Source organism: Perca flavescens, chromosome 6, assembly GCF_004354835.1.
Source record: "Perca flavescens isolate YP-PL-M2 chromosome 6, PFLA_1.0, whole genome shotgun sequence".
In the NCBI taxonomy this organism is placed as follows: domain Eukaryota; kingdom Metazoa; phylum Chordata; class Actinopteri; order Perciformes; family Percidae; genus Perca; species Perca flavescens.
In genome coordinates, this window is record NC_041336.1 from 8,149,951 (window position 1) to 8,265,039 (window position 115,089).

The following is a 115,089-nucleotide window of genomic DNA, read 5'->3' on the forward strand; positions in this document are numbered from 1 at the left end:
TTTTGCATATTCTGCTAAAATAGAGATCAGAATGTGGTGCCATACCAACAATCTCATTCAACCATTTCACAAAATGAGGAGTTTCATTCATTCATTCATTCATTTCATTTATTTGTATAGCACAAGTAAACACGACAGAAGTTGACCACTGTGCTTCACATAAGAGTCAGGAAAGATAATAGAATAAAACATCCTTCAGACAGCAGAAAACATAAATAAAAATAAGAATTTAGAGAAATGCACGCTCCAAGAGATAAAACTTTAGTTTGAGCTTAAACTCATATAAAGAGGACAGCGATCTCAAGGAGACGGGGAGGCTGTTCCACAGCCTAGGACCAACAACAGCGAAGGCATGGTCTCCTCTTGACTTTAGACGCGAGCGTGGCTGGGACAGATTATAGTTGCTCGTGGAGTAGCTCGTGACATGGGTCAGAGGGTATCAGAGGTCATAAATGATGAACCAATCAATCGGCTCTGCTCCTATAGGCAGCTTGGTGTGTATATACAACACCTTTGGCTGGAAGGCCCATGTTGAAATTGTGTCTTATCATTTAGAGCAGACACTCACAGTGAATCAGAGGGTTTATGTTATACAAGGCTGCATTACAGAGCATTTTAATATGTCAGCAATATCTAAAAACATTTCATTTAAAGCTTACTATTCAGGTAGCACAGATATTATGCTCTGATCAATCTTTATTCTCCATGCCAAGCTCTTATCCTCTGGCAGAGGAAATGGGTATCCTAATGTAAACTAAATAATTCTAAACTATAGCCCTAATTTGGACCTACCTCAATTAAAACTTTAAATAATGTTGCTTGAGGCCGCAGGGAATAGCTTCATGATATGATGCATATAGGGTTGTGTGTTGCTCACTGTTTGTGAAAGATGAGCAATAGATTGTGGCTGTGTGATGTGCTTCAATCTGACTACATATCACTTTGTTTATTTGTTTTATCGTAAGCATGTCATCTGTATGATAAAACAATATGTCAAGTATTATTTGTGAAGCATTTGAACTCAAGGCAAATATCCCTCTGGGGACAATAAAGTATAGCTTGCAAAATGGTCCCTATGATATGTGAAAAGTAAAACCTTGTCATAGGACTATAGCAAACACATCGTTGGAAAGGTCTCCTGGAGAGTAACATATGTCAGTCTGGAGAGCATACATTACTCCTGCTTTGAAATATTGACCTCTGAACCTTGAACCCAGTACATGTATGAAGGCTTGTCATTTAGCAACAGAAGGTGCTATACACATAAAACCAGCTGTTATAGAAAGCTCTGGACCTCAGCTATCATGTAGATATGGTCACCAAAGTTTATCCACTGTAAGCACTGTCAAATATGGTAATAAGCTATTTTCACCTATTTAACGATTCTATTTTTAAAATCCGATGACACCAGTGTGTTCCCCATCCCAGAAAAACCCCAGGGTGTATCCAAAATTCTACACTTCCAACTTCTACTTATAAATATATATACCAATATATTTAAAAAAAAACAACTCCCACAAATCCCAGAATCTGTTACAAAGCTTGAGCACTTGTAGTTCTTCCGGGGTGGGTGGGAGGACGTGTTCGGCTCCTCTTTCTGCTGTCTGCCGTGACTGGGCTTCATTCCGTTTCAGATTGATGCCGCCGGCCGGCCGGCCGAGCACACAATACATGAGACAAATACATGAAGCTGTATTTTATTATTGATGCTATCTTTATTGTTTAACTCCTCAAATACAACGTTAGAAAAAAAAAATCAATATTACGAATATTATGTATTTGTATCTTTTCTATCCGCCGAGCGGTAATTACAACGTCACTTCCGGAGTCTTCAGCTTATTTCTTTTAAACGTTATTACGATGCATAACTTACTGGAACAAAACTGAGCAACGTTTTGTTGCTGGTGACAAAACTACTGATTATATATATTTATTACATGGCTTGCTTATATTCTAATGTAGAATGCGGTCTGTTATTTTCTTGATAACAGACCGTTGCTAGGTATAAGACACCGTTGCCATGCATAGCAGAGCGTTGCCATGGACGCAGTTCTGTTCCCTCCGGAGGAGAGCTATCAATAAATCCGCTAGAAGTAGATTTGCGTCGGGGTCCTAATCACCCCGTCGTTGTTGTATTCGCTATAACAACGCTCTACATTATCCCTTACGTACATTGAAGCGATATAGACCCGCTGATCGCCGTCTGATTATCTGAGAATGAATGCCCGCATTGCATCGTGGGACATCGGCTTTGAATGCGCCCAGCTCGGCTCATATCGTAGCTTACTGTTCTGTCTTATTTACTGTAATATTTCACCGGTAATAAGACCGAAATAATATTATTAAAATAAAGAAATGCATACCATGATAACAGCTAAATACATGTTGAAAGCGTTATAGTTTTAAAAATATCAATAAACAACAAAGCAATCCAGCTTCCCTGGCCGAAATAGACCGAAATAATAACATTAAAAGAAATACATATAAACCGTGATAAGATCTGGTGAATAAATGTTGATTAAAACAGCGATTATTGGGCTAAAAATACCAATAATATCAAAGCTGTATCCAGCTTCTCTGTTGCAGCCGAGTGGCAGAAAGTTTTGTGCTGTGATTACGTAAGATGCTTCTCATTGAAATACATTAGTATAAAAAACGTGACCCCAACACGTAAATCTTCACAATTACGTAATGGTATCACGTTCTAATAGATTTAATTTTGTAATGCCATCACGAACTGACGTGAGACTGGGTTGATTGCACAAAATCATAAATAAATAAAATAAAATAAAAACTACTGCACATTGTCCTACTTTGACTATGACTACCTCATGAAGCTCATTGAGAGAACACCAATGGTTTGCAGAGTTATCAAAAAAAGCAAAGGGTGGCTACTTTGAGGAATCTAAAACATAACATGACATGTTTTCAGTTATTTCACACTTTTTTGTTAAGTACATAATACCATGTGTTCATTCATAGTTTTGATACCTGCAGTAAGAATCTACAATGTAAATAGTCATGAAAATAAAGAAACACATTGAATGAGAAGGTGTGTCCAAACTTTTGGCCTGTACTATATATATATATGGGATAACTCATCCTGTTGTTTTTTACAAGGGATTTGGTTGGCTATATGACCACTTTTACTGAATAACTTAAGTATTGCCAACCATGAGCTGTATAAGAACATGTAATCAAATATTTTGCAGTTTTTTATTTTTTATTTTCAATTCATAAATGATAAAACTGCACTTTTTAGACTCTGCTGCACTTCTCTGGCAACTAAACTACTTTGCAAAGTAGCCTATGAGGGTTTGCATACATAATACAATATGGCTTTAGGACTGGTTCATGAGATTGAAAAGTCACCTAACTGACAGAACAGGCAGCAGTTTGACTGTAAACCTGAAAACTTGACAGCTTTGGAGACCCTTTGGATGTTAATGAAGACACAACAACCCAGAAGAAAATGTGACATTCCTGGAGTCCACCTATTTCCCCTCCCCCCCCTTTTTCTGGCAAATAACAGTACATAATTGTTCCAGTTTAGTTTACCGGTTTCCAAGATTGTAGAGCATCTGTAGCCTAGCTCTAGCCTAAAATCCTTTACTGTAAAGTAACAAACACTAAGGCTTTCTGCGTGGATATTTATAGCTATAGTGTGAAGTGATATAAATTATATGTCAGGTGTGTCATCATTATGTAATGTGTTATGCATTGTGTGTCAGGTGTGGACCCCAGGGCCATCAGCTAATGGGAGCCTTTAAATAAACAAATTAACAGTCGTAAAATACTGTGGAGACACAAATCCCTCAAAGGAACTGCAGGAGAAACATTTCTTCGTAACAATATGGATCAATGAAGTATTCCTAAAATCTCCCCGTAATCAGTCAAAGAATGCAACAAGTCCTCCAAACCCAACACAGTCTCACGGCAGTTCGTGAAATGGTCACGTTATTTAAATATTATTTTTTGGGGCTTTTCCCTTTATTAGTAGTAGTGACAGTGGATAGACATTAAAGTGGGAGAGAGAGATGGGGGATGACATGCAGCAAAGGGCAGCAGGTGCGAACACTCTTACTGGGTGAGCTAGAGGCCTCCCCAATGGTCACGTTTTTTAATCTATTGATTCGTGTACACGGACACATTTATGTCGTTTTTTTTCGTGGTGGTCAGCACGTTATTTTAACCAGTGTATTTCAAATGGGAAGCATCTTTCGTGATCACAGCACGACTACGGTAGCTAGTAGTATGAAATGCCGGTAATCCGCACAGGGAGGTTGGTTGGGGTGGTGGATGGGTCAAACAACACAGGACTTTCACCCCAGAGACCGGGGATCGTGTCCAGCGTGGCATTTCGTTACCCCGTCGTTCTTTTACTAAACCCAACTGCCCCGTTGTTGTCGCGCAACCCCCAGAGACTGTGGATCGTGTCCCGGCGTGTGACGTGTCCTTTCCCTGTTCTTCTTTTCCTAAACCCAACCTCCGTATAGATGCTTCCCATTATAAAAAAAACTACTTAAACGTGTCTGTGTACACAAATAAATAGATTAAAAATAATGTGACCATTTCACAAACTGCCGTGAGACCGTGTTGCTAAACTATACAATGATATCAGTCGTTTATTCCTACCCTCTAATACGACCCACAGGAGCGTTTCATAAATTAGCTCCCCGAGCGGTGGCAGGATATATGACCTTATATCTAAACCAGTGAAGGTAACGGTCATGGTTTAAAACACATAGTTAACGTTGTGAAACGGTCACAGTTTGGTTACATTTAGGCACCAACACTAAGGAAAAAAAGATCACGATTTGGGTTTAAATCAAATGCTACTTCACTCTGGTTATGCCTGCTTTGATTCCTTCATAACTAGTATGGCCACTAGAGGGCAACACCACTATAAACGTAAAAAATAGGTTATAATTCGTATTTGAACAACTGACTTATGTGGCCGTTTTGGGGGGAGGACAGTCTCAAAAAATGGCTGGGAACACAAAACAACACAAATTAAGAATGGTTGTGTTTACAGTTGATACTTAGTATGTTTCATTGCTAATACTTTGATATCTTTACTCAAGCGTACAATTGGGGATTATATCCCCAAATTACTTTGAGCTGGGAAATCATTTTAGGGAATAGGTGGAACTATTTGCCACTTAAGAGAATATATCTTATTTCTTTCCATTAATGGAAAATTCTGTTTTTATCTGAACAACTTTGGTCTTATTTTTGTCGTTTTTGGCCACTTTTCTTTATATCATTCACCAAGTTAATTTCTAAGATCTAGGGGTCTCATTTATAAAACTGTGCATAGGATCCTAAAAAAAAATAAAAAATAAAATGGCTTACGGCAAAAAAAATTCAGATTTATAAAACCGTGCTTACGCACATCCCGCCCTGTACACACCCATTTTTAACCATAAATAGTCAATGCAAAGCACCTCATGAATGCTAATAAGTATGTTAATGACCCTGGCAGTTGTTCTTTACGCCGAATCATGACGACTGGCGGAGAAAAAGTAAAAAACTTCTCAGATGTTCAGGAATTGCTGCAAATTGAATTATAATTTCGGCCTATTCTCGCAGTGTAGGGAAACCTGATGTGTAGACTACCTATATTAATAATATTGTCTAAAAGGACAGACATTACGGCACTCAGGGACAGCTTCAATATACCAGACCTAGATTTAACAGAACTATATATTATATCCAAACAAGCCTTGGTGATAAAGTTGATTGATAAAAAAAAAACACTTAGCTGTCTGCCATTTCCCTCTGGAAAAACCCAAACAGCCAGTTGGTCAAGGCCACACCCCCACCCTCCACCTTGCCCCCCATCTCTCCTCCTCAATAGCATTTAAAGCTACAGACACAGAAATGGCACATCCTAAGGAAAGCTCTTCGTGGGACTGGCTCTAGTGGCTGTAATTCTGCACCAAGGCTGAATTTCAGGAAAGAGACTTTAGATACAGTATTAGGGGACCACTAAGGCCTATATAAATCATCCAAAAAGCAGCATGTCATAGGACCTTTAAAACACATCCAGAGTTCTGGAGACGTGCAAATAATAATAACATGGGTGGCAAAATCCCCAAGCTGTCAGCGCTAAGGGGATTTTATTTTCATTTTTTTATGCTCCACACTGAGTGAGTGCTGGCATGGTTCCAGGACAGTACATTACTATCACAGCTTGAAGGGAGAGATAGGTAGATATGTGTGGGTCAGCCAAATCTCTGGATTTAACAACAGCTGAGTACAATAAAGATGAGTAGTCCCCGACTCTGCATTAGAGGTGAGGAGTACCCTCTTCTTCCTTTCACACAGATTCACAAATAAACACTTATGTATAAACACGAGACTGTCCTCTCACGGACTTAAACATAACCAAACGATCCATATCATGGTATGGTTGGAAGACTTGTTAATAAACAGGCATATGCACACTGCCTGCGCTTATTAATGATGCTTCCAAATAAAAAGAAAATCACTTAAATTCTTGGTTTTAAAACCAGAATGGCCCTGGAGAAAATCCGTCATGCTTCTCAGTTCAGTTCAACGCAGTTCAGTCATCCTGGACATTAATTATCATTTCAAACCAGGATCATCATGGTAATACAGACAGATATCACTTGTTTTGAATGTAAAGTGAATGAGCTGACAGTGTGGTCCATCAGTGCAGTTCTGATTGACGATGCCGGAAAATGAAATGGAAAAAATCGATCAGAACAAAGTGACTACTTCTCATCATCGTTCCCCCGCTGGACTGACCTTATCTCTCCCGTCAGAACAACAGAGACGCGTAACATGGACCTCACATTGTACACACACACACACACACACACACACACACACACACACACACACACACACACACACACACACACACACACACACACACACACACACACACACACACACACACATTTTTACTATTTTTACTATTAGTACTTATGAGGACTATCTGGTAGAGAGTGAGGACTATCTGGTACACAGTGTTCTCAGACCAGTTCTAATGGGAAAAGTATCTCTTCTAAAAGCCTACGCTGGAAGCCTGCCATTACAGAGACAGATTAGACCCACAGGTTATATAAATTGTAAATTTCTATTTTTATTAGGGCTGTCAATCGATTAAAAAAAAATTAACTAATTAATTGCACAATTTGCTGTAATTAATCGCGATTAATTGCTTTTTTAAATTGAGACTGAAGCTTGTAATAATGGATATTTAAATGCTAAATCACTTAACTTTGCAAATATGAAGAAAAAAACAAACAAGGAAAGGTTCTGCTAAGTTCAGAATGTTTAATATCTTTCAGAACAACAGCAGCAACAATTTGGCTTATTTAGTCCTGCTGAAGGCTGCTGGAAACGGCTAGAAACTGTCCAACTTGAGAGCAGATTTTTGTCACCGTCCCCGGCTGCTGTCGCCTGCTCTCGTCTACTTTACAGGCGAGGCGCAGTTCATCTCCAACGAGCCAAGAGTTCAGTTCATCTCCAACGAGCCGAGAGTTTAGTCGGCAGCAGGGCAGTCAGGACTCACCCGGAAATGGCGAGCGGAATGAGGTGACTAGTCTCAAAATCTGACAAAAATCTTCTAAACTGACCTTTGTTGAGCTGAAATGAAGACAGATTCAGCAACTGCACGGCCTATTTCTCGCTTAAAATGTTTTCAGAAACATGTTTCAGTGAACTATTTTAGTACAATATGAGATCGTATTCTGAACGGCCGCCATGACAGTCTGGCTCTCAATATCCGGAGAAAACAAACCCATGTGACGCGTTCGTCCAATCAGCTGCCGGTTTTCATTACTTGGGCAACAATACAGAGTAGCGCCGCCTGCTGTTATGTAGACGTATTACGTTTCTCAGCCGCCACATGAAGTAAACAAACACAGCTGCGTTAATTTTGTTAATTTTTTTTAACGAGTTAAATATAAAAAAATGAACGCGTTAATTTTGACAGCCCTAATTTTTATATGTATGATTCTTTTGAAGTACTTGTTTTTTTTATTTTCTATTACTGCAGTTGTTGTGCACCAAGGCACTTTCTATCCTTAAAGGTATTCATTTTCTTGCACTTGATTGTACAAACGAGAAGAGACAGAAGTATTTGTGTGAAGTAGGGCTGGCTCTTAAATGGTGATAATTTGAGTGAAGAAGCCAAGGAGTTGACTCCCATTTTGTCAGTCGAATCACTGCCCTTTGTTTTCATTTTACACAGAGTAAGGCAGGATAAAAGCATACAGTAGCTGGCTGTAAACTTTTACAAACCAAGTATTGGCTCAAAGCTACCTAATTATAAAACTAACTGTGATGGAAAGAGAGGGCAACGCAGGGCAGTGCGTCGCAGAGCACCACAATGTCTCCATTCACAGCTCTGATGCTCTTCACTCCAGTGCTGATGATCCACTGCTAAATGTTAGTGAATTTTCGGCTGACACCAGCCAATCAGGAGGGACACCCTGTAGTGTGGTAGGATTTAAAACTAAACAATGACCCAGAAGCACACCTTCTTTGACTTTGTGGATAACTGATGTTTCCATATCACATATGATGAACATAGGCATTGATTACTGATGTGTTGACTTGAGTCGTCTCTGAATATCCTGATCCGGGAACAGTTGTCAGAAACAGTCCTCCGTCCCATCAGACAAGTTTAGGGGAAGATGATTTCAGACACTGCGTGATGATCCAACAAGCACAATCCCAATTCTAACCATAACTTGCAGTTCATGCAAATGGTATTGTAAAATTTCAAGCCAATAGGAATACTTGGAATTGATGGTGGTGGTAAATATTCATGAAAAAGGACAAGTTTGTACATAGATTTAGATAATGAACAACTAAACACGTTACACACTGGACCGTTAAAGAACCAGACAAAATTCATCCACTTTACAAAAAATGTCCTCATTGTTCAAAAATGTCAAGCAGCAAAAGCAAAACACTAAATGACTTTACTTGCCCTTCATACATACAGTACAATCTTAGTTGCACTTATTGTATCTCACTGGACTCCAAACTAGATAAATAAGGTTTTTTGGACAAACTTTTGGAACTTGCTGTTGCAAAGCGTTGCTGCTGTTCTCCCATATATAGTTGAATGGACACACTGATCTCTAAATGAAATAAAATTTCAGGAAACGTGAATATTTTTTTAAAAACATTTAAAATGTTATTTGCAGTAAAAGCCTTTTGGTACATTGTGGTGTTCTTAAACATCACTGCTCTGGTGGGTTTTTGTCACAGCTGCGTTGGTTTTCAGCACCAACACACCCCCCAAATGGGAGCAAACATACCTCAAAGGCTGTGGTCGAACTATTCAAGCATTCAACTGTTGCAAACGGGTGCAGTAACATTTTTACAGTGAATGCATCCCAGCCTAAAATGCAAAGTCACCCATCCAAAGATACCTCCCCCTTGGATTAAAGCATGTGTGCCTGTCAGAGCTCCATTCCTGAGTACCAGGAACAGACGAGGACACCTAAAAAAGGCAAACAGAGCGAGGTGAGAGCAGACATCCAAAACCGAGGCTATCTGTACTTCACTTTGACAACTTCAAAACTCTTGATGTTCCTAAAAGTTGTTTTCATCAGGACAGACTGTTCCAAACAATAGAAGGATTTTTGGAGAGACTATACTCACCAGAAAAATGTCAGTCATTTGTTCAAATACTTGAAATTACCTATAGCGTATATATGGCCATACAGACAGATATCACTTGTTCAAACTGTGAAGTTGAAGAGCTGACAGTGTTGTCCATCAGTGCAGCTCTGATCGCAAGCTGGAAACTGGTAGGTAGGAAGGTAGAAGTTTGTACTAGCAAATTAACTAGAAGTTAAGCAATATATGGTATAGCCTATTTTTCTTTTACAATGCAAAAAATGTTTTTTAATTACTATTTTATTTTTGTTTTAATGATATTGTTTTAAACTGTTTAACTGAGTATTAATCAGTACAAATATGTCATAGTTATCAGTGTCACCTGAAGAGTTGAGGTGACAAAATTGGTCAGTTGGTTCATCCATTTCTCCAACATATTTCCAGATTTATTACAAGAAATATCCAAATCCAATGGTTAGTCTCACAAGAAATTAATTTCTTGCTAAATCTCTTGCTTCATGCAAAGGATGAACCTTATCCATTTCTGACACTCTATGACCTGTCCAGAAGCACCACCCTCTGGACAACCTTTACAGTTTTAGACCAATTACTGGTATGGCACTAAGGATGCTTTCACACCTATAGTTTGGAAGACTCGATGGGTGATATGGGGGTGAGGTTGTAACAAGTTGCATTTTTTTGTCAAACGCACCAAACATTGTGAACAAACATAGACGACCGGCCATGTGTACTCAAAATAAGTTATGGATTTGAAAGTATCATCCCTTATTTAAGTTTGTAAATTGTGTGCAAGGTTGAAATTGCAGGCTGGTAAAGGCACTGTTTTTGGTTCACTTCCTGTACATATTTGGGTCGGATCGCGTTATCACCTAAAGTGAACTGAACTCTAGTGCACTTGGAAGCCAACCGAGACCCCCGTTTTCAAGCAGACCAGAGATGGGTTGTTTGGTCTGCACCAGAGTTTGAATGAGCTTTCGCGCCACCTCAAACGAACCAAATTATCTGAAGAAATGCTACAAGGTTCGGTTGAAATGGACCAAACAGCCCAGGTGTGAAAGCAACCTAAGATTAGCAAAAACTGGAAAATATTGTTCTTCCATTTATAACTTTCATAGTATGGAGTTTAATAAATAATGCAGTCTTTTGGGGAACCAGCATGAACATTTGGGATTGAGCAAAACACCTGCCAGAAAAAGATCTGGGAAGTTTACTTCATTTTTGCAACATATTCTTACCTTGAACACAGCTGTAGAGAAGACATTCAGTAGCTTTATGAAAAGTTTATGCAATCATGGATTTTCCTCGCACACTGAAATTGTTTTCTCGGACCGTGAACAGATTTTCAGGATGGTTTGAGTTCTGCATTTTGGCTCCCAGTAGGCGACGCATGATCGGGGCTCAACCTCACTTTCCAATTTAATTAATCCTCATTCGCCTGTGGTTCTCTGATTAGAGCGGGGCAGCCTTGCGCCTCCTCTTTTCCCTGAAGCAGAACATTGAGCATCTGCCAGGCAGGAAGCTGCTTTTGACGGACAACAGGACAGAGGCTGCGGTTGCTGCACAGGAAGGTGCAAAGGGTTATTTACTTTTACAACAGTCAGCACATAGCAATGGTAAATTAGGTGTTGTTGAGGTAGCCTTCACAAACTAGCAACTGTCTAGAAAAGATCTAAACAATAAAAAACAGTAAAAGCAAGATTCCACAATTTAATAAATCAGACTTATTTTTAGATATACGCCCTGAATTCTTTAACTTTTTAGAAGCAGGAAGACCTGGAGAAAACAGGTTCCTCATCAATAGTTGTACATAGAAAGGACAGTGTAGCCCCGAAGCTAAACTGACAATCTGCATATGAAACTGCATTAGTCAGGGTTTTGGGAGGACAGTAGTACATTCTGTAAATTTTGGAGTGGATTAATTAGATTTGGTCCCTTAGGAGATGTCAGCACTTGCCTGAATTAAACAATTGGAAACTGGAGCCAATTAGAAACAAGGAATGATGAAGCCTGACCTCTGGCCCCCAGGAGGAGTGTTGAAATCCTAAAGCTTATCAGCAGCACAGGCAAAGACAAGACAAGTGATTGGTCGATAGAGAGCTGTTTACTTTAAACCTTCTCACCTGCCTAGGGAAACCATATTTCTAAAATCAGCTGTTAAATTGTATCAGTCCCTTGGCCTTACAATATACCTAGGAACCTAATTTGTTTCCATCCCCAACCCTTTAAATGAGTGTAATTTGTAGAAAGCAGTTTCTGCATGATTAGGCAGAGACGTGACCAGATTCTCCACAGCATGTGGCCACTTTGCAAGAAGAAAATCAACAGCTGACATCCATCTTGTCCATATCCGTGTGAGGAGAATAATTTGCGGGTTGGTTACCTCTGAGTGCCCTCTTCTGTTTTACTTTCTGTTTGTGAGATTTCTGTGTGTGAAAAACAGAAAACTTTCAATTTAATTTCTGCCCAATTTGATGATACAAACTAGGGAATGGTAATTACATTTGGATTTATCATATTTGGTGTTCGTATTTAAAGTTGCATTAATCAAGAGTTTTTTTAGCATTCTTTAGCTAATTGTTTTGAGGGTTGGAGCTTAAGATCAACAATACAAAATTGTTTGGAGTGGGGGAGGGAGCAGTGGTATGAGTGCAATCAGAGTGATGTGACAGTGTCAGGTTATGATGTCCACACTGTACACCTGCATCAATATGATCGGACGTTACAAGCCAAACAGCTTGTGTATAAGCCAATGATTGTTAAGCATACTGAAAACTGCCACTGCCAATCAGCCAATACGTCTCTTCAAAAATTACGTTCCCATACAACCAAACAGCATTCTCTATTATATTTCTAGTGAAAACGTATATTTTCACGATTACACATTCTCCTACCAACGACAGGAGTTGTGAAACGATAGTAGTTTTAAACTCGTGGCTAACATTGTGATTTAAAACAAAACTGCTTGGTTAGGTTACGTGTTTGGTACATGACAAAAGTACGTACGTTAATTAAGTTAACATTGCGTACGTAAGTTAAAATAAGTCAATGTTGACCTCTCTAAGACTTTCAACGTGGACTTTGATTAGAAACTCGTGATATGTCAAAAACAAATATAATCTGGGACAAAATATGTTTCCCTCAAAGTATTTGAGAATGCAGTTTAGTTGTGTGGGAATGTAATTTTTAGGAGACGGGGCCGCTTCAGGTCAATGCCTGAACTAACTAACTAACTTAATTTTTCAGCTTGTTCTGCTGCCATTAGTGGTTCAAAAAACAAGTTCCTTCCCGAGGCGATTTGGCAGCACGTAGACAATTGTGATTGGTTTAAAGAAATGCCAATAAACCAGAGCACATTTTTCTCCTATCCAGGAATGTCCTCCGCAGCGCTGTGGAGATAGGTCTGGCAATGCAAGACTAGATTGATATAGACTGTTTAAATCTTAAATATATTCAAGTCAAATGGCAGGTTCTAATGATGTCTGACTGGTATGGTTTTAATTTAATAAATAAATCTAAATCAGCAAAGCATCACTGGATTCTGCCCAGCATGCACCTCATCACAGTGAGCCAATAGGATGTGCTTCAGGGTGGGGGAGGAGGAGAGAAAAGAGGGCTTCTCAAGTACCCATCCTTTTGTAATGGCTGCCAGTGACATCTGGTCATCCTGCTGCCATCCACAAGCCGGGCCTGTTCTTAGAGCCTTGAATATTATGCAGGGATTAGTTCTTTTTTTAGCAGTGTCTCCTGTTATATCTTTGCAATGAGAGAGAGAGAAAACAAACAACAGTCAGCACCTTTCCTTGAACCAAGATGGGGATAAGGAAGAAATGTAAGGGCTATTTTTGGAAATTAAACTGAGAAAAAACAAGCAACAAATTGTGAGCAGGAAGGCATAATTTTTTCAGAGGTTGAGTCGTTAAGGTTGGCGGTTATTTTTTTAATCCGATTTTTATTGTTTTTCTATTAAACATTTTCCAACATGGCTCTTCTTCTAAGCCTTGAAGCTCCTGACACATAAACCTCGGTAAGCCCACTGATGTAAATCTCTGTCTTTATGAATGGACTATCAACAGGATTCAACGCTCGCACTAATACTATTTCACAGACCAAAGCATACAAGTACAAATAGACCTTTTAGCCTTTAAATCCATGTTGAGGTCTCAGCTGTTGCCTCCTCTAATGAGAGCCTAGCTAATGCTGAGTGCTCAAGTATTCTTAAGGGTTAAAATATTGGCACCACTATAAAGAGAGTGTCATTTAAGCTACAAGCCTTGAGCTCATTTAATTTTCAAGTGTCAGCAGTTTCTGCATAACCCTCATCTAAAAATATGAATTAAAGGAGAGAATCATGAGGCGTTTTTAAAATCTCACGGCGACGACTAATCCCCGAAGACCGAACTTGAAGACGCATCAGCACGTGACATTTAAGTTAACAATTAAGTAAACATTGCATACGTAAGTTAAAATAAGTCAATGTTGACCTCCCTAAGACTTTCAACATGGACTTTGATTAGAAACTTATTTGTGATATGTCAAAAACAAACGTAATCAACCAGATCAACCAACGGAGAAATTATGAATGTGTGCCGGCAGCTTGCGTTTGTGAATTGAGCTTTAATTTCAGTGTGCGTGATATGGGGGGTTTTCTCTCTCTGCTTACAATAAATACTAATCCCATAAACATTGCAGCACAACACATCAACTGAAGGCACAGATGCACAGCGATCAGGCCATATAAATAGATTAGTTGTCGGGAATTATGATTGTCTTTGTTTTGCTGCTAGTTTCTGATTCCTTGATAATTTTCACACACACACACACACACACGATTATGTCATGTAGGTTATGTCATTGCAAAAAACTCTTCCCTACATTGGTTCCCTACATGTGTATCACACCTAATTGACAGGTGACAAAAATGTGGATGCTATTATCACATTTATTTATTCACATACTTATAAAAAGATGATCTCTGCTTATTTAGAGTCAATTACATAAAAATGAAGCATATCTAAAATATAATGAATTTTACAGCTGAAAGTGAAGCATTCTGCCAACTCTGAAAATATGATTGCCATGTTAAAAGTAAATGTCATTAGTGCATATAATTATTAGATGAAAAGAGGTCTAGACATTCACAGACCTCAGATACAACAAGTGTTTATTCCTGCCCTCTAATAAGACCCAGCAATGGTTTCATAAATTAACGCCCCTAGATGTGACTGGAAATACGACACAGGAGTGTTTTCATATCTAACGGTCAAGGTTTTACTTTACCTTAGGTTTTATTTTATTTTGTAAAAACAGTTGCAGTTTGGTTAAGTTTAGGAACCAAAACTAAATAAAAAAAGATTGCAGTATGGGTTGAAAACATGATTACTTTACTTTTGGTTACACACGTTTCATAGAACGTGATGTAGTTCCGTATAGTACAAAAAAAATGGGACTCAAACCCTCGAATTTCTGACAAGGCTATCGGCATGAAAATTTTCACCAGATGTTAGTAACAACCCAAGTAATCCACACATACAAAGATATCAAAACAAATAAGTCCATAAAATAAGTTGTGTGTAATAAAGTGAAATGACACAGGGAAAAAGTATTGATCACACTGACACCTCCTGTATGAAGTCGCTAGTTGTAACTAGTCGCACACATTGCTCAGATGTGATTTTTGACCATTCTTTCACACAAACTATCTTCAAATCTTGAAAGTTCCGGGGGCATATTCTATGAACATCTTCTTTCCAGAGGTTTTCAATTGGATTCAAGTCTGGTGATTCACTGTGCCATTCTAACAGCTTGATTTTCTTTCTCTGAAACCAATTGAGAGATTCCTTGGCTGTGTGTTTGGGATCATTGTCTTGCTGAAATGTCCACCCTCGTTTCATCTTCAGCATCCTGGTGGATGGCAGCAGATTCTTATCAAGAATGTCACGGTACATTTCTCCATTCAGCCTTCCTTCAATTATATAAAGTCCGCCAGTGCCAGATGCTGAAAAACAGCCCCACACCATGATGCTCCTACCTCCAAACTTCACTGTTGGTGTGGTGTTTTTAGGGTGATGTGCAGTGCCATTTCTCCTCCAAACATGGTGTATGCTGTGACAGCCAAAGAGTTTGATTTTGGTCTCATCTGAGCAGATTATATTCTCCCAGTATGTCATTGGCTTGTCCAGATGTTGTGTAGCAAACTTTAAGCAAGCTTCCACATGCCTTTTCTTGAGCAGTGGTATCTTGTGTGGTGTGCGTGCATAGAGGCCATGGCGGTTGAGTGCATTACTAATTGTTGTCTTTGAAACAACTGTACCTGCTTCTTCCAGGTCTTTCTGAAGATCTCTATGAGTGGTCCTTGGTTCTTCGACAACTCTAAGTATTCTATGGATTCCTCTGTCAGAAATCTTGCGAGGAGCACCTGGTCGTGGCCGGTTAATGGTGAAATAATATTCTTTTCACTTCCGGATAATGGCCCCAACAGCACTCACTGGAACTTTCAGAAGTTTAGCTATTCATCTGTAACCAATGCCATCCGTATGTTTTTCTACAATAAGCTTGCGAAGGTCTTGGAACAGCTCTTTGCTTTTACCCATCATGAAATGCTTCTTGAGTGACACCTTGGTAATAAGAAACCTGTTTATAGGCCATCAATTAGGACTAATCCAGCTGATATTAATTTCCACTAATAGGGGGCAGGATTGCTTCCTAAATACTGACAGATTTTAGCTGGTTTATTGGCTTCCCATGCCTTTTTACACCCATTTTCTTCATGTGTTCAATATTTATTCCCACTATCATTCCACTTTAATACACATAACTTTTGTCATGGACATACATGTTTTGATTTCTTTCAAAAAAGTTTTGTTACTGACATCTGGTGAAAATTTCCTTCCAATAGCCCTATCGGAAATATATTTACTGGGGAAAATGTTGATGCGTTCAATACTTATTTTCCCTGCTCTATGTTAAACTGGTTATAAACCCAGGGACTCAAGTTTCATTAAAACCAAAGATTATTTGTTCTGGGAGATGGGTCAATCCTAAATGGTATGGATAAGCTCATAAGAAGCTGGGGAGCATGCATTTCAATACCAAATGTTATGCAATATCTTGCTCTGGAACTAAATAACAGATAATAGGCGGTCCAAATAAATATGTGGTGCTCATTGAGTTTGCATACAACAATGCTAGCTCTGCATCCCTGCTGCACCAGTGCTGCATGTTTTTTCCATGCTATTATATGTGACTATTTGCAGTCTCCTACAAAATTACATTCCCATACAACTAAACTGCATTCTCAAATACATTTCGAGAGAAACGCATTTTGTTCCGAATTATGTTTGTTTTTGACATATCACAGATATGTTTTAACGTACGTATGTAAGTTAACTTATGTAGGGTACTTAATGTTAATCTTATACGTAACATACTTAACTTACTGTACGTCACACACTTAACTTACGTAAGTAACAAACATAACTTTAACCACAAACTGCGACCGCCATTTGCCGCTGTTGCTTGTACAAGGTAGCCTGGAAATCCAGACTCAAATCCGAAAGATTAAGGGTCTGGCATTGAGAAATGAAAAAGGCCCAACTCGAGGGGCGGCACCAAGCATGCATTTGAAAATCTCACTGCACGCAATTGGATAACGACCAATCACAACAATACACGGGGTGACATATCCCAGAGCCCCATACGCTTAGCTACCAGCGGAGCTAACTGGTAGATTAAACTGTTGTCATCTGTTTAGCTCGCCTCTGGCCCGCCTATATCAGATATACCGATGTGATTGGTGCAGCTCAGCTACAAGGGCATAGTTAATGAGCATCATTACTCGATGCCAGAGTGACTCACTGAGCAAATTCAAATTGTGCTCTCGCAAGAACTCTGGATTTCCGGAGTAGGTACAAGGACCTGTTAAAAGAAACATAATCTGGGAGAATATAAATTTCCCTCTAAATGCAGTTTAGTTGTATGAGAACGCAATTTTTTAGGAGACAGGGCTGATATAAGAAGGCACTACATCGAGCATAAATATACACGGACAATCAAATAAAATAATAATAGGGAGTGATTTCCATCACAGCCTTGATTTAACAATTTCCTCATTATGTTTCAGTTGGCAAACAATTTCAAATTCAGCAGATGTGAAGCAAGAATAGATCTCATTTGAATTTAAGTATAGTATTCAATGTCCTTTGACTTCTGGTTTGGTCTCCACCAATTCCTGCAAAAAAAAAACATCAGGCTCCTGCGAAAAAACACCAGACTCCATCTAGATGTTCCACTTGTGCACTAGTGCACAGTGGGTTAATCTGAGCTTTTTGCTGAAAGCAACTGCCTTCTGCTGCTGATAATGGTGCTTGATGAGAGCAGTACAAATGAACCATAAAGTACATGTATCAAACAATGAGCTTAAAGAGGCTAAAAAGCTCTGTAGAGCTGCAGCGTTGGGCGGTTATTCTCCATGATCCAGGCACTGTGAGTGACCCCTTTTAAAATATACAAAAAAATATGATTCAGTGTTCCTGATGCCAGCCAAAGTTACTTTCCCGGCGGTTAATTTAAATAATTTAAGATGACCCCGTAACCTTAATCCAAATAAGCGCCAATAACAAACCCCCATGGATGCACCTGTGATTCAGAGATGTGTGTTGTGCATATTAGTATGTTGTCTGTTGTATGTCCTTGTTGTTGTTCCTGTCTGTATTATGTTTGTTCCAGTTTTTTGTGCCAGGAGGACCTTACTAAACACAGTTTGGTTAGTCCAAATTCATTATACATCCTGATTAAGTTATCTTAACCCTCTTAACCTCGATTTCTCTTTCTGCTCTCAGCAAAGGCGGTCGCTTTCTCTCCCTCTCCCTACCAGGCCTACCCTGCTTGCTAGTCCCACGCCTTCGCAGCTAAATGTGCAACTGTACATTTATGTAATGTTATGTTGTATTATGTTATGTTATGTTATGTTATGTTATGTGCAGCAGTGCAAATGTACTGTTTGTGTGCTTATGTGCTGAGGGTTTTTTTCCTGTTCCCACACTGTTCTTATCTTTATGAGGATAGTCAGAGAGCCGTGTGTGTAAACATACTTGGCAATAAAGCTTTTCTGATTCTGATTCTGATTATACAAATACATATTTATATTGTCCTTAACAGGGATGCCTCTTCTATCTTTGTGGTTGCACCTAGATTTACCTGGTGGCACTGCTGACCTCAGTCTGTCTGAATATTATTGCACAGCTACAAAATCAGGTCACAATTTTCCAAACCTAGCCTTTTAGAACTAGACTCTCAATGCATTGTATTCACCAACAGGAACAAAGTGCTACATAATTAAAACAACATTACACAAATAAAAAGTACCTGCCCGGTCTCACGGCAGTTCGTGAAATCGTCATTTAATGTAATTTAATGTATTGATTCGGTGACACGTTTATCTCATTTTTTTCATGATGGTCAGCACGTTTTTTAAACGAATGTATTTCAATGGGAAGCATCTTTCGTGCGCACAGCACAATTCTTTAGTAGCGAGTAGTATGAAAGCCCGAAAATTCGCATAGTGAGATTGGTTGGGGTCGTGGATGGGTCAAACACCACAGGATTTTCACCCAGGAGACCGGGGTTTGTGTCCGGCGTGTCACGTTTCCTAAACCCAACTGTCGCCTTCTTCTTTTTTCTAAACCCATCCGTCACGTTCTTCTTTTACTAAACCCAACCATCCCATTGTTGTCCCGCGTCCCGTAATTGTTTTCCTAAACCCAACCGTTGCGTTCTTCTTTTCCTAAACCCAAATGTCCCGTTGTTGTCGAATCGTGCTGTGATCACGAAAGATGCTTCCCATGGAAATACATTAGTTTAAAAAACCTGCTGACCATCACGAAAAAAAAATGAGATTAACATATCCATGTACACAAATCAATAGATGAAATTTACGTGACCATTTCACGAACTGCGGTCAGACTGGGTTGAAAGTATCTTGTTTTCTACCAGAATAGATATTAAATATTTTTAATCGGTACACAGTCTCAGTTTGGAATTAAAAGGTTCAAATATGATCTAATCTGTTTGGATGAATAAAAGAATAGAAAAGGCTTTTTGATGCCGGGAACTCTCGTATGAACTGCTCACAGGACAGAACAAACAGTTCTCTTCAGAATTAATCAGATTTATGTATTGAAGGCAAAGTTCAAGTTGTTTGATGGTGCTGTTGAAGGATGTCTGAGGTCAAAAAGATTTTTGATTTTTTTTTTGTTAATCCTAACTGCTATGATCTGATTTACCTCCACCTCCCCTGGAGCTGCTGAGTCTCCTGGCTGAGAGACCAGACTCCTCCATCTGCTGCCTCTTCGCAAACCATCCACCGCTGGAGCATAATCCCAGCGGAGCCAAGGAGTAAGCGCTGTTTTAAAAGCTCAGATCCAGCTCCTCTGGTAGCGTCAAGTACAGTATGTTTTTTGTTTGGCTATTTATATTATGTGCCTAAATGTAGCCAAAATCAGATAACCAAACTAAACATTTTATATGTTGTGCGTTCAATATGTACAAAAGTCGGAAAAACAATAGTTTGTGGTTTTACATGGGTTGCTGTGTCCTGAAAACCTTGAACCTTCTCTTTTAAGACAGACTTTATATTTCAATCTTCAGTAAAACATTTTCTTTTCTCCTAATATTTGCAGAAAATATACACATACACATTAGCCTGGTTTTATTCAGAGCTATTTTGATAGCATAGAGCATACCTGTCTCCTAAAAATTACCTTCCCATACAACTAAACGTCATTTACGTTTCAAAGGGGAAACTTGTTTTTGACTTATTACAAATACATTTGTTATCAAATTACACATAGGGAGGAAGGATGGGTCAAACTAACACGGTACTTTTACCCAGGAGACAGCTGTTCATGTCCAGTGGGAAACCGTTAGTCAATGTTGACTCATTTTAACTTACGCAAGTATTTTAACTTACAGTACGTAGCATGGACCTAACCCTAATTTACGTACGTAAGTTAAAATAGGTAATGTACTTGACCAACCTAGTAACTTACATACATAACTTAAGTACATAACAAATTTACTTATTTTAACTCAAACTATGATCTTTTCCAAAACGTAACTGAGTAGTTTTGTTCAACTGACAATGTTAACCGTGTGTTTAAAACTGCAACCGTTTCACAACGTGCACCTGTCGCTGGTACGAGGACTTGTAATCTGGGAGAAAATATGTTTCCCTCGAATCAAAATTGAGAATGCAGTTAAGTTGTATGGACACAATTTTTTCGGGGAAAGGGTTTCACAGAGATGACCTTGATAATGATAACTAATCAATACATTTAAAGCCTCCTTTTAGGTTCAGATACAGGTCACTTTATTTGTAGTCGTAGGTAGATTTGGTTTGAAGGAAGCATCTATCTTGACATGTATTTTTCAAACAACACGGATATTAGACATACATAATAAAAGTACTCAGGGCTCCTACAACACGGATATTAGACATACATAATAAAAGTACTCAGGGCTCCTACAACACGGATATTAGACATATATAATAAAAGTACTCAAGGCTATTATAATCACAAAACCACTCAAATAAAGGATGCTTCTAGAGCATGCATCTGCGCAATATTGCTATGACTTGTTCATCTGAGTGATGGCTGCTGGAACAATGGTGTTTTTATACCGCTTTGTTTGACAATTCGGGACTATAAATCTCTTTTCAAAAGGAAGAAGCTAAAATTCACTAAGGGTGGGAGTCGTCATTTAAAATGGCAGTTGGTGGCCAGTTATCCGCTGTAACTGTCTACTGTACAGGGACACTAGGTGACACACAAATCAGCCTTCTAGACAATTTAACATTTTGATTTAGAGTTCCTGTTCCTTAAAAATAGTGTTATGATATCAGTTTAGTGTCTTTTGTGTAGGGAGTTGATATGTAAAATAAGGGGTGCGTGTTTGTGTGATGCTGATAAGCCACATTCGCAGGTGTGTGGAGGAGATGATGGTGGATATCCCACAACCACAAACTTTTGTAGCTACACCTTTTAAAAACTGGACTACAACAATGAGAAAGAGTGGGGCTGGCCCGGTGAAGATGCCAATGGAGCGGACCCGAAGCCACATCGTGGTCACTGGAGCAAGCTGCCATCTTCAGACACGAAATCATGCAGATTCAGGGTGAGTCAGTTTAACACAGCACAAACCCCTCTGGAAGTAGGAAAGACATGAACTCATCCAGGCAAGTTTAGTCTCATTTTCACGTTAAACACAACCAGCAGGGACAATACGATACCGGCTTGGTTAACCTTTAGCAGCTGGGATTTGTTGTTTAACGAGTCCAGGTTAGTTCAGCCCATTTGTAACAATTGGTTTCCAAACCATGGCAGCAAAGAAAAAGATAGGTCTATGTTTAGGTTCCTTTTCCTCCAGGAGTGGGCAGTATTGATTCATTAAATGTATGAACACTAAACACAACAATTACAAATTGCAAAAATATTCCATATTCCATTTTTTTTTTTATTAAACTTATTGCTTGTCTTTAAAATAAATTGATTTTCTTTTTCACCTGCCTGTTATTTTTAATGTATCTGTCTTTACCTGTAGAATTAAACAGTTCATGATGACAGGGAAAGTTTCAGTTCACTTTGTAATGTACACTAAAACATTCACTCACACTCAGAAAGAGGAGCAATCAGGCTCAAACGACAACAACTTTTGAACGACAGAGAATGCACTTGCTATTTTGTTCCCTCAACAAACAATCCGAGCATGGAATGAAAAAAGACAAGGCCGTCTAATCTGTTGGAATCAAAACAAGCCTTTAAAACCTCTTTGGTGTCTGCTGTTCTAATCTCTGAACTGGTCAGTGAAAAGTGCACACAGTTCAGATCAGGATTTAAAGCCTCTCAGTAGATTGGCAGAGGAAAAGAATCGCAACTATGTTTACTAGTGCTTAGACACAATTACTTTAGGGAACAACTAACAGGGAACAGCATTAGGGTTACGTAATCTGTTCCTGAGGGACTCATATGGATCGGGATGCATATAGAAAATGGGATGTCATTCGATCTTCTGCTGTGATGTAAGATTACTTCTTGCTATTACAGAGCCAACTCGGTTCTGTAATAGCAAGAAGCGAACATCCCGTGATGGTCTGAGTCAGCAGGTTGATCATATGACGGGAGCAGAGGATGCTGGGAGCTGAACGGTTTCCAGTTTTGCGTTGGGTTTTGACTGTGTGCACCAAAATGGGAAACAGATGGCCTCATAGAGAGAAGAATAGGACAGAAAACAGGAATTTACCGTCAAACTGGGCCTCAGGTTACTTTCCAGTGTGCACAATGAAGAGTCAGAGTAGAAAATCCATCACAACATTAAGATAGTGGCTGGCGCTGCGCACATCAGAGCATTGGGATTATAGAAAAGCATTCTCAACGTCAGTCTATAGAGATATTAATAGATTTTCTAATACTGCAGATAAAAATAGAGCCATCGACCGCTTGGAATCCAATATTCCTCAGTAAGGAATATTGGTTAATAAATATGTCACCGCCCGTAGCCATTCCCACTTTCATCAACCCCCCCCACACACACACACACACAACACACACACACACACACACACACACACACACACACACACACATACATTTACACACCTGCTGCCTGTTCGTTGGTGCTGAGAGAGGGGTCAGGTCCTGGATGATAGATCAATCGAGACACTCTCGTCCCTGAGTCTCATTATCTTAAGTGGCCATAGAGGAACCTGGAGGAAGAGTCTTAAAGGATCTGAAAATTCACTCTGCTGCTGGCTGAGATCCAGCAAGCAGACTCTACAGAATTAAAAAAATAAAAACATCCTTCGATCAGATAGATAGTGAGCTGTAAGTCATGATGAGAGCCTGGGCCCGTGCTGCACTTAACACACCAGATACCTTAACAGAATGGAGATCTTACACAGCAGCGGAGATTGCTTGTGACCTACAGGCATGCTGAAGCTGCTAACTTAAGCGATGGACAGAGGCATTTATTTATAAAATTCTGATCAATTCATGTTGTTGGGGGCATTGACTTCCTTTTACAGTCAGTAAAGTTTTTTTGGAGCTGTATCATCACACCTACACTTACAACAAACTATTATATTACACATTTTTGGAGGAACTAGAGGAACTAGATTTTGACTTAAAGGTTAAAACGATGCCCGCAAGAGGCAACAATGAAATCATGAAATACTTTTTTTTATATTGTTATTAACACACACACAGAGGCACATGCATCACTGTGGAGGGATTGCCGCAGCACAGTGACCTGAACAATTAGGGGTTTGTGTCTTGCTCAAGAGCACCTCGGCAGTGCCCAGGGCGTGCCCCTTTCCAGCTGCCAGTCCACAGTCCATACCTGGTCTGTCCAGGACTTGAACCGGCTACACTTCTTTTCCTTCCCAAGCCAAGTCCCATACCTAATCTCCACAAACAGATGTCTGCATATAAATGCTAAATCTGTAGGTAACAAGACAAGATTTTGGTGTCAAAAGCGTTCTGGTTTCTGTTTGTAGTCCGAATAGTATTGACTAATCCGCTTTGAGCGGGCTGTGGTTGCATGCAGGTAAACAGTCCGTGTGGACCGCAAAACAGGCCAAACGCATTGGCTGAAATGCAATCTCGGAACCCATCAGCTATTGTCTGCTGACGATTTAGCTCTTTATTAGCTTTATCTTAATGTATCTGTATCTTGAACTGTAAAAAATGACCAGCGCAAGAAAGAGAACATCTTAGCCTGGATTTCCCCTGAAATCCCTTCAATATTGGCCATTGTCCACAGAGGCTAAATCGTCGACAGACCGAGAGCCAATGGGTTCCAGGTTGGCTGCGGACTCAACTACTGCAGCCCCATATATTGGAGGATTACGGACAGATGTCTTTGTGAAAACCAAACCTGTGTAAAATCAGACTATATCACAATCTGGTTTTCCACAGGTTTAGATTCTGCCACAGAACCAACACAGTGAAGTCAGGCCCACTAAAAACTCATTGTATTATAAATCATCACTTCACATAAAAGCATCTACTTAAGGGCTCATTGGTATTGAATAATCAGCGGTGTTGGTGAACTTATCTGTAATACCACAAAAGCCTCCCCATTCATTTATAGCTCATTCAGATCTCATTACATTTGTGAGTAACCTGCTGCAACACAGCCATGTATCATTGGACATATGAGGTACACGGGACGTTCTTATATTTAGATAGATGACTACATGCTGGTATGACTGCTGTATGACTATAGGAGTCACACAACGTGTTCATATATACACACAGACCGGACACACATAGGACTGTTGACTCACTGCACGAGGAAGTACATCCACCAAAATCCAATCACACACATCAAAGAAAATACATTTTGCAAAGATCTATATTGGCTCTGTCATGGGACATTTATTTGAAAAAGTTAACGCTTGTGATCGAGGTCTGATATGTCTTGTTCAATCTGTCTATGCTCTTCTTCTAAAATATGCAACATGTTTGAATGCCAGCCTTTAATTACTAATATTGTTTTTCAATAATGTTCGGGGCAAAATTCACAACTGGTATAAATGAGCAGATGTCAGCCAAGAATACTTAACTAAAGGCTTTGTAATCTTATCTATTCATGTACGGTGTTTTTTACCAACAGAGTCTGTAATGGAAAGACACAGATGTCTATCTGTTTTGTTTGTACATCAGCCTTTCCACAATGTAATAAAATGTCGCTGCTCATGATGGAACATCATAATACACAAAAACCGTCACATTTACTTATTCTCTGTATCCTATACCATCACATTTCCAATGCTTTTTCTGTACTTGGTTCTCAATTAATGCAGATAAAGTGTTTAACATAAGCCTAAAAACGTTGTATTCTGCAAAATATAGAACAGAGAAGGTTTCAACTTCTCATAGCAAGTTTTGTATTGGTAAAGTAAAAGATAAAATAAATGCTGAATGACATATTGCATTGAATTACAGTGGAACAGAGGTCCGGACATGACGCTTTGACTTTCTCAATTTACTTATTCCTTAAAAAACAACCAAACAATCAAAACATCCATTAGAAATTTGCTGTGGGAACCTGAGTGGAACAAGTTTTTGGCTTAGCCTGAAACAAAAGATGGCAGACATTTTGACTTCTCCTACTGGTTTGACTCCATGTAGATGCAGTAAGCCATGCCAATGTGTGCTCTTAAACTGGTAAGCCTGGTAAGAACCAGTGCATCATAGTGCAACAAGTCCTCCAAACCATACAACCATCATATTGATTATTGTACGTTAAAGCCAAGAACTAAGCACCTGTTCATATTTTACCATGTTCTGATACATAATACAAGTGATGTTTGAGGTTAGGATAAGAATATAGTTCAAGATGCAATCTTTAAAAATACAACAGCATTCACTGTTCAAGCAGTGCCCCAGAATGCAGCAGGGTGCTAAGTTCAGTGCTAGGCTCTGTGTGAGTTTCAGACGGTGTGTAATTCGACACCTGACATCATCTGTTTTAGGGATCTTTGCTATTAAAGTGAAACCAGATGTAATTCCCCTGACTGGAAAAACAAGGAAACTCCTCCCCAGACTGCTGGAGCTCCCAGCGTATGCTACTTCCTCAAACTCCAACCCATAAAAACTCACACCCTGTCTTACTTTGACAGTAGAAGACGACGCTGCACTCGGGGAACTTCACCAAACTGTTTGACTTTTGGACTTGAGGTAAAGTTTGTTGTTTACTACGTTAAATTTTACTTTCAGTTTTGTGAATTGCTTCTCTCGAACAAGGTTAGTTTTAGAGTTTGTAAGAATCAGTCTAAAAGGATTTCAATTGAGTTGTAGTAATGTCTGCACTGTTGCACTAAATTGAAAACAACTTGCATGAAACTGAGCTGAACTGAACTAAAGCTAAACAGAAATGTTTTCATTACAGGCACTGATTTACTAGTATAGACTTTGAGATTGACTCTTTGACTCCCTTTGAATTAAGGTTCAGATACAAGAAGTACTTTTTATAGCTAAGAAAGTCTTAATAGGATTAGGATTAGAGAATGATTTTGACCCAGTTGCACCTTAATAGAAAGAGTTTTGGTAGTCAGAGCTGCAGCCTTAACTGGGAGCTATTTTGACCTCTTCAGATGTAATGTGGCGTACAACAAGAGACATATGAAAACATATATATTTAAATATTGATTAATGGTGTAATTTCTAAAGCAAAAAGAAACAACCACAATGAGAATACAGTCATACTGCGACAACACAAGTTGCTGTAAATTATTTGCATAGATCATGACATGGTGTTATTTAAATCATGTCATTTCCATCAAATCATCTAAGGGTGAAACCAGACTAATTATAATAAATGTGTGTAGGAAGCAGACATTGTAAAGCAGCTCAGTTCACACATCCTCAAAGTGAAAGGAAGTTTTCTGTGTTCAGTTTAGTTAAATGTTACAGGTTGTTGGCCTTTACTGGAAACAACGGCAGGATGTAATAAAACGAGAGAAACAGGGAGAAACTGACAAATGACAGATGGCGGAAAAAACGGACTGCACTTGAAAAATTTACCGAGAATCCTTGATGAGAGCGCACGTGAACTTTTCCAACAAAACAACAAAAAGTTAACCTACATGTATTTAGCTCACTGGAGTTTGATTCTCCGTGTGGTTTTCTGCTACTCATATGTTTAGCGTGAATCTGCTGACGAACGACAGGATGCAGGTTTTATCTGCAATGTCAGCTGTTGGAACATTTCTTTGGAAATCTAAAGTCCACACAAGTCCACAGAAACCCATACAAAGTGATGTTTATTTTACTTATCTTTTTGTTAATTGTAGCGGGTTGGACTCTCACACTTCACTGAAAACAAATTCCAGTCAATATTCAACACAGGTTTTACTGTATGTGCTGTTTTTTCAGGATGTTGCAGTGTGTGTGCGTGTTGCTGCTGGCGGCCTCAGCTCTAAGCCACCTGGATCAAGCCTCTCTGGACAACCAGTGGGAACAGTGGAAGACCACACATAGGAGAGAATACAATGGCCTGGTAAGTCTCTCCCAGTCTGTACTGTTTGAAAGTTTAGCCAAACACCCTTATCCTAGAAAAATCAATTTGTTGCACATCATAACCATACCAATATCTAAAACCACAGTGATTCCACTTCTTAAAACCTACCTGAAGACAGTCTCTTATGACTTGCTTTGGGATCTTTGCCTCAACTGGAGAAAGCGTGGTTGCACAACTTTATGCTTGACTGTGAAAACATGTACAATAAGCTGCATACTTCAATGAATCTGTTCTTTTGTGGCGAAGCCTGGTATTTTATTAACTGCAACTCACATCTGAACTCAAGATGGGATTTCGACAGACTACATTTTCCTTAAAAGAAATGTACCAATAACGTGTACACATCCTGACATACAAATCTGACTTTGTGTGCAAAATACTCAGAACTGCAGCGTTGCAAATTCCTCAAGGATTGCACCATGCCCTTTTTATCTTTTGTAGAAGTTCTCTCAAAAATAAGTACAGGGAACAGGGGAGCAGTTGAGTGACAGAGGGAAAGATCACACTGACATTAATGGGAAAAGATGTCATATTTGTCATACAACATTTTCATTATTGCTGGAGTCTCAGTTGTTCTAGAGATAAAGCGCACCGCAGTTGTTTACTGTACAGTTTTCCTTCTCATAGTCTTTTATTAGAACATTTATTTTGAAAGTTTTACTGACTTTACCCTCTTAGCTGTGTCTGTATACAAATGTACAGATGTGTGCATTCATCAAGCTCTTCTTTCTGTCTTTAGGCTTTTTGTGTTCCCTCTTGGACGTCTTTGTGTTTGACTCACCGTCTGTCTACAGCTGACTCAATTTAACGGCCAGTCAGTTCAGTGTTAGTCTCCTCTCTCTCAGCTGGTCTGTTTCTGCTGTCGCCAGTCTGGTGGATATTTATTTGGGAGTATGCAGCTCTGTTGAGAGAACATTAAACAGAGTAGATCTACCTCATATGAGGTTTAAGTAACTTATACCAAATCTCCATTTGGCTGGCTTTATTGTTCTGTTGTTTTGCCAACATTCTGTGTTGTATGTTAGTTGCATGTGTGGGGTCTTATTTTGTCATTACATTATTTAAATAGCTCATTCTTCCTTTTTAATTTCAAAGATGAAAATAGAGATGGAGGGTATATGGATTGAATGTAAAATCATCAAGATAAATACAGCAAGGTAAAAGGTTAGTCCAGATAGGAAAGTGGATGAGTTACAGTAGACTTTGACCAGACCTAAATGATTTGTAGATGTTGTTACAAGTTTGCTGCCTTTTGTTTATAGAATATTAAAATTACTGATGTGTAGGAGGGGATTCATGGATTGCTGTTACTTCAGAACATCTTTGTTTGTATCAAAGAACTACTGTAATTGGGTTTTATCCATTTCATTATGTAGTGAAGTTGTACTGTCAGAATGTATTCTAAATTATTTGGGGCTGCCAGTCTGCCAAAATGTTGAGATTGTTCAAGTGTAGATGCTTTTATTTGTGGTGTTTACGTGGATAGTATTATATCATCAGCATATAGTTATAGATTTTATGTGATTATTAGCACCAACTGGGACATCTGAGATGTCTTTTAGTGTATTTTAGAGGCAATAGGTTAAATATATGTGCTGTGGGCATCCTTGTCCCAATGTATTGCTCAAATGGTAAAGGAATAACTAGTGGTGATTGGTAAAGGGACCATTTTTTGAAGTGCCCCAACAAATAGAGTTAATGAATCCTGTCCCCTCAATAAATTCCATTTATATGCTGGAGGCGTATTACTAATTTGTTTTCCCAAATACTTTTTCCAAAGAAACAATTGCTGCCAGGATGATGTAGTGTAGAAATTGGGAGGTGATTGGATATCCCATCCCATATAATGCGCAAGACATCAGCACCAAGGAACCAGGGTTTGCATGGTTCCAAACCGAGACCATTATCTTCCTCTAACATCAATCAAGTACTGTGTTTATTTGTTCCTTTAACTCAATGTAGGGCATATTAGCTGGTCAAAAAGTGGTCTGTGTGCCAAGGTTTTATAAATGCTATCATAAGCGAATCCATTACGGAAGAGATAATCAATTCACCAGATGTTACTTAAACCTGGTTTCACATATTGTCATGTTTTGCTCTAGTTGAGATCTACAGCGTTTAAATCCCCACCAACATAATTAAAATAAGAAAATGAATGATGAGTCACTGTCAATTGGCAGATGTCCTGCACCTCTCAAACCATTTTACAAAGCAGGACTCAATTTTTAAAAGAGCATTATTTCTGGTTTAATTCTGATGAGAAAGAAGAGATGCCTGCCACATCACTAATGTCTACCAATACAAGAGAAACCAAAACCAGACTGATTGAGATGTGTGTATTATGTGTCCACAACACACTGCAGCTACTTCCTCTCTAAAAGGTAGAGTGTTATCTAACATCATTAATTGTAAATCCTTAACACATATGTTAAAATGTGTCATCATGTCGGTCTTTCACTAGAAACACAATAGGCTCTTAACAATGAGCCTCAATAATGCAGACTGCAAAAATAAGAAATGTAAGGGTGGCACTGGTTGCTCTACTTCCTTGTTTTGGCCCCGAGTAACAAGACAGATGGAGAACAGAGAACCAAAAGTAAAGCAGGACATGCACAATGAGAAGTCACTTTATCTTTCTCATCCTTAGCCAGTAATTCAGAAATGTTAATTTCCAAAAGGCTGTAGACCCACTTTTGACAAACTGACTTTTTCTAGTGTGATTCAGGGGGTACTATTTTGGCTTTAACCAGGCAAATACAGGCATTATAAACGTGCTTATTGAGGTTTTAATTGAGGTTAACTTAAGCCAGTAGTTTTGATATCGTACTGTTTTGCATATAGCAGTCAGCTGCTGTCACAGATGTCCAACAGTGGAAAATCCTTTCACCTCCGACTCTATATTTTACCCTCCTTTCACAGTTTCTCTGAACGCTAAAATTCCCAGTATTCTTTTTTTTTATTAATATTTTTGTTCTAGCTCCTGGCTGCATAGAAGAAAGAAAATGTAGTTTAGTTGGTGTTAAGTCAGAGCCAACGATAGATTTAGTTCTTGAGCGCTCACTGAGCATCTGTTATCCCTCTGCTTTCCACCTCTGGCTAGAGGTCACCACTCCACAACTCTGCGTGCGTGCGTGCGTGCGTGCGTGCGTGCGTGCGTGCGTGCGTGCGTGCGTGCGTGCAGTTTATCTACAGTGGCCTGGGTTTAAGTACAGTATGTGAAGGTTTGTGTTTGATGTTGTTTCTATCTGTATCTGTGTGAACATGCATGTATTATTTATTCAAATGTGTGTGTTCATGTGGTCATTATGTGGTGTATTATTACTGTGTAGTCAGCAGAAAAGACACTCTCTCTCTCTCTCTTCTCTCTCTCTCTCTCTCTCTCTCTCTCTCTCTCTGATTTCAATCAGTATTCCTCCAACAGTCCCTCTAATTCAACCCTCCTTGAACTGACATCACTGTAATAGAATCAAAGTCTCCCTGCATCATTTGCATTTTTCATTACTGGAATGGATATCAAGATAGAAATAATGATTGTAGTTATGCTAATGGTGTTAAGACTCCGAATATTAAGCAGAGCATGGATGTTTTTTAGGTAATCAACCAAGCTCTTGCCTCTATCTTATTCCCATATTGTGACGACGAAATGTAAATCAGTCTCTTTCTTAGCACATAATAGACACGTGTAGTGCTGATGAAATGCAGATACTCTCAAAATAAAGGACAAAGCAATATTTACCTCAAATTACAATTGCATTGGACAGTTATGTTGCTGTATAAGCTGCACTAGGGAAGATTGTTAGGTGATCGTGCACTGGTTTAATTGGCCTAATTAATGAAATGGGGCTGTAACACAGACAACCTTCCTTTCTATGCTAATTAAAACGTAAATTTGGCCTACTTGCCCAGATTAATTTCTTTGAGCTGTCAGGAGTTAACACAGGAAGGCAGGAAGGAAGGAAGGAAGGAAGGAACGCAAAACTTAACATTGAGAAATAGTTATGATCTCTTCATGAAGCCCATGAGGTAAAAAAAAGAAATGGCTACCAATGACTCCATTACTGGGACCATGTTAAGGGACTGGATGCTCCAAAGTTCATTTTTCTAGACGTAATGTACCATAAAACATTTAAAGCCTTGTCTGAACTTGTCTCAATTTGGAGGACACAACCGGTCCGCAGTATCCCATAATCCTTTGACTTTGTTTCAGGATGAAGAGGGGATTCGCAGGGCCATCTGGGAAAAGAACATGCTTATGATTGAAGCCCACAACCAGGAGGCAGCACTGGGCATGCACTCCTACGAGATGGGGATGAACCACCTGGGCGACATGGTGAGTCTGAGGCGGTCCTGCATGGTTTAGGCCACATTTCACATCGTTTTTTTAGGGATTGTTTGCCTTCTTTTGTGTACTTTCACATCATTTTGAAACCTGCTCTGTGGTGCTACAGATACCATAGGTTTTGACATTTCTGCTCCCAGAAGACTATTTCAGGCCTCTCCTACCTGATCACTTCTGCATGTCATGCAATTAAAGAAAAACACAAGCAATGATTGGTTGATGTTTGAAGGATAGTCTGACATGTGTCCATGTGACCAAATCATGGCACAGTAATCAGCTAAACTGACCTAGTGATCATCTTGAAAGATCATGTAGTATATAGCACACCAAGTATCAACTGACACGGAAATGAAAAGCATACAATGACAGAAATCCATTTTTAAAATAGTCCAGCTTGGTTCCTTCACAATCCAGTAACAGCATGTTGTAGCACAGTTTTAGCTTAATCACCAAATGCGATCAAGTCAGTAATTTATCATTTTTTTAATCCATGATATCACTGGCTCAGCCCAGCTGTTGTGGTGCCAACACCAGACAGTTGTTTCAGGTTAATGAAGTAAAAAAACTACCAACTGTCATGGCATGGAACTACACTACCACATGTTTGCCATTCACAGGCATCAGGATCTGATCATATATCACACATTTACGTTTTCCCAGATATAGCAAACAAACAAAGAACGGAGTTGCAACTAGCAATTCTTTTCATCGATTAATATGCTGATTATTTTATAGTGAAATTACACAACTTAAAATATCTTGTTTTATCTGTCGGATACCCCAGCATCCAAAGACATTCCCGGAACTTTCATGTTCGACAAAGAAAAGCATCAAATCCTCACTTTCCAGAAGCTGGAACCAGCATATGTTTTGCATTTTTGCTTAAAGAAAGCCTGAAACAATTATTTGATTATAAAAAATAGTTGCCAATACATTGTCTGTCCATTAGCTAATGGTTGCAACTCTAAAAGATCAACCAGCACTTACGCATGTTCAGCTACAGTCTGAGATACAGTTACCATTAACAACTGTAGCATGGAACAATTGATCTGTCTGCTAAGTATTCATAAGCGAAAATTCGCATTTGCAGTAAAAAAAAAAATTCACTGAAAACCAGCCGCTAAGTGTCAAAGATTCATATTCTCCTCAGCAGTTGTGCGTTTTAGCTGCTGTCCTCTTTGTTGTTTGTTTCACTCAAGCATGTTGCAGCCCATTGAGGTGAAAAATGGGTTTGGTGTCCTTAAATTTAGCTGTAGTCAGTGACGTGTGTGTGTGTGTGTATCAGAGCAGGTCATGACTGATGGTTGTTTTTGCATCAAGATGCCGGCTTTAACAAGCTGTACATCAATAATGGGCGGAAGGCAAGATGTGTAAAAAAACATGCCAGTGCTTGAACCCATTTATTAGTGATAGGAGCATGTATACACCTCCGTGAATTCTGGATAAATGGCCAATTTCATTGTTAACGTAGAAACAGGTGACTGTGAAATTAAGGATGTGTTTCCATTTTCATTATGGCTGAAAGCACTTAAGTGAAATGAAAGAAATAACCAGATGGTCTCGTTAATGAACCCTCTGCTTGCAGACTAAGCTGTAATGAAAGCACCGGGGCATTTCTGATAATAAAAAATGGCAGGATTTAAAAAATAATTGCCTAATAGCGTATAACCTGCAGTTTCATTGTGACAGCCAGCAAACAACACTCACTTATTTTATTCCTCTTCTGCTCTTCATATCCTTCTCGTCTGCTTCTTCTTTTTATGTCGTTGTTTTGTACATCTTGTAGCATTTTTTATGTGAACATTTGTGCCCCTCTGGTGTCACTTTTTGACACTTGTACTGTACAGAAAAATGACATTTCACTTTGGAGTAAACTATTAAACCCATCTCTTCATGAAATACTTTTCATCCTCCGTCACCCTGCTGAATCAAATCCTCCCGTTGCCATATCTTCTTTTACTTGTTCTTGTCTTAAGACTAAAAATAAATCCTCTTTCCCTGACTTCTCTTGTTCGTGTCGCAAAACATTTCTATTCTATCGGTTATGTCAGTAACTAAGGAAAGTGTTATACCGTCTACTGTCAGAGTGGTGCAACATGTAACCCTAAACCTGCACGCTTTGTTTCTTGTAATGTGTGTGATCACTCTTGTTTTCAAAATCCGAACAAGAGCGTTCAGAAACATCCCTGAAACCTAAAACTCGATGTCAACTGTTAACTGTGTCTCTGTGCATGCAGACGTCAGAGGAAGTGTCCGAGAAGATGACGGGCCTGCTCGTCCCAATGAACAGCGAGCGCAGCTTCACCATGGCTCTGGACGACCAGGTGTCCAAGCTTCCCAAATCTGTTGACTACCGCAAGAAGGGCATGGTGACTGCAGTGAAGAACCAGGTCAGAGATCAACTAGTACAAGCTATACGAGTCTCAACCCCCAAATATGTAGTAAAAACTGACAATTATTCATTTTTACTGTGTACAGTTCATGAGTTTGATTGTTTTTTTGGCGGCTTTCTGGGAGAAAACCCTGCCGCAGATCAAATGATGTAGTTCTTAGACTCCAGTTGGTCACCTTTGAAACAGCCTCTTCTAAAAACTAAATATATATTATTTGAAATCACTTCCAATAAAGCATATGTTTCGGATTTACGAGAGAAAAGCCCTGAAGGATGGGGCGACCTCTAGCTCACCCAGTAAGAGCATGCCCCCCCCCCATGTAGGCTGAGTCCTTTGCAGCAGCCCGTATTCGAATCCGACGTGCAGCCCTTTGCTGCGTGTCATCCCCCATCTCTCTCTCCCACCTTTCATGTTTATCCACTGTCACTATCAAATAAAGGGGAAAAAAGGCCCAAAAAATTATTTCAAAAAATAAGAAAAGACCTCAAAGATGAAGACAAACTACTTAGTTTGGGGAATGCAAACCTGCTTAAGTCCCTCAGCTAAAGATTGATTCATAGCAGCTCCTATAAGCTTTTCAATGGTAAGGTCATAATAAATAGGAACAATGGGTAAGCATGAGCAGTAATAGTCCAAGAGTAATGTATTGGTGAGTCCAGGGTACCGCTGGAAAGTCCTGCAGGTCGACTCTTATCCTACATCGGTAGCTAAAATTAAAGCAAAGTTAATTCATGTGCAAACACCTGTTTGTGTGCCAACTTCAATCCCGCCACCAGCAACTTAGTGGAGAAACTGGACTTTCAGGAAGTATGACAATGAACCAAACAATTCATGAGAACACAAGGACAGAGCTTGTGTAATAAAAAGTTTGAACATGTGATATCAATTACCAATATCAATCACGTGATGAAAGAATTTCACCTCTGTAAGCACAAACAAACCAAACACCTGGGAAATGAGAGGACATTAGACTCATACGAAAAAATAATGAGTCATTGTTCACTGTTATCAAAACAGGAACAGTGAGTATCTCACAATGGAGGAAGTTATTGTATTTTTGTAGCTGTTAGTCCCATCAGTAGTTAACGGAAATAGAAGATAGAAATGGTCAGATAGGAGTTCAGTTGGGTTTAGGCATGTGATGGTGTTTGTTTGAGGTCTTGGGGAGAAAGAAATTCCCGAGGCTGTTTCCAGGCAAAATGCTAAGAAGGAAACACAGGACTTCATTGCTTTCTGTGGGGAAATGTGGCTGTTGCAGGCAGATGCAAAAATAATGACATCAGTTGGGAACATATGAAAAAAAGACTAAACTGTAACTGAAATATTATATAAGAAATACAGCATGTATCTTAAGCAAGTATTCATTACCTGAACATTATACAAATCACATATTAAAATGGTTATGCACAATTGGGAAAACGCTATAAACATGTTGATATTTTACAACAGACACCTTGTACCTCCATATTATTCAGCCTTTATCTTCATGTTTCTTTAATCTATTCTAATGAAATCATTACAAACTAATTGAATGAGTTTGGGAGCTCGTCCTGGAGATACACCCAACAGTGAAAAGCCTTTGTATTTATCGCTAATTAGATTTTTAGAATTTGAAAAATATCCTCAACCTGTGCGAGTGGTGCGGTAGCACTCTCCAGAGAGCAGCAGTACCTTACAAAGGGCTGAATGACATTATGAGTATGTGGTGAATACTTTCTCAAAAGGATCTTAAAATAAATTACCTGGAAACCTCCTTCATCATATCCTCCAACTTCCCTCATGCTCCAGAAAAGTAAAGGAAGCAAACAATCCCAGTTAGTGTAACCTGCCGGAGGAAACAGCGTGTTCTCACTGCTAATGGACTTTGAAAACAAAAGCATGATTAGTCATTAAAGTAATTAGTCATTATGAGTGGATCGGACAGCCGGCCTTATTTATGTAAACAAGAGTTGAGCAGAACGGGAAGTAGATGGATTGAAACATGGTGAGCATCTGTTCTTTCTGCTAGCAGGCAGATTAGCAGCAGAATGTTGTGCTACTGTATCGAATGAAGATCACCGCTGAAAGTGAAGCAATAGACCTTTTTCACGGCAGACATGTTGACATGTCATAGTAGGAAAAGCACAGGTGTATTCAAAACCAATACTGATGGCTGCATTCTACTTAGGAGAGGCCCTGTTATTGTTCATGCTGACTCACTGAAATACTTCCTACTATGACAAGTCAAAATGTCTGCTGTGAAAAAGGTCCATGAAGGCTTGGCAGGGTTAGTATTTCATTTTCAATGTGATTTTTTTATTTGCTGAGTTTTACATTTTTTATTTTAGTTTTATTGACTTTGAGGTCTACAGTAGTTTTCTAGTGATGCAAATGCATACATTCTTTTGTACATTTATTAGTCTCGCATTGCCGGACCTATCTCCACAGCGCTGCAGAGTAAGGTCTGGCTCCTCCACACATACATTCCATGATAGGAGAAGAAAAATGTTCTGTGTTCTGCATTTCTTTAAACAAGGGTTAGCGTTAGGGGGCGCTAAGCTCCGCTCGCAGAGACGGTGGCTCTGCAAATAGCCTCGGGAAGGAACTTGTGTTGGTGGAACATATCCTTTGTAAATCTTCACAATCATTGCTCGAAAGAACCAAGCAGGCCTGTCTTGTGGCATGATCCAAAACTTTTTCAAAACTTGCAATTTACTAGCTTGCTAGCTCGAAGTTTGTTGTTGTTCCCCGAAGAGAACGGAGTAAGACAACGGCAACACACAACAACGCCGGAACATTATCCTGGAAACGTACATCCAGACTATACATTTATTTACTCCCAGTTAGGCGTATAATTAGTCAGGATTTCTTTTTTTTTACCCTGCACCACAACAAAAATTATGAGCATTCCAAACATTTTAGAAAAATAGATTGTAGCTGGTTTCATCAGGGAAAAATATAAGCATGCTTTTAGTTTGTGTTTCAATTAGAAAGACGAAGCTTTAAGATGCTTTTGTTATAGTATTTCAGTCTAAATAGATTTACAATATATAACAATGCCAACCGAAAGGATGAAAACTCCAAACATGTTAAAGAAATATTAATTTCAGATTGTTTTAAATTTAGACAACAATTTAGATTTTTATTTTCACTTCCAACAATGGGATAATAACAATAACTGCAAAGTCAGTTTGTGTGCAAGGCGTCGTTACCCTCTGGTGGATGCCAACCAAACTGCAGCTGTAAAGAGGATATATTGATCTGCTCCTCTGTTCCTGTTGTTAATGAATTATGCAGCAGACTGACTGCACTCTGTGCATACTAACAACTCTGCTGCTTCCTCCCCAGCTCCTTTTATGAGGACTGAATTGTACATTTTGATGTTTTGTTTGTTTTGAGGCAAATTCCAGAGCTCAAAGCCTCAATCAGAACATCCTCCGGTGAAATGACGTGATTACACATTTACAAACTTTTTAATTGGAGCAACTCCGAAGCAGCAGGGTGTTCCCATGAGGAGGAGGAAGAGGAGCAGCAGAGGTGTTTTAACTCAAAGCCAGGCAAGAATTTATAGTCAGACAACGACTCCGAAGGTGTTTTATTACTTCATGACTGAGAGAGAGTGAACACTAGCAGCTCGGTTCTCCATGCAGCACAGGACGGACATCCTGTTCTTAAAAGGAACACAGGATTAACAATTGGAATGTCCTAATTATATTTGCGAGATGTGAAATGAGAGGATGTTTATTGTGAAACTCAAATAGCTGCGCTAGGCCTGGACTAGACTGAAATATTGGTTTGGGCCACGTTGTATTGGCCTTTTCAGTGGGATGTAAAAGTACCTATAGTTAAATACACTACACCAGAGATCTTCAACAGGGGGGTCCGGGACCCCTAGGGGGGACGCCAAATTATTGTTTATGGGTTTAAAGAAAAAACAGCTGAAAATATACATCAACATTAATTCATCATATCCACATCATTGATGATACGGCTTACTGGCCTATAGCTACGGTAGCCATAAGGTAGCCATCCACAAATACAGTTGAGCTTAACAAAACATGATGTATAAATACATGAATATGCCAACAATTTTCATTTTAAGAGCTTAGTATTGTATGTGCCATAAAAAGGTATGTGTAAAGGCTTGTCCTACACGTTATAGTAGGCCCTGTTTAATTTGCAACTCAATTTTTTACAATATATTTAGTAAGGGGTCCCTGCTCCATTTCTTTTTCAGCTAAGGGGTCCTTGGCCTAAAAAAACGTTGAAGACCCCTTTACTACCCTCTTACTGGGAAATGTGAAAGTCGGTCACTAGTGACTATTGTTGGTTTTCTAGCCCACCGGTATTTAGGACACCTCCCACTGCTTGTGACCCCTTGTATATGTGTCTAACAATGTCAGAATTTGCCTCTAAAACTTTATTCCTAATCCACTGAAAATAATTGAACATGCATATGGATATTTTATACTATAGGGTTTTATCATGTACAGATGACCTTAGAATGCGGTTTTAATCGCTGAGTTAGCTTAAAACATGATGTCCGTGTCATGCACCTCTCCAACTGCCTGTTCAAAAAAGTGACAGTTTTATCCAACAAACACAAATGTCTTTAGAAGCAAAGCTGTCAAAGTCTGCCTGCCAGTGGACACAGAGGAGAAGACAGAATTATTTTTCATGTCTCATTTATCAGTTTGATTTCCCTCAGGCTGATGAGATATTAATGTGGTGTTAAGGTGCTGTTTTCATTATTGAATAGTCTAGAGAATATTTAGAAAAATGTCTGTCACAATTTCCTAAAGCCCAAGGTGCCGTCTTTAGATTGCTTGTTTTCACTTAGTAACAATTCAGAACCCAGAGATATTCTTTTTACTTTCATACATGACAAAGAAAAGCAGCATATCTTCACGACTGAGAAGCTACAACAATGTATGGCATTTTGGCTAGAAAAAAAAAAGTGACTCAAACGATGACTCAATTATCAAAATAGAATTGAATTAATAGTTTCAGCTCTAATCTAAAAACAGCTGTGGACTTTGCTAATCTGATTTTCTGTTTGGTCATACTTCTTTTCTGTGATTTACATAAATGCCTGCCTGCCTGGATAGTAATGTACTTACAATTTAGTAATACTATCATCATCCAACCCCTCTAGTCAAAACTCTAGTTTTTCATGCATTTCTGTTTATTAATTCCTTCCCAATGTCTGCTAAGTTATCATCAGTGAGACTTTAACTTTCACCCTCTCATGACAGGGTGCCTGTGGCTCCTGTTGGGCCTTCAGTTCGGCCGGGGCCCTCGAGGGCCAGTTGGCCAAAGCGACAGGGAAACTGGTGGACCTCAGTCCCCAGAACCTGGTGGACTGCGTCAAAGAGAACGACGGCTGCGGAGGAGGATACATGACCAACGCCTTCCGCTACGTGCAGGAAAACGGAGGCATCGACTCTGAGGCGGCCTACCCGTACATCGGAGAGGTAAACGAGCCTCGATGCCGGACATACTGTGTGAAATTATCCAAGAAACATGCTTATCTCAATCTTTCACTTCATGTGGTCAATGTGTTGCCCAAACAAACTTCCAGTCATCTTAATAAAGTATCACATGTCCGGAGACTGAGGTAAAGCGTGCACAGGAACTGCGGTCCGCCACATTCTTGAATGTTCGTTTCTCTTTCCTGTAACGTGTTAACGCTCGTTCTCTTACACGTTGGTTTGACAACATCTTGTTCTGTGGCCACAAACCAAAACAAGAAGTATCGATGCCCAGCCAGCGGATTGCAAAGTCTGACACTGAGGATTAGCTATCAGCAGGTCGTGTTTGCAATGTACCCCTGGATGTACAGACAGCTATCACTGAATTACTTCAATAGCCAACTGAAGAAGAGTTAAAAACATAATGATTCGAGGTAAGTCGTGGAAATATGTCTTTTTTCTATGACATCCAAACTGATTTATAAACGTTTATTAGCGATGGACATACACGCAGTCCCTGAGTCCCCTTAAAATATGTTTCATACTTATAAATTAAAGATGGAGTGCGAATTTTGGCGCCAATTGTCACGTTCTTTTTGTGGCAACCCTTTAACCCTCCCGCAGCTTTAAAGCAGCAGAAGCTCAGCCCTTCCCTGTCGAAACGCAACAAAAGCACCTACAAGCACCTTAAAAGCTCACTTATTGACACAATGTACCTGTTTAATCCCATAAGAAAAACAAGGTGCCATTCTTTATGCTAAGCTAAGCGGCTGTTGCTTCCAACTTCAAAATGATCAGGTATTCTTTAACAACCTGGTTTTAAATGATACTAAATACCCAGCAGTCTTACAAAAAACAAGATGACAACAACTTCCAGAACTCGGCTGTTTACCACAAAACAGCAGCAGACACAGACTGAAACCAAAGTGGTCAGTGGTTCCTCACTTGGCGGTCAGGATGTCATACTTCATCTTATCACGTTTTAGAACACAATGAAAGAACAAATTCATATTCCGTTTACACCTTCAAGCAGCGGCAATATTTTTAGCAGTAATTTAGCAGAAATGACAAGAAAGAAACTCCCATTGACATGCAAAGTAAACATAGTTTCCTCTTTAGTCATCTATTGGTGCAAGAAGGAAGTACAACTGTGTGAGTCTGCAAGTTTAGATACTGGGAATGTACCATGGCTGTGATCAGACCCTCGTGTGAAATGTGCATGTGACACAGGCTGGCAAATGGGGTTAAGGCTTAGGGTTAGGGTTAGAGTTAGCATGATCATGGTCACAGACATTCAGAGCTGTGACCATGACCATGCTGTGTACTGATGTAACCTAAGAGGATTTCTGAGTGTTGAAGTTGTTGTATTCAAATTGCTGCTATTTGGTGTTGTAAACATGCAAATAGCTTCTTCGAGCTTTAATTTGCTTTTCCAAACAAATACAGAAATGTGAAACAAATATTTCAATATATTTTTTTCCTCCTTTGTTTGTGTTCAGGACGAGCCGTGCCGCTACAATTCATCAGGCATGGCAGCCCAGTGCAAAGGCTACAAGGAGATCCCCTTGGGCGACGAGCGAGCGCTGGCTGTCGCGCTGTTTAAAGTGGGTCCAGTCTCTGTGGGCATCGACGCCACGCTGAGCAGCTTCCAGTTCTACCAGAGAGGTCAGTGATCATGTTCAGTTCTTTCATCACTCGGTGACGGATTTCAAACTGATCCACTGACAAAAAAAATCACCAAGATGGCTGTTTTTCTTGTTTTGTAGATGCAGTTTTGATGACCGATCGTGTATAGCTACTGTGTAGCTCTCAATAAATACAAAACCAGAGTGGAAATGGCAGGCTCTGCCAATACCAATAAAAACTATTATATAGGGAGATAATATGTGAATTAAAATACATTAAATAGCCATCACAGAACATAAACTACATCAAAAATGTACTTGATTTTATGAAAATCTAAAGGAGATACTTTGCCGATGGCAATCCAGCTCTGTGTCATGGCAGTGCTGGCAGTGTGTGGCGATGAACAGTGTGCTTTCCCGCGAGTGGTGCCAGTGCGCAGAGCTTGTAACTCGTCATCCGGGGAATTTCAGCACACCCAATGTTGCTTCAAGCTCCGTGCACTGGCGCCACGGAGGACAGACACACACGGCCCATCTAAACACACAGCCCACACAAATATGACACAGAGCTGGATTGTAACTTTGAAAATGAACAAGAATTGTCTTCCTGGCAGCATGGAGAGGGCTTTAAAACTGAATTACTTTCATGTTGGAAAATAAATCTTATGGAAAATGTCATTGAACAGTTAAATAAATAAAACTATGAAAAACACACTAATACAAAGAATTTTAGCCGGACAGGTGCTTGCCGTAAGAATCCCAATTTTCACAAGTCGATTTTTCAAAAGAGAAATGACCATAAAATCTGTATGTGTGTTGGTTTCACGGATGCACGTCCAGCTCAGAATCTCTCCTCACTTATTCTTCCTCTCCGTCATGTGACCAGGTGTCTACTACGACCCCAACTGTAACAAAGACGATATCAATCACGCCGTGTTGGCAGTGGGCTACGGAGTGAACACCAAGGGGAAGAAATTCTGGATCGTCAAGAACAGGTGGGACACATCACCTGTCTGAACAGCATCAGGTGGCTCATAAGGCCGCCGAAATGACACAACGGGCTGTTTGTTAGCGTTGATTTGATGCTTTCTGTCGAGTGACAAACTGATGAGCTGTTGTTTGACTTCTGGCGATGCTCAATAACTCTCATGAATCTTTCTTTCCATCTCTGTCGTCATCTTTTGTCTTTTTCCCCTGACAGCTGGGGCGAGACCTGGGGCAAGAAGGGCTACATCATGATGGCACGTAACCGAGGCAACGCCTGCGGCATCGCCAACCTCGCCAGCTACCCCGTCATGTGAAGAGGACGAGGGGGGCTTTGCTTAGACTACTACACACAAAAATACACTTGACCATGTGCACAGAGTTCATTCCAACACGTCAGCAACCACTACAAACAATAACAGAAGATTGAAATTTGTTTACAAAGGTTTTCCAAATTCAAACTGGGCTCTTTTGGAATATATTTATCACGGTGATAAAAAGGGATTCTGGGATTCCAATGTCCTTAAAAATGTTTCATGAGGACGTTTGGTTATCTTGAGTTATTTTAAGCACTTTGAACCCCCTAAGACTTTTTATTTTTATCTTTAAACCAGCAGACCTCCACTGTGGTCTGCTCCATAAACACATTTAGTACCTCCAGGGCTTGGTGTTAGTAACCCTGAGCCAGAATACACGTTGGTTTGTGCCAAAGTGCCAAGTAAATCTACAAACCAACCAAAGACACAACCAACCTTTCACACAAGGCTGGTAGTCGGTGACAGTTTAAGTCCCTTTAGTTTTTATTACAGTTTGTGTGAGAACTAACAGAGTTTTAATTCATTGTGACTGGAAACATTGCTGGGCAATGGGAGCTGCTCCTTTACTGTCGATGCAGAGTCAGTTCCTTTAGAAATAGTTTTTCTCTTGATCATGTCAACTTTTATTTTTGTTGTTGTTCTGTTCAGCACTTTTCTGATGATCAAACTGTAAACTGATGTTTTCTATGAATAAAGGTTTCATTTTGAAATGGAATGCATCGTTGATTATTCATACTAATCCAAAGAAACGCTGCTGCTCTACAGTTTTGAAAATAAACTAAAATAGCACAATGTTTAAGTATAACATTGTATCCTGTGAATTTCTAAATTAGCTGCATATAGTTCATTAAATACGTGGCACCTGGCATATATTCTAACAGTATTCCTCCAAAACCTGCTGTATAATTATGACATACTGTATATCCTCAGACACAATACTAAAAGTATACTACAACACTATTCTTAAATTAATAAAAGAATTAATAAACGTGCCTGTAAACTACAAGCCCTGCAGTGAACAATGCTGAAAAAAAAAAACCCTGCTGTGCCCTGCTATAGTAGCCGATTGTTATGCCAGACCCTTTAGTAAGTACTTTCAGTTTGAAAAACGTCTGCACCATTAAACATTATGCAAAATGTATCCCGAAACTTCTCATTAATTTAACAGAAAATGTCATGAGTCCAAATTACAGTGAAGAGATTTATTTCTTTCCCTGTCCAGAAAGAAAGTTGTTTGCATAGTGAAATGTCATCTTAAAGGTCCTATGACATGCTGCTTTTTGGATGCTTTTATTAAGGTGGAGGGTGGGGGTGTAGTCTTGACCAACTGCCGTGCTTTGCTTGTTTTCAAGCCATGATGTCTCTTTTTCTCATTGGTGGGCCAAATTCTCCGGGCGGGCACAGCAGAGAAAGGGGAGGTAACCTTTCCCCCTTATGACCTCATAAAAGGAAGATTCCAGATCAGCCCATCTGAGCTTTCATTTTCTCAAAGGCAGAGCAGGATACCTAGGGCTATGTTTACATCCATCACCATTAGTCACTGGGGGACCATAGGCAGGCTGGGGGAACGCATATTAATGTTAAAAAAAACGTAAAGTGAAATTTTAATGCCATGGTACCGTAAAAAAAAATCTTCTGTATTTTGTCTCAAATGTTTACAGACAATGGATTGATATACAAGCTTAGGTTTTCTACAGTTTATATTTTGCTACCATGTTGCCACAGTCATATCAAACAATGTTTAGTGTAACTGTGGTACAAAGCATAATACAATATATTAATTTAATCTTGCACACAATGTGTATGTAAGGGGTCCATTACCATAATATACAGAGTAATCTGAATAAATGGATGTTTATATTCAGCAATTTATTTATATTTTATATGATTCCTATTGATTTCGTAGTAGATGTTTTTTTTTTTTTTTTCATCTGTGCATCCACTTTGGTCCAGAGACCTCGACAACATCTGGCTGACTGCCACGCAGTGCGCTGGCCTTTCACCCAGCATCCTCACGGGTCACAACCACCTCTTGACCTACAGTCTGCTCCAGAACTACACATCCCTGCAACGACTCACTGCATTTCCATCCATGCAACAACTTACTGCATTTCCAAGACGTTTGTAGCGCACAGTCATGCTCCCCTGACAGTGAATCCTCACAATTTAATTGACCTCCCCGACCTTTCCTTTTTGCTCCACCATCACACCAAAATTTCCACTTCCACACTAGAAATATCATGTTCATATTATATATTATATATATATATATATATATATATATATATATATATATATATATATATATATATATATATATATCAACATGCTCATTTTTGTCATTGGAGAAATGTTTTTCATTTCCATCTTTTCCACCCTCAGGACAAATTTCAACTTTGCACATCTCAGGACATCTCATGACCTCACTCTGCTGACATGTACTGAGCATTTTAAGCACACCTAAAATGACTTTTACCGAGACATTTTATCATGTTAAAATGTCCCTAGAGGCATATACTGTAGAAGGAATCTCACTTCAATAGGTTTTATAAGCAAATAAAATGAAATCATGTGGGCTAAAAGGTAAAAACATACAGGCAAACATAAAATCAAGAAGCAAAAACAAAGTAAGCAACATGAATCAAGCAAAATCATAAAATAAATAAAATATTAATGTAGTGAGAAAGTGTGTCTGTGTGTGTGTGCGTGTGTGTGTGTGTGTGTGTGTGTGTGTTGTGTGTGTGTGTGTGTGTGTGTGTGTGTGTGTGTTTATTGTTTGTTTCATCCTTCATCCAACACGTTTGTATGTTGTGAGGTGTAATTCACATTACAGCCTCTAGGAGCCGCTTGTGGGACTAAAATAAAAAGTTAAATGATTAATATACATTTACATGTTATTATTTCACTGTGTTTAGACACTAAGTTAGGTAACGTCTAAGGTAAAAATCTCGCCTATTCTCAGAAATATGAGTTATGATTCTCTGGTTTAGTTTTGAGCAGTGGTGTAGTCTAATGTATTGTAGTGAGTATATGCTGTACTGTTTGGGCCTATAGGCAGTAAAGGGACATTTTGAGCGTCAAAGATTTCATTTCCTGCATTCTGAAACACTTTTATGCACCAATTTACGATGGAAATACCTTTATTTAGCCTATGCGAAGAAAAACAACAGATGACAATTCAAAATATATCAAAAATTATAATGGAAAGTATGTTGTTAAGTGCCATTGCGCATTTTTAAGTGGGTATATGGAAATTCAAGAGCATTAGTGGGTATACTGCGTATACCTGCGTATCACGTAGACTAGCTACACCGGTTTTGAGGCTTTCAGGCGTTAAAACTCTATAAATACATAACTTTTGCTTCCTTTTTGTTTTCTCTCAAGCATTGCGTGCGCCCAGTCGCCTCAGATGTTTAACCAAACAGATCAGCGCGTTGCAGCTTTCTGTTTCTGAAGAGGAAGAAACTGCAACAGCATCATGTGACACTTTGATCATAAATAGGCCCATCAACCAGGAAAACACCATCAGAGGGTTCGACACACAGCGGCGATGACAAGTCACACGGACCAACGTAAGTTTAACACTTTCTCATCAGCTTTCATTCAGATAGTCTGCAATTTATGTTTATATACATATCTAATAAAAAGGGGAATCGGCAATAAGACGCTTTAACGCCGATTTGCTTTTACTTTCGTTTTTATGTTTTTATAAAGGAGTTCCCTTGGTGTGTTCAGGGTGCAGGTGTGGTTATCAAAGTGACGGGAAATAACATTGTAGCCTAATGTTGCTGTAACATTGTTACACTGAGGTCGAGGGTGGCTGTAGTGGTTTATGATGACTGTAAGACGACAAAAACAATCTAAATATATTTCACCGTTATGCCTGGACATCCTCAAGGGTATTTAAAACGACGGGCTGAACATTTGTGTTACATTAAACTCTTAAAAGCACTTCTTATGAGCCTGATTGAGGCGTATGTCTTTTTTTCTTGTACATTTTTTTCTTGTAAATTGTAAAGTTCTGAAATTAGTAATAAGATCAACTAAAGTGATCAACCAAGGCCACTTTCTTCGGATAAAGTCCACTGTATGTACTCAACTTAGCTCTCTGTCAGTGACCGAGAAGTCCACAGAGTTTCAGATTCTGGAGTGTGATCATTACATTCATATTGATAACGGTATATATACATACTGTATTTGGGTTCATCTTGCTGCTATGTAACTTTGAACTGTCATAGTGACTCAGTCAGGTATTAGGTGACATTTGTAGTCTATGTAGTAGTCTTTTTGTAGTAGAGTACCCGGCTCTTCCGATTTTTGTCCACATAAGTACCCTTAGTTATAATTTTTTATTAACAGTGTTATTAACAGGCAGATATGTATACTAAAATAAGCTTTAAATCATGATTTATTGAGAAAAGCAAGGAATTCTATGTCAAATCAGACAGTCAGCACCCCCATAAAGCTAGAATGGAACAATCCTTTGTTTCATAAAGACACGCCTACAAGATATACATATACATATACATATAAACAGTGGTGGAAGAAGTATTCACATCCTTTACTCAATACTTAGTACCACTCTGTAAAAATACTCCGTTACAAGTAAAAGTCCTGCATTGAACATGTTACTTAAGTAAAAGTATGTAAGTATCATCTGGAAAATGTACTTAAAGTATTAAAAGTAAAAGTACTCGATGCAGGAAAAAAAACTCCCATTTTAGAAACTGGAAACGATCCCAACAGTTCTGTCAATCAACTAAATGTTTCATCTTCTATCATTTCAGCTGGGCTTGTAGGCCATTATATTAATTACAATATAATTTACAATAAACCGTATTTTATAAACTACATGCAGAAATCTTCATTTGTAAAGTAACTAAAGCTGTCAGATGAATTTAATGGAGTAAAAAGTACAATATTTCGCTCTGTAGAACTAGAAAGTGGCATGGAAAAAAAGACTCAAGTAAAGTACAAGTACCTCAAATTTGTACTCAAGTACCGTACTTGAGCAAATGTACTTAGTTACATTCCACCACTGAATATAAATATATCCAATACATACGATGATCACGTCACCATGGCAACTGCTGAATTAGGGTACTGGCACCTTTTTTGGTCCAACTTAGGCACTGTTTGTGTCACCACTTTATTCTCTGCTTAGCTGTTCATCATCTAGTCCAGTGGTGTAGTCTAATGTATTGTAGTGGGTATACTGTCCTGTATATATATATATATATAGGCCAGAATCTGCCTTTCGGGGGGGGGGGCATATCATAGTGGGGGATCTGGGCATCCTCCCCTAGAAAAGTTTTGAACATCAATGACTTAATTTCCTATATTCGGAGACACTTTAATGCACCAATTTCCGGTGGAAATATCTTTATTTAGCCCACAGATGACAATTCAAAACATATCAAAATTATAATGGAAAGTATGTTGTTGCGTGTCATTGGGCATTTTAAAATGGGTATATATAAATACTGGAGCATTCTTAGTGGGTATACTGCATATACCTGTGTATCACGTAGACTACAATCAGGTGAAACTGGCAGATCTACATACTGATCTTGTGACTGTAAACCAAACAAACCTGAATTTGGTAACATTATCTGCTCTTAGCTATACTTCCTTATTATGAAATGCTGATGGTGTCTTTGTGGCAGTAAAGACTTCCAGTCTTCCGGAGCTGTTGTAACGACGGCCTCTACACCCGTTTGATTAAACAATAACTGATGTTGACCGTGTTGTGACGGCGCTGATGCATTTTGGACAACATTTTTTGCTTCTTCATTAAGTTTCAGTTCTGGTCTTGTGATAGTTGCCTCACTTTTCGATTCATGTCCAGTTCAATAGCTTTTCATTTGTGGACTGCTGACCATCAGATGGAGATCTTGAACACACACACATGCACGGCACACACACACACACACACACACACACAGGCTGGGTTCCAAATCACTTAAATTAAATTAAAAACTTTATCAAATCCCTGTTTAACCTAATACAAATGACTGGCTAATATACTGTTATATTATATGTATTATATGTGCTTACATAATAAAGATTGTAATAGCTTGATGCTATTTATATGTGTTGCATTGTAAAAAGTTTCTCCATTACGCACCATACCTGGCTGCGCTATAGCGCATCACTCCTGACCAAAGGCCTATCGATGGTAAAAGGGGTCAGGAATCTAATATTTCCCCAAAACATTGTTTAGTTCTGCTCGTATAACATGAGGTCGAATATTTCACAATTCTTTTCAATTGTTTTAAGTTTTCAACAATATACAGATCAACAACACTGCCCGACAGTTTCAATCAATACTCGACCACAGAACATGTTCATTGACAACGTCATCTGTCATGTAAAACAAGACTCAAGTTATTTTACTTACTTTAGTGTGATGATTCATGTTATAAACATGTTTAAAAAATATAAATAAATCGCATTAACAAGCCCTAAAGCATTATTGGCCATAACAAGAGAAAACGATGAGGGAACAACAACTTGACAACAGTAACAAGCTGTTATAGACATAGAACTGCGCCTGCAGCTCTGTAGCGGGTTATGAATTGATTATTTTAATCCATATATCTCATACAACGACATAATAAAATACAGGCAGAGTAGCCACACCTTACTAGCCATACCTTACTGTTATCCTCTGGCGGTCCTACACAATTAAACTACCTAAAGCAGAAGAAGTGACCAGATACTTTAGCACTGGTTGAGTTGCGGGCTCATCCACGGAAGACCGATCCACAGGGCTATATCCATAGGGGCTATATCATCCACTCGCGAGTCAGAGGCAAAGGCACTAGCACCGGCGCTGGTCGCGCTAGCCGCGCTAACCGCGCTAGCATCCTGCGGTGGCCGAGACAAAGATGTGCTCGGCGTTGTGGATCTCAGCTCTCCTTCATCTCCTGGTTGCAGCGATGACTCTGAGACCTTTCGTGCACGTTTAAGGTACCTAAACAACGACTCTTGCAACCTTGTCCTTTACTGGAAATGATTTTCACACTCTCAGATCACTGGGAGCTAGCCTAGCATACCTACAAGCTACATTCGATCCGAACCTCACTGTCTGCTGAACTTGCGCAGAAACATAAAATTATGACATGACATGACCAGTTTTTTTAAATTGTTTTTGAAAACTAAACATTTAGACAATTTTAGCACAAATTATGAGATTATTTGCCGATTTTTAATAATTCTTCACCAAATTATAATATATTAATTAATTAATGTTTTTTGAGGAAATGTTTTGGATGGGCCGGTTGAAAAGTGGGTGGGCCTAGGCCCGTCAGGCCCACCCATAACGCCGTGCCTGGTACTAACCACTCACCTAGCAATTCTAACAGGATGTTGAACAACTGTTTACCACTTGTTTTCTTCAAGCCTCGGTTGCTAGGTAACCGTACTGTATACAAAAAATAGATACTAACTAACAAACCAACGGTTGTATGCTTTCACTGAAGACAGAAAGCGCAACTGTAGTATCCATTTTCCGCTAGAAATTCAATTGTTATAAACTTTAGAGACTAAACTTTCCTAATATGCCAGTTTCTGCGGTCATGGAAGATGAACGTCTGTCATGATTTCGGTGCACGCGAGCAACGTGTTTTTGTCGTTACGTCACACGGTGTGAATAGTTCAGCTGTGTGGCCGAGGCTATTCGTACCGGGGGTACAAATAGACACTCCGTTTGTATAATCCGCTGTATAACAACATAATATAATAACAGAATATAACAGAAAACACTTTAAAAAAAATGAGATACTGTAACTATGAAGGACTGTTATTGTCAGATGTGATGTCATTCTATTTGACACTAAGTTACAAAACATTTTTCAAAACATTTTTATGTAGAAGTTGTGATTGTTTTATGTAGACCTCAGGAAAAGTAACTGCTACATTGTTTGCAGCTACTACTAGTTGTTTTCTTAGTCCTATTTTGACTTAAATCTGACACAAGCAACTTAAATGTAACAATCAATAAAGTGTTTTGTGATTCTGAAGAGGTCTTAAACAAACAAACAATAAGTTATGATTTGTATCTGGATCAGACTTTAACAAAAGTCCCTTCTTTGCTTTTGACTTCTGCACTCATCGCAACCTCTGAGAACATTGTGCCATCACTGATGTGAGCCCTGGATCCTCTTTGTGGTTTTTCTGAAGCGAACACCACTCGTGTGTTTCTGACTCAAAGGCCTTATTCCCCAAGGCGGTTTGTTTTCTTGGCGAGCTGCAAAAGGTCAGACTACATCCTGCACGATATGAGGAAAATAGCTAATGGCGATTATTTTGACTGGTATTGCAATTGCGATTTGATTCACGATATTGGAGGGAATGATCATTTTTGTATCATTATTCTCATTTTCATTTGACTATATAATCAAAAATATATGATTATATTTAGATGATTCCATACAATGGGCTTTGCAAGTACAACAAAAGATCGGATCTCTACTTATTTTAATTGAATTTTGGGTGTTTTATTTAATGTTTCGAAACAGTATCCTCACTGAACGTTGACATATACAAGTCTGTGATTAGCCTTCCTTTATATATTATAATATTAATATAAATAATTTATAATTTCTGCTTTTTTTAAAATCTAGAATTAGGTAATTTCCTATAAATAAGGTTTATTGAGCATGAATTTCAAAAATAAGTGTAAAACTAGAGGAAATAATTTTGTTAGTGGTGTTTATACATGGTAGTGAAAAGAAGTGTTGAAGGTGCAGTAGGTAAGACTTATAAAACTAACTTTCTGTCATATTTGCTGAAACTGATCATATATTCCAGTAGAACTATATGAGGCGGGTAATAAAAAAAAAAATGGGCTCCTCTGGCACCACCTACAGCCTGTAGTGCGATTTGCAAAAGTCCACAGCTCCCTGTTCAGATGCACCAATCAGGGCTAGGGGGGGTGTCTAACTGTGTGTCAATCACTGCTCATGCACACACATGAATTCTCCCTTGTGGGGGTAGGGGCTGTTAAAATTTTTTAAGTCCTGGATCTTCGCAATCCTACCTACAGCACCTTTAAACTTCAAAAAGAGTGCCAAGACATTGAAAAAAGCTCCAAAAGTGTCGGAAAAAAGAGACAAAAACGTCAGAAAAAGTGTTGATTTTCATTTTTGACCGGGGAGGACCCGCGTACATGGTTGAATGGAAGACAACACAAGGATTAAGAAATATTGCGCCCCCCCCTTTGAATTTTTTTTTTGGGAATTTGAATATTGCACTAGTCCATAAAGCGATTCCGATAACATTGCGATTAATTGTGCAGCCCTAATGCTGATTTTTCATGTGGTCCATGTGTGTGTTTTTACAGGCGCGATGTTTGCGAGCCTGCTGCTCGTCTCCCTGTGTGTCGGAGCAGCGGCCATGATTGACATCCGGCTGGATGACCACTGGGAGCTGTGGAAGAAGACGCACGAGAAGAAGTACCAAAATGAAGTATGTTATAATAAAAAAAAAAAGGATGTACATATATTTGTAGGCGCTAAAATCTATAAGATTTGATGTAAGATTCATCATGTACTTATACAGTATTTGACCCTATGCACTCTTACTGTACGCCTTGAGGTGGAGGATGTGCGCCGCAGGGAATTGTGGGAGAAGAACCTGATGCTCATCACCATGCACAACCTGGAGGCCTCGATGGGACTTCACACCTACGACCTCGGCATGAACCACATGGGAGACTTGGTGAGGCGCTCGCTCACTCTGCTGATACTGAAGGGGGAAACTGTTATGATTTTTATTGATTCATGATTGGCACATTTATTCAAATGGTAGAGTATTATTAATGACGGTGGAAGGTCAGATGGATACAGATCAGATACAGTTTGACTAGTTTGGACTTTTAAGTTCCACAGTTAATCATTATAATAAAGTATAATTAGGTATTTACGAAGTATTTATACAAATGTAGTTGTTGTCCTTTTATGCTTCGTAATTTTTTTTTTTTTTTTAAAGTATTATGTAACTTACTTATTCTTAAATTATTTAACAATCCTATTTGCTAGAATACTAACAAGGTAGCAGGTAACTGGCACAATTGTATATAACCTAAAAACATTTGTTCAAATAACCAACATTCATCATAAAACAAGTGCAGGTGGGTTGTGATAATACATATATATAATGCTCAGACCGTAATCATAATTAAATGTTGTGCAGATCAGTAAAATGAATGTACTTTGTAAGAAGTTTTATGGAAAAACTCCGGAGCAGCACAACTCATTTCACATACGTGAAGACAGTTCGGGAGACTTTGATGACTTCAACAGAAGAAATTTAATGAATTGTCATTTGAGGAGAAACTTTAGGCCACAGGTGTCAAACTCAAGGCCCGTGGGCCAAATCCGGCCTCTCGCAAATTTTGATCCGGCCCCGCATATCAATTTAGGTTCACAATAAATTTTGGCATGCGTAGTTGTGCACCAATCCAAAAAGACAAACTGCAATTACGCCACACTCAAAGCACAATTTGAGACAGAAATTCCCACACAGCCTGTGGAACAGGTTGGTGTTAGTCTGGTGGCCTACTTTAAAAAAAACATTTAATCAGAATGCATTGTTTTGCTTGAATTACTAAGGAACTTTTTGGCTGAATCTTTTAGGGCTTTATGTGAGACTATACAATCAAAAATCTTTTTTATTAAATCAAAGCATGTCAACAAACTATACATTGTTGGCCCTTGGTGTGATTCTCATTTTCCAGTGTGGCCCTCAGTGAAGCTGACTTTGACACCCCCTAAAGTTTAGGCCATGTATGCTCATGTTGCTATCATGCTATGTAAGGTTGAGACAGTCTCAACCTTATATAGAATGAGTTCTTAAGCTGTAAATCCCACCACAAGAACAATAATACCATGCAAAATGTGAAATATGGGGTGCAGAAAAATTAGTTTGAGATAAATACTAATAGAGCACCAAGAGTGTTTAAAAATGCATCTTGAAATAGTCCATACAAATGCACTATTTCCTCCTGTTTAAGTGATGTTAAATCTATAGTACGTACCATTTTAAGGTTTGACATTTGACTAAAGTTCTTTCACATTGTCATGTGATATATTGTTATTGTAAAAAAATATTGATTACAGCTAGGTCTGTCACAATAACAAATATTGTTGGACGATAAATTGTCCCTGAAATCATTGCGATAAATGATAATATTGTCGTTCTGTGACCATTTTCATCTAATATAATGATAATGGCATAATAATGCAGGTACACCTTTTCAAAGATCAATAAACTTTTATTTCTAAAGAATATTTAACACTGGAACTGGAAGACATTTTAAATATCCACAATAAATGAACAAAACAACCAAAAACAATAAATAAAATGGACTCTCAGTCTCTTTTAACAAAAAATGCACTGGAATAAAAACCAAACCCAATCAAAAACAATAAATGAAATGGAAATTTTTCCGGCCGCGATAATTTCCATTTAAGAATTATCAAGCTAATTTTTAATAATCATGCGATTAATTGATTTATTGCATATTGCGACAGGCCTAATTATAGCCGCTTATGCTTTAATTGTTACAGCTGCAGTTACATAAAAAGCTTCAGATAATCGAGGAAATAAATGACAGTACATTTACTTTACCCTCATGCAGAATGTAAAGGAGTACATTTTATTGTTTCACTCTTTGGCCCTTCCGCTGGTCTAACTTTTCTTTTTCTGACCAACTGTACTTTCTTGATGCAGGCCTTTGATTCTTTACTGAAGATTTGAAGGGGGGCTCAGTTTTAGTTAATCTTTGACCCAGATCGAGGCGAGGTTAAAGGACGCAAAGCAAACACCGCTTTAATCCTTCAGTCCTTTAGACACTCATTAATTTAGACCCGGAACATACTGTAGGCTATTCACAACATACTGTATGTGGTGAACACATCCATGAGGAGCTGTGGATCAGTGGTCGAGCTAAGAGCAGAAATCCTCTCATTACTTCAGCAAAGAATCAAAGGCCTGCGTCAAGAAAGTACAGTTGGTCAGACTAAGAAAAGTTAGACCAGCGGAAGGGCCAAAGAGTGAAACGATAAAATGTACTCATTTACATTCTGCATGAGGTTAAAGCAAACATACTGCCATTTATTTCCCAGATTATCTGAAGCTTTTTTATGTGACTACAGCTGAAACAATTGAGGCACCAGTTTATAATTGGGGAGAAGAAGTCCAGTTTTTCCAATGTGAGAATTTGAATTGTTTTATAAAGACAATTGAAGGGAAGGTGTCACTTTGGGCTCTGCTAAAAAATGATGGGCGTATTTTACCATTTTTCTGACGCTTTATAGACAAATTGATTAATTGGGAAAGTAATAATAACAGATTTCAGTCCAGTCGGAATAAAAAAACAGATTGTTTACCCAATTACTCAAGTCCTGTCCTTTCAAATCTATATTCACACCCCTGCTAAATGAATACAGGCTTTTTTGAAAGGGAGCTCATTGCTGCTCATTTCATGCGTTGTTATCTGCTTCCTCACAGACACAAGAGGAGATCCTGCAGTCGTACGCCACACTCACCGTTCCCACTGACATCCAGAGGGCACCATCTGCCTTTGTGGGGACATCCGGCGCTGATGTACCCGACACCATGGACTGGAGACAGAAGGGCTGTGTCACCAGTGTTAAGATGCAGGTAAAGATAACCCTTGTGTTGTCCTCCCATGTCATAATTAACACTTTTTTTAACATGTTTTTGTAGCATTGTTTGACGTTTTCTGTGCTTTTTTCCCCCCCACTACCACCAGTATACACTTACACCAACTTTTTTGGATTTTATAGTCAATAAACCTCATGTATCATTTATTAAATTGTATCTATGACTTTGATTAAGTTAAAATCAGGGGATGTTTATGTATAATCACAGAATGTCAAAAATCAAAAAAATTATTAAAACACCCAAAAGTCAATGATAGTATTGAACTGATCCTTACTTTTACTTGTGAAGAGCGTTTCATGGAACCATCTGTGTTACTTTTGTGCAATTTGGTCGAAAGAAACCCACATTTCTGATGTAGAAACTTTGAAAACGGGTTAAATTTGACAAGAGGACAGGTCTTCCATCGGTGACACATATATCTGAGTTTAGGAACACAGTCGGCCGGATTAATCAGAGCTGTTGGTGGAAGCAGAGACGTCTCGTGTCACACAGTGACGCAATCGACGCAGCCATCACGCCACACAATCCATGTTTGTTCCTTTTTCGCACAGGAAGTCGTCGCCACGACCGCCACTTTTGCAAGTTTTTTTTTGTTGCCACATCCACTTTGCTTTTGGGGCTGAAGAGGTGCGAGATCACCGCCTGACACGCATTGACGCCACATGGTCTAGTTCACCTTCCGACCGCTGTCGGTTTTCTCGGTTAAATATCTCAGCTTTGGAAATAACATGGCTTTTTCTACGTACACTTATGCTTTTTGTATAAATGATTTGAAAAAAAAAGTTAGAAATGTGTATAAAGCCGTTATTTGGCCTCTTAGACCCCAAATATCCCAGTGTTAAAATTCTAATTCTTTTTTACTTCATAGTTATTGTTTATTACACCTTGCATGGCTGGAATTATACATTTTTTCTGTGTTAAGAATAATACAAAATACCTTTTTTAGGACGCATAGCCACCTAGCACTCGACAGACACACACACACACACACACACACACACACACATAAACACCTTATACACTTGTGTTTACGTACAGTATATCAAAATGTACATTTCATGTCTTTTAGGTTTTTATTCTGCTATATGCACTTTATTCAAACATACGTATATGGACACGTTGTGATGGACCCTTTCACTTTTAGAGGTTTTATGTTTTTGTCTCGTACTTTATTTTCAGTCTTTAGCCTGGTTCCGAAGAAATGATATGATAACTATTTTTTGTAGTCAAAAGTGAGATTTTTAAACTACAGGTCATAAATACATTATTTTTCCCCACAAAGTTTTATCTCTTGAAGTTCCTAATCATAACCCTAACTGTCAGTGGTAAAACAAGTTGTGTAAAAAAATATGAATCTGTTTTCTTGGCCAAGTATACTTACATACACAAGGAATTTGACTTTGGTAGGTGTTAACTATCTATACATTCACCAAATAGACATGAAGTAGTAAACATTCAGTAGACAAATAGTAATATAGACACATACTGTACAATAGAGACAACAATATACATATAGGCACATATCAACATAATTACAAAAATACAAATATACAAATAAGACATAATATCAAGACAAGTACACATGGAGTGGGACACGATGATCACGATGATCAACAAAAGACATCAAACCGAACAAAAGTCAGAATCGCTTTAATAAGTCATTATTAATCGATTACCTATTTTCTTGCGAACCGAGTCTTAAGATCTTGTTGTGTAAGGTCAGTAATAAGAAAGTGTAGTATTTTAAAAGAGATCTTGTTTCCAAATCTGCAAAGAAGTTGATTTACAATGTGAAGAAGAATAACTGGTGTTGTGCAGATGAGTATCATTCGACGAGAGACTCTCAAGTATTGATTTTGGAATTCCTTCTGTTCTGTGCAACGTGTTAGATATAATAGACAAAGAAGCAAATTTCCCAGAGAATCAGCAGAGTTCTTTTAACCTCTCAAACTCTGCTGGATCCTGCGTTGGCTCCGTCTTTATAAACTCATGTTGTGTTGCCAAACATGGATATGTGAAGTCTTCCATTTAACTCTGAAGCTAGTCTATATCCACTTGTGGGATTGTTCATGTGCCGGCAGAAATTCCGCCGGGTGTCTTTTATTTCGGCCGGATGTCCGTTACCTTCCGCATTCTTTGTGTTGCCATTTCTGGTCTGTTAAAGCCAGACAGCTAGCTCGACTATCTGTCCAATCAGAGTTTTCTGTTGCACGACTAAAACAACCTTTGAACGTGCACATGTTCCTCCAAAACAAGTTCCTTCCCGAGTATATTTTGCAGCGGCACCGTTGCTCCGTCCGGCGCTTAGCACCGCCCAAGACGATTGTGATTGGTTTAAAGAAATGCCATTAAACCAGAACACATATTTCTTTCATCCCGGAATGCTGTGTGAACTAGCCAGACCTTCCTCCGCAGCGCTGTGGAAGAAGGTCTGGCAATGCGAGACTACTCTGAAGCTAATAAAGAAGAAAAGAAATGCACTGTGTATGGCAGTAACACCACTTGTTTGTATCCAGGGTTCATGTGGCTCCTGCTGGGCCTTCAGTGCCGCTGGGGCCCTGGAGGGCCAGTTAGCCAAGACAACAGGGAAGCTGGTGGACCTCAGCCCCCAAAACCTGGTGGACTGTTCAGGCAAATATGGCAACTTCGGCTGCAACGGTGGCTTCATGCACAAAGCCTTCCAGTACGTCATCGACAACCAGGGCATCGACTCGGACGCCTCATACCCCTACACTGGACAGGTGAGTAACTGCTTAAATCCTGATGCTCTAACATGCAGCAAGGGGATTTGGAAAATTCATTAAACTTATAAAGAAAACATGTAACGGCAAGGTGTAATTATTGTAAATTATAACTGGGTTGTCTGGGTCGTCCCTGAGGAAGTTTTGAGTATCAAACACTTCAATTTCCTGCATTCTGGTGAACTTTTCTGCAACAATTTGTGTTTTTCTTGCATGCAAATGTCTTTTTTCATGTAAATATTATTATTATTATTATTATTATTATTATTAATAATTCATAATGTGCAAAAAACATGTGCAGACAAACATTACATGTGTTTGGGGAGGGTTTTTTTTAGGAATTATTCACATCTTATCAACAAATATTTGCTTGCCAATGCATTTAAACTCTGACTTCTACCCCAGCCAGTTTTATTTTTTATTTTGGGGAGGGGGGGTTGTAATGCCTATGTGTTAAGAAATCAAAAACAGAAACAAAAGTCAAATATACACACCAGTATATTGACTTATCGTCATTGCAATATTAACTGGCGCAATACACACATTGCAAAAGACTGCGACAGCACATTTTTCTCCCATCCTGGAATGCTGTGTAGACTAGACAGACCCTCCTCCACAGCGTTGTGGAAGAAGGTCTGACAAAGCGCGACTAAGTTAAGTCAGACGTTTCAACCGGGAAAATCTGACTCTCCGACTCTGACTGGAACGCAGCATCTAGACCGATTCTGTAATCTGTAAAGTGTCCTGAGATAACTTCTGTTGGGAGTTGACACTATAAATAAAATTGAATTGAATTATGAAGACAGCCCAAAAACAAAACAGGAAGTTGAGGACAATGTTGTTATCCCACTTTACATGACATTTAAACATGGTGTGGTGTTTTAAACATATAAGGAATCCAGTGCAAACTTCAGGTTTACAATTTTAAAAAAATCCTGTATTAGACAACAATGTGGGTGTACGAGAAGTTAAGTCCGACCCTCAAGGCTGTAGACTGCAACACACTTCTCACTTGTCTGTGCTCTGCTGTTAATGTCTCTTTGGAGCAACAACAAATTAATTCGGAGCGGACAACGTGTTTGTCCTCCGGGCTTCATCTGGTTCGCTGTTGTTCGTGTTTGTGTGGAGGAGGAGGAGGAGGAAGAGGAGGAGGAGGGCAGTTCGGAGCCAATCTGACAGACTGTTTCAGCCTCGCGGAGGTGTTGTGGCTCCAATTCACCCGAAAAAAAAAAAAAGTTACAAATTCTATCAGTGATAGAACATAAACATAAATATTCTCTTAATAAGCACAGTGACTAGTGTCTGTGTCTGAGATTTACTCACCTGCTAAAGTTGAAAAAATTTAACAAAACAAAGCTGCTGAGAAAAATAAATAAATAATAACTTATCACCGAAGGCTTGTATCATGTGGATGCTCCGACAGTTTTGTTGTCATTGCTTAGAATTACTCATGGAGGCAGCAGAAAATAAGCACTGTATCTTTAATACCATCAGGGATATTTCACACAGTGTTAATCGTAGGTTTTAACCCATGTTCGTCTTCTTACTCCAGTCCCAACCGTGCCGCTACAACCCGAAGAACCGCGCCGCCAACTGCTCCAGTTACAGCTTCCTGCCTTATGGGGACGAGGGTGCTCTGAAGCAGGCGCTCGCCACCATTGGACCCATTTCAGTGGCGATCGACGCCATGAAGCCCAGATTCCCCTTCTACAGGAGTGGTACGTTACACATCATCAGCTGCACAGGCTCTCATCTTTACTTATACTAGTACAGTGCCCGATCAAAATGGGGAGATCTTAATATATAGGGCTGCTCGATTATGGAACAAAATCATAATCTAGTGTTTCCTCTATGTTGATTTTGTAGTGGCGGCCCACCATGGCAAAATTTAAAAACTGTGAAACAGTTAAACAAATCAACAGTGAAAACACCTTGAACTGTGAAATGTCCCTTTTCCCTCCCCCATTCAGAACACACAATGAAATAAGAGTATATTTGCAAAACGTAATGTGCAAAATAATCACTTTTTCTAGATGATTCTGTTTTTGTGATTGTCAGGAGCCAAAATCGTAACCGCAATTGAAATTTGATTAATTGCACAGCCCTATTACCATTTAACGTTTTCTCAAAACACGTGAATCAAAAATCAGATTATAGTCAAACAAATTCGAATAAAATTGACAAAAAACATACAATACATTCCTGGCTTAAATGTTTCAAAAAAATAAAATAATGAATGTGAATATAATGAGATGGATTTGTTATTATTTTTCACCCGTGCCATTTCAGGAGTGTACGATGACCCGAGCTGCACCCAGAAAGTGAACCATGGGGTGCTAGCTGTGGGCTACGGCACACTGAGCGGGCAAGACTACTGGCTGGTAAAAAACAGGTGAGACATTTTCACTGATCTCCCCTAAATCCCTGTCTAGTACATACATTAGTACAAACATACATTCATACTGAGCTCATGTGTAGCTCCTGTATGTTCCTGTATGTTCATCTGGTGAGGGGGAAGTGAAACAGGGAAGACAGACAACTGCAGGGAAGTACGATCTGTGTCATGCTGACATGAGTTTAGTGGTAGAACAGACTAGAGCCTGACCGATGTATCGGTGGGCCGATATTATCGGCCAATATTCTTTTCAAAACTATCGGTATCTTCACATCCTCTCTTGTGTTGTGACAATAAAACAAACAAGTTTATTTTTAAACTGCATTATCATATTATTTTAGTGAATATTTATTGTGGATGATCTGGCAAAGTGAGACTAATTTGAACACAACTTAAGCAGGTGATGTGCATGTTGATCAGGTTGCGTCAGTTGATTGATGGACTCATGTAGATATAGGCATTAATACAATAATATATAATAAAATGTATAATAAAACTATAGGTAGGAGAACTGATCCCTATGCAATAATTAGGATCAGTGTATAGGCCTTTTCACACGGGGGCCGAGGGCCATTGTCTCATATTAATTTTCAATTAATCCCGGGAAACTGTGCCGTTCGTGCTCGCCACACGCACACGCCCACCCGCTGCAAGAGTTGAATGGTGTTGAACTTTTCCCTACGCGAGTGACGCCAAAAAGTTCTCCTATGTCTTGTCTTTTTGCATATTAATGACCTTAGTACCACATATTTGGTTCATTGGCATGCTCCACCTCCATGTGGCCAGTTAAAATGTTAGCAGGTCTTCCATTGGGCAAGATGCGGCAGAATGGAACAGTTATGAAAATGTCTGTATCCATCAATCATAAATGAAATGTAGGCAAATTAGAATCTGCGATTTGGAGAGACAAATGGGAGAGGATCTTTTTAACAAAAATCCTCCACCTGAACAATCTGTCTCCCCTCACTTTGGAAAGTACAGCTACCAGCTACAGCTATCAAGCAACCAGACTGCAACGTTGGTCTAAATCAGGCAGCGTCACGGAATCATTTGAGTGTAATAGAGAAGAAGACGTTTCATTTCTCAACACTTATTGCGTTAAAAACATGGCAACTTCGCTGTTTTCTACAGCTGACCTCATCAGGCATGTTTTAGCTTGTTCTAATCCTCTTTTTCCGTGTCTCACCATACAATGTATTCCCTCATCAGTTTACCGATGTATAAACTGGGAGGTTGGCCTTTTGAATTTAGAGATTAAGTGATGACAACAAAAAACACCTGAAACATCAACAAGTGTTCCCAAGAGTTTTATATTTTACGCTTCTATCTTCTATCTTGCCAGGGGCAACATTTCAGCGGTATATTACCTTTTTTCCAATCATTTTAAAATTACTTTGATGGAATCTTAACCTGGATTTTGAAATGATTTTCACCTGTTGTTTCTATCCGCCTAATGACTGAGGACATGCAGCTGTGAAATGGTGGGTGGGGTCAACCACATAATGTTGAGCTAGGACTTCACACACACACACACACACACACACTGGAGAAGACTTCAAGCCTAAACATCTGTGCCTTTTCAGTCCCACTCAGCTAATAAAAATGTCAGAAACATTTAGAGATTTTGGATTATTTATGAGGGTGCCATTTTCTTCTACTTTTGAGACCAATTTTCTAATGAAAACGATAAAAACATCAAGAAAATTTCTCAAAATGTTCACCCCTTCACCTCCAATGTAACACCTCAACACAGAAAGTGATTAGCATTATCTAAAGTAAGAAATAAGCCAAGTGTTGCCAGTAATAATTAAAAAATGACTATGTGATGTAGCCATTTTCTTTTTGTTTTTTAGAACTTTATCAGATGAGCAAACACATATTGAAGCACTGCATGGTGTATTTAGCTGCACGCCATCATCCATCGCAAGACTCCTTTTATTGTCATTCAGCAACACACAAAAATATGGAAAGCCTGAACAAAATTATGAGCATGGGTCCTTTTTAAAAACAAACAAAGGCTAATGAGCATGCGCAAACGCTAAGTCTATAAGGCCTATATAAAAGAGACTTCAGATACAGTATTAGGGGACCACTAAGGTCTATATAAAAGAGACTTCAGATACAGTATTAAGGGACCACTAAGGCCTATATAAAAGAGACTTCAGATACAGTATTAGGGGACCACTAAGGCCTATATAAAAGAGACTTCAGATACAGTATTAGGGGACCACTAAGGTCTATATAAAAGAGACTTCAGATACAGTATTAGGGGACCACTAAGGTCTATATAAAAGAGACTTCAGATACAGTATTAGGGGACCACTAAGGTCTATATAAAAGAGACTTCAGATACAGTATTAGGGGACCACTAAGGTCTATATAAAAGAGACTTCAGATACAGTATTAGGGGACCACTAAGGCCTATATAAAAGAGACTTCAGATACAGTATTAGGGGACCACTAAGGTCTATATAAAAGAGACTTCAGATACAGTATTAGGGGACCACTAAGGCCTATATAAAAGAGACTTCAGATACAGTATAAGGGGACCACTAAGGTCTATATAAAAGAGACTTCAGATACAGTATTAGGGGACCACTAAGGTCTATATAAAAGAGACTTCAGATACAGTATTAGGGGACCACTAAGGCCTATATAAAAGAGACTTCAGATACAGTATTAGGGGACCACTAAGGTCTATATAAAAGAGACTTCAGATACAGTATTAGGGGACCACTAAGGTCTATATAAAAGAGACTTCAGATACAGTATTAGAGGACCACTAAGCCCTATATAAAAGAGACTTCAGATACAGTATTAGGGACCACTAAGGCCTATATAAAAGAGACTTCAGATACAGCATTAGGGGACCACTAAGGTCTATATAAAAGAGACTTCAGATACAGTATTAGGGGACCACTAAGGTCTATATGAAAGAGACTTCAGATACAGTATTAGGGGACCACTAAGGTCTATATAAAAGAGACTTCAGATACAGTATTAGGGGACCACTAAGGTCTATATAAAAGAGACTTCAGATACAGTATTAGGGGACCACTAAGGTCTATATAAAAGAGACTTCAGATACAGTATTAGGGGACCACTAAGGTCTATATAAACGAGACTTCAGATACAGTATTAGGGGACCACTAAGGCCTATATAAAAGAGACTTCAGATACAGTATTAGGGGACCACTAAGGCCTATATAAAAGAGACTTCAGATACAGTATTAGGGGACCAATAAGGCCTATATAAAAGCATCCAAAGAGCACAATGTCATGGGACCTTTAAACAATTAGAATGAGGCGCCAGTGATGGATCGAATCAAGGCGCGTGGATGACTCTTCTGCTTATATTTTTATCACTAGTTTATTTATATGCATATTTTTCTCTGCTCTTTTCCTCAGCTGGGGAATAACCTTTGGAGACCAGGGCTACATCCGGATGGCACGCAACAAGAACAACCAGTGCGGTATCGCTCTGTTCGGCTGCTACCCTATCATGTAGCTGCAGAGGGAACCAGTTTAATCTGTTGCAGAATTGAAGTTCCCTTCCATTTTATGTATACAGCATTTTTACAGTTTAATGTCACATTGATTCTAAAGATTTTTCGACATGTTTTTAAATTCCTTTTTAATGCACCTTTTGTACCAAAAAGCAAAAAATGGCAAGACTTTAAATACTACAGTTAAACATCATTGAACTTCTTGACCGTGCGTTTGTGTGTGTGTGTGTGTGTGTGTGTGTGTGTTTGAATCTGTAATAAAGACACATATCTACTCTGTAATGTCAGCCTTTCAGTAAATATCTGACACGATGAAAGCGAATATCTGATTTTACACCACCAGTTACAGGTTTTTCAGTCTGTTAAATCTGCCATGAAAACTGCCTGAAAGGATTCCATTGACTCTTTGGGAAATTGGCTTGTTGGTCAATTTAGCTTTTACATGTCACGACAGAAGGAAGGCCAAAATCAATAGCCCTGTCTCTGGTAAACATCTCAGTCCTGTGCACGCGCTGATGTGATAGCATATCATATAGAGGACTAGCTGCCTACAGGCAAGGAACATTGTCTTGAGGAAGAAGAAAAGCTTTTTGTTTTTATTTTCTTCTGACCCTCTCATCAAACATTGACCCACATTTCTAAAAAAGTTAAAGAAATAGTTCAACATTTTGAGCTTATTTGCTTCTTTTGAAAAGAGTTAGATGAGAAGATGGGTACTACTCACTTTTTTTTAAATCTATTCTTTTCCCCAGAATCAGTTCTTTTCTTTTTACCAATGATTTACCTGAATATTTTCTGTTTATACAGTACTGCTGACGGTGACTACATCATATCAGTTTCCAGCAAAACAGACTGAAAGCAGAAAATGCATTTTATGGGCTTCTTTACAGAATAAATAAATGTCATACTGACTGACGTGATGTGCATTCTTCTTAGAAAACTATTTGTTTTTAGAAATGACTCATGATATTTTGTCTCTAGAAGTGTATTATTCAACTTTTGTTTTTGGTAATGATGGAAAAGAAAATTGCAATACTCAATACTATCGAATTGCTATACTTCTGGAATCGTAATTTATGAAAACCGAAATACGAATCGAATCAGCAACCTTGTGTCGTCAAAGAATGGAATCGGGGCAAAAGCACATGGTCCCAGCCCTGCTAAGCTAACTAGCTGCTGGCTGTAACGTCATAGTTAGCGTGCAGACTTCTCGGCAATGAAAGTGAATTAGAATACCTCCCTAAAATGTAGAACTATTTTTTTTTTTTAAAGCTGCTCACCAAAGAATGTCAGTAATATGGGCAGAGACGGTTTAGAACCAAGAGGGTAAGCTTCACTTCAGAACTCAAACCTCCTATGGCGCCATTTTGATGCTACAAAGCCATCACCTCCCGTTAGCATTCCATTGACTGCCATTCATTTTGACGTCACTTTGACAGCGAATAACTTTACATCTGAAGCGTTTAAAGACTCTATTTGTCCATTGTTTATTTCTAAATAAACATGACAATGTATAAAAGGCTCCATTACCTTGTACCTCACGTTATGGCTCCGTAGCAGACGCTTTTATAAAAATAGGCTAACGATTGTGTCATAGCCACGCAACTTACTGTCACATAGTAGAGGAATTACCGTATAGTACAGGAGAAGCTCGCAGGCAGTTTTACCTTACATGAGCTGTTTAGGTTTAATTACTAATGTTAACTAGCATGTTAGTGATCAATAATTAGCCTGTGCCCATGTTATCTCCTGTACCTTCGCTCTCCGTCTCTGTAACATTGGGAATGATTGAGATTTCTCTTGGCACAGCTACCAGAAGACTTCCAACTTTCAGACAGGTTGCTCACGTCACATTTACGTTGTCTCTGTCAGTTGGAAGCTGCGCAGTAACGCTCAGCAATCTCCGGAAAAGTGCTTCTAATATCCTTCACTGGTCTCCGTCCAGACCAAGGGATCTGTTGGTCCAGTTTATATACTGTCTATGTTTAGAACAGAGACGCCAAAACTCAGAGTAGCTTCCTGTATCTGTGTCATGTGGGCTCTGCCACTGCCACGCCTCTTTAGGAACCTAGCATCAGGTCGTGAGTGTATTGATTCCAACGGGAGAAGTGAACGTGAACACAGATTATGAGCGATTCTTTCGCCCCATAGTCACCAAAGTAGACATTGGATATTTTTCGCAAGCCACATATCTCTGGAAGATTCTGACACTAAAATTAAATTTTTTTAGACGGACAATTTTCAGGAGAAAATTTACTTTGTTTGAGACCTGTTTCTGTCTCGGGACCAAACTCTCGCGAGATCTGGCAACAAAGATAAGCTGACGTTAGCTAACGTTCGTGAACGCCCTAACAAAACTAATCTCCGTGATGCTAAATATGTCTTTCAGCTGCGTAAATATCTAACGTTAGTAAAAGAACATATTCATACATTATTTAAATATAACTTTTCATACATCACGTTCAAACAAGGCAACGCCCCTTTAGGAGACAGGAAGTGTGTACCATTTCATACCATTGGCGCCGCTTGAAATGCGCTATCTTTAGTAGCCTATAATGTATCTTTGATATGGGTATATCAATATATCGACTGAAAAGTTTACTGTCTGAAAATTTGAAAGGCTTCTTTATCCCGGAAAACACTAAATCATTTTAATCTCTTAAACGCTGCAGAATCCACTAGTGGTCCATCGTCAGAAACCCCTGCTGTAGGAATGAGCATTGTTTAAACCCATAAAACATCTGAAACCTTCTAAAATTACCAAATATGTGAGGCTGAATTTGGGCGACATTTACGTAAAATTTGAACACAGGATCCAGAATATTTGCATTTTGATGTAGAGAAAATGAAAACATGCCTTAGGTTTGGACATTTTCATAAAGCACCATTATAGAGCTCATATCAGATTTAACATTTTGTATATTTGTCATGCAATAAAGCTACGCAGGGTCAACTTCAAAGGCTTAAATGCCAGTTTATGAGGGTGATTTCTAGCAATTTTGTCGGATGAATAGGCATATAATCTAATATAAGAGTAAAAACTGCATTTCAGCATTTTCAAGTTATTGTTGTCAGCATAGGTGTAGATTTGAGGGGGGGATATGTCCCCCTAAATGTTTAGAAGAGGTAGATTTGTCCCCCTCAAAAAATATGAAAGACTTCTTTAAACAAGAACTGTCTACTCTGCAACAGGAGCGTGAAAAATGTATGTAGATTTAAACTTGGGAACTTATGGCTTTAATTTATTAAATCAATTGATTTGTTATTGAGATATACATGATTCCTAAAAAATAAAAATATCAAAACATGTGTGATGATTGGAATTTGCAAAAAGGTTTTGAACAATACAAGGCATACTAATTTCCTTTACATAAATAAAGACCTTTGCACCATAAATTGTTGCATACAAATTCAACATAATGCAAGGAATGTGTTGACACAAGATTTTTATGGGGGGGGTGGGGCACTCAGACGTGTGTGTGTGTGTGTGTGTGTGTGTGTGTGTGTGTGTGTGTGTGTGTGTGTGTGTGTGTGTGTGTGTGTGTGTGTTTGTGTGTGTGTGTGTGTGTGTTCCTGTTTTACTATATTTGTGGGGTCCAAAAACCGGAGAATACAGTTTACTTGTGGGGTCTGCACAGCCTTGTGGGGACCAAAATGCTGGACCCCACAAGGTTAAAGGGCTGTTTGAGAGTTAAGACTTGGTTTTAGGATTAGGGTTAGAATCAGGTTATAGTTAGGGTTAGGGTAAGGGTTAAGGTTAGGCATTTAGTTGTGATGGTTAAATTTTAGGGTAAGGGGCTAGGGAATGCATTATGTTAATTTTGGGTCCTCACAAAGATAGTAAAACAAACATGAGTGTGTGTGCGTGTGTTTGTGTCTGTGTGTGTGTCCAATCAAAAAGCTATGCCCTTGGTTGTCAGTGTTGGCCTTTTTAAAAAACCCAGAGAGCTTCGCCGCTAACACCCCAGCAAGGTGAGAAAAGAAGTCAAGCGAGGACAGTGTTGGGTTACAAATGAGTCATTTTTATTTTTTTTTTAGTGCAACATCACAACAAACAATTTTCACATGAGGTATTCAAAGGGATTTTTCTTTAGTTGTTGATACAAAATGTCCCACCATGATTGACGTTTAAAGTGTTGTGTATCTTCATCTTTTTTTTTCTGTTTAGATTTTTTTTTTTAAAGCCTTTGGTTGGTTAGCCACATTCATTAGTAAGTCTAACACATGGACGAGAATGGCACGATAAAGCATGGTGGGTCGAGTCCAAGCCGAGGAAACTCCGACTCAGTCAAATATAATATTTCCCTTGGCTCTTCCCCGTTTAAAGCTTTTTGTATGGATTTCATTATTTCCTACTTACAACAGTGGGATCGAACAGTATTTCAACTACACTAAACATTTTGAAAAAAAAACAAAAAAAACTGGGGGGTGGCAGGGGTGGCTTACAAATGTGGAAAAATAGCTTCTGTCTCCTCCAACCTTGTTATTTTTGTTTTTGGATGAGCGCTTGATTTTTGGGCTTTTCTGTTACAGCAAGAGCACGTGATTCTAGTTTTTCGGTAAAACAAGGAATAGGCAACGTTGATTACAGCAAGATCCTCCTTGCTTGGATTGTCACCTCCTTCTTTTTTCTTTTTTTTTTGGTCTTGAGAATGATTTTGGTATTTATATACAGGACATGGATCGATGGGACACTCTGGCATACTGGACTTAAGCTTTGGCTGGACAGGGGGGCCCTCGTTCGGCTCCTGTTACGGATTGATTCCAGCACATTTGGTTTTGGAGTAAAAAGGCATGAAGAAGAGACGGATGGACAGACAAGATAGATAAGATAGATAGATAGATAGATAGACAGATAGACAGACACCCTGACAGGATGGATTCTTTGGTTAAGGAATATCTTTGCCACACGACATCTCACACAGTTGAGGTAGATGGGTAAAGTCTTCATGTACACACAGGGGAGAGGGGCGAGGACAGACTGGGTTGGGGTTGGGGGGGACACCGGGGATTACAGAGTCAAAAGACTTCCATCTGAAGACACTGCCTCATGTCAGTTTCTCAGTTCCAGCTCAACTTAATACTGTTTTATGCAACATAAATAATCAGCACGCGGAACCCAACAGGTGCTTCTTTTTTTTTTCAATCCTCTGAGTGCTACGGTAGCTCTGATAGGGAACTGCTAAAACTACCCATGATACATATTCAGCAGTTACCCATCAATCTTTGGTTGTTGTTTTTTTTTTTGGTTTAAACATAAAAGTTTGGCTTTTTTTTTTTTTTTTTTTTTTTTTTTTTTATTCTGAAAGTACATATTGGCTTCCAGTTCTGCTATTTCGTTATTACGGCTCCCCTCAGAATTGCTCTGTTAACGGCCTCGGCTGCCAGACTTGTTTCAGTGTCAAGTTTCTAGAGGAGCCACTAGGGGGTGCCGCAGGCTAAAATGGCAATGCTGGTCACCTGCAGCAGCCAACTGAATTCACTCCTCCCTCCCACCCTCCCTCTCGCCTCCCATCTGTACAGAAAGGGAAGAGCTTCCCTGTTTGACACGGAGCAGAAGGTGGCTTAATACAAAAAGCTCAGTCTCCATTTTAGGCTCCCAGTCAAAGAGACAAAGAGAAACCTGAAAGGTGTCACCTCAGCTTTGATACAATGACAGTAGTGAGCAGGGGTCGGCACAGGAGCCTCAGAGCTCTTTTATTTTTAATTCCCCCCCCCCCCCACCCCCACTGTACAGACTGCACCGCACACCCCTACCACCCCCCCCCCCCCCCACCCCCCCTTCGCTCTCAGCATGCTTACAATTGTTGCTCATTAAAGTTTAATTCAGCTCCATGCCCGACTACTCCTACACCTCCTATTCCTCAAACAACCCCCACCCCCCCCCCCCCACCTCTCCTACACACACACACACACACCACTATAACCATCCTCATTCTGGATGATTCAGCCTCCTCTCTGATCTACCCCCGCCCCCTTTGAATGCCCCCCTAAAGCCCACAGGTCTGGCCGAGAGCGGACCCCAGACCAGATACCCAGAGAGGAGACGGGATGAAAAAAGCCTCGCCTTTTGAAGTCCGCGAAAAAGTCGATGGCCTCTTTCATGACCGCCCGTCTTTCAAGTGCACGCTGTGATGGGGGCCCCGGCAATCCACCCCCTTCCAACGTTAAAGACAGAGGAGAGAGAGCGAGAGAGAGAGAGAGAGAGAGAGAGAGAGAGAGAGAGAGAGAGAGAGAGAGAGGGTGGAAAACTGCCAAGCCAGCCTCGCTCACTCTTTGGCATTTCCACAGGGGTCAGAGAATCAGATCTTGGGTGATTTTCTCCTGATTTAGGCATCCACAACACGAAACACCGCACAATCGAATGGCTTGTGCCTGTGCAAGTGCCGGGGGAAACCCAAACAACCCTAGAGGAGCTGGAACAAACTCCAGGAAGCCCAGATGATCGGGAATTGAACCCCCAACGATCTTGGAGGGCCCCAGAAGCCTTGCAACCAAATTAAAGATTTCAAGAGTCCAGGGACAAAGGCCACAAGCCTCACAACCAAATCAGAGTCCTGAGAAGATGACGACCAAACCAGAAGAAGCTTCAGAAGTTGAGGAACACACTTTAAGAGAACCCCAAAGGTCCAGGAACGAACCCTGAGACCTTTTTTTTAGAACCCAGGGGAACAAAAACCCAAGATCCCCAAAAGATGAGGAACAGACTTTAAAGGCGCTCTAAGCGATGTTGGGCGACGTTAACTTCTTGTTGACGAAGACTAGCTCGCCCCTCCCTCCTCCTCATCCCGTTCCCCTCCCTTCTGTGCTTCCCCCCCCAAATCCTTCTTGTCCGTTATTGGCTGAACGCTGGAACACCGTTTGTGTATGTTTGCATGGTCCAAATTGGAGAACTTTGTTTTTGTTGGCGTGTGCGGACCCTAGGCTGTCTACAGAGACAGTGTGTTTAGGGGACCGGCAGCTCGTGGATAGCGAGGAGAGGTTTGCTGCATGTGACAAAAAAAAACGCATGACATCGCTTAGAGTACCTTTAAGAACCCCAAAGGTCCAGGAACGGACCCTAAGAACCCTCTTGGAACTGAGACAACTGGCAGAAAGACTTGGCATGTGGAGTGGAGGACGGTGAGATCACACAGAGTTGGACATAGACAGGAGTGTCTGCACTGCACTGCACTGGGGGGGGGGCAGGTGAGGGATATAGGCGTGGGGGGGGGGGATGGTCACAACCATGCATTTTCCCCAGGCAGACATACAGTTTGCATGTGACCCCCTGAAGGACTCGCACTCAATGGGGCCTTCAGACGGCACTTTAAGTGGATCCCCCGGACACTTTACACACTCGGCCACATGGCGTCGGTCTGAACACAACTTTACAAGCAACCTGCGAACCTATGAGATGCCACATCATTATCGTTATTATTGTTACTAGTCATAGTATTAATTATAAATATCATCACAACATTCAAACAAGCTTTGGCCTGGGCGTTAAGAGCTGACCGCAGAGACATTTGCAAGAGTAAAGAAATCCCCATTATTCTACAAACAAAAAATAAACAAAGGCCAGGCCTTAAAGATAGATAGATAGATATAGAGAGAGAGAGAGAGAGAGAGAGAGAGAGAGAGATACGCAACATCACTGGGTGGGTCGGGCTGAATCGGGGGTCGGGATCAGGTCAGGATCGGGTACTGGGTTTAGGGATTCAGGCCGTACATTCAGGGAGGCAATGTTAATCTTTGGTATTACGATGGGATTCTACAGCTAAAAGTGCCCATCAGAAAAAAAGTCTTCAGTTTCACACAGACATACAGAGAGCATCGTTAAATAAATACTTACAGTATATAGATAGCATAAATAAATAACCAAATAAATAGAGAGAGGAAAGAAAAAAAGGGAAAACAATAAATACACAAATGCAGTAATAAATACATTGATCAGATCAGCAATTGCATTTGAAACGTTCTAGGTTTGATTTAACTATTGGCTATAAGGAGGCATGTTAAAGCCGTTCCTTTGTGGACCAAAAAAAGGACCTTGTACGTCAGCAGGGCTGAAACAAACTGCCCCGCGCTTCCATCGTGTTTCTATAAATAGAGCGATGTGCTTGAAATCTGTACAAAAAGGGCTGAAAGAATCACATTCCTCCATTTTTCTAGACATCTGTAAAAAAAAAAAGAAAAATGATTTCGTAATGGAGCAGAGGTGTGTACAGTTGTTTGGAAATGAATACTACAATGTCACTATACATTGTGTAAGGTGTAGCTCTTCCCCCGTGAAGCCTTTGCGTTCAAAGGTTGTTTTTCTTTTCTTTTTTTTCGGGTTTTTTTCGGGCTTGATTTTGAGAAAAAAAAAAAAAAAAAAAAAATGGCTGTGGAGCATCCATCTGGATGCTCGGCGAGTCTTAAAGCTAGACAGTTGCACCAACAAGTCTGTTTCTGTTTCCTACTTGTGTTTATTGATTCTGTCCTGGCGTACGGCGAGATGCTATGCGGCTCCCCCCCCCCCCACCCCCGCCACCACCGTTGAAAACTCTGATTCATTCAAGGCGGGACCATCTTTCAGAAAAAAATAAACAGGATAGGCTCCTGTGGATGGCAAATGATTGACAGCCGCGAGTCACGGACGCTACAATACCCTCCTGATAACTCCAGGCTTTGGAACTTGGAACAACGCCATACAGTCCTGGGGAACCGCCACCATGGAAACACATGCTTAAGAAAGGAGAATTAGGTTCTTCAGAAATCGAATGGGAAGTTAAAAAAAAAAGGAAAAAGAAGCCTTTTCTTCCTCTTTCATCTTGATTCTTGAGGAAAAACAGAACCATAGGAACATTGGGTGGGAGGATTAACGAACGTCTTTGAATGATGGCGAACACTTCTGATTAAGAAGTTACACAATGGAGCTCTCCGCGTGTGAGCAAACGGCAACCTCTTGATTCTTCACGTTTGGAGAGATGACTGTGGATTAGAGGGTACACCGAAATATGCTTCCTCCGTGATTTGTAATACCCTCGTCATCTCTAATCTAGATCATCAAAATAATGCAATGAGATGGTATCTATGGAAGGGCGTGACTCTTCTTTGAGTCGAAAAAAAATCATCTTTGCACCCTCTGTACTGTACAAGCAGGACCTCGCATCCTGCGATCATATCACTCTGGGTATCGCACCCCTCCCCTCCCCCACCCCCTTCCATTTCAAGGGAGCAATCGACTTTGGTTTGGGAAAATGCTTTCGTCTTCATAAAATCATCTATATTAAGCTGGCTCCGTCGCTCCTTCTGATAACGAGGAGGACATTTATTAACGGCTGATCTCTGCCTAGACCAGTCAATGTACCCCCCCCCCCCCCTTTGCTCCCTCGGCGCTCCCTCCCCACCACACCTGCACGGCGGTTCGTCATCATGCCGTGCTGCAGGACACTGCGGAGGAGGAGACGCTGGAGCCCGAGGAGCCCGTGGAGGAGGGCCGGCCCTCGTCGGCCCACTTGTTGACGTTGCGTCGGCGGGCGTTCATGAAGAAGTTGCTGACCGTGGACAGCTCCAGGCCCAGCTGCTGGGAGATGGTGACCTGCAGGTCTTTGGTCGGGCGGTGGTTCTCCCTGAAGATGGCCAAGAGCGTACGCCGCTGCAGGTCCGTGAACACCAGCCTGGTGCGCTTCGGGCCCTGGTTGCGCTCCAGCTTGCTCTGCTCCTGCTCCTTCCGCTTGCAGGCTGCAGGCAGATGGATAAAAGAGGAAGAGAAGGGGGGGGGGGGTGAACAGGTTAGCTAACAGAGTGGCTGGCTAACTAGGACAAATGGATTAAGCTGAGGGAAAGTGGATTTGTTGAAAGAAAACAGATTAGCTAAGCAACTTTGATTAGTGAAAAGAGACGAATCAGCAATTTGTTTCATTGTTCAGTAAAGGAGTCAAGATGTTCAACCTATCACGTCTTCTTGCCAGCGCGAGCTGCTGTACACTGCTGGAATAAAACCGATCGTTACATCCAGGCCAAAGCTCTCTGTGGTTTTAATTATGCTCTTCCTTTAGCGTTTGGAAAACGCCGTCTGTTTGAACATGTATCATGGCCTGAAGACAAAATGTAAAATCTGGTGTCGTCACCCATAGTCTTCCAAAAAAAATATAATCCCATTCAAGCACATAAACAGACGCACAGTAAAGCTCTTATTTTGCAAAAGAACAGATGAACACAATGGTAATCATTTTCAGCCAAAATCTTATACATTGCTCTTTTGCTACGATTTCATTTCGGGAGCTAATTTGTCGTTAAATCTATTACAGTCTTTATGGATTCTGGCTTTTACTCGTCCATGTTTGTTTTACATTTTAAACCGACATCTACATATCTACAGGTTAGTAAGACAGCACTTAACTGTTTGTCGGTGTCTTTTGCCCCCAATGGTTAGGAGCTACTGGTTAGGGTTAGGTTAGGGTTAGGGTTAGGTGCCTTGAAGGCAGCCGTCGCAGCGCTGCCTGGAAGGAACAGTTGGGGGCAAAAAACACCATCAAGCCACTTAACTACTCAAAACTATGAATTTTTAACATCTTGTGACTGCATTTAAAATAATTTGAATGTTAAAGTTGACACATTTTTGTCCGACTCTGCCTTACTTAATATTCTGTATTTCTGTTATCTTGTTTTGTACCACAGAGGGAAAATTAGCTCAGTGTCAGAGTTGGCCATATTCAAACTTTGTAAGCAGCGATAGAGGTGAAGAAGTCTTCTAGTAATTTTATTCTATTTTATTTTTTTAATGCCAGACATACTTACACCAACAACAATATAAAAACTCAGGGTCTGGGTTAAACATCACTGCAGCTGCGGCAGCGCGTCCAATTACATAATCAATATTTCCTCACGAAAAAAGTCTGATTTATTTTTTTCTAAAAGAAAGAGAAATGTGAAGAAGAAGAAGAAGAAGAAGAAGAAGAAGAAGAAGAAGAAGAAGAAGAAGAAAAATGGCAGTTCTGTTCAGCGCAGAAGAAAAACAGCCCGGTGTGCGTGGGCTGAGCTCGGATCCATTTTGAGAATCAAGACGAGCATTTTGAATTCAGGCTGCGTGTTCCTCTCTGCATATCCATCGCTGAACCTTTCACCTCTAACACGCTGTAATTCTGTATTTACAGGAAAACACACCACCAACCTCTTTGTGTACCGAGCCAACCCCCCCCCCCTCTCTCTCTCTCTCTCTCTCTCTCTCTCTCTCTCTCTTTCTCTGTCCATCTCCTTCCACTACCTTTCTTCCCGTTTCCCTTAGTGGACACTTCGACATCATTAGTTTCTCATAAAAGTCATTTACATGTGGCGGCAGTGAGTGAGTAATAATCACTTTAGGGGGAACTAATTTATTTTCTATTAAAGGCGGGTTACGTCAGGGGTGAGTGAAACAAGCAGAGTCGGCATTGCCCAGGGTGTTTAGAAGCCTTAAGTGGACTAAAGCATATTTGGGGGTTGGGGGGGCGGTGTCATGCAATTACCTAAATGTACACTTTTAAGAGGTTTCAATCAGCACTGTGCGGTTGAGCGACTGTTTTGCTGATGGTATCAAATGCGTTTCTAAGTTGTAAGCATTAGTGTTTGTGCAGACAACACAACAGGGCATGCACGCGCGCGCACACACACACACACACACACACACACACACACACACACACACACACACACACACACACACACACACACACTCAGACACCACACTAAGGGAGGACCCTGATGCTGGACCTTTCTTTTTTAGTCTGGACTCTGTTATCCAGTGTGTTTTCTTTCCTTTTTGCTACCTAATATGATTGTGCTATAATGTTTTCAATATTAAAACTGATGATAATGAGTTGAATTAGGACTTTTTACAGTTTAATGTCTATGATATTTCACATGCGGCCTCAGAAGCTTTTACCCCACTCAGAAGAATACAAAAAAAATGTGGGAGTAACTAGTAATTTTAAGATTGAAAACCTATGAAAATCCTAAACAGCTTTTTCTGTGTAAACAAATGATCATTGAATGTCTTGTTCACAATAAGTGAAGAAATCTGCCAGATCAGTAAGGTAAAGATTTCAACCTGTTTCCTAATTAAGAGTTTTTTCAAGAATTTTCCAGAAGCGGAATGTCTGTATTTTGAAACAAAGAGAAGGCAGAACGTAGCACCAGAACAAAACAAATGCAGAAAAAAATGCTGCTTTTTTTTTCTTTTTTTTTGTCGCACTGGCAGATTTCTTCACTTGTAAACAAGGTTTATGATACTCTATTATTGACAGAAAATACTTGATTAGATGGAATGGAGACATCAGCTAGCAATAACCTTGAAATCCCCATATCTCAGACCCTAACACACACACACACACACACACACACACACACAGACACAATCAAACACACACATGCTACAAACATGCGTTATATAAACCAAAGATGCTGCCTTTTGCTCTCCAAACAGCGCTGACACGTTTGATTGATTGGCTTACATCTTCCCATTGAGAAACATCTCACACAGCGAGGGCTGATGTTTACTGTATGACCGGCTCTTCACTCCTCAAATTCACAGCGGCAAATTTCTCTCATTAGCGGAGCGCTTGAGAAATAAGTGTGACCTTACTGCCATCTTTTCCACACGAGTGGCATCACATCGGAAGCTTTAGAAACGGGTGGGGAGCCGTGTGTGTGTGTGTGTGTGTGTGTGTGTGTGTTTATGGAACCGTTGGACTTTGATCGCTCTGACATCCAGCTGAGTTCCTGAAACTTAAGCACTCAACTGGCCATGAATAAATCTGGCTGTGATTTCCACCGCGCACGTTCCCCTCTCTAAAATCATTATCTGGAGGAAATGTTTTGACTCTGGGATGCACGCTTGTCAACTTGAGATTACAGGTGCCTGTTAGCTTTTAGGGCATCCAGAGCTCCTTTGCATTTCTGAGAGTTATCGAACCGCGTCTCATTAAAATCTGAACAGGCCAAGATGTCAGCGGCATGTCAATATACACTACAAGTGAAATTATAATTTCTTTTTTTTTCCTTCCAAATGCTACATTTTTCATCCCCGCCATCAATATTTCCGGGTTGGGGGGGTTGGTTGGGAGGACGGTATATACCTTGGTGCACTCTCAGCTCATGTAGTAATGAAAGGAATGACATGATAGTGCCGGCTAGCTTGCTTGTAGCGCGGATTTATGACTTGTTGGAGTCAGGGTGTCCTGCCGCTCTCCTCCTCCTCCTCCTCCTTCTTACCTCCATCCCCTTCCTCTGCTCTCTCCTTTACTGACGATCATAACGCCGACCATTAAGTAAATGCTTCCTTATGCTGTAATCATGTGTAAAAGGCTCACAATTACCATGCTATAAATCCCCGGCGCAGGGGCTACTACTGGAGACATAAATATTCCCCTATAGGCTTCTTATGATCGTGGGAACAGCCTCTAATCATGATGTATGCCCCTGTCTCGTGTTGCTGAAACGTGATCGAAAGCCCTTTCCCTACCCCCCGGCGTCTCAACATACACCCACCCCCCACCACCCCCAGCCAGAACACACACCCCCCCCCCTCCAAACACCACCCCCCCAAACCCCACCCCACAGCCCCCAGCCCACCCCCTGCTGATTTCTTGGGCCAGGGGCTGATAGAAATTATTGATTAAATCTGTGCAGCTCAGACTCCTCGACCCACAGAGGCTGGTTAACCCCTTCAGCGCCGGAGTGGGGGGAGTTGCAAAAAGCCAGATACAAAATAAAAAAAAAAACCAGAACAACAACCCCTGTTTAGTTAGGTGTTGCGTGGCTAAGGCCACGTCGGCCTGTTTACAATTCCCGATATGCAAATTGAATCTGCTTTGACCTTTGAGCCTTTGCTAGCAGAATGTGGACTGTACGCAGCGAGCGGTGGACAAGGCTTTGTGGCTTTCATTACTGTGGGGGTAGTGCAGGCACCGGAGCCGACACGTAAACCGCATTGACCTTTCTTATTCATTTAGACCTTTAGTCAAGGGCTTCGGCCATCATCTTTAAAGTTATAGTCTCTGATCCCCCCCCATTCCTCCTTGACTTTAAGTGTCGGAGCATGGCTGTGTGGTCTTTATCCTGCCTTCTTCTCTTCTTCTCCGACTAAATCCTTATTGCCTCCTCCACAGACTGAGGTTGGGCTAGAGATGCATCTCATATACAGTGCGGTAATCCATAGAGCATACACACACACACACACACACACACACACACACACACACAAAAACCAAGATACTGCGGATAAATCCGAGGGATCACCTCCTCCGTGTTTAGCAAAATGTCTCTGTAGAAAGACAATTATTTGAAAAGACAAAATGGCAGCAACTACATTCCATAATTTCGAGACTCAGAGAGCTCTGCAGCCCGACACATATCAGAGCCACGGCTATGGAAATAACACAGTGCTGCTGGCCGACACTGAAGGGCCTTCTATGTATTTAAGCGAATGCTGCATTAAGCAGGATCATCTTAAAACTTGAGGCGTGAAGCAGAGAGCACTTGAGCTATCTTCAGACTGGGGAGCACAGGGCACCACGCATTCTAATTCCAGTCTCGATTCGCCGATGCGGCCGAGGTGTGTGTGGGCAAGGCGTGCTGCTCTTTCCCATGGAAATCAATAGAGGCTTGTAATTAAACAAAAGGGGGTTGGCCAGGGGGGGGGGGGAACACAACAACCCCCTTTGGAAAGTAGGTTATGTAGAAAAGTGCCAAGCTGTCCAAATTGTGGCTTTGCCAAGAACTAAATATGCAGTTTCAGAGTGTGTGGGAGCAGAGAGAGAGAGAGAGAGAGAGAGAGAGAGAGAGAGAGAGAGCAGAATTGTCAAACATTAGCACACATCTCTTTGTAGGGACTTTAATTTTTTATGAGCCCAATTGATCGGCTGCTCGGACTTGGAACACTCGTTGAAATAATGTTTGCGTTTGTAAAAGATGAGGAAACAAAAGATGCTGCAAATGAAGAGAAAAAAAAAGAATGATTGACTATTAGAAATCTGCTCAAAGGCACAAAGAGCTGTTTTATCATGGGGAAGATTGGGTTTCGCGGGACAGGACGAGGCGCTTTGCATACAAAGCATTCCCACTTCGCAGGAATTAAATTCATCAAACAGCATTTTCTGTCAAATTACAGAACATCCCCCCACAGATAACTTGTGTTTAGATAAGAGGTTTGGGTGTGATTGCGGTAACGTATTTGCTGAATGGAGGATGTACAAAAAAAAAAACAGCCCAACAATCAAAGATCAATAATGGTGAAGGGATTGCAAGAGTGCACAATCATTACCTATGAACTCCATTGTGTTGTTGGGCTTAATCAGTCGGGCTGCTGACAGAGAGCGAAAAAGCAGTGATCAACTGGTCAGGCTCACACACACGTACTCCTCACAGACCCCCGCAGTGAGCAGACCACTTGCAGACACACACACACACACACACACACACACACACACTTCTAATACTCCTCTCATATTACTGTGTTCACTTGGATCTCTTTCTGTGCTCCGTGTATCAGATGGGCCCTCGGTCCCTGTGGAGGGACGACACTGTAACACGGCACTGTACAGCGTGCTGTCGTGTCTTCAATCCATATCCCCCATAGAATATTAAATGTCAAGCAGCAGATTACAATGTGCCTTTCAAATAAAATAAAAAAAATAAAAACAATCTTTACCCTGTGAAATACATGTATGTATAAATGATTCTAGTCCCAAAACAAATGGATTCTTTAGACTGTCAATTCACTTCTTCTATTATTTTTGTTTAAGTAATGTTTTTTGTGAAAATTGTGAAAAATTCAAAGTTCTCTGAGCCCAAAGTGGCACCTTCAAAGTATTTGTATTGTCTGGCCAACAGCCCAACACCCAAACATGTATTGAATTAAATTGATAGATAGAACAGAACAGAACAGAACAGGAAAGGCAGCACATTATTATCCCATTCTGAGGCAGCTAATGTTTAGCATTTTTGCTAGATAAGTGACTTTTATTAATTGATTATCAAAATAGACGTCAATTAATTTTCTCTCGGTGGACTAATCGATGCAGCGCTGAAGATTACATGCACCTCCAGTTGGGCAACAACCTCTTGTTTTCCACCCCCCCTGCCCCAGATATGAAGAATCTCCCAAACCTGCAAGGTGCTGCCACCGAGCAGGACAACATTTGTATTTAGCCTCACGGTAATTCACTCGGTGACGACGTTGATAAAAGACGTCTGGCAAAAGCTCAAGTCTAATTTGCATCAGCTACCTTGCCAACTTAACTTCAGCCGCACACCGGGCTGATATAAATCACTGCTAGAATGAATCAATCGCTCCAGAAAGGCATATCTGCACAAATTATTTTGTGGGCTCAAAAGCGATTAAATTGCCAAGCGCTGCTCACGCTGATCTTCATGGTTCATTTAAGAGGAGGGCAAATGTCTGTTTTTTTTTTTTTTTTTTTTTTTTTTTTTTTTATTGTAGCTACTGTACAAATCAATAGGAGGCTGTTTGGGAGCAAAGTAAACAAAGGAATGGCACATATGGCCCTGTCTTGCGCCTCAGACTGTCCTCAATGTGCTGCTAAGTTCTTATTATTCAGGCTGTTGAAACAATAGACAAACCGGTGGTGCATTCACAGTGGAGAAGTGAAGAAGGGAAACATCAGTATGATGCTTTTGCTTTTCCTCATGTCTCAACCTGAGCTGCATACTGATTGCTGGAGAGGAGGATTTTTTGTTGTGTGTGTGTGTGTGTGTGGAAGACATGGAGAAGGAAGGTGTTTGGGGAAAACAAGAGGGAGAGAGTGTGTCTGTTTGTTGCTGTTGTTGGGGTGTGTGTGTGTGTGTGTGTGTGTGTGAGGCAGATAGAGTAGCAAAGCCAGATCTTACCCTCCAGCCGGAGCGAGGCCATTCTTTGAAACTCGGGCTCCTGCAGCCAGCGGGACATCCTCTTAAAGGTCTCCCGGCCGGACTTGAGCTTGCCCCACGGCTTGGGGTTCCTCAGGAGGTCAGACAGTGTGCCCTGTGACCGACACAGGACCCTCTCGGCGAAGATGGCCTGGGGGATGCTGTACTTCTTCAGCTCGGTGATGATCCGCTGGGCCACGTCCCTGGTGTTGATCTCCTCCCCGCCGCTGCCGCCGCCGCCACCGCCGCCGCCATGCGAGCCCGCCAGCATGCCCTCGCCGGGCGAGGACAAGCCGGACGAAGAGGAGAGCAGGTGCTCGCCCATCTTGGAGGTCTGCTGGTTCGGGTGATGGTGGGGCTGGTAGTGCTGGCTGTAGAGGTGAGCGTGGTGGCTGGTTTGGGCGTGCTGGTGAGCCTCCATTTTGTTCAGCTGATGCCCCACTGACATGTCGCCTCCCCCCAGGCCCGGCGGCGACATCTCGCGGCCGAAATCGGACGTCCGGCAGAAGAGGCTGCCCCCGTGTACGTCGTAGCCGGCGTGGAGCATTTGGCCGCCGTTGCCGTTGGGACTGTTGCCCAAGCTGCCGTAGCCGTGCATGGAGGAGGCCAGGCCCGAACCGGCGGAGGGGGGGGACAGGCTTTGGGACATGGCCAGGTCCTTGCCGTAGGGGTTGTAGAAGTTGGTGCCGAGGCCTCGGTCCTCGCGCATGAGGGTGAAGCTGCCGATGACGTTGCTGACGGGCAGGCAGGGGTGGTGATGGTGGTGGTGGTGGTGGAACTTGTCGTCAAAGGGCTGCAGGGGGGTCAGGGTGGTGTAGGTGCTGCCGGCGCCGGACGGGGAGTCGCCGCTGTAGCCCAGCGCCGACATGGAGTGGTCGAAGCCGGACGGACGGGGCTCGGGCTCCAGAGACATGGAGGGGCCCCCGAGGGAAGGCCTGGGGAACGCAGCTGAGAGGTCCCGCGAGTGCAGCATGGCCCTGCCGTGGTCCTGACTGTGAGCCAGGTCAGAGTGGCTGTGGAGGGACATCTCCCCTAGACTCCCATCCATCTTCAATCTTCAACCAATAAATTTAGGTTTTTCTTGCCCCCCCCACCCCCCCACTCTCCTGTGTTGCTGTTGCTCTTCCCTTGTTATTGTTGTTCAACAGCCGGGGCTAACAGTCTGGAAGGTCTCTTGTTACACCAGACTATGGATTTATTGATTTGTGAATTAATTGATTTCCGGGCTTATGGGGTGTCTAATTAATTAGCTGATAACGTTAAGTAGTGTCCTCAAGCTCCATCAAACTCCCAGAAAAACGAGTTTGCAAACAGCATCAGGAGCTATAACTGTGATTTTTTTTTTTTATATTCTCACTTGTGCATCAGCACTCGGCTCTCTCTCTCTCTCTCTTGTCTCTTCGGTGCTCAGCTGTGTTCCTCGGCAGATGCCCTTCGCTTTTGTGCCTGCGTGAGACAAGACAAGGCGCTGTTACTCCGCTGCATTTCAACTTTTAACCGTTACAGAGGGAGGAAAACAGCCCAAAAATTACGTCCTTCTGCTCAGTATTAAACACTCACGTAGCCTGTTCTCTTGCATTCCCAAAAACAATAACAATCATAGAAGCGTTCGAGTAATTTTTTTTTTAACTCACACATCCCGCGGAATAACACACGAGCAAACACCGATGTCGCTGTTTTAATCACTTCAACCGAATCTTATTTTTTTTTGGCCTTCTTATGCAAAGTTATGCATACAGAAGTATAGTGCGCATGCGAAGCGCTGAACATTAGCTGCGTATAAGTTTTTTTTTTGCATATTTACTGTACACCACGTGAATACATCTGAACGATGCGTTAACTAAGTAGCAAAGGCGATGGCGATTCAGAGACCCAAAAAACACCGACGTGTGTAGGTTTATAGAGCTCCAAAAATCCTACCTTTTATTCCCCACTTCTCAGAGAGCGTCCGCGGCTGTTGTCCGTGCTGTGCATGTCTCCGATTGTGTCGCCGAGCAGCCCTGCAGATTCACACAATTGGTCCGCTGCGCCCCGGGGTGCTACATTCACCAAAAACCAGAGTGCAAAAAAAAAAAAAAAAAAAAAAAAAACCATCTGCGGTTACAGACGAATCTCTCTCTCGCTCTCTTTCTGTCTCTCGCGCGCGCTCTCTCCGTTCCCGTTTCTCAGTCTTTGTTTTCCACTCCAACAAAATCTCCGGGTCTAGCCTCGTAATTTTTTTTTCTTCCTGTGGTTGCTCTACACTAGCAGCTCTCCTCTTTTTCTTTCATTATCTCGTGAGATTTTCCTCCTCCTCCTCCCTCTGCCTGCCACTTCATCGATCTCACCACCAACTCTTTCTCCCTCTCCTCCTCCTCCCCCTTTGCTCACATTGACTCTCTGCTTTCAGTGCGTCACGGCCTTAAAAATCTGACAGATGTGCGCTGAAATTCCTACTCCAATTAACCCTTTCTCTCCGGGGGGTGGAGGAGGGTGGGGGGGGGGGTGCTTGTGGAAGTGGAGATGCTCCCTTTCTAACCCCCACAGGTTAAGCCTTCTTCAGCTGATTGCATGCACAACTTATGAATTATATGTGCGCGCAATATCCCGGTCATTCCGCTGCGCTCGGCTGTTTGTTTATCGGATCTGACCAATGGGTTTTCACGAACTATTCGGCTAATGTCGTTATGTGTCTATTTTATGTAACACGTGATGCTGTTGCTATTGTCACTCTGAAGAATTAGCTGTAACATGGGGATGGAATGGGATATAGCTAAATAATACACAATTTTTCTTCTATTATTATGATTTTCCTTCTTATTCAAATGTTATAGGCTACTATAGCCCAACTTTGACTTTTATTTCTAATTTCTATTAGAAAGGCCTATCAGTGCAGGGTTAGATTGGATTGCCCTGGGATGATTTAAAAAAAAAAATGCGTACAAGGGTGAATATGCAATTATGTAAATGGCCTCACTAACTTATTGATTCCAGGGGGGGAAAAAATCTATCCGATTCCACTCTGCTAAACGCCATTTCCACACCAGGCCCCATGCTGTATTTCTGTCTCTATAGTAAGCCTACCAAACATGATTACATGCATTTCATTTCTCCCTTTACTCCTCCAGTCCCACCTTTCAGGAATACATGTTGTCAAGTGACGCTCGTGTTAAGCCCAGCTCTTAATCAGCACTCAGCACGCGCCTCCATTCACTCAAACCGCCAACACTTCAGCCTGGAAAGTCCCTCAACAAGATCAATGCGACCCCCTTTTTTTTTTTTTTTTTCCGTTTCCGAAAGACCCTCGACCTGCTGCTGCTGCAGCACCGAGCAGACACACTGCAGGCCCGGCCTGCTGGGAGCGCGTGCCCGTGTGCGCGTGCAAGAGTGTCCACTAAATGTCATTTTGTGTACATTTAGCGTGCCACGCGTATGCTTGGATTTGCGTCTTAAATTAACGTGACGGCGTGTGATCACTTTGTTTATGAGCGCGTGAGCACGAGGGGGGGCCTTGCATTTAGTGCCGTCCATGAAAGGGTTCTGGGGCCTGTATATGCGCACACACGAGGCGTAAATATACATCTCGTCTGCGTGGTCAGGCCTGTGCGTGCATGTGTTGCGCGCGCGCGAAAGAGCAAAACACACACACACACAGACAGACAGACAGAAGCAGGGAGGCAGAGCGCATACTAATCATATCTGTCTGTCAGTTTAATTTTCAGAGATGAGCAGTTCTGGCGTTTGGAAAACAGCGGAGCGGTGCGCGGTGTGGGACCGCCGGCTTCCCGGAGCAGATGCTGCCCTATCGATCCGCCCAGCGCGCGCAGCACGGAGGGATGCGTGTATATGGATGGCGAGTAGCTGGAGGTAAAATGGTCAGCGGCTATACAGAGCGAAAATAAAAAAGGTCCTTTTTTTATTTTGGAGGTCGAGGTGAAAGTTCACCTTCTGTGGCTGGAAAATCCGAGAAGGAAGGCTGACACCCGAACTGCAAGGCCCCCCCCCCAACTTCAGGCTATCCACTGCGGGCCTGAAGGGAAACTGACACCCAGGTTTCTGGGTTTGTCAACACATCCACACACACAGAGCCACTTATGAGCTAGGAAAAAAAATCCTATATTCCTGCGTAATGAGGCGTTATGATGACAAATATTCACATTCCATGTGTTTACCTGATGGATGTAACTGCACAATAAGCTCCAAATCTCTCTGGAGTTGGCTGGTGCTGTTGTCTGTGCATGTGCTTTACATCACTCTTAAGTGTTGGGAGGCTACGTCTTATTTTTACTGTATTTGAGGCACTTACTAGATCATATGAATGCTTTAAGTCTATGGGTGTTTTTTTGTATGTGTGTACAAATGTATGAGTGCATAAGTGTAATTGATATGTAGCCTATATGTATTTATATTATTTTTCTAGAGCTAGAATTACTTTTTTTCTAAACTGTGAGCATGATTTCAATCAACCCAAACTCCAATCTTAGATCACCATGCAGAAAGGCCACCCATTTTCCTTGTAAGCATTTAGCTTCTATATTACTCTTATCCGGAGTCACTTTCCTCTCTGTGAGAGCAGCAGCAGCACGATCAGCAACAGTACAGCCAAAAACATTAACATTTCAGCCATTTAGCTGATGCTCTCATAGGGACTTAACAGTGAGAGCATCAGAAGAAGCTTCAGACCCTCCATTACCAATACAGGCTATTCATATACCCAGGAATATTCACATTTTGAGCCATTTAGCCGCAGCTCTGCATGCAGAATGACTTAGAATGTAGAAGTTTTTAATCTAAAGCCAATATTGGGCGTGTTTACATGTAACCCATTTATCTGATGCATTCATCCTGAGGGACATGTAGGGCTGCATCAAATCCTGCAACTCCGATATTACAAGCAGCCAATAGCGAGGAGGTCAGGGGTCAGGGGGCATTGCTGTGGCATTAAAATGACCGTGCATGTGCTGGAAAATCTATAGAAGAAAAAGAGAAGCAGAAATGGTATTTTGGTTTCTGCAGGTTGCAGTGAATAAAGGCAATAAGAAGAAGAAGAAGAAGAAGAAGAAGGAGGAGGAGGAGGAGGAGGAGGAGGGAGAGAAATGGCTGCTCCTGGAGCAGAGGGGTTTCCAGCCTGATACGATTAATCAATTCATATTTTATTAGAAAGAAAATGAAAAACGATAAGCAGAAGCGAGATGTTTTCAGCAGCCGTGGACGTGGACTGTGCACACGACTGTGCACACGCCCCCCCAAAAAAAAGGCCTGCAATCATCACCCAGCAACAGGACGGGAGGAGAAATAAACAGCGCGACATTATTCATCCTGTACTTTACACTCGCCCCCCAAATCTGCTGTTTAATCAGCGCGTAAACGTGATCACTTATTGGTAAATGATAATAGATGGAGCGCACGTGCCAGGTTGCACTTTTGAATGAGATATTGACTCCGTGTTTGCTGCAGCGAAAAAGGAAGAAGGGGAAAAAAAAAGATAGAATCTAAATGGCGGTTTTTATGCAGCGTCCATCAGGGAAGAAGAATCTAATCTGAAGGATTAAAAGAGAGAAAAAGCACCTTTCTTCTTTTCTTTTCTGATGACTTGACTTGTGTTTTTTCACCTAAAGACGGACATCCAGCTGTAATATTGTTATTAATAGTATAGGCTATAATAGGCCTAATGATATGTACTTATTGTTATGTAATAGCCCAATAATAATCGCCTTGGTAACAGACTGATGATGATTCTGTTTGAATTCTGACTCTAAATGGCTCGTTTTGTTTTCGTCTCATCTGGATAGCATGCATTATTTAATCACACACACACACACACACACACACACACACACACACACACACACAGTAATGACCGGGAAACAGACATCTGAAAGTATAATCACGCTTGTTTCTGCATTCTGTGTGTGTGTGTGTGTGTGTGTGTGTGTGTGTGTGTGTGTGTGTGTGTGTGTGTGAGTGAGAGTTTTTGGTTACCACTGTCCTGTTTACACACACACACACACACACACACGATTCGTGCACACACACAATACAGTACATAATACACAGGCTACCAAACACATGTTAATTCCCCACGTTATTTATTGTCATATTATATAATTATACATATAATACAGCACGTTTCGGACATTCAGTATTTTCATCTCTTATTTTGAAAAGGAAAGAAAAGTTGACACTGGTAAAAACACCATAAGAAGTCTTTTAAATCTTATTCAACACATAACACACACTGAAAACAAACTTCAGCAGGGAGGTGGGCTGTTTATGAGAAGAAGAAAAAAGTAGGCCTGCTCTCGTTCATTTTACAGCCTTCACTATCGGCGGCCATGACCTGTTGTGGCTTATAGCCTCTTTATGCAGCATAACCATGCAGCCTTTATATATAATATATTCCTCTGAGTCAAATGTCCCTGATTAACTTTGGAAATATGGGAGATGTGTCGGCTTGCCAACAGCAAAACATGTCAGGTAGCACTGAGAGAAACACCTTTCTAAATAATTCCCTCCACCTATACGGCATTAGGGTGTCAAGCCCGCGCACATCTGTGTCGTGCACGCGCTGATTCTAAAAAAAAGAAAAATGTAAATGTGAGTTCTGCCTGCTAAGTCATAAAATACTATTTTCCTCAAGCTGCCGCTATGTTTATTTTTTTCTTCTATTTCAGATTCAACTTTATTTACAAGCGAAAGTAAAACTGGAATCCTGTGGCTCGTCTCTAAAGTTGTATTTATTTAGTCCACTGAATAAAGTTGTCTTTACATCCCCCGGAGTTCAGTGTATGTTATTATTATTTCTTTATTATTATTTTTAAATAAAGGATTCACAGCAGGAAACACAGTGAATATTTAAAGACATAAGAAAACTTTCTTTGTGCAGCTGCAGGTGTGAAGTTCCACTCGGAGCTGAGGACATTCTCTTAAACTCACATATTGTTATTAATATCTTCACACTACCTGCATGACAATATAACACTCGGCATGACCACCACAATTACTATTATATATGTATTTTTAATTTCTAGCTTGATTTGCAACACAATGTTGAAAGTGGCTCAACATTTAAATCCATATTTCATCGCTATATCACGAAAAGTACATTTATTATTAAAAAGAAAAACAGGTAGGCTAACCATGCATTTGTAAATAATATTTCTTTGAAGATATTTAGGTTATTGTATACCTATATGTTTTTATTACACACAAAAAAAATATAGGTCAACACAACTTAAAATATCTGAAAAAAATATGGAATGAGAAATACATATTTCGATTTAAAAACCAAAAAGAAAATGTGTTACTGCGTTTTTGGTTGTTGTGCTGTGACTATATTGACATTTAAACAGCATGGACACGTTTATAATATGATATAATGATATAATGTTCTGGGTTTTCTCTTCCTCTTGTTGTCAACTGCCTTTCTTTTTTATTTCCCTCCCATCCCTAACCAATCAATACAATCAATTATTACCACGACGCATCGCAACGTGAATAATCAATACCTGAATCCATTTGACTGGATTACATCTGAAATAGCATAAAATAATATAATTGATAATAATGATGGTAGAAATGAGCCACATGGACTCCCAACACATTTGATATCAGCGAACATTATCCTGCAGCACTGATTCTACGAGGTTCAAAAAGGGGGTCTTTGATCAGTCTCATCTGATCTGTTATGCAACATAAAAATAAAAATGAACAACATCATTCATATGCATCTTTATCATGAACCCTCTTTTTTTTTCTCTCTTTTTTTTTTTAAAGGGATTGAGTTAAACACATGTAACCTGCAGGCAAACGGTGGATTCAGGCCTTCACTTTATCTGCATTAACAACGTGGGGCCTGCTGCACACGCACACACACACACACACACACACACACACACACACACACACACACTATTCTACCTAAATATATTTCTCACAGAACACATCGCTGACTAATAACAGCTACTTAAGTCTGTTTTTTTTAACTTCACACTTTACATCATAAATGAAGAGCAAGCATCACTTTACATTATAATATCTGAATAATTCCACAAATGGCTAATTCTCCTGTATTTAAGAGTCAATATTCAAGACGTTTGTGCAGCACAGTAAAGACAGCTTACACCATGCAATGAAAAGCTTACTTTGCCAGTCTTTCCTTACAAAATGAATAAAAAAATAAATAAATTGAGAATAATACAAGAAAGCGAACATGAACAATAGAAAAGTTATAATAAATAGTTATGTAGGAGGGGCTACTAGTACACTACAATTAAAAAATGGACGCTTTTCCTTCAAAAAGTCAAAATAAATAGAAGTATCAGGTTTTTTGTTTTTTTTGGTTCCACCAGCTACATGGTTTGTGATGTACACATTTCTCCAGCTACTCAATAGATTATACCATTGCTTGTGTATAACAAATCTAGCAGCCACTTGCATAGTTTATGATTTTGTACCCTGGGAAGTAATTAAATAACACTCAGAATCAAGAGTTCTCCATCTGCCTCCAAATCAAAACAGATGATTTTCCCTAAAAAAAAAAAAAAAAAAAAAGAAAAAAAAAGCCAAATAAATAGATGAAATTCGGCCTACACTTAACACTCAGAATCTCCATCTGCCTCCATCGGGTCGACGGTGTAAAATACTGTAGCTGCACGCTGGAACTTTGAGCTAGCGAATGAATGCTAATGATCACGTGACTTTCCTCTATTATTTCCGGGTTTTAGTTGCGGTAATGAGCGTGCTAGGCCATGATGTGGAACTTGACTTCGCAGCGTGAATAATGTTATTATCGATCATATCTGGATTCATGCAAATGCACTGGTTTAATCCACTGGATTGGCCTCCGGATGAGCCAACCGTGCGTAACGAGGGGGGGGGGGGGTCTGCTAAAAACTAGTTTCACCTGCAAGAATCAAACATCACATTTTGCACATCCCTCTACATTTTTGTACATCCTTCACTAACGCTACAGCCTTTTTTTCCTTCTTAATGTTAAATAGCTAGCTGTATGTCTGTATGTATGTGTTTGTTTCTGTATTTAAATATCATTTGTTTTTATATTATTATTTTTATGTATGCACCATCTCCATAAGTGCTACTTAGCTGCCAGTGGATCTATTTCTGATTCTGATGAGGGGGGAAATGTTTTTGAATATTCAGTTTATGACTTGCTTGGTTATCAGTATTTGGAATAAATTAACTTTGCTGCGGGGATATTTTGTTTTATACAAATGAAAGTTTGTTTTTATTTTATTATTTATTATTAATTCTTGATTTAGAAATTGTGTTTGACTTGTATGTGTTTGTGTGCATGTGTGGATGTGGGTGGGTGAGCGCGCGTCCGGCATGAGCGCGCGCGCCGGTGAGTATCGATTCGTGCATTTTTAAACAGCCTCCTATTTGCCCTACAACTATTTTTCATATAAAATGTAAATGTCTCCCTTTATAATTGGCTACGCATTCTTTATGCAAATGGAATTATCTGGTGGCTGGAGGAAGGAAAAGTGTTTAATTTATGCAAAATGGAGCTCAAGGGGGGGTGCAAAGGTCGATAAGTTGCAACTTGTCTGAGTTCATTTCTTTTTCTCTCCTCTCTCCCCCCTCTCTCTCTCTCTCATTCAGCTCAGAATCAGTGCTCATTAGAAGTTCTGAAAAGTTCAACAATTAGTGTAGTCCATCATTAGTCAAACAGCAGGAGGAGGAAATAAAGTCCTGCTCTTGCTTGCTACAGGTGGAGAAGTTTTTTTAATTTATTTATACATTTTTTTTTACAGAGGATTTAGATGTTACTTCCTCTGTGACACATTTGATTTTTATCTATCTTCATTTTTATCACTCCTATAACTCATTAACACCAATGATTGAGAGTACAATGACCCATTATGATGGATCTATTTTATTGTCTATGGCATTGGGTGTTAAGTGAGGACCAACATGCTGCCACATGATGACCATGAATATAATTTGCATAAGAGTTTTTTTTATATATATATATATATATATATATATATATATATATATATATATATACAGAAAATTGGTCTAAAAAAAAAAAATCCCTTTTCCAGGTCATTTTGACACATTATTTGTTTCAAATAAAGTAAAGTAAAGTAAATAAATAGGAAAGTAAGCAGCTTTCATCAAATCATCCGTTACAATCTCAATTAGAGCCATTTTCCGTTGTTTTCTGACTGTTTTTCTAATTTAAGGCAATAAAAAATGTTAAATATAAATTCATTTTTTAAAGAAAGAGAGTTCAAATTAAAAACACACATCGTAATTACAATAACAAACAGAATTATGAGTGTGAAGAAATGTGAAGACCAGGCCGGTGCAACACACACATGCACTCGCAGGCCTGTGGTGTCATCACCGCAGGCTTTACACTCACACCGCATAACCACATTTAAACACAGCAGCAGTTGCTGTAGCTGCGACCAAAATTACAAATCAAACTGCGCAAGCTGCATTGGAACTTCTTTCTCAGATAAGACACCATGCTTAGCCTATGTCAGTTTCTGGTCGGAATCTTCTGCCTTGTGAAATACTCCAACATCCCTCCTTGTCTACCATGCAAATACAAAAATTATTAAAAAAAACCCCACTGACAATCATGCAGACACACCCACTCAAACGCTTCGACACAAACATACAAATAAACAAGTCTGCATCTCGCTGCATCCTCTGCCTCCCCCCCACACCTCCCTCCCTCTCTCCCTCCATCTTGCCCTCTACGCCTTCCGGTCCCTCTCGGAATAAAAAATTCCGCCTTTCTCGGAAAACCTTGGCATGCATCTCAAGAAATCCCTCACCGCACGCTGCTTAACATGGTCACTCACTGATAAAAGTACAGTTTAAAAAGCACCTACGTATTGATCACGCAAACACACACACACACACACACACACACACACACAACCTCACACAGAGCTATTTTCTCTTTGGATAATGCATGCGTTTGCCTTGGCCTGTCAGCCTCGTAGTGTGCGTGTGTGTTTAAGTAAGGGTGCAGGTGTGTGTGTGTGTGTGTGTGTGTGTGTGTGTGTGTGTGTGTGTGTGAGCTCGTGAGCGTGTGTGGGTGTAAATGTGTGTGTCTCACAGCCGAAAAAAGTGTGTGTCAGTTTCTCCAGCCAGTCAGCCAGTGTAACTCGGTGGGGGATCAAAGGCAGCAGGCTTTCTCTCTTTTTCCTTTTCTTGGTTTTCCAGTCAGGTCGGCCCCCCCTTTGCATCCCCCCCTCCCCCCGCCCCTCCTCATCCTCCTCCTTCTCCTCTTCTCTTCGACTTGCTTCCCTCTCTCCTCCTCTTCCCAATTTTTCCCTGATTTTCCTTCCCCGCTCGGCTGTTAAATCCACTATGCATCCTTTTCCTCTTTCTTGGCCACGGCTGCTGCTTCCTCTCCGTCCGTCCGTACGAGGCGAGGAGTGTGTGTGTGTGTGTGCAGCCTTGTCCGCCTCTCTTTCACTCCCTCTCTCTCTCTCTCTCTCTCTCTCCCTTCTCTCTTTAATCAGCATGTTAATAAGAAAGGTAACTAATCAATACATTCAATGGCCTGGCTTGGCGATTGATACCATCTCCATCCACCTCCCCCTCGCTTTCCACTGCTAAACACACACACACACACACACACACACACACACACACACACACACACACACACACACAGCTGGAGGACTGTCTTGGGTGCAGGGTCCCTCAGTAGTCATTTAGTCAAGTCACTTTATTTGGAAAGCACATTTTAAAAAAGCTAAATAGGCCCTGTGAGAACAAGCGACACACAAACGCACACACATGCACGCACACACACACACACACACACACACACACACACACACACACACACACACACACACACACACACCTAACTGTGCTGTACAGATAGTGACACAGGTCCAAATACAGAGGAATAAAAATGGCATGTGGGGCAGGTTTCAAGTGTGGGGAGGGGGGGGCACTCCTCATACTGACAAGGAAGGCTGTTCCATAGACTAGGAAACAGGAAAGGCTCGATTCCCAGCATTGGCCGTTTGATCAAATGCCCCAAAAAGACCTCGTTTACCACACAAAGACATCTTGCGGCCACGCAAATGATGGCCGACACAAAGGTGGAGGTAGCGTACTGTATGGTGCCGAAAACCTTGTACGGGGGGAGTTTGGGTTGGATGGATTGGTCGGAAAAAGTGTGAGGCTTTGACATTGGTTCTTACCAAGAGTCAACGCTGGTTTTCTTTTAACCGTGACCATCCCATAACCTTAACCAAGACGTATTTGTGCCGCAGAGGAAATTTTTTGTAATGGCCATATGTAAGTTTTAGAAGGCAATGGCAGATCCCGCTATGCTTGACAAACTATGGATTTTGTTTCAGTTTTGAGGACTTTTTATAGTTTCAGTCACGGACATCCAACAGAGTTAGGCCCAAAGACAAGACGTGGGAAGAGATTTGAGGATTTAAAAGGTCAGAGATGCAAGAAGAGGCAATTAAATGCCTGATAAACAACCAGTAGGAATTTTAAATTTAAAATTCTATACCTCACTGGAAGTGTCTATCCTACTGTCTACTTTATTCCCTTATGATGCCCATATTTAATGCTGTCTTTTTTAAACTTTATCCTTGCACTGCTATAGTTTTTATATTACTATGTCTACATCATTCTCTTATATTGTCCATATTTAATGCTGGTCTCTAGACGTCATCCTTTCGCTATTGGACTTATTTTCACTACCACCATGACACACACTCTCATAGAGCACCTTAGCATGCAGACTGACTCACAGGGTCAGTCCCTGCCCTGTCGCTGCAAGCGTCTCAGGCTTAAATATCCCTTAGTACGTTCATGTGGATTTTGTATTCAGTATCTTTTCTTTTATTGTCCATATTATTCATGTGGATTTGTTATTTTTATTATAATGTTTGTGATGTATGTGTATGTTGTGTGTGATGTCTTTAAGCCACTGGGGCCTTGAATTTCCCCTTGGGGATCAATAAAGTATCTATCTATCTATCTATCTATCTATCTATCTATCTACTGTATCTAAGTGAATGAAGAGAAGCCAGCGCAGGGGCAATGTGGTCTTTCTTTTTGGTGACAGTGAGAAGTTAAGCAGTAGCATTTTGAACAAGTAACAGCAGGGACATGGAATGCTGACGAACATATGAGGAACATAGTATGCTACAGTACATATACTGTTATAATACGTACATTATAAGAAACAAAGGCGTGGAAAACCTTTTCCAGCAGTTCACGGGGGCAGAGGAAAGACTTGATTTTGGAAATTGCCCACAGCTGAAGGGAACTGGATCGAACCGTCAAACTGATTTGCTTCTCAAAGCTGAGATCAGAATCAAAAATGACACCAAGTTTTTTTGGCACAACAGGTAACGTAGTCAGCCAACTTGTCAAGAATTTGACATCCTGCCATGGTGGAGTCCTCGGGGGCCAAACATAACAATTGTTTCCAAAAATGTTTGGGACACAATTTGGTTTGTACTTTTGCTCTTTTTCCCTTTCCCTTCTTCTCCTCTTTCACTTTTCCTCTAGCCATCCAGGCCCTAAATCCTTCCATTTGAAAATGTCGGTTGCCAGTTGCTGTTAAAGGTATGTTGATATTTGGCCAGGGAGGTCCAAGCAGCCCTTTAGGGCGAGAGATAGTTTGGAGTCACAAGGGAAGGGAATATTTAGGAGCTGAATACTCGCACAGCTTAGGGCTGCAAACAGAGAAACATATCGCCTAGTACCAAAGCAAACATCCACTTCTATCTCCCTGTCTTTCTCGCTGTCTCTCTCTCCCCAATATTATTAATAGATGGGAGGGAGGAAAATACACAAGTGCACACAGAGACACATAAGTCCTCCCTCCTCGGGATATGGAACTCCAACAGACATGAAAACGCTCAGGCTCCTTCTGAGGAGGACATGAGAGGCATGGCACAGGATAAAGGGAAATCCTTTATACAGGAAGAACACAAGCAACAGCCAGAATGCAAGGTGGCCTTTCAGGGCCGACTGGATGGGTTTCTCCCCGTGACCCTCAACCCGACAACCCACACACACACACACACACACACACACACACACACACACACACACACACACACACACACACACACACAAAACCTCCCACCCCCTTCTGTGCTGCTTTTTTGCCTTCTGGTAACTTCTCTCAGTGCACAGCTTACAGTGTGATGTAGATCCTTTTACATTTGTCTCCCAGTTTATATCTCCCCCCTCCGCCCCCTCCCAGCTTCTTCTTTTCCTCCTCCTCCTCCTCCTCCTCCTCCTGCTTCGTCTTCTTCTCTTTTGCCCTCCGTATCATTTTTCACTCGCACAGTGGAACAATCAATATGTAGAAAAGCGCTACGGTATCATGTATCATTGTGGAATATGTGATATAGATTATGGCCAGTTCATGTTTACAGTATTTTTCTTTTGTACGGATCAGATCACGGACGGTTTGTGAGCCAAGCCTGCATTCCCTGAGCATTTATTCTGCTCTTAAGATTGAAGGGTCTCACTGGTTTATCATTTAAAACAGAACATTATATGAGTCAAATATATATTTGGCTTCATGAGGAGAGGTCTTGTTGTGAGTTATACTTTAATAAAAAGCTGTAAAATGTTATACTTGCATGCCTGCATTCAGTTTGTAACCCAAGGTGTCATTTTTATAAATATCTACATATTTCAGTAACAGGAATTAGGCACTTTATTTCATACGCTACCTTTCATTTTACAATGAGAATGCATGAATGAACAATTTAACTCCTTTCTACAGACCCTAAGGACCTCTTTTGCGATTTAGTAAATTGTACATTTGAGTAAATTGCTTTGGACCTGTGATGAGAACAGCAGTGTGTTTTTACTGTGGTTGTAAAAAGGCGACGTCCCTCATCTTCAAATTTAGGCAATATGTTTTGGACAATGACTATTTGAATAGCCCTTTGTTTGTCAAATCAATATTTTCATATATGGTCAACGACCCCTTTGGAAATCACACCGGTGTCGTAAACATTTTACAAGGAATCTCATTTTTGCGTAAAAACTCTACGACGTGAAACCTGAAACCTCACACGATCTCCATAAAACTGATCGAACAGCTGCTTTTCCAATTTTATTTTGCCGTAATGTATGCACGCGCATACAGCGACGAGGCGATTCGCAGACGCTGCATTGATCCCAGCCGAGAAGAACAAAGATGGTGGGCGACCCTCTCCTCTCTCCGATATTGTCTTTCTATATATTCCAGCTTCGCTCGTCTCTCCCTGCGAGTCGAGGTCCAGTTTCATTGCATTATCTGCATGTCCGGAGCGTCCCAGAGGGGCTGCAGAATGACCAGTGGCCCCGCTGACCCCCAGAGCTGCTGTCACCCTTCATCACCCCGCTCTCCATCTTGGATGGTGTGGTCACCTAGCAACCGGGGCCAGGGTTTGCCGCTCATGGACCAGAGGCTATTGGGAAATCAATCGATACGCCTCGGCCCAACCTTGCGAGCTGCCTGCCTGGCTGGCTGACTCCCCCCCTCCCTTCTCCTCCCATCCCTCTCCTCCTTACACCCCTCCTCCCCCTCTCCCTTGTTATGGCCAAATGAAAACGATGCAGTTCTCACTTTTCCACACCTCGCTGTATGTGGATATCCTGTTACAGGAGGGAAAAATGCAGTTCTCTTTTGCCACCTCGCTGTATGTGGATATCCTGTTACAGGATAAGAAATGCCTCTGCTTGCCAGGGGCTCGCAGCTCTCGAGGCTGATGTATCTGTCCTGTCAACTGGCCTCCATTTCCACCAATGTTTGGATTGAGAGGCGGAGAGACAACAATTAATCAAATTTCAGAAGAGGATTTCTTTCCTATCAGGGTATCGGCCATGAAGAAGTGCTGACCAAAGATTACACTGGTGCACAATTGCAGCTCACCCCACCCCTCCGCCACATTTATGAATTTCTTTCAGCACATTGGAGCACTCCGGTGTTTTCTGAGAGCAATAACTCCACCACTCCAATCCTCCATTGGCTCATGCTTTGGACCATTTCCACATGGGTCTATGTGAATCTAATTAGAAACCTATCAGACATGAACGCAAAGATCACTTTCATTAGCAGAACAATGATAAATGTTAAAGGGATTACAGAATCCCCAAAAATAAAAGGCAGAGTTTGTTTTTTTTAAGCTCATAGAAACATCTCGAAGGTCAGATGTGTTTAGCAGGACCTCTATTTATTATGGAGGTTCCTCCACAACCTTTACAATCAGGCTGGGGTCAGCAACCCTTGATCCCCTCCGACCACGTTGGGAGGATGGGCAAAATTCGATCACCTTAAACAGTTTAAGACAGAAGGCTCGGGGAGAAGAAGAGGATGATGAAAGGATGGGGGATGATTGTGGGTGGAAGAGGAAGAAAGAAGGGGAGGAGTAAAAGGGAGGAGGAGGGTGAGGTTAGCACTGACAACAAACCAGTGCTAATCTGTCCTCCGATCAGAGCCATCAAACTGAACGGCTCATCTAAAAGAGAATCTGGTGGTCCATCTGGACTGCTGAGTTGACCCCCTGTGCTCTCTTGCACTTTAGAGGAGAATTCCTATTCAAAACACTTTAACAACTTTAACCTTTCAGGGATTCCACTTCAGAGATTTAGTCATTTTCAGTATATAGACCCATGGAAGGCAACGTCAGATGTAGTACAATTATTCAATGAATCAATCACGTTGAGCTCTGGGAAATTATGATGGGCCTTTTTCGCTATTTTCTGACATTTTATAGACTAAACGATCAACCAAAGAAGACCAGAAAATAATCGTCAGCTACAGCCCAAACTAAAGGTACAGTAAGGGAGATTTCTTATATCTGTGATCACTCAACAAGATCAGAGCACCTGTGAGGTGCAAACACTGCACTGCATTGCGTTGAACAGCAGATGTGTACCGCACTTGATGCCAAACAACAACAACAGGCAGCTGCGGTGCCCCCTCCCACCTCTCTCGAGATCAGGCCGACAGATTTCTTGACTTTTGTTGTGTGTTATCCCAGCAACTCAGAAGATGATGCTACCTCTGTTGTGGGGCTTTGGCAGATCCCCAGATGGTCATCCAGCACGTGGCTGGAGGTGGGCCGTGAAATAACCCCCCAGCTGGATACTGTGGCCAGGTCACTGATCTCTGAGCCTCCTTTGACCCCCTTCCTCCTCCTCCTTTTTTAGGGCCAGCTGCCATCGCAGCAGTCCTGTCCTAATGGTGTTGGATTGCCCCCCCCTCTACGACCCCCACATCAGCGGCTAGCCAGGCCACGGGGAGTGTCCAGCTGCCCTCTACCCCTCCTTTTGCTGAATCCACTGGCCTTTCACTGGACACAGGAGAGCCTGGGGAGGGGGGGGGGGGGAGGACACAGTGTAAAAGGATGGGCTTGTCTGATTCGCACCCCCACCCCTGTAAAAGATAGGAAGAGGAGCAGATGAGAGCCATAGCCACAAGGATAGGCCATGGCCACAGAGGCATGACATTGACACGGACGAAAGAAAAGAACCTTTTAACCATAAAAGTGGAATAGTCGCCTCTGGAAATCGGAGGCGACAGTAAATGTGTTGTGAGTGCCAGGGTGTCTCACTCATTGTCCCCATTACATGTCCCATGGAGTGCAGGAGAAAAGAGGGGGGGACGGAGGGGGGGACAGGCAGAAGCTAGATGGGCAGAGGGAGGGGGCGATGCTTAAAAGCATTCTCAGTGACATACGCAGACATGCATCCCCACAAAAATACTGTTCGGTTGTGTGCGGCTAATGCGCCGCCGCTTCCAGAGAGCCCGGTACAGTTGGATGACTTGGCATGGGCCCACCCGGCGCAGGGGGAGGTATGCCTCTGCTGGGCTGGAGCCTGGCTGCCTACTGAGAGAGGGGGCTTCTGGGTTCGCTCGCCTCGAGTAATGTCGATAAATCAATAGGACACACGTCACTGCAGGCCCAGAGAAGCCACATGAAACTGTCATTGATCGGCATGAGGTAGAGTGTGTGAGGGCGGGGGGGTGGGGGTAAGGGAAAGAGGGAGGGATGGATGGAGGTGTTGGGACGGGAGGGGTGAGGCTGTGGGGGGAGGGAGAATCCAAACACAAGGAGCCAATGGGTCATCTATTCCCCCTCTACTCCCTCTTCCTCCTGCTCCTCTTTCTTCCTCTTTCTCCCCTAACAATAAAGGCCAGTGCACGGATGGGGTGTCAAAGGTCAGTGCAGTGGCCAGTGGCCCCTGAACAACACTGCAGAGCCACGTGCCCGTCGATAGCTCACTGTCACAGCTCACGAAACGCAGAGCGCCTCTGGTGCTGGAAGGACAACCGCTGTGTTGTCCACAGTGGTGCAGCTTGCCACTCGCTGACACGCTGCGCTCATGCTCGAGTTTCACTCTGCTGTCATTCAAGCAAATCCATTGCGGTTTGTGATTTGTCATTCATGACTGCTGCATCAATGAGAAATAGACCAGAATACACCAGTACAGAGGGGGGGGGAACCCTCACGGAAATGCATGTAAGCCGGACGTGTTGCACTCGTGGTGTACAGCACTCTCCGAAACCGCCATTTCCTCCTCCGCAGCGGCGTCGGCAACCACAGCAGCCTGATACAGGGCTACCGGCCATAGCAAGAAGCCACAGCTGATTGCCTTCCCTCCCACTCTGGGTCTCGCACTCTCCCCTGCTCAATCCTGCGTTTTCAGCAGTAGTTTCGATTGGCGATCAATACGGCACATGATCAACACAGGCCCCAGATCATGATATCCATCCCGTTCACTTAGGACCGACCCGGCTCAGCACCACTGCTCTGGAGCCAATGAGCCTCCGGTTCAAATGGGGGGCTGGAAGTTCAATGCCCACCATGGGCAGACAGACGGAGATTCGGTGATTGTCTGGGTGTCAAGTTCTCCTGATAGTCTGTCTGGCTCGGTGCTGGGTTTTGATCTGAAGAAAGAAAGCTTTGGCTAACCTCGGCCAACAGTGCCGCTCCCTCCCTCCCTCCCTCCCTCCCTCCCTCCCTCCGTTCCTCACTCAGCTTGTATCTACCCTGCTATATTTCTCTGTTCTTGTGCCTAAAGTTGCTCATGGTGAGCTAATGGCCAGCACATTGATCATGCTTGCCCGACCTCCAAATTGGGGTCAACCACAAAAGAGGCCCCCGTCTCCACTGTCAGGAAACAACTGCCGATTTCATCTGTGCGTGTTTTTCTGAAAATAACCCAGGCACCCGGATTTGCATCCGACTTCCTGCAACCCAGTTTGCCTTCGAGCGTCCTTCAACCTACATCAGGGAGAGGAGGAGGTCACTGAAATCCCCCCCCCCAGAACCCCCGCCCTCGCTTCCATTTTTCACCTCACTTTTTCAGCGAGCTATTAACCTTTATGTAATTTCTTTAATTGTGGAAGTTGACGCAGGGCTGGAGCACCACGTCACCTTTGCATTCGTTTCCCTGACACTTTCATTATCACAATAGGTATATGAAATAGACAGGTGCAAAATGCATGGCAGCCCTCTGTCCTTGCTCGGCCGGTTGCCATGGAAACGGCTGATAGAGTAGGTTATCGATCGCTGTGTCCAGTCCCCCCTCCTTTCCCCCACCCCCTGAACTGACTTTTTTTCTGCAGTGATGGCCGTGGATCAATAGCCTGTATATTGTATGCTTTTCTCGCCACTCGTCCTCCATAATAAAAAAAAAAAGAGAGAAGGCATGAAAAAATGTGAGCCATAGTATTTAACGTGAAAGAAGATTTGAAGAAAAAAAAATAGATTACAATTAAAAGGGAAAAAAAAACAGGATTCTGATGAAATGCAAATACAGTAAGATGTGTTTTATTTTTTATTCTGAGCACTACCTTCTATTTTATGAATAAAGATGGAAAAAAAAAGAAGGACTGAGAGAAGGAAAAGGGTCACAAGGTCCCTCAGCATTCCCTCTGTCTTTCTGTCACAGCCACTCCAAATGCATGCCCTTTTCTTCTCTCTGGCACACTGTTTATACATACATGTCACGGCACATTTACCCACATATGTGCGTTTTTATATCAATTTATCCAAATCTTCTCTTTTTAATTCAAATACATTTTACAATCAACCATCAGAGAGGGGCCAATTCATGTCTTTAAAAAACGTGACGGTGAATAGAGGAGCCGCTGCGGACCTGGGGGAGCTCGTTTAAATCTCGCCTGAGGGATCCCTCAAGCGAGGGGTCATGGTTGAAGTCATGGAGCAGCAGATTTAAAGGTGGGCGCTCCTCAAGGTGTCTCTGTCGCCCCGAGGCACGGCCATCACAATTCCAAGAGAGGTGGAAATAAAAGTGCACTGAGGACACAAAGGCTTTTGGACACTTCTGGAGAAATTAGCCAGCCAGTTTACTGATGGTCAACAACCTTGGCTTAGCTACAAACAGCCCCCCACCTCCCTGGTCTACCCTTCTAAACGACTTGATCGCATACATCACAATTCATCCCACCATTTCTCCGTACAGTATTGATATAACACTGACAAATGAATGCGAAACAGACAGTTTAGCTGTAATAATGCCAGGGGAGCAATCTAAAAAGCAGGAGAGCAAAAGAGAAAAGGATATTGCATACATTTTTACTCCAACCTGCCAAGCAATGCCATACATGCACCCACTACATGCATCGCCTCAACGCTCACATTCTCAGATTGTACAGCCATATTTACAGAAAAATGATAGACACATGGAGACTGTGGTTCAACCTATGTGGAGAGACACATTGTACATTTTTCTCCTTCAGCACCAAGCTGATATCATATACACTTTCTCCCCCTACACACATATGTCAATATGTTTGGTCTTCAGTGGGAGGAATGTGCCCTGAGGCTCCCATATAAAATTAGCAGACCATTCCCATGTTGGTTCCCTTTCATGCCCCCACTTGCAAAGCGGCCAACGCCACTGTATCAATAATTCAGCCACAATTTAGTTGTAGTTGGGCTACATGTTACGGGTCAGTTGTAACAGGCCATATTGCCACAGGATGCCTGATCTGTCTGATGGACTTGTTGGGGGTTTTGCGGTCAAATGGCCTGATGTCCAACCATTGTGGGTTGACTAATGTAGGCCTATGTGTAAGCTGGCTGAAGGCTGTAAAAAGCTTTGTTAACAGGTTTAAGTCTGTATTTAAAATAGAACTATGCATCATTCTCAGAGAAATAGCAATAACACAAAATACGTAAAGGGTCAGTTCACTCAAATTAGAGAATTACATATTTTCTTACTTACCCCTGATCGACTTTCATATTAAAAGCTAAATGGAAAATATGCATTGCACTTTAATTCACAACTATTTCACTCTCGCAAACACATGCTTAATAATAAAGTACCATTTGATTATGACGCAGAAATTAAAAAGACGAATAACCTTTTACTAGCAGAGTTCTTAAAACGTGTGTAAAAGGACAGTGTCTAGACATGCATACAGTTTGGTTTTAATTGCTGAAGTTTTGAGACATGCCCTTCTAAGATTTTCAGCGACACACCACTACGTGTAAAATGAATTTTGTTTGTGGTGTTCAAAAAGCAGTACTAAAACTGTTGACAGCATGTTCTGTAGATTATCCAGAGTAACAGGGACAATGATTCTGGAAAAAAGGATGTTGGTGATGAATTATTTAAAATGTCATTTCACAAATGAAATTGGCTTCAACCACCAGAGAGAAGGATGACATCTCTGAAATCTATAACTCAAAACCTAGGCAAATAACACCAAAACCATTTGGTTTTAGGCAGGTTTTGTTTTCTGATGCAAAGGAAGTACTGTGGTTCTGATCCAGTTCATTCAGGACGATTAGAGGAAGAAGAAGAGAATGTAGCATCAGCAGTGACAACCTCAACAAAAGAAAATTTACAGATAGCACCATTCAAATGTGATTTCCAAGTCGTCATGTCTTTCCTTAAAATAATAATATGGTGTATTAGTGTAGAGCTTTTCAAGCAAATGGAGCAAAAGGCAACCATAGGTTCAAGAGGTTAGACCAAAATCTAATTGAAAAGACGTCACAGTGCCACCTACAATTTACTGATCGATTCACAATCTCGACGATTAAAAGCTGTATTATTTTATGTAGTGAAGAAAAAAAAAAAATCCCTCGGATTAAATGGCTTTCTCCAACAAAGATCCGTAAGTACCGTAGACTCCTTTAAATGGGATCATATTTTCCATGCATCCAGTGTAGCGCTAGTTCTATGCGAGGCGATCAAGTTGACAACAAATTGACACTTCACAACACAGGGCTCATCCTAAACAACCATATGTGCGTTTTGAGGATTCATCCAGAGAATCCACAGCGGCCTCAAACAAGTCTTGGGGGATCTTCTCCCCCGCATGCATCCCACCAACACTGCTAGATGTCTGCCCTCTTGTCTTAAGCCAGCCTTGGGCTGGTGGAGCTGCTAATCTTGCGCTATAGCTGAAATGGAAATGCGCATGTGTATGTGCATGCTGGATGGGATGAAGGGGCTGGGAGAGGAAAGAAGTGGCTGCCCTTGCACCTTGGCGAGATGAAAAGCCCTCAAAGCTTGGAGAGAAGGAAAACACTGGCAGGGCAAAAGTCAAACTCCCAAGGCCATCAGAGAGAGAGAGAGAGAGAGAGAGGAAAATCTACCAAACTTTTTTCATTGCCCTGCGGCAGATTGTGTATGTGGTCAAACCGAAGACCTGGTGTAAAAACAGTTAGTGTATATGAAGTGTACATCCGACGCTGTTGCAAACTTCTGGGCAAACTTGTCAAAGGCTGCCAGACTGAAGTGACCTGGTTTTGTGATTAGGATTCAACCGTAAGTCTGCAGAAGCTCTTTTTTCCGATTTTTTTGTACGTTTTTATTTATTTGCCTAAGGCACACGTGTCAAACTCAAGGCCCACGGGCCAAATCCGGTCCCTTGCCAATTTTGAGCCGGCCCCCATATTAATTTAGGTTCACAATAAATTTTGGCACGCCTAGTTGTGCGTCAAAACAATAACGACTGGAAGCAGTTTTCAAAGTGCAATTACACCATACTTAAAGCAGAATTTGGCAGATTTACTGACTTTTAGACTCAGAAATTCACACACAAGTGGCCCAACCGGAGAGTTTTCATATTCAGGGTGTGAAACAGGTTGTTCTGAGTCGACTGTGTGTGCTAGCCTTTTCCTGACTTATTTAGAGCTTTATGTGGACTTAAACTTTAAATAAAATATATAAAAGCATGTCAATAAACTTTACATGTCTGGCCCTTAACATGGTTGAAATGTTCCAGTGTGGCCCTTAGTGAAAATGAGTTTGACACCCCTGGCCTAAGGTATTGCACCATGTAGTACTTTTTTTTCATTGAATTTTGATCAATAAAATGATAATAAAATGTTCCTGTACTCTGTGGGTGATACATGTGCGTGCACCAAAAACCGACGTGATCCCGCCTGATACACTTTTATTTTCAGTTTCACTGTTTTTATAGACAACTGAGTCTACTAAAAGTCAGTGACTCCGGCCTGATTACATACACAGCAACATAAACAATTACATTAAGGGCAATTCAAATGTATGTTCTATATCTGCCTCGAACTATGAAAGATGTGGTTCTTCATGAACACAACATAACCTTCTAAAGTCAGGACCATATGGACCTTTTTCACAGAAGACATTTTGACTTGTCATAGTAGGAAAAGCACAGCTAACATTGATAACCTTAATGATGGCTCGATTGTGTCCCAGTAAGCTATTTCAGTGAGTCGGCATGCACAATAAGAGGGCCTCTCCTAAGTGGAATGCAGCCATCATTAATGCTGTGAATACACCTGTGCTTTTCCTACTATGACATGTCAACATGAAAAAGGTCTATTGGCTATTGAATAAGAATTTTCTGGATTTTTTTTTTCTATGCTCTTCTCACTAGATTGAAGTAAATTAGATGGAAACAGTTGAAGTCAGAATTTGATATATATCAGGTTGTTTGCTAATGTTGCCAAAGAGACCACACACACACACACACACACACACACACACACGCACACACTGTGCTGATGTTGAGTGTTGAACTATTATTAATTTATAACTGACCAAGTTGTCCTCTAACTTTGTTCACTTTTTAATCCCAGATAGTTAATGTTACAGAGAAGTACTTAAAGTTCCACTCCACTCAAAAATGTATTTTGGTTATTGTTCCTCCGATGTTTGACCTTCATCGTACAGAATAATGTATGTGCAGAGTTTGACACGAGAAGGCTGTTTTTTTTTTACATGAATCTGCTGAAGGAGAGAAGTTTCTCTATGCTCACCTTAAATCTGAGTTCAACGTGTGTGTACCAGGAGGATTTCTTTTTTTCTCCTCAACCTTAGTGATGTGGAAACTTGAAACCTATAGTGCACATACACTAAGAATGGATGATTCAGGGGAGAAGGAAACATATTTTTTCCAACAGTTAAACTTTCTACCTAGAAAAAAATATTAGCATATTTATAGATTCTGGATTTTTCAATGAGGGAGATGGTGTAGTTGTAATTTGAATGTTTTTGTGGAAGTCACATTAGACGCAAAATTATGATTTGAAGTATTTTTGACATGTCTCCAAACATGTCTGGAGAGTAGCTTTAACATTTGAAGCCAAGTTTTGAGGTGTACTTTAGTCTAAAACAACCGCAATGTTGCTAAAGCTTGATCTGCAAGAAAGCTTGAAAGGTTTTAGGTTCAATGGTCTGCAGTAAAAGAAGGAAAGTCCGCCGCCTTAGTATCACAAGAGAACGTTTAGCGACGCCCATGCAGAGTATCGATACCATATCACAGGAGAGCACATCATGACATATCGCATTATTGATTAATTGTCACACCCCTTTGGTGATTAGGGTTAAAGGCACTAAAGTGAAAATTGAACATTTGCCCTTCTTCATGCTCATTCTTTATCTGGCAAACTGGAATATATATCTCAAGCTCTCTTTTAGCTTGGATGTGAAGAATCAGGATGACATTGACTTCTGTTCAGGGTATTGCGTCTTCTGGTTAAAATGCTAACTTATTGATAAATTCCCTCCCATCTCAAGAATTACGTTCACACTTCCTTAAATGCAGTGGACATGCAAACAAGAATGCACAAAGAGGGCCCTATTTTAACGATCTAACCGCACGGCATGAAGCGCATGGCGCAGGTGCGTTTAGGGCGTGTCCAAATCCACTTTTGCTAGTTTGACGGCGGAAAAAAGGGTCCGTGCGTCGGCGCATTGTTCAAAAGGGTTGTACTTAGTCTCTTTGTAACAACCAGAAGTAATACCTGAATAGCCTCCCTAATATGTGATGGAGGAATAACACTCAATGTGGACCAGCATCTCAGAAGATCTAGATTGCTCGGGAGAAATGGGTATCGGCAGCAAGAGTGAGGAAAGACACAACTCAATAGGTACGTTTGAAGAGGTAAGGAAATAAACTTTAATTCTCTCTCATTCAACCGGTTTTCTTGTGTATATTTTCTTTTTAGAACAGTATTCTTCTCAAAATATCACAGGTGCAACATCACATTATACACAGAACCACCATAAACACCCTTTTACTTTTTCTGTTAAATTTCATTAAATCTGGTTAAGAATCCACTTGTCAAGTGAGTACTTAGTTGGTTCAATATCCCTATATAGATTCAAGATGTAGCCTAATGCTATGCTAGCTCCATATTATTAGTCAGGCACTCATTAATTTGTATTCATCTATATTAATGTTTAAGCTCCTATTTTATAGTGCCTCTAACCACACAAGCGGATTCTCTAAATATTTTGGTACACTTTTCTTTGTATAACCCAAATCAAATATCAATAAACTACCATATATATATAAACATGAAAATGAATCACATGAACCTCAAGGTCACCAATCACATGAACCTGTGCTTTTCCTGTAACCGTCAGAGTGATGATATAACTGAACACAGTCTAGAACTATAACCTCAATGACAAATCAATCACTATAGTATTAATAAGGAAAATGACCAAAAAGTTCAGTTCAGTGAGTTACTGGGAGAATCCATCCATTGCGGTGTTGTATTCTTTGAGCATTAAAGTGTAACGTAACAATGTCTGTTTTCTTCAAACTTGTTGTGGGGCAAGCGAAATGTAACTGTCCTACCACTTTTCTCCCTCTATTTCAATATCTCCTCGTTTGAAGGCTCATAGGGTTGGCTCGCCACTCCAGGACCAGACAATTCTCTATAACAGAGCAGGCTGGGCTGAAGACTCCAATGTCTCGTCTCGTAAAATCCGCACCACCGCTGAGGACACCCAGGATGAAGTAAGGACGTAAGGGATAGCCGACAAAAAAAAAAGCGAAGAACCGATGAAGATGATGACGATGATGATGATGATGACGAAGACCTGGCCAAGAATTTTCTTTTGGCAACTAGCAGCAGGATTGTAACCACTACAGGTATTGGTTTAATTTGACCATCTATCCTCTGCTCCGTATCTCAAATGCTACTTTGGCTGAAACAAAAAAAAAGCATTTCCTCTTCCTGCTCACTTGGACTGATCCACTGAATGGGGGAGGGGTTAACTATAAGGGATTGTTTAAACCCTTTGTTAGATATTAATTATGTCAGTATGGTTGACAAAGAATATTAATCTAATCACATATATATTTTAAAATAACATACTCCCAACACATTAACTTTCAAATAATTTAGTTTTAGTTTAGATCTATTTTATAAGGTTCTGTAACCGGGGTTACATCTTCATTAATTCATAGGTATGTTTTGGGCGTGACATGCAATAAACCAATCAGAGTGTCATCTCCCATTCCTTTTAAAAGTGTGCTGTTTGTGTGCTGCTGCGCTTCCCTGTGTGTGTAACAAGCATAGTGTACTCGCGCTGTGCATAAGCCATTGCTGTTAAAATAAAAATGAAATGCTGCGCTATTATCTTCAGACCACGTTTTCGTTGGTCAATGGCACGATCACTTTCCGCTGCCTCAAGATAGCAATACGCCAAGAATGCAGCTGAACACACCTCCCTGTAAGACCAGCACGCCCATGGGTGCACAGATGGGTGCAGGTCCATTTGCTATTTATATGACGTGTGCGCTGGACGGGAAAATGACGACTGCATCGGTTTTAAGCTAGCAAAGACACTTGCGTCGGGCTTTGCGCTGCGCTGCACCGGGTGCAAGACAGAGAACAGAGACTTTTACGTGCTACGTTTAGACGTGGCCGGCTATTTTCATAAATGGACATTTCAGCCTCTCCGTTTTCATAAATAACATTGTGCACAGCTGTCAGTTTTCAGAAGTGTTCATTTACGCATGCCCGCGTATATATGCCGTCAAGAGCTTGCCAAACCTGTAGGTGGCGGTGTAACAAGCTCAAGCTCAAGCCCACGTTAGCTAATCAGAATCCCGAAAATAGCAACAACAGCAACAAATCACTTCCTCTTTCTTCTCTTCCTCACTTCCTCGGCTGCCTAAACCTCCGTTTGTCTCAGTTTACATGCAAACGTGCAAACAAAGTGTTCCAAAATCTCCACTCTGGCCGGAGTTTTTAGAAAGAATCGTTTTCAGAGGCGAATTCTCCGTTTGCGTGTAAACTAAGGGCACAAATGAAGGGAAATGTCCCTGTTTTTCAAAATAACCATGTACGTGTATGTAACTGATGGTAGTTCATGAGTTTAGTTCCTGGGACTAAAGGGCCATTATGTTATCACTCCAAGTCTGAAAGAAACACCTAAAACAAAGGGAAGCTGAGAAGATAACTTCATTCCAAAAAGAAAACCTTAGCGTACTATAACAAAAAATTGCAGCACAGAAAACAAAATCCCCACATTTTAGTGCTTATTCTGTGTAGGGCTACAAATAACAACTAACAAATAAACAGCTGATTCATCTGTTGAGTTGTTTCTCGATTAATCCATTAGTTGTTTGGTCTATAAAATGTCAATCAGTGTTTCCCAAAGCCCAAGATGACATCCTCAAAAGTCTTTTGTACACAACTCAAAAATATTCAGTTTACTGTCACAGAGGAGAGAAGAAACTAGAAAATATTCATATTTTAAGAAGCTGGAACCAGAGAATTATTACTCTTTTTTCACAGAAAATGACCCAAACCGATTGATAATCGGTTATCAAAAAAGTTGGTGATTAATTTAGTAGTTGACAACTACTAGCTTGATCGATTCATCGTTGCAGCTCTAATCCTGTGCCTCTCTCACAAATTACTTCATGAATACTTAACCACTAATTCACTTGCTTTAGTGTTGAAATAACTTATCATTTAACATTCATTCCAGCTCTGGCAGTGTTGACCATAATCATTTCTTTGTCTATTTTCTGTGTTTTTCAGAAACTACAGTGAATTCTCCCATTTGCAACAATCAATACAGAGAACAACAAAAAAAAAAAAAAAAAACTATCCACTGCAGATGCCTGAACAGCTGGTGCTGGAGGTGAAGTGTTCACATAGAGGTATGTGTGCTAAAAAAAAATATATATATATAAGTGTAAAGAACAGAAGTGATCTATGTCCTTAAGCACCGGAGTGTGCTTTGCTGGCACTTTTGATGAGTTGTCGCTATGATTGGATGGAAAAACAAGTCTAAGTGATGTGGCCCTCCAAGTCACCTGACCATCCGCACGGCGTGTCACCCACTGTCGGCAGCTAGCTGGACCGAGCCGGCGTGGCACGGCGACGTATTGCGCAGGTATGCGGCAGTCGGTAGTTATTCATCATCCATAATGTTAATGATTACAGCATGTCGATAACAAACCCGGGAGTTAAATGAGTTTGTGCACTCAGCTACGCCTGCGCCTTTGGCGGTTCAAGGTTACTCCCTTCCTCCTCCGACAGGAGGGATGATTCCCGGGCCGGGCCAGGAGCACACATATCTTGACTCAAGGTCAAGTGTGCCACTATTTAGAACAAATAGATACATAAAGCACTCAATCTTGTGGCTTGGTTAAGTATTGTCCAGGACCTTGAGCCGGGAGAAAGTTGGCCGGCAGCTCGTATATTTCGTCCCGTACTTGTATTTCAGCTTGACACTTTGTCACCCCGCACTCTTTCTCCCCTCTCTACCCGCTTTAACATTTTGAAGTCCCTCTTATGTGACTGAAAGCAAAAAGTTAGCATTGATTTTTGTCATGTAAGAGCTCACCGGAGTGCAATGTGGACGGATCTTGAGCGTCTCAGGATGACAAACTGTGTTTATCATTCTGCCCGGTGGCCAGCTGAATTTAGACTCTGCAGCCTCCTTTTAAGCTGCTCCGTCAAACATACCATGACCAAAGCTGCTATTCACCTATGGATGGTTGAAAAATTGAAAACACAGAGGGCCTTTGTGTCGGAGCAAGAGCAGGACAAGGCTAGGGCGCGTGGCGAGAGGATACACTTGATTTGGAGTCAGTTAGCAGCTCATGCCTATCGTAATGGACAATGGGGTAAGGGCAAGTGTCTCCCTCCCCTTAGCTTTCCTCTCTCCCTCTCCCTGTCTCTTGGCGTGCTTCCCCCTGGAGACACGAGCCGGGGGCTGGAAGCTCTGATGGCCAAGCGTGACATTTAAACCCCTGCCCTCCGGTAGCTTTTGGGGGGCTTTGTGGAGGAGACAGGGGGCCGCAGAGAGGTCCAGCTGAGCACAGAGAAAGAAAAAAGGGGGTACGGACAGAGGCGCACCCTATAAACCCCCCTATCCCTCAATGCACACACACTCATCCCCCCCCCCCCGCTCCCTCCCCTGCAGAAATCCTCAGTGTGTCAGTGCGGTGGGGGCCCCATTGTGCACGGGCCTGCCGCTGAAGAAAAGGGCCCTTTGGTGGTAAACAATTCAGCTGTCCACTCTGATCACAATAGGGGCACATCCCATTGCTTTGAGCATCTGTTTCGAGTAGGTATTGGTCCCCTCGCCGCTCGGCAGCGCTGACCATACATACCCGGTGAGCAACTAAATCCCTGAATCTGCTGGCCCTCCACCACCTGCTCTCAGCCTCCCCTCCTTTTATCATTCCTTTTTTCGGATCAATACAGTTGACTCCACTGCAGTGTCTCTCAAAAGACAAGTTGAATAGCCTCGTGTTGGCTGTTTAGCGGGATCGCATGCTTTTTAAATTGTGTACAGTGTTGGAGGCCAACTGTACGAGCTGATTAAGGCCTGCATGAGAAAGAAGATGCTTTTCTGTCATGACACAAGGCAGCAGGAGTTATCTATGAAGGCCTCATTCTTGCAGCTCATTCCATGGCTACTTATCGCCACCTTGTGGTTGTGTAGGATATTTCGTTCCTGCTTGTCAATTTGTTCCAGTAAGGGTCTTGTAAACATGGAGTGGTCGAAGTAGTATTGACATCTTTAGTTAAAAATACTCCACTGGCAGTAAGAGTCCTGCATTAAACATGTACTTAACTCTATTAATATTATGAGATCTGCTCCAACCCTTGGTTCTTTTGAATCAAGGCTTACATTTTTGCTTGTTGCAACTGCTTTTTATCTATTTAATTTGGAACAATTCATTCATATTTTGCCCTGCACTGTATTTTTATTATTTTTGTTTGTTTCATTTAAATGCTTGCCTATTTGTATCTTCTATTTAATTTTACAGTTTTTTTTTACATCCTATTTATGTCTTTTTTTTATGTACTGCACTTTGAATGGGGTTGTTGTTGTTAAAAGGTGGTATTCAAAGAAATCTTACCTCATCAGCAAAATGTAAATCAATATCAAAAGTAAGTGTTTTTCATACAGAATGGACAGTTTCAGTGTTATGTTATTATATAGGGTATGCAGATGGATATTATACATTTTGTAAGTTTTATCTGCAAAGTAACTATAGCTGCTAAATAAATGTAGTGGAATAAAATATATAATACTTCCCTTTGAAATTCAGTGAAGTAGAAGTATAAAGTACAATGAAAGGGAAAACTTAATTAAAAGTGCATCAAAGTTGAATTTAAATACAGTACTTAAGTACTTTTTAATCTCTGGTAACATACTTAAGTGTACAAGACAATATAAGAATTTTTAGTCCTCATTTATTTAAAACATCTGAATTGAGTGAATGCTTTGTTCTAACCTTACTAGGGCTGAAACTAAAAATTTCTTTAATTGTCGATTAATCTGTCGAATATGTTCTCGATTAATCGATTAACTGTTTGGTCTATCGAATGTCAGAACATTTTCCCAAAGCCCAAGATGACGTCTTCGAATGTCTTGTTTTGTCCACAACTCAAACAAAGCTATTCAGTTACCTGCCACAGAGGAGAGAAGAGACTAGAAAATAGTCACATCTAAGAAGCTGGAACCAGAGAATTTTCCCTTTCTTTCATAAAAAATTATTCAAACTGACTAACTGATTTTCCAAATAGTTGCCCATTGATTTAATTGTTGATAACTAAATCGATTGCAGTTCTAGATTTTCTTTTTTGGAATGATTTTCTGGATTTCAGCCCACGCCTTTGCCCTCTACTGGGGAAACGCTAATCAGCTCGGAAACATTTGCTGCCCTTCTGGCAAGGTCGAAGGGGTCACGGTCCCTGGGCTGAGTGTCCACTCCATCCCTCACTCCTCCCCCTTCCGCTGTAAATCCCAGTCCCCCCCTTGGGGCCTATAGGCCCTGCAGGCACAATCACCGCACAGCGACTATAGGCTAACAGAAGCTGGCTTTAATCTATATGGAGCCCTGGGATGGACTGCGGCTGTCTGTCCATCAGTCTGTCAGTGGATCTTGCCTTGACCGTACCCAGGCGGCCCTGGACCTACGCTATCGACTCAGACAGGCCGAACCCAGATTTCTGATTGGTCTGCAGAGGCGTCCGGCGGGCCCCTCTTGCTGTTTGGCCAGCTGATTGATCTGTTAACACTGGCCGCTGGACGTGTGTCCCTGAATTTAATTTCAGAATTCATTTCTGAGAGACGTGTGTGTACAGAAATGATGTAGAGTCCCAGGATCCGAGTGAAGGATTGATGGTGGAAACGAAATGAAATTGCAATTTAGATTCCACGGTTAGATATTTGGAACGTGCTCGACGAGAACACTGGTCAACCCTAAAACATGTTCAAAGTTGTTTTGTTTTTTTTTCCATTTTCAACTAAGATGTGATTGGAAGTGGCCAATATTCAAGTGTGAATTCAACTTTCTGATCTCCAAGGGTTGCAATCCTTTGGCTGCCAGACAAGACAATTTCTCGATACGTGCATTTTCTAATGTACGTTTCTTTCCATTTTCCATGCCATTGGATACATTTTGCCTTTTGGGCGCTATTTATCGGTTCATTTATGTGATGTAGTGCTGTTGTAAAGTATACAGCCGAGACACTGGTTATCTACAATACATGACTAGACCTGCAAAGGTGCTTTTACACTTATTGCATTTCATAACTTATCAATACCCACAGAACCCCCTGCTGTCAAAATAATAAAAAGTGTTGAAAAATGCCACTGGAGTCGGGCTGTGAGGTTAGGTAACCCTGATTCATTTCACAGCTCATAAAGTGCGTCAATGCGCTGTTGTGTGGGTATTGTCCACCATGGATTTCCCAGTCCATTCTCTGTTATCAGAAATACCCATAAAAATAAACAAAAAAAACCACAGAGACAATGAAATAAATGTGGTGGCCAAGACAATGCCTGTATTAGGAAGTGAGGGTTGATTTGATGGAGTCTCTTGCCCTCCCCCCTCCGGCCTGCTGTAGACACAGATAGGTGGGGGCTGCTTGGATATGCATCACAAAGGCTTCCTGCAGTATTGATCTGCAGTGGGTTAAGGCAGTCTATCAGCAAATGTCCCTCTCTCTGGGAAAAACAATGGGAGATTAAAAACACACAGCTTGCCGGGCGGGAGGCTGCTGATGGGCCCTTATCTGGGCCCAAAGGTCACTGTGTACAGATATAATCCACTTTCACTTAACAGCTTCATTTAAGGCACCTCGCATGCAAATGGTGGCATTTCTGAGTCTAGTCAAAGATGGAGGTTTGTTTTTCAAGAGGCAGACAAAGTCGAATTTCCTGTCCTAGAGGTTTTTACTGGCAGGAAGCTGAAGCGGTTCAATCGTTAAATTGTAGAAGACGACTGCATATCCTTTATACAAACCAAGCAAGCAAGCACAGGTGTCTGACAGCGTCTTAATGCTGATGGAAGCAGCTGCTGCGCATTACGACTGTATGGCCTCCAGAGCAACATTCCTGCACTTATCAATCAATTCACTTCATTCCAGTCCACAGGGCCAGATTTTAAAATTTGCTCTACAAGCACGTAAATGTATAAACACATACATATCCCGGTAAAATGATTGTATGTAAAACGTCATTATCATTACCTAGCTTCAAGATGTCCAAACAAAGTTGTCATCCCTAATGTTTGCAGTTCATCTATGTCGTTCTCTACCTTCTCATCTGCGCCACATTATACAAGGTTCCTCATCACTGCCAGCTAATAAAAATATGACTCACATAAAAACCTGGCACACACATGTCTCTGCAGACTGCTCTTTTTATACCTACAACATTGGTTAGGTGTGTATAGGAGCACACAGTAAGAAGCTAACAGACACATGTTCACACAAGAAATTTACTTAGAAATATGTTGCTCTGAGCGTAATGTCTCTATCATCCAGTAGCCTCGCAAGACATCTCCACGACGCTGGAGAAAAGTCTGGCTGCACATGTTAACATTCTGGAAAAGGGGGAAAACATGGCATTTTTTTTGTATTTCTTTAAAGGTCCCATGACATGGTGCTCTTTGGATGCTTTTATATAGACCTTAGTGGTCCCCTAATACTGTATCTGAAGTCTCTTTCCTGAAATTCAGCCTTGGTGCAGAATTACAGCCACTAGAGCCAGTCCCACAATGAGCTTTCCTTAAAAGGTGAATTATACTAGCCACATCCAAGGGCTGCGGTTACCGTAAAACACGATTTAGTATGTGACATTTCTGTGTCTGTAGCTATTGAGGAGGAGAGAGGGGGGGCAAGGTGGAGGGTGGGGGTGTGGCCTTGACCAACTGCCACTTTGCTCGTTTGAAAGCCATGATGTCTCTCTCATGGGTGGGCCAAATTCTCTGGGTGGACAAAGCAGAGAAAGGGGAGGTAACCTTGCTCCTTATGACCTCATAAGGAGAAGATTCCAGATCGGTCCATCTGAGCTTTCA

General features: G+C 41.0%; 3 protein-coding genes across 3 annotated transcripts; 2 read left to right on the plus strand and 1 right to left on the minus strand.

Moving 5' to 3' along the window:
• Nucleotides 1-26,258: 26,258 nt before the first annotated feature.
• On the plus strand, nt 26,259-43,531 carry ctsk (cathepsin K). Its single transcript, XM_028579763.1, has 8 exons — nt 26,259-26,366; nt 27,564-27,687; nt 31,916-32,038; nt 34,285-34,437; nt 39,675-39,893; nt 41,390-41,555; nt 42,402-42,510; nt 42,717-43,531. The coding sequence occupies exons 2-8, from the start codon at nt 27,565-27,567 to the stop codon at nt 42,814-42,816; spliced, it is 993 nt and encodes a 330-aa protein (XP_028435564.1). The 5' UTR covers nt 26,259-26,366; nt 27,564; the 3' UTR covers nt 42,817-43,531.
• A 2,750-nt stretch (nt 43,532-46,281) lies between these two features.
• On the plus strand, nt 46,282-64,438 carry LOC114556913 (cathepsin S). Its single transcript, XM_028580042.1, has 8 exons — nt 46,282-46,388; nt 52,163-52,287; nt 52,417-52,539; nt 55,333-55,485; nt 58,026-58,250; nt 59,803-59,968; nt 60,540-60,642; nt 64,054-64,438. Exons 1-8 carry the CDS (start codon nt 46,367-46,369, stop codon nt 64,151-64,153), a joined length of 1,017 nt encoding a protein of 338 aa, XP_028435843.1. The 5' UTR covers nt 46,282-46,366; the 3' UTR covers nt 64,154-64,438.
• A 9,110-nt stretch (nt 64,439-73,548) lies between these two features.
• onecutl (one cut domain, family member, like) lies at nt 73,549-82,071 on the minus strand. Its single transcript, XM_028579860.1, has 2 exons — nt 81,006-82,071; nt 73,549-73,859 (listed from the first exon to the last, which is right to left on the minus strand). Exons 1-2 carry the CDS (start codon nt 82,069-82,071, stop codon nt 73,549-73,551), a joined length of 1,377 nt encoding a protein of 458 aa, XP_028435661.1.
• Nucleotides 82,072-115,089: the final 33,018 nt, after the last annotated feature.

Excerpts from the sequence above, each read along its gene's own strand:
- ctsk (XM_028579763.1), top strand. The coding sequence starts at position 27,565 with ATGTTGCAGTGTGTGTGCGTGTTGCTGCTGGCGGCCTCAGCTCTAAGC. Across the intron at positions 41,556-42,401 it reads CTTCCAGTTCTACCAGAGAG|GTGTCTACTACGACCCCAAC; the intron begins GTCAGTGATCAT and ends TCATGTGACCAG. Across the intron at positions 42,511-42,716 it reads TTCTGGATCGTCAAGAACAG|CTGGGGCGAGACCTGGGGCA; the intron begins GTGGGACACATC and ends TTCCCCTGACAG.
- LOC114556913 (XM_028580042.1), top strand. The coding sequence starts at position 46,367 with ATGACAAGTCACACGGACCAAC. Across the intron at positions 46,389-52,162 it reads GACAAGTCACACGGACCAAC|GCGCGATGTTTGCGAGCCTG; the intron begins GTAAGTTTAACA and ends GTGTTTTTACAG. Across the intron at positions 60,643-64,053 it reads TACTGGCTGGTAAAAAACAG|CTGGGGAATAACCTTTGGAG; the intron begins GTGAGACATTTT and ends TCTTTTCCTCAG.
- onecutl (XM_028579860.1), bottom strand. The coding sequence starts at position 82,071 with ATGGATGGGAGTCTAGGGGAGATGTCCCTCCACAGCCACTCTGACCTG. Across the intron at positions 73,860-81,005 it reads GGCCTCGCTCCGGCTGGAGG|CCTGCAAGCGGAAGGAGCAG; the intron begins GTAAGATCTGGC and ends ATCTGCCTGCAG.